Source organism: Ochotona princeps, chromosome 7 (genome assembly GCF_030435755.1).
Source record: "Ochotona princeps isolate mOchPri1 chromosome 7, mOchPri1.hap1, whole genome shotgun sequence".
Lineage (NCBI taxonomy): Eukaryota > Metazoa > Chordata > Mammalia > Lagomorpha > Ochotonidae > Ochotona > Ochotona princeps.
Genome location: NC_080838.1, coordinates 37,704,108 through 37,848,286, shown reverse-complemented (window position 1 = coordinate 37,848,286; position 144,179 = coordinate 37,704,108). Strand labels below are relative to the sequence as shown.

The 144,179-nt window shown below is 39.1% G+C and overlaps 1 protein-coding gene across 1 annotated transcript; it reads right to left on the bottom strand.

Moving 5' to 3' along the window:
• Positions 1–32,062: 32,062 nt before the first annotated feature.
• Positions 32,063–117,360, bottom strand: UGT8 (UDP glycosyltransferase 8). The gene is made up of 6 exons (XM_058666961.1): positions 116,869–117,360; positions 85,825–86,648; positions 44,649–44,791; positions 43,157–43,233; positions 40,290–40,509; positions 32,063–34,629 (listed from the first exon to the last, which is right to left on the bottom strand). Exons 2-6 carry the CDS (start codon positions 86,644–86,646, stop codon positions 34,266–34,268), a joined length of 1,626 nt encoding a protein of 541 aa, XP_058522944.1. The 5' UTR covers positions 86,647–86,648; positions 116,869–117,360; the 3' UTR covers positions 32,063–34,265.
• Between the last annotated feature and the right edge of the window lie 26,819 nt (positions 117,361–144,179).

Here is a 144,179-nt window from a genome sequence, read left to right as displayed (position 1 = left end):
CCTGCTCGATTTCCTAAGAAACAGACCAACCATTTCTTGAACTCTTTCCTTTTACACATTGACAACTCATTCATTCTCAAGCAATATCCATAAATAGTATTCTTTTTCCTAGTTAGTTTTTGAGGTAATAATACTGGTAGTCTTATGATCTGCCCGTAACAGTTATCAAGCATTGAACATGTTACCAAATATATTGCCATTGTAAAGAGCGATCTCAACCATCAGCCTGTTAATTCTTCTCCTTTGTATTTCATTGCCTAACCAGTGTTCCTGGGCTCTATCATAGCTTCCACTCTCTTCAATTTCTGTGTTGATGTGATAAGTTTAGAGTATTAGAATCAGTAGATGATCACACAAAATGGGCTTCTTTTGTGTTTATATCACAATCCAGTGGAGGACAGAGGATGTGGACACTGCTTCACATAATCATTTAGGGATCAAACATTAATCATCTCATTGCTCTACCATCCTTGCAGGTTTAGAATCCTCTACTCCTTTGTCTGTATCAGGGATGCAAGCAACAGAAGTTGAAGAGTATATAGAAGTGGCCAGGCTTACAAATGGTGTCTCTATAACTCCTGTCTATCTTCTGCTACCCAACCCTCAGAAAAATGTATTTTTATGCAAAATATAAACCTGCCAGCTATATCTAAGAGCGAAAAGAGAAGATAAATTTGTAAATCTTGTGGGGAGCCATGCAGTTGGATCGGATGGTATGGGTGTGTGATGAGCACTGCTTCTCCGTTAGCAAGGCTACGAGGGGTTTCTGGCTGTGTGGCAAGGCCAAGCAGAATGTCTCTGGTCACCTCATTGCTGCCTCACCCCACTGTATGGACACTCAGTCACCTCTCTGATGTTTCATAGAATTCTCCTGAGGGTGTTGTTGTTGTTCTGCTAATGTGAAAGTGATTCCTGTAACTGGTATAATACGTCAAATTGATCAATCATGTTATGATAAAAACATCTTTGGTGACATCAAGCAATGACACAGCTAAAAGCATATAATAGTACAATTGAGGCCACAGTGCCTCCAACCAACCTGTTATGTACCCACCTTTGTCTTGAAGTTTGCCCTAATATAAGTAATGTTTTCCTAAAGAAATGGCTTGATAATATCTTGGAACAGATGGCATTCATGGAGGTACAAAGAGTTTGTTTACCATGCGCCTCGAACTGTTACAACACATGATATGACGCATTTTGGTTTCTCACCGTGGAAAGCAGAAAGTATATGGGGCATCTTCTAAAGGGAAACAAATGTGAACCCCGCCCCCCCCAAAAAACATGGCTTAAAATCTCAACCTTATACTGGAACTTATATTTAGCGGAAAAAAATGCAGTTTATAAAAACTTCTATCTTATATTGGCACTCATATTTAGGGAAAGAAAACAGTTTTAAAGATAAAATAAAGTTTCTTGTAAAAGCCCTCTGTAGATTGGCTGAGTTGCCTTGATCCCTTTCACTGCCCTTTAACAAAAGAACAAAAAAAACAATTAAATCAACATTAAGAACAAAAAAACAATTGAATCAGCACTAGGTGAAGGAGACATTAATTAATACATGATTTGCTTAATAATATTTAGCAAAGAATCTGTTATATGCTTTTATAAATTCCTTTCATTTATGATCTTTTCTTTTAATTCTGTACTCTTAATATTTTAGGCAATATTAATTAGTTTGTGTTTAGTAAAAATTGATTTTGAATAGAAGTAAGCCACTTGTCACTATGCAACTGCCTGTGCTGCCAACCATGGAGTCACTGTAGGTTTGAATGAGAAATAGCTTGCTGAAAATATTTTCTCTAAAGTAAAATAATAATAATGTTTTTTAGGATTGATTTTGTAATCATTCTTTTGTAATGAAGTAAAAATGAAACAATTGGATGTTGTGCAAAAGCTTGTAATGACTTGTGTATAAATAAAGAAGGCAACTTTTCTGAGTTGTCCATTATGAGCATCATGCCATAGTGGTCCACATCTTATCTCTTCATATCGTCTCGCCGATCCATGCATCCTTTGCATGTTATCGAGGCAGTCGGAGCTGGCCTCTGGCAAGATCTGATGATTGGAGATTGATTATTTCCTGGTTGAGACTGGCTTTGCATTCCACCATCAGAATCTTTCTTTAGGATCTAACTTTTCTTTTCTTTTGCTATATTGTACCTTTGCCATTGAAATGTAAAAAAGAAAAAAGAAAGAAAAATCCAGAATATAGTACTTGCAAAGTGAATGTTACAGGGAACATGCTAGTGGTTTCTCACTGTTGCACTAATAATATCTTGCAAATGTATGATCGGTGAAGAAATCCCTGTAAGTGCACTTGGCAATGTTGTCTGTTGGAAAATGATTTTTGAACATTTAAAGAGTAATATAAAGTATTTCCCTAGTCCATTTTTTAATCTACTTTTCTGAATAATTTCGTTATACCTCTCTCTAATCCTTTGAAACTCCAAGACCTGCTCTATTACTCAGATTGAGAGCTTTATTTCATTTCGTGAAGAAATCCAGTCAGAAGGTGACAGTTGCACTCTCCCTACATCTTTTCTGTCCCGCACTGTGCCCTTTGCTTCCCTTTCTGTTACTATGGATGATTTGTCAGTGCTTCCAACTAAAGTCAACTCTTATGTTTGAATCCTGGGACTTGTCTCCTTTCATCCATCCAAAGTTATCAATCCATAGGTTTTCTCTCTCTGAAGTTTCAATGTCCCCTTTCCACTGGGCTCTGTATTCAAGCATACTTCTGTTTCTCCCATATTAAAAGTTATTTTTTTCTCTTTTAAAGAAGGCTCTCTAGCTCCCATTAGAAATATTTATTTCCTACTCAAAGTTAAACCTATCAAAAGATTTGTACATATCTATTGATTTTTATTCCTTTTAAAAAATGCATTTATTTGAAAGGCAGAGATACAGAAAGAGAAGGAAACACAGAGAGAGAAAGAAAGAAGCAAACAAAGCGATATTCCTTCCATTAATCACTCTCCAAGTGACTGCAACTGCTGGGTTTGAGTTAAGCTGAAGCTAAGAAGCCAAACTGCTAGCTGGTCCCCGACATAGGTAGCAGGGCCCAAGAGCTTAGATCGTCTTTCATTGCCTTCCCAGGCACATTTGCAGGGAGCTGGATAGACAGTCCTGACTCACCCTGGCATTTATGCTGTCATTACAGATGATGCCTTAAACTGCTGTGCTACAATGCAGACCCCTGTTTTCTATTCTTTACCTTCACCACCACCCCCTTTCTTTCTGGAACTCACTCAAATGCAGTTTTATCTCAAACACTAAAACACAATAGCTTTTGTTAGTCCAAAGTCCAAAGATAATTATCAGCCATCATTTTGCCTGCCCTGTCAATGTAACATTTGATCCTGCAGATCACTATTTTTAAATTATTTTTACAATATAGTTCTGTAAGCACAGGGATTCTGTCCTGCATCCCTTCATCCCCTGCCCCCAGTTTGCCTTCCATATTATCACAACAGTAGTACAGTCCTTCAGCAACAGTCACAAGTCAAACATTCTGGTATTTATTATATCTTGACCTTATAAGCATAAAGTGATTACTTTTCTGAAGTAATCTTTATGGTTCAGTTTGCAGTCATCATCCTTTCCATGTTTTCATCTCATGTCAGTAAACTCTCACATTCTATTCCATCTACTTCACTTCTTCCTTCTGGTATTCCCAAATTTGATTCAATGTAATAGCTCAGTCCTCACTTCTTGGGCCTCTTCTCTACCTGTATTCACATATTAACGATCTTGTGGCTTGAGACACTGTACTGAAAGCTCCCAGATTTATGCTTCTACCCAGCAACTCTCCCATGACTCCCAGAATCTTACATTCAAAACTGTCTCTTCCTTAATAAGCATTTCAAATGAAATATTCCTCTTGACTGGCGCTCTCCCTAATGCACAAACAAGGACATGCACAAACACACCTTGAATCTCTTTTATAATGCTTTCTATATCATATCTCAATAATAACTCCACTCTCATAGTTCCTAAAGACAGAATTTTATATGTCAATCTTCACTTCTTTCTGTCTTTAATAACTTTTCTTTCTTCATTGCACTTTCAAAGTATGATCAAACTCGAACCACTTCTCCCCAGTACCTAATGCAATCCCCCGGATCCCAATTGTCTTTAAATGACAGTAACTTGCCAGTTAAACTCAGTAGCAACACAATGATTTTGCTTCCACATAGCCAGGCCTAGCACATTTCAGCCTTTTTCCAAGATGTTATCTGCCTTGCTCCCTGCCTCCAGTGATTACAGCTCCATTACAGGACACCTGGCACGATGAGAAATTTCCCCTTCTACTCTACTTAAAACTGTGACTCCACTCCCCTTACCCACCTCACCAAAGCTATTACCGCTATCTCTTGATTGTTTAGAGCTTATTAATTACATACCCAATTGAGCTTTTTTTAATCATTTTCTCTCTCTCTCCTAGATTGCACATTTTGAAGACAGATGTTTGTTCTGTTTACCACTATGTTCTCAGTGTCTAAAACATGCTTGATAACAGTAGGTTTTCAACTGTGTTTCTTGAATTAGTGACAAATTAATTACATTTATTGAATAAGAAAACCAAATATGGTTGAAACATAATGACTTAATTCCAATTTCCAAAATTCAAACCAACTGTTTCATGTAATAACAAATATCACACTAATGATTTGTAAAGCTGTGAAATTTCTTCTAAAAATAGAAGGATTACATGATCATGTATGTGTTTGAGGAGGAAGTAGCAGAGGGGCAGACATTCTGAAAAATTCAGTCCAACCTTTAAAATTCAGAAATGTTTTTGGAATTCATTCTGCTTAATACACTAACCACAGGCTCCTGTGTTTGGGAGTTTGGCTTCCAGAGATGTGTGGTAATGGTTGCTGGAATTATAGTGGAAACCTGACCCAATTACTCTATCTAGCAGGTGTGTCCAGTGGCAGATCTGTGTGTCATGGATGCAAAACCTAGAAAGGTAGTTCTCAAGACACCGTTAGTTATAAAAGAGTTTAATCGATTGCTCTCTGTCCCTGCTCCCTGGCTTACACACAACCTCCCTCTCCAATGTTCTAATATCAATCATTCTCACCAGAAACCAGACCAATGGGGATGCATTTTTTGTCTTGTGAATTTCCAAGCCAATGAACCAAAATAAACTTTCATAACTAGTTATCCTCAGGTATTTGTGATAGTCATGAAAAGTTGACTAAATATAACTTAATATACATTTGGGAGAGCTAAGGCAAAAATAAATGAAAAATAAAGGTTCTGTTTCAATCTTGCTTATCTTTTCTCTGCTGTGTGTCTCTACAAATGCCAACATATATCAAAAATCAAAACACTATTCCATTGGGAAGACAAAAATAATCCTTTTCCATGTTGTTTTCTAATAGAAGATTTTAAAGTTGAACCAAGTTGATTTTACTAAAATGGTATTCCTTTGCTTCGACAGATCTTCCTGAGATCTAATATTCTGAGTTGATTCTAATTCATCCGTTCCACTGAAAAGTGTTAGAAACTAACTTAACAAAATAGCATGTTGCCTTTCCATGCTCCCTTATTCTTCGCCTTACAGGAAGTGTGCAGTGTTTGCAAATGAATTTCATCCACTACACAGGAACTTCCTGGAACGAAAAGCAAAATAATTCAGTTGCACCACAAATGCATAATTTATCAGACTGATTTCTTTCACTGGAGACAGTTGTGAATTCCCTGTTATTTGTTGTAAGTTCCCAGGCTTGTATAATAATACAATAATTTGTGTAATAATACAATAATGTTATATCAGTTGTGAGTTCCCAAGTTTGTACAATAATACAATAACACTTTTTACATTTTACTTGCTGAAATGAATTTTAAAAGCAGGACTGCCTATTCAGTGACATTAGAATCATGGAAAGAACATCAGTTATAAGGAACAGCATCATCTGGCTCTCCGCTCACATGGACAAGCCCTTCTCCTTCTTCTTTCCATTTGCTTAACATGGGTCCCATTTCAGACAGATTGCATAAAATTCATTAGAAATGAACAATGTATAGATTGCATAGAAAGTCATTCAATATTGTTTTCCCATTTATAACTCTTCACTGGGAAAAATCACACACAAACACACACACACACACACACACACACACACACACACACAGTGTTTGAGGGGCCCAGTGTAGGAGCCTAGTGACTAAAGTCCTCACCTTGCCTACATTGGAATCCCATATGGGCACCGGCACTAATCCCTGCAGCCCCATTTCCCATCTAGCTCCCTGCTTGTGGCCTGGGAAAGAAGTTGAGGACAGCCCAAACTCTTGGGACGGTGCACCGCGTGGGAGATCCAGAAGGGGCTCTTGGCTCCTGGCTCCTGACTGCAGATCGGCTAAGCTCTGGTCGTTGCAGTAGCCTGGGGAGTGAATCAGCAGACAGAAGAGCTTCTTCTATGTCTCTCCTCCTCTCTGTGTATCTTGCTTTCCCATAAAAATAAAATAAATCGGGTCCGGTCCAGTGGCCTAGCAACTAAAGGCCTCCCCTTGCACACGTGCCTTGGGATCCCAAAGGGTACTAGTTCTAGTCCCAGCAGCCCTGCTTCCAATACAGCTCCCTGCTGGGAAAGCAGTCAAGCAAGGCCCAAAGCCTTAGCACCCTGCACTGGCTTGGGAGATCTGGAGGAGACCCTGCTCCTGGTTTCGGATTGGTTCAGCTGCAGCCACAGCTGCTTGGGGAGTAAATCAGTGGACAGATCTTCCTCTCTGTCTGTACTTCTCTCTGTGTATCTGACTTTCCAATAAAAATAAAATCAATCTTAAAAAAAATTAAAATAAATCTTTTTTTAAAAGTGATGGATAAGGAGCAAAGTCTGAGAGTGATTTGAGTGCTGGAAGAAATGAAGACAGTATTACATATAAATATAGCAATACTGTTTTAGGTGTATGTTTTCTTATTTTTGTTAAAGTACACATGGAGGGACCTGACATGATGTTCAGTTGGCTAAGTCCTACCTTACAAGTGCAGGGATCCCAAAAGTGTGCAGGTTCATGTCCCAGCTGCTCCGTTTGCTACCCAGCTCCCTGCTTACGGCCAGGGAAAACAGTGGAGGATGGACCAGACCCTTGGGACCCTGAAATTATGTGGGAGACCCAGAAGAAGTTCCTGGCTCCTTGTTTCAGATTGTCTCACCTCTGCCCATTGAGGCCATTTGGAAGTGAACCAGTGGGTGGAAGATCTTTCTCTCTGTGTTCTCCATAAATCTAATCTTTCCTTCCAATAAAAATAAGTAACTCTTAAAAAATAATAAAGGACACATGGGATGTAGTTAAAGATGAAACAGGATGATGTGGACAACTTGTTTACAACTGTTCATCAGCCAGACAGTATTTATGAAGTAAAAAAAAAAAAGCTTTCAGGTTTTCAAACATAACTGATCATTTCCTTTAACTCACGCTCTTATATATTATTCCAGTTCAAAAATGTACATTCACTGAGTGCTGATTATGTGCCAGGTATTTGGTATTTCAACTGCGTTATCTCTCATTTTAATTATCCAACAAACTTGTATTTTATGTAGAAAAAAATTTCTTCTTTTAAAAGTGGAAGGTTACTATAAAAGCAATAAATGGTTTGCCCAGCTTACAGATAGTCAGTTACTGTCCCAGTTAACAGGATTTAAAATATGTCACGGGGCCAATGTGGTATTGTAGCATGTTAACACACTGTCTGAGGCACTGGCAACATGTGAAGAACCTGTTCATGTCGCAGCTGCTCCACTTCCAATCCAGCTCCATGTTTATAGCCTGGAAACACAGCAGAGCATAGGCCAAGTCCTTGGGAAGCTGCAGCCACCCAGGAGACCCAGAGGAGGCTCTTGGCTTCTGGATTCAGATCAGCTCAGCTCTGGCTGCTGCGACCATCTGGGGAGTAGACCAGCATATGGAAGATCTCTCTCACATTTCTCCTTCTCTCTGTAAATCTACCTTTCACATAAAAAAAAATAAATCTTTTTTAAAAACTCATTAAGCAGCATAATTAAAAGACAGCTGTGGTCTAATATGACAGGGTTTAACTTGTGTCACACAGCAACATACAGAAATATATTTGGCAAAATAAAATAATAGAAGGAAATTGAAAAATAATCAAATAAAGAGGAGTCAAGAGCGAACCTAGTAAACTCAAGACCATGGTGTGGTATATACTTTCATGTTAACAACTGCAGAATCATTTCTGTATTTACCAGCAGTCTACACAAAGAAATAATTTAATTTCTACCTTTAGAAAACTCAAAACATTCTCAAAGTTCAAGCACTTACTTAGTAAGAGCACAATTGTCACAATTTCTAACACCAGGCTAAAACAGTGATTTTTCTTGTAAGATTTATTTTTTTTTATTATTGGACAGGCAGATTTACAAAGAGAAACAGAGAGCAAGATTCTCCATCTGTGCTTCCCTCCCTAAATAGCTGCACCTGCCAGAGCTGAGCCAGGAGCCAGGCGTTTCTGCCCAGTCTCTCACGTGGGCACGTGGTCCCAAGCTTGGGGCTATCTTTCACTGCTTTCCCAGGCCACAGGCAGGCAACTTGATGGGATGTGGAGCAACCAGGACACAAACTGGTGCCCATATGGGATCCAAGTGCATACAAAGTGAGAATTTGGCCATTGGGTCATTGTGCCGGTCCTGAAAGAACAATTTGTGTAGACAGTAGTTAATAAAAAGGAAGAATCCCTTGGACTTGGGATACTCAAAGTTTATTCTTCTAAAGTACTCCATACTTGCAATAATGCACTATTTGGCCTTTTCTGATTAATATCTTTCACTCACTAAGATACACACCGAAGTGTTTTCCCTGTCAGTCATCTAGTTTTTGTAAAGGTTTATTTATTTTTATTGGAAAGTCAGATAAACAGAGAGGCAGGGAAAGAGAGAGAGAGAGCAAGAGATATCTTCAGTTCGCTGATTGACTCCCCAAGCTGCTGCAACAGCCAGAGGTGAGCTGAGCAGAAGCCAGGAGCCAGGAGTTTCTTCTGTGTCTCCCAAGGAAATGCAGTGTCCCAAAGCCTTCTGCCATCCTCCACTGCTTTCCCAGGCCACAAGCAGGAAAGAGGGGCCATTGGGATTAGAACTGGCACCCATAAGGGATCCCGGAGTGTAAAAGCAAGGACTTTAGCCACTAGGCTACCGCACCAGGCCCAATCATTAATTTAAAATGTAGGATTCTTGGCTTTACTTCTAGAATTTGATTCAGTAAGTCTGGAACAGGGCAAATACTAGGTATTTCCAGAGGATTATTACACAAACATGTTTGTATCAGCCTTTGAAACACACTGTTCGAGATTTATTAGTGGTAAACTTGGCATATTTCCTGTAAGTTACGGTGATAACAAAATATTAGATGTAGTTACACATCATAGATTTATAGACTCTGAGTATAATGGCTGAAAAATAGTCTTCTGACATTGAAAATATTTAAATGCAGATTGGAAAACACCTAGTTATTTGCAACTGAGGGCTAGAAGGCAAAATGAGTTGTACACGGGCCCGGCGGCGTGGCCTAGCGGCTAAAGTCCTCGCCTTGAACGCACTGGGATCCCATATGGGCGGCGGTTCTAATCCCGGCAGCTCCACTTCCCATCCAGCTCCCTGCTTGTGGCCTGGGAAAGCAGTCGAGGGCGGCCCAAAGATTTGGGACACTGCACCCGGGTGGGAGACCCGGAAGAGGTTCCTGGTTCCCGGCTTCAGATCGGCGCGCACCGGCCGTTGTGGCTCACTTGGGGAGTGAAACATCGGAAGGAAGATCTTCCTCTCTGTCTCTCCTCCTCTCTGTATATATCCAGCTTTCCAATAATAATAAAATCTTTTTAAAAAAATGAGTTGTACACTTTTTTTATTTTTGTGTTTTATTTCTGCTAGCACAATATTCTACATAGTTCTGAATGGATGCCTGTAGGAGGTATGAATAACATGCGTGTATGTGTATGTGTGTGTGAGTGTGTGTGTTCTGAGACACATACTTACACATACTTATATCACAAACTCACATACTTTTTTTTTAAAAAAAAAAAGATGTATTTATTTCACTTGAAAGACAGGAATTTACATAGAAAGTAAGGAAGAAAGAGAGCAGTACTCCACCCACTGGTTCACTCCCCAAAATGACTGCAAAGGCCAGAGCGGAGCCAATCCGAAGCCAGGAGCTTCTTCCAGGTTTCCCATGCCGGTGAAGGGCCCCAAAGACTTGGGCTACCCTCCGCTGCATTCCCAGTCCTTCAACAGTGAGCTGCACTGGAAGTGGCGCATCCAGGGCACAAACAGTGCCCATATGGGAGTCCAGCACAGGCAAAAGACTAGCCTCTTGAGCCGCCACACCAGTCCTAAAATCATATACCTTTACCTGAATAAACCCCAAAGACATTTAGACTTGCAACTCCAGTTACAGCAGTGGCTTTCGGAGTTTTTACTGAGCACGTCTGGATTCCCTTGAAGGCATCAAAGGCTCCATCTCAGTTGGATGGAATTCCTGGAAGCCTACTCCCTGTCATGGATCTTGGTGGGATTGTTTTGTTGTTGTTATTTGGCTTTTTTTTTTAAGACTGTACAGGAAAATTCGGCTGTTAATAGATTTGTATTATTGAAAGAAACAGTTTGGAAAATCTAGATAGACACTATCATCACAATGCAGTGTTCTATGACATTATTTTGCCTAAATAAGCTTTTTGAAGCTCTGGAAGAATAGCAAGGTCAAGAATGTTTTCTGGGAAGGGACCTTGACCAAGGCCGCATTTAATATGGACGTAAAGTACCATGTTGAATGCTTCAATAGGCAGTTACACTACGAATGGAGTGAGATCCTCTTGTAAAAATTAAGAATCCTGGAACAGGAATGCACCTACCAGGAGGACAGCTCAGCTCTGCCATAGGCAAATTAGGTCACAACCAGGTGTGACTAGAATCACAGTGAGATAGCACTTCCGAGCGTGCTTTCTACAAGAGCTGAGTGTGCTCGGCAACACCCAAACAAGCAAGACTTCGCAATTCCAACCCAGGAAGCAGAGCTAGAATATAAATCACAGAAAAATTCCTGATACACCATGCATCGCCTAAGCCACATGCCCATATAATTGCTACATGCAATAGTTTTAAGTAAAAGTTGTAACTTCAGGCTAAATTCCAGGTTAAAATATTTCATTTGCCGCTGTCAGGAAATAGATAGTGGAAACTATTTTCTATTAAGACTCAAATTAGTTCCTTGTAATAAAATGAATTCATTTTCTTAAAAGAGAATGCTTGTCGTTGAATGTTTCTAGCAAGGGAATATTCATCTAGAGATATAAAATATTTATGGAGTGCATTAAAGTGGGGAAGAGGGAATGACCATATACCCATTTTCTTTTCTCTGAAAGCCACTGTCTAAAGGCATTGATAGTCCATTCTTACCTACTTTGGTCCCCTTAATAGTATTACAGTCTAAATCTTTTTACCTTGTTAACCATTTGCAGACCCAGACCTAGGCCAAACCTTAGCATACTGGCATGTGCAGGAAGCCAGCATGGAGTGTGGGCCATGCCAAGCTAGGCTATCACACTTACTGGGTTGCATGAGCCAGGGATGGAAGCAGATGGGATAGGTCTAGACTGCAGTACCCACCAGTGATAGTTAGGACTGGGGTGGGCTAAGTCTCAGTACCTGCTGAACCATGTTAGAACTGGGTCTGGGGGAGAGGGAGGGTGGACCAGATGTGGTTGGGCTGTAGCACCCAATAGTAAAAACTGTAATGGGTGTGGGCCAGTCAAGCTAGGCCACTGTTCTTGCCAGGACAGGAGGTGGACCAAGTCAGTCTGGGCCAAAGACCCAATTGTGTGCATGGGATCTTGCCACTGGGAGGAGACCTGTTAGAGGAGCTTGGAAAACTCCTCTGCCAGGTTACATTCCCTGTAGGTAAGTGTAAGAACCAAGGCTGGGAGCAGCCCAGAGCAGGTCGGAGTGCCTGTTGGCATATGTGTGAGTAAGGGGCAGGGCTGGGGGGATGTCAGGCTGGGCCAGTTTAAAACACCCACTGGCAGATCTGAGAACCAGGACAGAACGCAGGACAGGCCAGGATGAGCTGCAACATTCGCCAGTTCACATTAGGGCCACGACTGGGGGCTTGCTGGACCGGCCTGGGTTGCAATACCCACAAGTATAAACTGGAACTCAGAACAGGCCGGGCCATGCTGTAGCACCTGCCAGTGAATGCTAAGGTGATGCTGACAATATCAGACTGGGCTACAGCCCACACCAGCACATGTAAGACTTGGTGACGGGGAGGTAAGCCCAGTAGGGGAGCAGTGAGGACTCCCTAGCTAGGCTACTGCTCCTATTGGTAAGTGTAAGAACTGGTACAGGGGCACACCATGCTAGGCAGAGCTACAACACCCATTGGACTGCATGTGAGCTGGTTTAGCGGCAGAGCCAGGCTGGAACAACCAGCTGTATCCAGGGTCCAGGCATGAGCCAGAGGAAGTATAGGCTGGTCAGGTTTTGCCACAGCATCAGCTGGCAAGTGCTGGGAATGGGTGAGAGTCCTGTCAGGCTACGCTACAGAACCACTTAGAAAGTACAAGATCCTGGGCTTGGAGTGAGCCTAGTAGGGAAACTGTGGGCACCTCTCTGGTAAGCTATAGCTTCTATCAGTGAGCATGAGAACCAGGGCTGGGGGGAGACTGGCTGGATAGGAGGTAGCACCCACCAGCAAAAGTGTGGGCTGGATAGTGGGGTTGGTTGATCTAAGCTAGGCTGCAGAACCCATTGGTGTGTACAAAGCTGAATGAGATGTGGGACACCAAACCAGTCTGCCACACATACCAGCATACACAGGAGCCAGAGCTGGAGGCAGGCCTGGTGGGACTTACTGGGGGTCACTTTTACTGGGCTGTAATTCCCATTGGTGTACATGAAGACCAAGTGTGTGGTTGGTAGGGTTGGGCTGCGCAAAAGCTTTCTATAAAAGATGCAGCTGGAGACAGAACTGTCTCCGCAATTGCAACCACCAGTGTGTGTGTAAGATGATGTGGGTGACAGACTGAACTGGACCACATACTAGCTAGCACACACAAGAGTCAGATCTGGGGTCACCTCAGATGAGGTTACTTTGGGCATCTTCCGCAACTGAATTGCTAAACTCAGAACTCCACAGGGAGAATCACAGGATCTGTGGTCTGACTGTGAAGTGTGTGTGCCAGAACTGGGCCTCCTCAGTGGCTAAGATGGAGCAGTGGATGGCATGCCTAGATGCACATGGAGGATATGACATTCTATTGGGGCCTGTGGGGGGCAACTGGTACCATAGCAGAGGATGGTGAGCAGAACAAATTGGACAATTCACCCAGCCAAACGTTGACAGCAAATATCTGGGCAAATGGAGACTCTAAAGTGGACTATGTCAGCCAATGGATCTTGAAAAGATTTCCTCATCCTTGGAGCATTAAAATCAACAGCATTTCAGAACTATCAAAAACACTGGAGCAGAACCCTGGGAGAATGCTCCACATCAGGGACCCTGTTATATCCTGCGGCTGTCCCCTACCCCAGGCACTGATGTGGCTGCGATGCTGAATGCGGCTTCTCCCCTTCTCTCCCACCTTCCCCAGACACAACAAGAAAATAAAACTTGGAAACAGTGGTCTGACCCACTTTTCCCTAGTCCTTGACCCCTTCTGCCATAATCCACACGGGCATGCATCTTTCTCAATTATGTAAACATCATTAAAATATTTTAAAAAGAGAAATAGACATACAAGGAAGAAACAGGTTAAGATTGTGAAGATACAGGTTAGGAATCATTTCTGATTTTTAAGCTGGCCACCAGTAATAAAACAGGAATAGTAAGAGTCATTTGTGCTTACTCATGGATAAACAAATGGGGCTAATTCATTCACTATCTGATTTCAGGTAGATCCAAAGTAGGACCTCCAAGGTTCTCTTCATTATAAACATCACACCTTTTTAAAGATTTATTATTTTTATTGGAAAGTCAGATATACAGAGAGGAGGAGAGACAGGAAGATCTTCCATTTGTTGATTCACTCCCCAAGTGAGCCACAACAGCCAGAGCTGAGCCAAGCTGAACCCAGGAGCCAGGAGCCAGGAGCCCTTGTGTGTAAGGTCCCAAGGCTTTGGGTTGCCCTTGACTGCCTTCCCAGGCCACAAGCAGAGAGCTTGGTGGGAATCAGGGCTGCCAGGATTAGAACCAGTGGCAAGGACTTTTGCCACTAGGTTACTGTGCCAGGCCCAACATCGCATCTTTTAGGTACATTTCATTTCATTGATATAACGATGAATAAGCAAATGATATTTACATAGTACTAATAGCCTGATGAAATAAGACAAATATTTGCTTGTAGTATTTCTGCTTTTCAACCACAATAAACAAATCACAACAGAAAAAAATTAGCATTGTCATACAGATGAGATAACAATATTGAGATAGAAATTTACATCACTTCAAAGTGTACAAATTCTCAAATATGAAAGATTATTGAAAATGACTCAACTGTTCTGTCTCTTCAAAGACAAGACTTATTTGTCTCTTCATTAGATGTCAGTATTGTGCAACTAAAATGGTCAGGTGTTTTGCAAAAACAAACTAACAAAAAAACTGATAGTTTTCAGAGAAATTTCGAAGTAAAACTTTTTCAAAGAATTTTATCTACAACTCAACTCATGATGCCATTGTTCTTCCTGCAGTAAATGCCTTTGTGAAATGTCTGTTTCAGCAGACAGAAAATCTTGTTGCTTTGGCAATGAATGCATTTGAAAAATGACTTGGAAATGTCGCTACCACTTTGAATAACCTTCAAAACCGCTTACAGGAGGTCAGTCCTGTCTGGGTTGTGCACAAGTGAGGATGATTAATTTTTTAAAAGGATAATAATTCAATTTTAAAAGATACACAGTTACTCACCTTGTGCGCAATAGTCTATTTGTTCATTTTGAAGGTGGTTGGCAGGAAGCTACAAGCGGAGGTATATACCGTATCATAATATATTTATTAAGGACTAATGCAAACCACACTGGGTTATAGGAAGGAAAATGTATTCCCCAGTGCTTAGAATTTACTGAACATGAGGAATTCAAATGAGACTGGTTAGAGAGAAGGAGGAATTTCCATGCCTACCTCCCCAAACAAATAAATCACTGGCAATGTTTTCTAATAGACTGCATTTAATCATTTGAGTAGTGTTTATAACTCAATGGGCACTCACATATCTACCGCTTCACTTTTGAAATGCATACACCCAACCAGGACTGTTCAATGCAGAATACCAGTGTATCAAGGTCAGTTGTCCTTGAATTGCTCTTTTGTGGTTTGAGACAGCAGTAGAGTTGCTCCACGGAATGGCTAGTTTGTGTTTGTCCATACACAGCACAGAATCATCCCATGGGACAACGCAAGGACATCTTTGAGACTATCTCTACTCCATCCCTCACCTCCCCCAAAAAGGGATGGGCAAGTGTAAAGATAAAAGGGTTTTCTTCCTCAGATTTGCCATCTGTTCACGTCGCTTTGTTGAATAACTTTGTTGTTATAGATAAGTCAGTGCTTTGTTGCTAACTGACAAAACATAAAGAGACTCACAAAATATGCAACCACATGCTTTTTAAAAAAGGCAAAAAAAGCATGTGGTACCTTGAAAAAGTGAAGCTAGGTTTTCAAAATTCGCTGCATGATTCATCTGAGATCAAACATATTTAGGAGAGATTTAAACATAACTACACTGAAATGAGCCAAGGAGCAAAATGTGAAAGACACACACTTAGACAAGATGTCAAAAAGTACGATGAGAATCAATGAATTTAAGCAGCTACAAAAAAATGCAAACATATTTAGTTTTTGATTCCACCGCTATGCACCAAAGTCAGTCTTGGATCTGAATGTGGTGGGAGGATGGCAGAGCCAGGGAAGCATCCCCTCCAACACGACACAGATGTCAGTCCCGTTCAACTCAAAACTTCTGTGTGACAATGAAAACGTTGCCACGTTAGAGGAAAGGCAGCGTTAAAAAATGAAAAGAGTTGGAAATTATTAAAGCTGCAGGAGCAAATCAATTCACGCAAGCAATTCACACGAAGCACTAGGACTAATTCATATGAATTGAAATGAAGCTATCACTAATTAAATGGCACAGAGCAAATATTACCAGTGGCCTGTTGAGGTCAGAGGTGAATTTATTATTTGAAAATAACATGAGAACTTACAAAGGAAAAAATAGGTGAGAAAATATCGAACTATTATGCAAAACCAGAAAAAGTAAAAAAAATATAGAGAGAAGGAAATAGATTAAATAAGAATCTCAAAATGTATGCAATTTCTAGAAAAATGTTAAATACTGACAAACCAGTAAATACATGCAGTTACTTCTTTTATAAAACAGGTGCTTACACAGTGGCACAGCTGGTCAAGCCATCCCTGGCATCCCATTATCAAAAAGCAGTCCTTTTTGGCCTTAAATTAACTTATTTTATAAATTATTTGATAAACATGCTTGTGAGTTTTTAAGGCTACATTGCAAAATCTCAATACTTACGCACAGAACTAGCCTGTCAAACCCAGCAACCACACCTACCATTTGGTGTGCTTTCCTTTGCATGAGAGTGTGCCAACTCTGCTCTTTAAATTCTCATTACAGAATTTAACGCTTTACTGTGAATTATAGTAAGAACCCTGTGTGTGAAACAGTCAAACTTTTCTTCCGGCTATCTGACTGTGTGTTGATATTCTCTAAACTTCCTCTCTCCCCAATTCCCTTCCCAACCTCTAGCTTTCACTACCTTAATTTCAAATCGGCTGGTTTTTATTTTTAAATAGTTTTGATATGTAAAAGAGAACATGCATTTATTTGTCTGTGCCTGGGTCACTGCACCTTAATGAACCCCGGATCCACCTACTCTGATGCAATTGCCTGATCTCTGTCTCTCCAGCACAGCATTCCACCCTGCACATGTATCACATTATCTTTGTGCGCTCACCTGTCAATGGACATTAAGGTTGATTGCGTAGCTTGGCCATTGTGAATTGTGAATGCAGATGTCTCTTCCATCTGATTTCAATTCCTTCAGCTACATGTCCAGAAATTGGATAACCTCTAGTAGGTTTACCTGTAGTTTTTTTTTAAGATTTGTTTATTTTTATTGCAAAGTCAGATATATAGAGAGAAGGAGAGACAGAGAGAAAGATCTTCCATGCATTGATTCACTCCGCAAGTGATCACAACAGCCAGAGCTGCACCAATCTGAAACCAGGAGCCTGGAGCCTCTACAGGGTCTCCCACGTGGGAGCAGGGTCCCAAGGACTTAAGTCATGCTTGGCTGCTTTCTCAGGCCACAGGGATCCTTTCTCGGGATCAGAGGTGGAGCACCAGGACTTGCACATTGACGAAGTAAGTTCCAATTCTAGAGCTCTATTCTAATAAAATTCTACAAATATTGCAGAAGTAGCAGACACAAATATACAACTGAAAGCATTTTCATAACAGTAAATAACTAAGAGAAATGGACAACAAAAATTTATATAATGTACTCAACATACATTAAGTACTTAATACATGTTTTTGAATGAATTACAAATAATTGATTACTCCCATTAAAATGTTGAGGATGTATTTCAAATATATCATTGCTCAAAAATAATGCAGTTAATGTAGGGAAGCTCATCTAATATAGAGAAATCATGCTATCTCTGAGAAACCAGAATAGTTCACAGTATTATACACTCTCATATTACTTACCTGTCCATTCAAAGGACTAGAACACATTCCAAAGTCTAGTCTAACATTTTATTTTAATTAATATTGAGATATTAATATAGGTAAATGAAGATATGAAAATCACCTTTGGACTTAAACACTTTAAGTAATTAAATTACCTGAATAATGAACAAAATTCTAATTGAATTTGTAATACGTGCACATAATCTTTTTTTTAAAGATTTATTTATTTTTATTGGAAAGGCAGATACAAAGAGAGGAGGAGAGACAGACAGGAAGATCTTCCATCTGATGATTCACTCCCCAAGCAGCCGCAACGGCTGGAGCTCAGTCAATCCGAAGCCAGGAGCCAGGAGCTGTTCTGGGTCTCCCACGCGGATGCAGGGTCCCAAATCTTTGGGCCGTCCTTGACTGCTTTCCCAGGCCACAAGCAGGGAGCTGGATAGGAAGTGGAGCTGCCACTTAGAACCGGTGCCCACATGGGATCCTGGCGCGTGCAAGGCCAGGACTTTAACCACTAAGTTATCGTGCCGGGCCCCGTGCATACAATCTTTATTCAGATAATTATGACTGTATTTTAACTACTTGGTACAATTAGGTTCTCAAAGTAAATAAAGCATATAGAAAAGACATAACATAGCTTTGGGTTTATTTAATCCACTACTTTTTTTTTTTTATGAAATTGAAGTTTAGTAGAATAACCCGCCCGTTATTCTGCTAGTACATGCACATCTGAAGACCGGCTCTGTGTTTCACCAAGTGTTTCTGACAATGAAGCACGTTAACTTCAAGTCCAAGTGAGTTGATTTGTCAAGAGCATAGGTAAGAATGAAAGGGAATAAAGTCAGAGACCAGGTACTTGGCGCAGGAGTTATGACGCCGCACAGTTTGCCCACATCCCATTCTGGATTCGTGTGTTCAAGTCCCAGCCCCAGCTCTGATTCCAGCTCCCCACTATTGCTCCCCGAGAGGCAGCAGGACCGGCTCCGACGCTTGCTTCCCTGTTGGAATTCCAGGCTCCTCAGTCCTGACTGTTCAGCGTGTTTGTGAAGTGACTTTGCAGAGGGAAAATTCTCCTATTCCCTTTATCTCTCTCTTTCCTTCTGTCTCTACCTTTCAAAGAAATTGAATTAAAATTGAAAAGAGACTTAATTGCTTGCCATGTTATTTTGCCCAACACACATATAAGATGGGATCCCAAGGCAGTTAAATGTGTTGCTATTAACTACAAGAGCATCTTTATTCAATAATACCAAAGACGTGCATGAAGACAGATTATGAAAAACAGAAAACATATACACGGGTTTCTTTCTCAAATTCCATTTATACTACTGCAAAAACCCCAAATACTGAGATTTCATCAAAACAAGTAAATAGAATACTTGTCCTCAGAACTGAAACATGACCACAAAAGTTAAATGTAACTTGCATTGTGTAAAAAAAAAAAGTGGTAAGTACATTGTTTTATTTTCTACACAAATTTCCAGTAAGAAATTATAAACACTTTAATAAATGTTGCTTTTACTTTCTGCCATCTCCGTGGCTTTGTGGTTGTTGTTAAATTTATTTTAAAGCGAGAGCAAAAGCAAGAGACAGACGGCGAGAGAAGTCTTGTGTCGCCTGGTTAACTCCCCAAATAACCTGCTTCCACCAGGCCTGGGCCAGACACAAGAGCTGCAACCTGGAACCCCACCCTGGTCTCCCGCGTGGGTGGCAGGGTCTGAACTAGCGCAGTGCTCAGCAGCCTCCCTGGGTGAGCACGAACAGGATTCCAACCCAAGGACTCCATTCTGGAATCGGGAATGCGTTCTGCTCTCTGCAAATGCTCACCTTCTCCTTTTGTCAAGACATATTTGTTCTAGTGCACAGTTTGGCAGCGCATACACTTAGATTAATGCACGTATGTCCAGAAAAAGCTATGAAATTTCTTCCACATTGTTTCAACCCCCTGATTTATCTCCTCACCTTTTCAGATCATGGACCAGATGAATAAATAAATAAATCTACACTTCACCACTAGAGGGCAGTAACGGCTCATTGAAACAACCACCAGCTTTTAGCCATTGATCTGAGGCTCCTTTCAAAGTCCTATGTTTCTATTTCTCCGTTTAATTAGAAATTAATAATTTTAATAAAGTATTTTTATGTTGTATAATTCCTCAGTGTTTGAAATGAGAATTATGTGCCACAAGATGGAGAATAAATTCACTAATTATGTATGTCTAATTGGCTTAAGTTATTTGAAAATATACTTTATATTCATTATCTTTATTCCAAACAATGCAATAATTTGCTTCATACAGTTTTATGAAAGAATTTTTTAAAGAGAAAGTTCTTGTGCCACGTTACAGTTTGACAAACTCAATCTAATAATCTCTTACCTTTATTGATGGTGAGCAGATGAGGTTTTTATGAATTGCGTTCTCTCAAACATAATATTATCAGGAACCGAAAATTAATCATTTAATAGGTTAAATACTGGATTTCTGCTATTTAGTACAGGCTCTGTTCTCCACAATGTCTCATCAAATAGCATTTTGGAAATTGAATATTTTCCCTGAAGGTACTGTGCAATACCCCTTTTTACAAGATGCGGTGTATGGGCCCAGCACAGTAGCCTAATGGCTAAAGTCCTCACCTTGCACACACCTGGAGTCCCATACAGATGTTAATTCTAATCCTGGCTGATCCACTTCCCATCCAGCTCCCTGCTTGTGGGCTGGGGAAGCGGTACAGGCCAGCCCAAGGGTTTGAGACCCTGCACTCGCATAGGAGACCCAGAAAAGGTTCCTAGCTCCTGGCTTCAGATCAGCTCAGCTCTGGCCATTGCAGCTGCTTGAGGAGTGAATCTTTGGACAGAAGATCTTTTCACTCTCTCTCCTTTCTGTATATCTGTCTTTCCAATAAAAATAAATTAAAATCTTTTTAAAAATATACAATGTGTTATAACTGTAACTGTCTTGATTTTTTTTTTTTTAAGAATTCACTAGCTACACTTTGTTTTCGGGCTCCGAGAAAAAATGAATTACATACTTCAGAACTGTGATCCATACCTAGCCAAAATTGTGATATTTCTGCTATGTTGTTCATTGCTTGTACTGATTATTCACTTAAGTGTAGTATTTGTAAGGGTAGGCACAGTACATGTTCAGTTCATTATAAGCTCTTCAGGCATGTTTCACCCATCAGCACACACCTCAGGTGCATATTTCCTGACATATATCAGCTGCTGTGCACTTATTACTTGAAGGAATGAATAAACACGTAATTGATACACAACAATATTCATGAGAAGTGAGACTTTGGGTTTTTCCTACACTAATTCCAACTGCTATAAAGAATCCAGATGGAACTTGTATTAAAAACTGAAATATGTTATCACATTTTAACATGGGAAATATTTTGTTCTTTAGCTTAAATTTGCAAGCAGGAAGAGATTTAAACAATTTGTGAAAATGAGACAATTATAGGACTTACTAGAGTGGCCTATACTTAATTGAAAAAGCAAGTTACCAATTTTACCGTACTGTTCCTTGGAATCTTCGTGTAATATTCCATATTTCTTGCAGGCTCTGCTTTGAGAGCATTGCTCAGGTCAACGAGAGTTCAGCACCTGGAAGGTCTCTGCCACCCCGGCCATAGTGTTCTTACTGAGAGAAACAAACATAAAGGCGGGCTGATGTTTGCACAAGAGCGGCAGGAAAGGCCCCTGCTTGCAGAAGGCTTTGAAGCAGAGGCCTGCAGGAAAACGGAAGGCATTCATGCAGAGAGCTGAGAGGCAGTGTAGGTGTGGGTAGAGCTGTGGAAAGGCTCTGCAGGGGAAATGGGCCCAGCCTGTTTGAGAATCCAGGCTGAGTGAGTGGGGTGGAAGGCAAAATCAAACCTGAAAATACAGGCAGCCGCAAGGCCGTGTAGACAGCAGGTGACAGTGAGCTGTGTGGGACATGAATGGGCAAGTCAAGTGGGACTGTGTGGTTCTGAGGGGCTTCGAGGGAGAAGTCCACGATCAAACAGCTAGTCACGGAAGATGGGCGACATTTTAGGACCTTTGTGAATTAGGCTAGGCAAGAGATCATTGTACTGGGAGTGGAGAGAAGTGAAGAACTTTGGAAAAATACCTAGTGGTAGAACGACAACAAAGAACTTTTTCATTAGATGTGGGAGTGAGGACAAACAAAGCAAACGATTTGTTCAGGTAATTGGGTGAACATTCATATCTTTCAAAATACGAAAAAAAGTACAAATTGCTGTAGTATTGTAAACTTGAATTTCACGAAGTCTTAAAAGTAGAGTAGCCAAGCGGCCAATGACTAATATACGGTGATCATTTTATTTTCTAAAAGTATGGTGGAAAATTATCAGTAGGCCCTGAAGGACAAGAAAAAGATAAGTGAGAGATAATACAACAGCAGAAAGCCACATTAAACTCTGGATGTAGGGTGAAAACCATTAGAACTGACACATTTTTGAAAAAAGAATATTTAACTGTTATGATGATAATGACTGGTAGATGCTTAAATGAGTTTTCCACAGGTGAATTAAATAGATGGTAGTAGGTTTTCAAAGGAGAGTTCAGTGGAGATCCACTCCCAGAAAATGGCTTATTGCTAGCTCAATATATAATATCCAAAAGGGTGCCATTTCTCTTCACTGCCTGACTCTGAATGGCAGAAATTCTTTTATATACATGCAACTGAAAAAAGCCAGGACGCTCACCAGATCTGGGGTAAAGTAATGCAGCGTTGGACTGAGTTTGGGGTGTTTATTTTAACTTGGGTTGCACACATTCATATAACTTCCCTAAATTCCAGGACACTCAAAACTCCTGGAAATCCTCCATTATTCTAACCTAATGCGAATCTTCATTTGTGCCTTCTGGTATTTTTACAATTCTTCAAACTTATCCTTGGAGTTCTCAACTCATCAGCTTTGTTGGAGTACTTTGAGCATTCTTTTAAGTCTTTCATTGACACTATGGCTATTATAGAATTGGATGAAACTAATTTTGAGAATATAAATTCTAGCAGAAATCTCAACCTGGGTACTCTCATAACTCCAAAACAAGTTTTGCTGCTAGCAAGAAGCATTAGTCATTAAACATTAGACAGTGAAGTCTTTTGCTCTCTAACTGAACCCAGTATCCAAAACACATAACCCTGTGCCCAGCTTAGAGTGGGTGCTCAATAAAGATATCAATGAATAAAGAAATAAGTGAATTACTTTGCTGAGGAACCTAAATAATGCAGAGACAAGTACTAAGCAACGGATGAAATGCGATTAGACTTTAGTAAGCCTTTTATTGTGTTTATAACTGAAAGGAGCATGAAATTGCACAATCTAATCCAAATCTCTTAATGAGATGATTGCATAACTAAAGTTATCACATAGATCTATAATTTGTTCCTGGGCACATAATACCAACTATGTGGCTACTCATTTTCTTGTATCACCTACCCCAAGCTCACTGGCTATTTTGTTCTTTTTATAAAACCTGTCCCAGAATCAGCTTCACAAGTCAACTCTGGAATACTGGAAGAGAAACCCAAGTTAATAAGTTCATTCGTAACGAATCTTACAGGCAAGTCTCGCAATTTGATATTAAACCTGAGCTTCCAAGTATATACAACAAAATTAATTTAATCATACTTAATGCTCTCACACAACCTAGCTTGCTTATTTTTATTTTTTATTTCTCCTTTTTTATTTATTTTTTACTGACTTATCTTTTAAGCACTTATAAATATTAAAGGTCATAATTGTGATTATTTGAATATATGTTTTTAATTTTGTTATATCCTTATTCAGTATATTTTTATAGACTTAACTGTAAAGTAACTCTGGGATTGGCGTGATTAAAAAGGATATTTCTAAGTTTTGTTTTGCAGGGCTATAAACTGTATATGATTTATTCTATAAAATGAAATCAAGAATTATATGAGTGAAAATGCTTGGTGTCTAAGTTCTAGTGATATAAAATCAAGACACATTGGATTTTTAGCAAATTTTGGCTAATTATTAAAAATTTCTGATGAAACCAACCCTATCAGGATATTAGTAAGTGAAATGTTAATGCCAATTAATGAAAAAGTTACACAGCTTTGTAAAATTGGCAAAGTGGTGATTAAAGAACCTATGGAACATACCGTATGTTTGCACTACCTTCAATTGTTACTCTATTCTGCTTTTCACCTGGGTTCAAATAACATATTTGTGTTTGAGTCAGTCTTTAAATAGTGCCCCACCTTCATCCATGGAAAGAGTAACTAGACAGAGTCAACAACAACAAAAAAATGCCAGACTTAAAAGATATGTATAGAGCATCCATCCAGCAACTACAGAATATACATTCTTCCCCATGATTGCTTGGAACACTTTTTAAGAGAAATGACATATTAGTACACAAACAAGTTTGAACAAATTTAAAATATTTAAATCATACCATCTATTTTCTGGCCATTGCACACAAGAATAGAAAAATAAGCCAACAACAAAAGAAGCTAGAAATTAAATGAATACATGAAAATGGGCCAATATGGTTCTGGATAAGCAAAGAAGCATTAAAGAAATCCAATAGTGGAATGTGAAAATTCCTCAAAGCTAATGAAAATGAAATTATAGTAAAGTTAATGGCACACAGCAAAAGTAGTTATAAAAGGAAAGTTAATAACAATCAATTTCTACATCAAGCAAATAGAAGACACAAATGTTGACTCTCAAGGACCTAGATATAATAAGGCAAATCAAAATGAAAGTTATAAAAGGAAAGAAATAGTAAGGATCAGAATTAAAATAAATAGAAACTTAAAACGCACAAAGGATCAAAGAAATGACATGTTTTTTTAAATTTTTTTTAATTTGCGATATAAAAAAAGTAGACATGTAGACAGACAGAGCTCTCATATGCTTGCTCACTCCTCCAATGTTTCCAGCAACTGTGTCTGGGCCAGAGCACCAGCCAGGGATAAGAAACACAGATCTCCCATGTGGATGTCAAGAACCCATTGTTTGGGTCGTTACTTCTGCCTCCCAGGATCTGCGTCGTCAGGAAGTGGAGTCAACCACCAGAACTAAAAATCTAATGTCAGAATCTTACTGCTAGCTTCCATCCCTTCTCCTGAAGAGCTGGCATTTTGCAATTCACACACACACACAGAAAATTATAGATGGGAAAGTCAAATAAATAGTCACAAATAAAAAAAGAGGCATGATAACTGATTCCACAAAAATGCAAGAGATGATTAAAAACTATTATCAAGTATTTGCCAACAGATTTGAAACCCTAGAAGAAATGGATGCATTTCTAAAATGCTAATCAAAATTTAAATCACAATGACCTACAAAACATAAACAGACTGAGAAAGAATGAGTTTGAACCAGTAATTGGAAGTCTCCAAACAAAGAAAAAAATCCAAGACCAGATGACTTCACTGTTGAATTCCATCTAATATTTTGTCTCTTAAAGATTTACTTACTACATTTGAAACTCAAGAGTTACAGGGTGGGAGGGGAGTGGAGTGAGAAAAAGTAAAAAACAGAGATTTTCCCATCCATTGATTTACTTTCCAGGTGGCTGCAACAACTGGGTCTGAGTGGGTCATGCAAAAGCCAGGGACTTCATCGGGGACTTCAGTCCATGGGTGGCAGGGGACCAAACACTTACTTGGTCTACCTTCTGCTGATTTTCCCAAGTAGCAAGCAGAGAGATGCTACATAAATGGAGCAGCTGGGGTAATAGCTTTATCCACTCCACAATTCTTCATCCCCTGTCAAACTTTTTAGAAATAAATAGCACCAATCTTAATGCATCACGAACAATTAAAGAGAGGAGCTCTTCCAAACTTATTCTACAAGGTCAGAGTTACCCTGATTTCCAAACCAGACAAATTAGTGTGCTGTCATAAAACAGGTTGAAATGTTAACATTTGCAGCAGAATGATGACTGAATCTACAGGAAATTGTTAAGTGTGATAAGCCATACACAGAAAGACTGCAAAATCTCCCTCAAACTTGGGAGTTGTGAAAGTAGCTGCTCTGAACTTTGAATAGTGATTATTGGATCCTGTGAATGGTGGGGTGAAGCAGGTTAGAAGGAAGATGAAGAACAGATACTAAAATACAGTTAGAAGCAGCAAGTTTTAGCATTCCATAGCACAGTGGAATGATTGTAGTTCACAATACCCTATTGTATTCCGTAGAGGAGCTTACAGGAATAGGTTTTTTTCTACATGAGTGGAGCAAGACAGTAAAACCAAGTTTTGCAAATGTAGACACTAGATTTGTTTAAATTTGGGATCCAGGGAAACAGACTATCCCAAAGGAATCTCTCCTCTTAACGGGGGGAAAATGTAACTGTTAAGACATAATTATCAGTGGAGTGTGGTGGATATGCAGCCTGGAGGCTGATGAGAGTATAGTACTGGAGAAAACTCACAAGTGAAGAAAATAAGGGTAGCTCAAGCACAGAATTAGTATAAACAGGATGTGTGCAGAGGAAGAGGAGAATTGGTGAAGGCCTTAATAACACCAAGCAAATCCTATAGTAATTTGTCAGATAACCCACCCAACTGTTTGGATTTGAGGACCAGTATTCCAGTCTTCCAGAGTGGAAACGTATACTGATGTGCAACTATCAACAAATCTTAGCCAAATAGCTGCCATCCTAAACATCAGAGTCCCTGATAAGAGAATATGTTCATTCAGTGACTTAGCTCAAGGTCTCTGAATGATAGACTAAGTCGAGGCTAACTTTCTGTTTTTGAATATTTTTTGCTTGCAACAGTTTGTATTTTTCCATTCCCACACACCCCCATTTTTTTCTGGAAGAAAAACTTTGATACATTTTTGGCAAGAGGGGTTTTTGAATCTTCTCAAACAATAGCTCTTGAACAAAATTCCTGGAGGGGCGAATCTAGGAATATTCTTTTTGAGTTGACATTTAACTTGCTTTTCAATGCACGGCCATGAAACCAATCCAAATGCTCCCACATCATCAGCTAGCTCCCTTTATCCTAAATTCCCAATTGTGGCAGCATGTCAGGCAGCTGAAATCAATTTTTTAACTCTTTCAACTGAATATGGAAACAACTATATTAGTATCTCTGATTGGAGTTTTGATTATCACTCCCAGGCACTCTTGGAAGGACACTATGGGTGTTTGCTTCCTCAAGGCTCTTGGTTATCACTCTCCCTCTCCACAGTGCACAATGATTAGGAAGACCAGGTTCAGTTTCCTTCATCTTCAAGGAAGAGGACTACTGCTTATTGCCAGCTCCAAAGACGCAACAGGCCCAGCAAACTAGAGCAATTTAATCAAATCTGAGAAAAAGGAGCTAGAAAATATCTATCCTCTCCCACTTAAAACTTTGCCTAATTTTTGTACTTTACATCCTGTGTTCTTCACCCAATAGCTGAAAAAAAATATTGAATCAGAGTTAGCTATTGTACTCACAGTTCAATCCCTTGATTGCATCATTTACCACATTATGCCTGAAATTTGGCATGTCTATCCTACACCTTCCACAAGTCTGATGAGTTTTAGAGGCCACAGTTGATCTGACTCTGGGGCATGGCTTTGTTTTGAATACATATTTTTGTGAAATGGAGATTAATACAAAAACTAGTAACTGCTAAAGCAAGACAAAAATTATAGAAATAGGGGGAGCGGGAGGGTGATTCCTAGTTCCAACGAAACTATATCACATAATACAATGTAATCAATGAATAAAAAAAAATTCTAGAAATAAAAGTGCATGGTGATATTCAAGATGTCTAGAAGTTATGATATGCAACATATATTTTAAGTTATGTAAGTGCATGCTATGAGAAAATGTGCAAATTTTAAAAATTTACATCATTTTATTCCATTTTCTGTGAGTTTTCTGAGGTTCCCTCATCTCATAGTTACTCATTTCTATAGTAAACGTCTTTTATTTTATCAAGTTCTATTTCTACCTGTGACAACCTAAATCCATGCACTCCAATTTAAATCGTCACTGCCTAATTATAATTTTTACTGTATCATGATTATTCATTTTTCCATAGAACATTGTGTTAAAAAAGGTTTATAAATTGTTTTTACTGGCTATACCTTTCACTGCCAGAACAGCCTTTTAGTTTTTAAAATGAAAATTAGAACATTTCTTTAACTTTAAACCAATTATGAAAAAATGTGCACATTACAACTAATTTGCTCATTTCCAAAGCCAAGAACAAGTAATTCTAAGAGAGCTATCCTATTGTCTACAATTTAGCCTAAATGAACTAGCTTTACATTATGTCAAATGATTATAATAAACAACATTTGACATCAGTAGCTTTGAAGGCTGTGCCACATGACAAGGTGTTGAACATTCTAATATTTAAATGCATCTTTTTTCCAGAAGAAAAGTTACTCAATCGCTATTGCACTACAGATTGTGTTTCATAGTGAAAAACTGAAGAGCCAAACCAAAAACTAATATCAATAAGAAATTTATCTTTTTTCTTAGTTTAGTGATATCTTCATCATTTACACTACTGTCAGGACAAACTACTTACAGATTCCAACTGCTCCTCACAGTCGGGTAGCAAGCCCTTCACTCTAGAGCCATACCTTCCCAAAATTATATCCATCTACTTCTCTGCCTATTGAACTTTCATTTACTATTTCTGATGCAAGCAAAATAACTCCTATGAGGGAAACTTTTGTGTCTCAATAGCACATTGTTAGGATCCATATGATAATATATATTTCATTGCCTACTGAAATTTCTTACTTGCTGTTTTTGTTCCCTTAATGCCAGGGACTATGGCTTGAATCATCAGTGTCACACACAGTGCCTGGCACTTTAGAAACTCAGAAAACAATGTTCATTTGTTTTAAGAAAGGCAGTGTTTACAACAGTGGGATCAAGACGATAGTCATACTGACAAAGCAACATTACTTGGTGGTGTCCTAAATGAAGAAACACTTAATTATGCGTAAACTAAAATAAACTGTATGTATGGCATCCAAGTTAGGAATATTGTACTGAGAACTGATAGCAAAATAAGTAGGCATCTTTCATACAAAATTAAGAAACTTTAGAAAGATGTAGGGAGTCAACGTACACAATGTACTTGGAATGAAAAGATCATCAAAACATAACCAAACACAGATCTTTTGTTATAGTCTCATGAGGTGAATTTTCAGTAAATATAGAGCATAAGTGAAGAATATTGCATCAAAATACTGATTCTAATAAATGAGGCAAATAGAAACCAAGTAAAGCATTAGGGGAATATAAATAATGAAGTAAACTAAGCACATTATCAGGTCATTTTCAATAGAATGTAGATAGATGGTGCTGAAAGAAAGATGAGTAAATGTTAAATTTCTAAAAACAAGATGTAGATGTAGGTAGAATTCTCTTTCAAATAAATTAAATGTCAAAACAATTTTCAAAACATGGTTAGGTTTAAACTGTAACACTGCATCAAGGTGGAGGAATCCACCAGGGGGGAGGGGCGTGGGGAGGGGTGGGGGGATTCCCAGAGCCTATGAAACTGTCACATAATGCAAAATAATTAATAAAAAAACATGGTTAGGTATGGGATAATCTACAGTCCATATATTTGCAAATGGCAGCACTCTAGAAAGCATCTAATGAGGATAGTTAAGAAACCAAAAGGGTGGTATGAAGAAAAGGGACATGAAAAATAAAGACAGAATGTATGATAATAACAGTAGTACAGACTCGGGACTCAGATATGCTCACGTTCAAAAGTGAGTGTGCTTTCACAAATGGTGCAGTGTGCACATTCAGATTCATGAAACTTACAAAGTATTTGGGTAAATCTCTTCCTTATCTTCATCTTCATTGAGACCAGTTGAATTTATTGCTAATGATTATCCTTAGACGGTAAGTATAATTTAAGTTCCTAAATCTAAAAATATTTTTATTCCAAAATAAATAAGATGGAAATACAAGAAAATGTATTCAAAGATATCCCTTGGTTTTTGTAAGTTTCATTCTATTTTCCCTATATTTAAGCAACAGTTATTATAAAGAATGTATCTGGCAAAGATTCTAAAATTTGTTACTTCTTGAAGCTTTTGTTTCTTGAAATAGTCTATATTTCTGTCACTCATTCAAATATTAGAAAGTCCTCAGTTTTTCAGAAATCTGACCTTATAAAATTCTAGCATTTAAAAACTATGCAGTTATAAATATTAAATGTCACAATAGCATTGTTTTTCTGTGATCAAAAGTAATTGTTCATACAGGTATTCTTAACTCCAGCACTGTCTTCTTACTCATAAACTGAGCCTCTTTTTATACCCTCCGGGACATATCAAGACTAAAAGAGGATTGATGATTTCCAAGATATGTCCTTGGACTTTTCTAGATTTCTGGGCTCTGCCGATTTGTGAACAAAAGGCATAGTACACCCATGGAAGTAACATTACACATTGCTCCTAGCTTAAAATTTAATATTACATACTATTTACTTAATGTACTTGCATCCTAAAATCTTCCATTTGCTACCCAGTGAGAAATATATAGACTTTGGGCCTAAGTTACATGACAGAAAGCAAATTAGCATGCACACAACAAATCCATCCTTTCAAATTTCAATACTTAAATGTAGTGTGTTCTGCTAAGTAACACAACAGATCCTTTAATTTAAAAATCTATTTGAGTGAAGGATCACAGCTTTACAACTCTTACCTTTTGATGTTTTCATTTGGAAGACAGAGCAATAAGCTGGCTTATACTAATTTCCTGCAACAGCCAAAGCTGAGAAGGACTATAGCCAGGAACTACAAACTCTATCTCGATTTTCCTTCTGGGGGGCAAGAACCCCAATTAATGCCTGGGTTTTCATCTGCTGCCCAAAACCAGAAAGTTAAATAGGAAGAAGAGGTGGAGGCAGAACTGAATCCCAGACATTCCAATATGAGTTGCATTCCAAGAGGCAGTCTAACCCAACATCCTACAATGCCCACCCGTAAAAGGGGTCAGTTGGTTATTTTTTACTTATGTGGAAGTCTAGTCTAAAAGTCCAAATCAGTTCTGCTCTAACAGGAAATGAACACTTACTGCACAAAATAGTAGTCTTGCAAAAGTTCAATTATAGATAGAAAGATGGGAATAGATACTTTTAATTCTTTAAATTCAATGAAGAAATTCAGGTTTCCTTGGTTGACAAAAGAAAATGTAGTGTAATGCATGACATATTGTAACAAATGCGATTATTACTGGTGCTCAGGCTGCTCTGAGTATACAGACAGTATTCTATTTGTCTGAATAGCGATTTTACATTGAGTTCTGATTTTTCAGTTTCAGTTTAGCTATATATTACTCTACTAAAAAAAAACACTGGTTTTAGAACAGTAGGTAAATTATCAGGCATCTTACATGCTATATTACAGCTTAATTCCCTTTTCACTCATGTGTGGCTTTTGTGGCTTTTCCAAAAGTATGAGTGATGTGATGACAATGAACCTTTTGGTTTGTTTCTTATAAAGACTCAGTGTTGGCACTCATGCCATCCCTCTCCCTTTAACCCTCCCAACCTAGCAATTTAACATGCAAGTGATAGAGGAGCTGTTAAATTTGTCAGGATTTGTAGAAAAACAATAAAATAAAATATGGATAGTTTTTAATTGTGTGGCTTCTACTAATGTGCTGCTAACTAGGATTTGCTAGGAAAAAAGCTTTCTTTGAAAACAATCAACAGCTTCTTTGAGTGTTATTTATGGCTTTAGATACCATCTAAAATTTTTACCATCTCAGAAGCAGGATAAGAAATTCTTTAATTTATAGTTTGGAGATGTGCTTACACACTTCTCAAGCATTATCATGTAAGATTGGAATATCTTCTATTTCAAGTTATTTTCAATTATATAAACTGTAATAAGCATTCTCAGATGTGATTTGACAGGTATAAATTGGTGCAATTACAGAGAAGAATGAAAATTGAACTATATTTTCCATCAAACACATTTCCTTTACTGTTTTCAATCTATTTGAATCTTATATTCTCAAAGCATTTATTCTGGAATCATTGAATTTTAGTAGAATTTGGGTTTGGGTTACTGGCTGGGTTTTGAAAATACAATAGCTACAGATCTTTGCTAAGCTTCCACCTTAAAACACTGCTTTATCCAACCACAAGCTCTTTGTAATCTGATATACAAATCCTGTCTCTAGGAGAATGTGAACAATAGTAGAAGTTATGAATCTAGAGAGAAAATGCACTTATTTTCATTGGACATGTTGAAACCAACTATAGAAATGTGTAAATAATTGCAGAGATTCTTTCTGAAAAACAAATGAATAAATACCTTCTTGAAAATGTTACTTTATTAGAGAATCTAGCCAAAGTGTGGAAAATTGCAAACCATTCCATTTATGAAAACTGGCTACCAACATGCTTACTGGAAAAAAAACACAACAGCAATCGTAAGTACCTGTACTTCGCATTCTTAATTCTGGGACAGAATTTTAAGATCCTTGTTGATGTACTTATAAGGTAAATTATTTTGTTTAATGATAATAAAAAACATTCTCACATTTAATACATTGTTTTCATACTTATTTACACATATGAAAGTTGGGACATCTTAGAAACATGTTTATAATGTATATATGTATATATATTTAAATAATATTGCCAAAAAATCTGAATAAAAACTTTATTCCAACAACATTTCTCTATTTTAAATCACGTTTATTAAGTTTTATCACAGTGGAGATAACCTCGCTCTCGATAATACAATCAGTGTCTACTTTCAAATTCGTCAAATTCTAAAAAATTTAATCAACTCATTCATACACTCTAAGCCCTGTTACTATCCCACCATTCATTGCCTTTTTTCCTCTTTTAATGTCAACATTGTGATAAGATTGTGAAAAGATATAACTAACAGACTTATATGTATAACACCATTTCTTCAAGTATTCAGAGAGCAGTACATTTGTCTGCATTATACATTAGGAAACTACTTGTGACATTATTTCTAAGTACAAGAGAGTGGCTCCTGGTGGGAGTGTATTGAAGTTGTATGTCATAGTGTATGACAAGGATTTACAGCATTCTAGAATTTTCAAAACTCTTCCATATTTGTGAATGATCTCTGGTAAATGTATTTTTCTACTCTCAGCTGTCAGACATGGGTTTTCAAACTACAAATAAATAAAGCATACACTCAACATGTGTAGTGCAAATGCTAAGTAAACAGAATGACATGGAATAAAACCATAGTTGCCAACAAGTGAATGGTTCAGCAGGGAGGTCCTGATTTATGATGCCTATTAGTTGCATCCCTGCTCCCACCTGAATACTGCCACTGTTCCATGTCAGCCACAATTCCTGGAAAAGGCTGCTGAAGTGGGCGGGGGTAAAAGGGTGAAGACAGAAGGAGGAACTCCTTCTAACAAACAAATGGTACAACTTACAAGTCCTGTCTTTGTATCACTGTAAAGTCTGATTTGCTAGCAAAATCTCAAGCCTCTTCAGACAACAGCAGGTACCAAAATGCGGAACTGCAAACATCACATGTAAAAATAGTGTTGGCACCTATGTAGTATAGATTGTGTGGCCCAGACAACAATCGGCATGAGATGAGATTTTAAAGTTCAAACTCTGGAAACGTAACCTGAACATTCTAAAGTTACAGTATAGAAAAACCATCGGTTACATAAACATTCAAACACTGATCCTGTTTAAAAATGTCATTACAGACAGTAATTTTTAGTATTCTGAATGAAAGTCACAGCCTTTTTGCTTTGTCTTCATGACTCAATTAACATTACGGTTCCCGTTACAATGACATATAAAAAAACTGAATTTTTTTGACAGGAAAATTATTGGGAGGAGACCAAAAGTAAAATGTGACAGATAATGATACATTTGCTTCATTACATGTTTTCCTTGCAGAGGCATTCACAGTCTGCGAGCAAAGGAAAACAAACAAGGAATACAAGAACAGCAAAAGCCCACACCATCAAGCTTTTCAGTTTCTTTGTCTGTATTCAGTTTCTAGGGGAAAGCATTTTTGCACGGTTGTGTTCTGGATTCACACACATGGAAGGCCAGAAGAGAACCATGTGGAACCTGCTTGTTTACTTCACTTTTGAATGTGGTTTACCCTCAACAAATAACAGTGAGCAGCCAAAACTCATAATCAGTATGCACGCATGCGCACCCACACTCAAATCTTACTAAGAGGACGGAAACCATTCCTTATCTGGGACACACACATAACAAGAATTAAAACTAAGGTCTGACATGGTCGCTTAACTGATTTAAATAATTAAGGCTTCTAAGAGGTTCAGTGCCCAAACTCACTGCATCAGTGTTTGAAGCAAACACTTTTTTTTTTTTTTTTTTGCATTTTAGGTTTGTGCTTCTTACAGCCTTCCTCATTCCACAGAATTTCATTAGTAAGATCTGACAAGGGACTGTTAGAATTGTTTTTACTGATGTTTCCCTTTTAGTAGCTGTTAGACTAAATTATAGCAGTAAAGATTCAACGACTGAACCAATTTGTTTCTATTACGCTGGCCGTGTTGGCTCATTTCACCTTCTTTTCATGTTTAATATGGCCATTTCTTTTATACTTGCCATTGAGGATCCCGTTGTGGTAATGTCCATTAACTGCACTATGCTTATTTCTAGAACACAGGCTTTTGATTTTTCTGTAGATAAACTTTGTCACCCGGGACAAGAGGAAGTAAAATAAAGCACCCGCAAGCAAAAGCACAAGAGCAACATCTAGTAAAAAATACTGGAAGAACGAGATGTGATGGACTGCGGCACGCAGGTGGTGGGCTCCGTTGTGGCGGAGAATGTAACCTATCCAGTAGACAGTGCGATTGACAGGGTGGCCAGGCTGGTCCTTGTGAATTTCTGAAAGCTTCTGGGCCCTCTGACGGTACCTATGTGGTAAGGGAAAAACACAGAGTGGTCAAGGTTCTCTATTCACAAGGCTCTCTATCGATGTATCTCTCAATTTTAAAATTGGCAAAATTAAAGCAATAATCCTTTACCAAGCACCTACATCATGTTAAGAGCTTGAAAAGCATAATCTTATGGTAAGCCAACAAAAACCATTTTATACTGGTAAGAAAAAAAAATCCAAGAGATTCGAGAATCTGGCTATGATTACAAAGTTGAAATTGAGATTCAAACTTAAGGCTCCAAATTCCACACTTTCCTCACTGCTACACGCATAGTCCTTCTCTTCATAAGCTTTTAAATACTATTCATCAAGTGGTATCAAACAAGAAGCAGGGTTTATTCAGTTAATTGTTTAAAAAAAAGAGGATGGAGGGGGGAAAATGTAAAATTTTAAAATTTTGTTCTACATTTTTGTTTTAGCTGTGACACTGAATTTTCTTTTAATTGAAAGTAGTATTAAGTGATGGCATGAAAATATTTACTACACATCCAAATAGGGCTTGAGAAATGCTCCAACCCAAGAAGCCATGTGTGACATCATACGCAGATGTAACTGCAATGTTTCCAACATGAGTGACTTGTATGACATAGCCAGTTAACACGACACAGAGACAGAATCCAAGACATGCTGGAAAGACACTCGTGACAGATTGGGATGGAATGGAGGGATCTAGAACGCAGTTGGAGTGTAAAGCAGGAGATTACAGTTACTAATGAAAAAGCCACCTCCACATGTATGAGTTTATCTCTAGCCCTAAACATTAAACCTGAATAAATGAAAGCAAGTTTGCAAAGTGTGAATAGCAGGGGTTTTGGTCTGAGGGAAAGATCAAATCAAGGCTTTTCCTTACACATTTCTTTCATGAGAACAACATAATATGGAATAATGTAATTTTTCATGGGCACATTTCGTCCCTCATCTATGTTCTATGACAAGATTACTGACACACAATAAAACCAATTGTGTAAAGTGGAAAAACAAGTAGTGAGAGATCATGTTCACCTTGATCTGTAATTTATAATTATTTCTAATTGGTGTCGAAAAGCAAAGTTAGTAACTTCTATTACTCCAGAGTTTGTGAAAATTCTTATCAAGAAAAGGGCATCTTTAAAATTCCAAAGTAGAACATGGGTGTTTTTTACAATAAACTCCAATAATCTATTTGAAGAAAGAGACAAAAGAAGTGTTTAAAAATAAACAGAAATCTTGGACTTCAGGTACTTTAGTGTCCCTGAGGCTACCATCCTCTGTCTAACGAGGAGTTAAACAGATGATATCTGTGAGTATCCTCCTGCGAGGAAACACTTTGCACACTGTTAAATAAATGATAGCTTTGTATGAAACTTCTATATGTTCCTCTTATTTGTCAGGAAAGCCCTTGAGAATAAAAGTAAATCGCTTAGGGCTGATACTATGCCATAGTACGTTAAACCTCCGCCTGCAGCAGCAACATCCCGTATGGGCTCCTGTTCAAATCCCGGCTGCTCCACTTCTGATGCACCTCCCAGCCTAAGAGCAGGGAAAGCAGCAGAGGATGGCATAGGTCCTTGGCCCCTGCACCTACGTGGGAGACTCAGAAGAAGCTAGTGGCTCCTGGCTTTGGGTCAACTCAGCTCTGGCCATCAAGGCCATATGGGAAGTGAACCAGCAGATGGAAGATTTCTCAGTCTCATTTATTTTTCTCTCTTTAATTCTGATTTTCCAACAAAAATAATACTTTTGAAAAGAGTAAATCACTTATAATTTCAATGTGTAACTATACTACTTTTGTCTATGATGGAGATTTTAAGAATTTCATAAATATGGACAGATATTGTGGTATAGTGGGTAAAGCCTCAGCCTGCAACATCGGTGTTCCATATGGGCTCTGGTTTGTGCCCTGGCTGCTCCACTTCCAATCCATTTCCCTGTTAATGTGCCGGTGAAAAGCAGTGGAAGATGGCTAAGTGCCTGTGCCCTTATCACCCATGTGGGAGACCCAGCTGAAGTTGCTGGCTCCTGGCTTTGAGCAGCCCAGAACTGGCTACTGTAGTCTTCTGGGGAGTGAACTAAGAGATAGAAGATAATTCTCTCTCTTTCTCCTCTTTCTTTCCTTCCCTCTCTCTAATTCTTTTAAAAATAAATCTAGTGTTTTGTTTTTTTAAGTTAATGGAAACTGGAACTAAAGAACAACTTTAACTTATTGGAAAAACAATTTCTAAACCCTTGCAACATTTTTTTTCAAAATATGCAGATTCATGAGTTTTTAACTAACCTACACATATTTGGATTTCAGGAAATGTTGCACTAAGCTAAGTTTTCAATTCAATTTTCACACTTTTTATAGAACTCTTGTATGTGTATATTTTTGGAAATGTACATATGCAAACCCCTGACCCCGAAGGAAGACCTGGAGCATCTGCCTTAACCGAGCTGAAAAGAATCCAGATTCTCACTTAGACACTCACTACTAACCAGGAGCAGACCCTGAAAGCTGGCTGCTTCCTGACAAATCTGATTTTGTGCCACTTTTCTCTTCAGAAGTTCATGGGTCAGTTGGGAAGGGATATTGGGGCTGTCAAAGGTCGATTTTAGACGAGGAATTATTTTCTGTGCTGGAACTAGCCTTGAAATTAGTGACACTGCGCTTTCAGCAAAGTTTTCTTTCAATTCAAAAACTCTCTTCACTAATAGGAAGGTTGCAGTGTGAATTTAAAAAGTGAACAATGTTATTAACAGGATCACTTATGCCACTCAGCATCTCTCCAAAGATTCTATTAGAAAAGTATCTTTTAATGAAAACAACTACTTTGTGAGAGGCTGACAGCACTTGCACACTACATTTGACACGAAGGATGTCTTCTGTTAAAAGGTGGCCACAGGTTGGACATGAGCTATTTAATAGGGGTCAACTCTCTTCCTCCTTACATTCTGTTTGTTTATTAATTTTTTTGATTCATTCTGGTTTTTAATATTAGTAGTAGTAGTAGTAGTAGTAGTAGTACTGGAATATCAGACATACAAAGAGGAGGAGAGACAGAAAGATCTTTCATCCATTGATTCATTCTCCAAATGGTCGCAATGGCCGGAGCTGATCCAATTCAAAGTCAGGAGCCAGGAGCCTCTTTCAGGTCTCCCAGGCGGGTACAGGGTCCCAAGGCTTTGGGCTGTCCTTGACTGCTTTCCCAGGCCACAAGCAGGGAGCTGAATGGGAAGTGGGGCTGCCAGGATTAGAACCGACGTCCATATGAGATCCCAGCGCTTGCAAGGCAAAGACTTTAGCCACTAGGCTACTGCGCCGGGCCTGTTACATTATTTAAAGTTAAAAATCTCTAGACTCCAAAAAATCGTTCCACATAAGAAAATCAAAAAGCTTACATTAAATAAGTACAAAGGATTAATAAAGGTTAAGATGTGGAATAGTTTCATTTGTCAAAAGCAAAATAATTTAAAAAATACTTCAGAATGTGACTTACCTAGTTTAAACTAGAATATCTTGACACAATCCTGGCAGAGTAAACTAGCCTTTTCAATAGTTACTGCATTTAATCTATATTTAATGTGGAATACTATCATATAGATGAAACAAAAAAGATAATTACCTCAGCTTATATAATTTTAGCAAAGAACATTTGGAAAACATTGTAATTTTTGGCTAATACTTCTTTCCATTAAATAGCTAATGATTATATTCAATTGAGTCAGCATTTAATATTCATACTTTTTGAAATCATACAAATGTATTCAATACACAATTTTTTAATCTGAAATTTATATTTGCATCAAGATTCTATTGCTGCAATTGGGTAGCGTTGTGACCTGTTTATAACTCATTCTCTCTGATTCAATCTGATTCATAATTAACAGCTAGTTGCACTAATTTCCTGTGAAGAACCTTACTTTTTTTATTTTTTAAAGATCTTTTTTATTTTTATTGGAAAGTCAGATAGACACAGAGAAAGACAGAGAAGAAGATCTCCAGTCTGTTGATTCACTCCCCAGGCAGCTACATCAGCCGGATCTGAGCCAATCGAAGCCAAGGAGCCAAGAGCCTCTTCTGGGTTTCTGACACGGGTGCAGGGTCCAAAGGCTTTGAGTTGTCCTTGATTGCCTTCCCAGGCCTCAGGCATGGAGCTGGATGGGAAGTGGGGCTGCTGGGATTAGAACTGGCACCCATATGGGATCGGGGTGCATGCAAGGTGAGGACTTTGGCTGCTAGGCTACTGCGCTGGGCCCAGAACCCTACTTCTTTTGCTCTTTTCTTCTGACCGACTTGATTTTAGTAATTCTGCAACTACAACTGACCAATAAACTGTACTGCTTGAGCTGTGTGGTATGTGTGTGTGTGTGTGTGTGTCTGTGTGCTTGCTATGGATGTTTTGCTTCATGTGCCGCAACCATCATCAGGATATGGAGTTCCAGGGCCAGCGCACTGGCTCAACCAGCTAACTCCACCTGCAAGCACCAGCATCCCATATGACCACCAGTTCATGTCCCAGCTGATCCAGTTCCCATCCAGCTCCTTGCTTATGGCTTGGGAAACAGATGCAGTATGGCCCTAAGCGTTGGGATCCCACACCTGTTTTTGGAGACCAGGAAGGGGCTCCTGACTCCTGATCAACTAAGCTCTGGCTGTTGCTGCCATTTGGGAAGTAATCTGAAGATGGAAAATCTTTCTCTCTGTTTCTCAAAATCTGCCTTTCCAACAACAACAACAATCAAAAAAAAAAAATCTGAAAGAAAAAACAAAGGGCAAAGGCCCTCCATGGGCGCCGAGCATGAAGACCTCTGCAAAGACCACACAGACACAGAGAGAGCAGAGTCAACTGAGCCCAATCCAGCAGCATCATTTTAGATGAGATCTTTTCGCTTACTGTTTTCAAATACTTCATGTTATTGAAATGGCTGAAGGGGCCTGGGGCAAAGGAGCAGTGGCTAAGTCCTCGTCCTTGAACGCAATGGGATTCCATCCAGGTGCCAGTTTGTGTCCAGATGCTCCACTTCCCATCCAGCTCCCTGCTTCTGTTCTGGGAAACCAGTGGGAGGATGGTCCAAGGCCTTGGGACCCTGCACCCACGTAGGAAACCCAGGAGAAGCTCCTGGCTTTTAATTGGCTCAGCTCTGGCCGTTGCGGCCACTTGGGAAGTGACCCATTGGAAGGAGATTCTTTCTTTGTATCCTTCTCTGTAAATCTGCCTCTCCAATCAAAATAAATCTTACACAACAAACTTTAAAAATCTTAAAAAAAAAAAAAGGAAATAGCTGATAAACACTCTGACTAAAATGGGGAAAGCTGCTGGTTTGTTTTGAAACAGTACCAGTCAGTTTCAAATAAAAAATAAATGAATCTTTCTTTAAAAACACACACAGTTTGACCTAATACTTTTTCCCGTTACATATCCTCTGTCCTCAGTGTGGTAAATCTTAATAGCTGTTTCCTCAGGGTAATCAGAATGAGGGTGAAATCACTATGGTTTTTATTTTCCAAATTAAACCATTCATGGACAATGTATTATCACAGGAACTCCAAGGATATTCCCACAGCTTGCCTACTAATAATTTGCTTATAGTACTAGCTATTGACAGCATGTTTTGGAATCTATATTTATGGATGATGTACATGTAACTAAAGGCATTTGATATTAAGTGAAGCCTTACCTGGGATTATTGATAACTTTCACCAAGGCTTCATATAGCTCTCCTTCGGTAACTGTCTTCCACTCCAGCAATATCCCCATGCCTTTTGCCTGGACACGGGTCATCGTATCATAATGATCTCCGAAAAGTGGGATTCCTACCACAGGCACACCATGGTACATAGTTTCAAAAATACTGTTCAACCCACCATGGCTCAGGAAGGCTTTAATATTTGAATGCCCTAAAGAAGGATGAAAAAGGAAACAATTTATAATACTATTATTTCAGAATAGAAATTATTTAATACAATCATAGTTTATAATAACATATACAATAAAATATATTATAATTTTCGATAAATTTCTTAAAAGTCCACCCTACAATAAAACACATTACATACATATATGATTTTAAAGTATAGTTTTGCTATTTCTTGCTCTGCACCTATTTAACTGTTATACATGTAATTATCAGCTTGTGTCAATCAAAAGCATTTTACGTTGCTGAAATGTGCAGCTTTAAAGAGAATATTGTAACTTTCTCTCAATCACATCACCTGAGTACTGTCACACACTTAAATGGCCAATAACAAGTAGGAAGCCAAGGAAAGCAAAAATGTCAAACAAGAGCAAGATACCCCCATATTCTACTAAAACTTGACACCTATTTTTTGGTTATTCAGACATTTGCCAATATTAAAATAAAACAGTCTTTGTAAAAAAATTATGTATAAACATAGTGCAGGATTCTAAAAGTCCACGAAGAGTATATGTGTTTATCTAGACAAACATTGTGTAGTAGTCATGATTTTGCAACATTTAAGTATGTCTGCACCTGTGTTTCACAGTTTTAATTTATTTGAAGGATACAAACAAAGATGCACTTATGAAAATCAGTCATGAGAGATGGGCTATCATGTCAACGTTGGTTATAATGGAAATAAAAGAAATAGTCTGTCAAAATCAATGAGGCATTACAAAATCCAATTTTGCCTTCCTAATAAACAGCCTATGTCTTATAAAAGGATGGGAAATTTTTGGTGTGATGTGTGAGGATAACAAAAGGTGTATCTACAAAATGTGTTATTGGCCAAACAGGAATTACAACTGGTAGAAACAAACATCTTTTAAATACATATACCAGGTTCAAGAAGTGTGTGTCCATCCCAGCCTGCATGGGATTCCCAGCACTTACTGTCCCAAAGTCCATTTTCCAGGCTATGTTTTAAACTTCCTCATACTGAAAGTTACATGAAGATTTGTGTACATGGTTACACACACAATACATACATAAAATATATGTATGTATTATGTGTATGCATATATTAAACACATAGTGTATGGGTATTACATCTAACTTGACTGCTTCATAGTCACAAAATTCAACTTGCTGATTTTTAGGGGGAATCTATGTAGTTTCTAGAAAACACAATTTAGGGGCTGTCACTGTGTTGCAGCAGAGTAAGTTGCTGCCTGCAGCACTTGCATTACGTATCAGAGCTACAGTTAGAATCCTAGCTGTTTCATTTTCAAACTAGGTCCCTGATAACGTGGCTTGGAAAGCAATGAAAGATGGGCCAAGCATCTGGACCTTTACCACTCACGTGGAAGACCTGGACGGAGCTCCAGGCCCTCCTGACGCAACAACAAATTGCGAACTAGTGGATGGAAGATTTGTTTCTGTTTCTACCCCTGTAACCCAGCCACTCAAAAAGTTAAAAATTAAGAAGAAACACATTCTAAAAGCCTCTTTTCAAAAATTTAATCTCATTTAAGGTCACCTGAACCTTATATTAGTATTATAAAGCAAAGAGTGGCCAATACTGTTCAAATCATAATCTTTTTATAATTGTAATGAAAATTATATTAATTGATAGCTATGACATTATACTTTCAAAACATTCAATGACTAAAACTGTATATTTACTAGGCGTGATTTCTAAATAAAAGGTTAAGTTATTTAGATTCAATTACACATAAAAGATATGCATAATAACTTTTAATTTTCAGTTGAAGATAAAAATCTCATGAAATAAGTCAAAAGAAACACTGTACTTCTACAACACCTGCTGATTTAGGAGAAAACTGAGGCAGATAACTAAATGCTAAAACAAATCAGCTATCTTCCTGATCTACTACTTTTTTTGGTATCAGATAAATTATTTCTAACTTTCCTAGATTTTGAGACACACCTATTTAAATAAACTGTCATACAAATTGTATGTTTCTTGTTTCAATATCACATTTACCCATTGAGATTAGTCAAGTACAGCTTTCTTGAGTTCTAATTTACATAACTTAACTAAAATTGGTGACAGAACTAACAACTGTAATTTATAATCCTGACTAACATATTTTACAAATTGTTTTCCAATTAAGACATGAAATGTTGGGTTGAAGTTTACAACTTGAAGGCCCGGCGCAGTGGCCTACTGGTTTAAGTCCTAGCCTTGCATACACCAGGATCCCATCTGGGCTCCGGTTCTTATCCCAGCTGCTCCACTTCCTTTCCAGCTCCGTTTGTGGCCTGGGAAGGCAGTCAAGGTCAGCCCGGAGCCTTAGGACCTTACACTCATGTGGGAGGCCCGGAAGAAATTCCTGGCTCCTGGTTTGAGGTCAGCTCAGCTCTGGCCATTGCAGCCACTTGCAGAGTGGTCCAACAGATGGAGGATCGTTCTCTGGATATCTCCTCTCTGAGTATCTGCCTTTCCAATAAAAATAAAAATAAATAAATCTAAAAAGAAAAAGAAATTTACAACTCGAGATGCCAGATAAAACATGACTCTCTCCTAAACTATAGTGATACGGTATGAACTACTCAAACACAAAAATCAGTTCACACAATTAAACTTCAATGGTCAAGTACTCATCCTCATGTTACAAACTTACCCAGCAGGTCATTTTGTGGTAACCATTCTATGAGCTTAGTGTTGTTTCCTAGATTCTTTGGTTTGGTTCCAGAAAATCTGAAATGCACACCAGACAAGAAGCTTTACAAAATACCGAAACTTAGCTCATGGTATTGGCTATCTGGTTAAATGATCGTATTTCCAACAACCCGTGTTTTTAAACATTAACATCCTTTTTAACCAAAGCTTTCTTCCATGTAGGAAATAATGTGCTTTGATACAAATCTATATTATGACAGCTCCTCTAAGCAAAGAAGTGAAAGGAACAAATCAGCCTATACCAGCAGGCATTTGCCACAGTCCCCAGCAGCTAAAACAAAGGGCCAGGACAGGCACCACTGGACAGTCAGTGGTCTTCCCTTAACACTGGAGCCTTAGGGCAGGTGCAAGATTGAACGAAACCAGAAAGTGTGTTTCTTTAGCTGGGCACCACATAGGAGTTCTGTGCAAGAAAAGACATGAATAGGCTACACCCTGGCTTTTCTTCAAAAGGTAAGCCATGAAGGAATATAATGACTAAGAATCTGGACTGAGCACACACAGACTGTCCTTAAAAGTGGAAGGGTTGCTTTCTGGTTTAAGCCCAAACCAAGAAGGTGGGAGACTAGAATCTGAAGAGACAGGTTGTGAAAAGTTAGAGTAAAATAATCACGCAAACCTGTTTCAACTTAGCTCAGCCATGACATGTGCAAGCAAAACCAGTACAGGAGTCACTCTAAAGGGAAAACCCTCATCACTCATGGCCCACCTGTCACGTCTTGAGAGATACTCTTCTAACTGTGTAGCACTGTGGGGCTGACAGTGCTCACCAGCACCTCCACAGAGCCCAACAGCCGTGGCAGGTACGACATAAATACATGCTAAATAAAGGGTTCAGCTTGATGCTTTAAACATAGGGCTGGAAACGTCATACACAGAGAGCTGTCAGCACCACCCAAAGGATCTTCACACCAACCTTTGGATGTGTCATAACGAGTGCTCACGGCTAACTGCTGATTTTTTAACATCTTTGCTGCTTGGACAAGAAAAAAATATATGTGCATTTTAAAGGAGACAAAGTGAAAAGCTTAAAAAAGTATATAAAATATGTTACCTATTTATTTATACATCTATCTTGGTCATTCAAAACTGGTTTAAAGGACTATACAGAAAAACATGAAATTGTAACATTTTTAAAGTAATAAATAACAAAAGAGAACATGAGAGTAAAAATTTGAAAGATGATTACAAATTCATCTGAACCTAGAATAAATCAATCATGCTGAATCACCTCTTTTCTGTGCTACAGGCCAGAGATCTCTCATTAATCATGGAGTTTTATGAATTAATTTCTAAACTTCAACTCGTTAAGAAATAAAATGAAGAGTCAGTATCATCTTGCAAATGTTGCCATAGCGCTGTGTTTTGCCATGCGCTTAACAAGGAGATGTGGAAAAGTCACAGCAAAGAAGCCACCTGTATTACTGCCTTACCTCCAAAGCACTTTTTGAGGCAGTCTCCCCAAGGCTCCCGCAAGTTTGTTCGCAATGTCTTCTGACAGATATTTGACACCCGCTCCAAATGAGACCAGCACAAAGCCATGTTCACTAGCACCATTCACCCACTGTTGAAGATCCTGCAAATCAAAATAGGGCAGGTGATTTCATGAAGATCCCTAGAGTTTATAATTAATGCTGTCAATAGTCCAGTTTCTTTAAAATCCTTCAACTTTGGTCCTCTAAATAACTGTCAGAGAGGTTCTGGGCCACTCCGCATTCCTAATGGGCAGAGCGAAATGTCAGTTATATTTCATAGATCCTCAAAGGTCTTTTGTTCAGGCAAAATGAGTTGTGATGATCACATCACGTACAACTTTGTCACATAATCCTTTTATTATAACCCTATTTGTAGCTAAGGGATATTGCACAATAAGTATATCCACAAACGCATTACTTTACAGCTTAATTATCCCTAGGGCTTGCTTCCTTAAAGTAGGTTATCATCTAACATCAGGTTCTCTAAAGATGAAATTTTCGGGGGCCATTATCAGGAAACACACTGAAATATATCTGGCAAATATTAGACTGATAGTGTTCTCTAAATTTTGCCTCACAAGGACTTACAAGATTTTCCCATTTCAACATTGTCAATTGCTTGTTCTGTGTTCTGCCTGACACAACACACAGGGCTAGTCTTCTAGATTTTTTCCTGCCAGAATGATTACTCATAATAAGAATATTTTTAACAAATAACTTTCCTTCAGGAAATCTCCTTAGTAGTTTTAGACGATAATACTCAGCTTAGAAGGGAAAGGGAGGCCCCAAGGTGAGATCCAAAATGCTGTTTCCCGAAACGGTGCTGAACGGGAGGAATGTGGGCCAGGGAAGACAGGTGTGCTCCCGGAAATTTCCCTCCCCGCGAGTTGACCTTCATTGCAAAAGCACAGAGGACTGGCATGACAAACGCATTTTGGGAACATGTGGGTTCTGCCAACAAGACCCAGGAGGCCAGAATACTGATAGAAGCCAGAGACGGGAGGAGTTTTAAATTCCCTGACCTCAAGGCAAAGAATTTGAACTTGCAACTTCATGAGAAGTCTGTCTAATCACCTCAAGGACTTCCATATAGAGGATTTTGTGGAGCGGAAGGCCCCATCAGTTATAAAGTGCAGCTGATTTAATAAGGTTTTTTTTCCAAAAATCTCTTCATAATACATGTGTTCAATATAAATAATTGAATTTTTAGAAGCCTCTTGCTCCGAAACGAATATCAAATATAGAAAATTAGGCTTAAAATTTCATTCACAGCAGAAAGAAAATTGATACATACTGAACACTAACACAAATGTATACCTAGGAATCATGATACTGTAAGAAAGAAAGAAAAGCAAGCCTGAGTAAACAGAGCAGTACAACTCATGTCTGAATAGCAAACATCAACATGCTCTGAATTCTGAAGCATTGCTCTCAAAGTTTTGGATGTTATCAGAAGAAGGGTGCCCACAGACATACTTGCTGTGCTAACATGAACTTTCATTAGCAGGGGGAAAAGCCCATCAGTTGCCAACTCAAATGCAATTTGAAAATGCAATTCAATCCATCCACTGTCATAAGTCAGAGAACTGTAAAAGAGTTAGATTGAACTACAATATATCTTGACAAACACACACACACACACCCCACTTTCATTGTGGGGAATTCCTATGCTAGACACAGACTCCACGAGTCACCAAGACAGACTTCACTACATAACAAACTTCTGGAGTTCAAAAGACATTTTATAAAAAATAACAGAGCAGCAATTAGACTGACATAATTTTTATATATGATTAATACTGAAACAAAATAGAAAAGGAATAACCCACAAAAAATATTGAGAAAACAATTGCTTCTTCATAAGAAAGAAAATGGTAAAAAGAAAAGTTGGTTGATCTCACATGATTCATCAGAGAAACAAATTAAAACCTTTTTTCATATAAACTCTGCAATGCTCTATAGAGAGGAAGTCAATATAGTGTCATTTAACCTTTAAAAGTTGAATTTGGTATTTATCTTTCAAGTACTGTGGTTTTATAATTTTCTTTCCACTCTGTCATTTGCCAGATAAAATATAATTTATTAAGTGGCTTCAGCATTTCTAACCCTATGCAGCAAGCCTTTTCCATTTTATCTGTCAAACAGTCCGTATTTTACTCTTTTGTAATTTATATTATCATTTCTAATGATCTACCGTTTCATCCACTTAGAATTTACTTGAAAGCAAAAGTACAGATTGGTATTCTTCTGTATTTTTCTGTTTTTCTTTCAAGATTAATTGCTTGAGTTGAAACAGCAACAGAGAGATAGAAAGCAAGATAGAGAGACAGACAGACAGAAAATGGGGACCCGGACTGAAACTAGCAGCCAGAAATTCCACTGTATCTCCCAAATGGATGTCAAGGGCTCAGGCACTTGGTACATCTTCTGCTGCCTTCCCAGGTCCACGACTAGCAGGATGCTAGCTGGGAAGAAGAGTAGCAGGGACTTGAACAAATACTCCAAGACGGGATACTAATATGGTAAGCAACAGCTTAATTTCCTTAGGCGCAACACCAGTCCTTATATTTTTTAAACAAATGGTCAGCAGGCTTCTCAGCACTCTTTACTGAATATTTTTTCCTCTCTTCAGTGAGAAGGAGTGCCACACCCTCTCCATGTCTAGATTCTATTGTGTCCCACCATAGAATATTGTGCACTCTTGTGCCACTGCCAAAAAGTCTGCATGCTGTCCTTTCATAATATATTGTGATATTTCTAATGTTCTATGTCACTCATTACCTTTTTGGGGATTCTACTAAGTTATTCTTGTGTTTTGTGTAACTTTTTCCAGGATTCTTTTTCTTTTTAACTCACCCAATTCCATTTTTACTAGTGGAATTCCTGTTTATGTATTTTTTTTTTTTTTTTTAAATGGGAGCGTCTTGGAGAAAAACATTCCAGTTCACAGGGCATACACGTTGTAGAAGTCACTCTCAGGTTTTCGCATTGAGCTGGTCAGCGCTGTATGCACATTACGCCACTAGGTGGCAGGGCAGGAATGCAGCAGAGGCATCTGGCTTCAAACACTGTGGACATGTCTAAATCCCCTGCCCATCTCCGTGGGCCTGGAAAGAAACCTAAGTCTAAAAGAAACAACTCCCCGTTTTCAAAGTGTAAACAAAGTTAGCAGACCGAAACCACAAATCAAATAGTAAACAGGAAACCAGCAACGTGGGTAGAAGCTCCCCTCACTATGTTATCCTAAGAGTATTGTTTTAGAATCATCCTATTCCCATGCAATTTAAGTAATCAATACAGATATCCACCTGTACTTTTCTATTAATTTTACAAAATAAAATTTATGCCAATTTGAAAACTTGAAAAAAAAACACTTTCCAATAAAAAACAATAAATCGGGCCTGGCGGCGTGGCCTAGCGGCTACAGTCCTCACCTTGAAAGCCCCAGGATTCCATATGGGCGCCGGTTCTAGTCCCGGCAGCTCCACTTCCCATCCAGCTCCCTGCTTGTGGCCTGGGAAAGCAGTCGAGGACAGCCCAATGCATTGGGACCCTGCACCCGTGTGGGAGACCTGGAAGAGGTTCCTGGTCCCGGCATCGGATTGGCGCGTACCGGCCCGTTGCGGCTCACTTGGGGAGTGAATCATCGGACAGAAGATCTTCCTCTCTGTCTCTCCTCCTCTATGTATATCCGGCTTTCCAATAACAATAAAATCTTAAAAAAAAAACAATAAATCATATTATCTTCATGTAGGGTTAAATCTTTTGTGGGAAAATAGAATGTAATTATGAATTATATTTATCACATTAAATTAATACTACACATGATACTTATCATAATCAGACTATATGGTAAAGTCTTCACCTTAGTGGTACCTGTTTGAAGAGAGAAAGTGATAACGAGAAGAAGGAGGAGAGAGTGTGAAATAGAAAATTCTCTCGTTCACTTCATTCCCTGTATTGTTCCAACGGACGGCCAGGCCAAAATCAGGGATTCAATACAGGTCTCCAGCTTGGGTTACAAGAATTCAGTTGCCAGAGCCACGACCACTGTCAGGAGCAAAAGTCAGTACCGAACTTCCAAACACTCAAAAATGCTAAATTTCTATCCTATCTTTCAAATTTTTCAAGTTCTGGATTAAAAGAAAATGAATTTTTTGTTTCTTTTCCAGTATTGCCAGATTTCCTTGATTAGAATGACTGTATGTGAAATGTTTGATCTGGTCCAGAACAGTAGCAAGCCATGAGAGATGTGGTGCTCCCACCACATGACTGTTCACGGGGGCTGAGGCGAAAAGCAAGGATCTGTGAGTAAGGGAGATGTGTCAGAATATTGAAGCAATGTAGCAGAATTGGAGCGACTGTTCAGTAAGTGATATTTGCAATTCATTTAGGCAATGCAAAATAATAATGATGGAAAAATATTAAAAAGAGGAGAAAGCAAGACCTGGATATGTTTACAGAAGATAATCATCAGGTGATTTCATTTCTATATACTCAGACTCCTTTCCAAAAACATGAATTTCCTATCATGGTAACCAAATGCAAAAAACAAAAACAAACAAACAAACAAACAAACAAAAACCAGCCCAATTCTAGAACTGTAAAAGTAGCTTAAAGTAACTATTTAAGAACCAGTGAAAGAATCATTAAAAAGTGGATGTGGCAAGCACATCTCTGTTTACTAAGCTGAGTGTGAGCACATCAATGCTGGGAGACTGAGCTGGCTGGGTTAGCAGCAGCCATGTCCTCAGGGCAGCCATGACCCAATCTACACAGCTCTCTCCCTCAGAATGGTTGAGAGGGAGCCAGTTCCTGCAGGAGTCCAGTAACACTGTACCCTTTGTAAACTCTATCCATTCTGGGGGAAGGAATGCTTGGACTGTGAAAGAATCCTACACAAAGAGTGTGATGCGAGATGCGGGTGGTGCGTGTAGGGGCTGCATTTCTGGTTCCCAGGAGCAACATTAATGGGTCTCTTTTCCCATTTTAATGGATCTGAAACAAGGGAATGCTCTGCTTTGGTCAGGTAGACTGCAACAAATTGAAATATTGATTCTTCAAAACACAATAGGTAAAATCATGACGAACATTTAGACATAAAATGGAACATCATGGGATCTTGGGACATTAAATATGATCTCTGAATACTGTAGAATTAACCAGGATCTTTTAAGCAGGCAAAAAAAAATCACTAAAAATCTAAGAGTTGTAAGGTAAAATATTGATCGTTTGTGCACATTTATTTGGCAAGAAATTGACTTCAAATTCCAATTTCAAAATGTGAGCTGTGATCTTAATCAAGGTGCCCACAGCATGAGTTCCAAGTCCCTGATCATTCTACACAACTCATTGTGAGAATTAGATGAGATCAAACACATCAAAACACTTCGTGAGGGAAACACCACCGTGCTACTTTCTTTAGCTGTTGTGTATGATAAACAACACAGACTAAGTCTCCACTGAGAAACACACACACACGTAGTTACTCTGTATCAAGAGATTTTCTCTAGGCTATATTTTCCACCATGTTTTAGATTCTTCTGAGAAAGCTGGTGAAATACAAAGACAAGAAATACCACAAAATGTTTGACATGTGGTATCAAATCTAGTCGGTAACTTTTCCAAAAAGTTCAAATGATTTCTAAGATTATGCAAAAGTGCGTAAGCTCCATCAAGAAGTAGTGATGATGCAGTGAAATAATCATGTGGTGTTCCATTTTTAAAACAGAGAAATGAAATGAACACTACAGGGATATATCCATTCCCACCAAGATTTTGCTGTCTGCTTTGTATCTTTTTTTCTTTAAGGGCTTTTCATTTTACTAGTATTATTACAATTTAAAAAGGTAAGCAAAATTTGAAACACTGATTTGACTTTAAGAAAGTTAAATTGTCAAGGTTCTTAAAGACATTTAAGGAGGTGTGCATGAATATTCGGGCATCTACCTCTCCAGGATGGTACAGCGGGGCACACAGGTTCTACAGAAAGTAAACACTGGGTCTAAAAAAAAGGGTAGAAACAGTAATAAACAGAGATGAAACTCTCACTAGGAAAAAAAAATACCAATCCAAAGGTAATATCTAAGCATTTCTTATGTAACAAAATCAAATTAAGAATCCGGAGTTTGAGCATGACAGGCATGAGTGAACATGTTAACACACGAGAGCAGAGGATGCAGAGGGAATCGATAAGAGGCAGAACTTTCCTGTGCACATCTAAGTACTGCAGACATTTGAAATACTGGAATGTTCTTTTCTTAATAATCTGCTGTCAGATAAAACGTGTAAAGTCCGGCTCAAACAAATCTGGTCATGGCTACTGACTACTCACTTATCAAATAGTGTCCCAGCTAATTAGGTGGGTTTCCAAGCCTCTTCATTAATCCAATACTTACTGAACACTTGTATATTGTACCTGACACTCTGCTGTACATATGACACGTGTTCAAGAGTAAGTGATTGAGGACTACAATCTTCAGCGTTTACACTCTTAACAAGATTATCACACTCAAAATTTCTGTCCCAAGGCTTATGAGGTTCTGATACTTTCTTCTTCACTCTCCCAAACACAGTCTTCCCTTTGGTTTCTGACATTTCCTCCTATTATTGTAGCTATAGATACCAAGGCCCCAACAAAGATCTCCTCTGTTGCTACCCATTGTGACACTGGCTCGCTCACAGGGCACCTTGTCACTGTATTGTTAAAGATTTTGTCTCTTTAAGCTTGTGAGATGTGATAGCTGCTCCACACTCACTTCTGATAAAACAGGAAAGCAAGCAGTAATCTCAGCCTTTGAAAGGCTCAATTATATATACATTGCTTAATATTTACATTCAGGTGAACAGATAAATAAGACATTTTTCTCAGAAATTTTAGAAGTACTATAAAATAGAATTTTTGCAAGAGTGTCTCCTTTTTACTCAAGTTACCTACTAAATGATGTGACCTGCTCAGGTCAGCCTACCAGTCTATTTGTCTGCCTTCTTTTTCTTTTTTTTTCTTAAGATTTATTTATTTTTATTGCAAAGTTAGACATACAGAGATGAGAAGAGACAGAGAAGATCTTCCATATGATGATTCACTCCCCAAGTGACTGTGATAGTTGGAGCTGAGCCAATTCCAAGCCAGGAACCAGGAGCTCCTCCAGGTCTCCCATACGGGTGCAGGGTCCCAAGTCCTTGGGCTGTCCTCACCTGCTTTCCCATGTCACAAGCAGAGAGCTGGATGGGAAGTAAGGCAGCCGAGATTAGAACCAGCACCTATATAGGATGCCGGTGCATTCAAGGCAAGGACCTTAGCAGCTAGATCACCACTCCAGGCCCTGTCTGCCTTCTTTCCATAAAACAAAGCAATAAGAAACATCAACACTTTCTTCTTGGTAATCACAATCCTGTCATAGAGACACAGAGACTGATGAGGAACATTTATGCAGTTTTGAGTTCTGATTATCAAAACAGAATTCGTAACTTGACGGGGGTAATCCTGATACATAACACCCAAGTTGAATGATCTAAATGGGTATCAATTATGGGCAAGTCAAAATTGCACCCAACTGTTTGGATACAAAACAGCACGTCTTCTGATCTTCTGTGAAAGTCTGACCAAAGATGCTCAGTGTGAATCTGAACACAGGATAAACACAGAAGGATGTGCTACAAAGTCATAAGCCTATGACCCTCAAAATCATGACAGTGTTTTTCTAACACTGCAGGAGGAAGCAGACAATGCCGGTGGGCATCTGATGTCTCAGACCATGTGGAGCACGGAAAAGTTGTTTCTGCTGTCCCCCATTTAAACTGCTCAACAATGAGCATAATAAACTGTTGCTTAAATAACAGGGTGGAGTTTACAGCTCTAGGGGCTGGGATATGTCAAGAGAATTTCATTTGGATCCTTTCTCAAGAGTCACAAATCAATTTTTAAAACCTAGGAAAAGATCCACATGAAATCCCTAACATCTATTCTCAGACCAAAAAAAAGCGAGAAGAGAAAGTAACAATATCACCTCCTTTATGATTTTTAAACCCTTCTATGTTATCTCTTTAAAGAAAAGATAGTTGATAAAGCTGATACTCAGTAATACCCAAGCCTCTAGGTTCCAATTCATGAAGCGATGACTCTCACCAATGCCATAATACTTACTTGGTATTTTTCCAAAATAATTTTGGTAATTACATTTCCTTTTGAAGTCTGTATGACAGAGACAGAATTTTAGTGCCCTTGATGTAATGTGCCATCATATTCACTTCACTAATAATTCAAACAATAGCAGTTAAATAGACATTTATTGGTCACCTTCTCTGGGTCAAGCCCTAGATACTACGAACATATGTACATGTGTATATATACATATATACATATATGATATATCAATACATATGTGTATATATTCACATCTATGTGTATGATCAGTTCAACTCATTGCCCTATATATGCTTATATATGATTAGTTCAATTAAATATTAAAAAAATTTCAGCAAGTAACTGAATTTCAAAAATTGTTTTTTCCCTAGTGTTATAATTATGACACTTATTTTTCTAAATTATAAACCCATGGAAAGAAAACCAATAAGTACAGAGTCTGGGAAAAAACGGTCTTGGTTTAATCATTTCCAGGGTAAATTACTCCAACCCATTTTTTCAGATCAATAAGGCATCAGAGTATACCTGAGTCAGTTTCCCCCACATGACTAAGGAGCACCAATGAAGCCAGACAAAGATCAAAATGTACAACATAATTATGTCATTTTACTCTGTTTCCATCCAGTCTCATGTTTATTTAAATACCATGAGTCATGGACATAGGTAAAAAGACAGTCATCTTTTGTGAGCTGAGTGACCATACAGACTAAAAATTAAGAACAGCTCTGATCCTTGACTCCGCCCCTTAGATAATCTGCTTCTACAACCACCCAGGAAGTAAACTCTTATGCCACAAAATCAGTGACCTGGAAATCAGTGACCCAGAAGAGTGTGGGAAATGATATGTTAATCATGGGGTGCATATTTGGTCATCCCAGTAAAGCTTTTGTACCTTGGGCAGAAACATGCAGAGACACGGTATACAGCACCTGTTCAACTATGAGCTCTTCTGAGAACTACATTATACAAAGAAAATTTTAAAATAAACATCACATTCTAGTGCAGCAGACAATAGAGATCGGAAGACAAAAATCCTGGTTTAACCCATCACATGCCATACAAAGGAAACACGAACATCTGTTATCAGAGATGGTTGGGGCTTCCCTTCAGGCTCTGCTCCTGCAAGAACACTCCATCACACTGTGCAGTATAGACTCAAATCCATGGGACCACAATTTGCATTTATCTGCTCTCCAAATACTCCAATACTATGACTCCCTTTAGTTAATACTGCTAACCTCAGCCTTACACCACAGTCTGAGAAGAAATGTATCTTTAAATATTTATTCCCCAAAGTGCCTTCTTACACATTTTCTTTTATCTCAATTCTTGGGCCTTCTGAGAAAATTTTGCTTCCTGATACCAACCAGTACTAGTCTCATTCACAGTTTTTCCCACTCAATTTTTAAGGCTCAAGTTCTAAATACTAATTATGTTATTTTAAATTTTATTTATGAGAAAAAATATTAAAATTTTCATTACTCTGATGACCAAGTGACATTCAAGGCCTATTGGTTATTTCTTCCTACCCTGAACTAAAGCTTCTACATTCATTCATCTAGTTTATCTTTATTCCATCCCTGCCATTCTGCTGGCTTTGTTCGTTTTCTGACCTTGCATGCTGGCATTTCCTTGTATCCAAATTCAATGAGACCTTCAAGGTCAGTTCAAATGTCACTTATTACATCAATCCTTGTGTGACCTTGCCAAGCTTAAGAATTTACTCTGTATTTCTTTTATTTGATTGGATTTTATGTCTTCTGTAGTACTACACATATTTGAATTTCTTATAAAATATATGGATAAATAATTTAAGTCTTTTAGCAGATAGCTCCCTGAATTTCAAGGGACTCCAAACAGCATACAGCCTGAATATCCCTAATAGAAAAATTCAGGATCTGAAGTGTTCAAATCTAACACTTCATAACCACTAACATGATACCACACGTGGAAATTTCCATAGCTGACTTCTTGTGATGTGCCATGGTCCAAATGCTGGTGGACTGAAAGTACTGTATAAACTACATGCTGGAGGGTCTGGTGCAGTGGCATAGCAGACAAGCTAATCCCCCACCTGAGGTCCCTAGAATCCCATAGAGACACCAGTTCAAGTCCCAGACACTCCACTTCCAATCTAGCTTCCTGCTAATTGCCTGGAATAGCAGCTGAAGATGGTGCATGGCTTTGGGCCGTTGCAGCCATGTGGGAGACTCGGAAGAAGATTCTGGCTCCTACCTTTGGAACAATTCTGCTGTGGTCTTTTAAAGGCCACGTGGGAATGAGCCAGCAGATGGAAGATCTCTCTTTCCCTCTTTCTCTCTGTCTTTCAAGTAAAATAAAGGAATGCTTTATTTAAAAAAAATCAAGGTTATATTAATAGGATATATATGAAACATACATGTTTTATGCTTACACTTGGATTCCATGCCCAAGATATCTCATTATGTATTATGTACATATTCCAAAATCCCCCCAAAAAAATCCCCAAACCTGAAATACTCCCCCCAAATCTCAGCTGACACTCAACCTGCCCATAACTCATGTACACTTAATAACAATTCATTGAATATATCACATTCAATTTGCATTGTTTTGATAAATCAAATCTACACAAAAATCCATCAACTTGTACATGAATTTACTCCAAAGATTCATTTTAAAAATTTACTTTAAAATTAAAATAAATTATTTTTCAGAAACCCATGTGTATTCTCCTAAAATATTATTGTCTCACATGGTAATTTAGGATAGATGAAGTTAGATTTCAATATTTCAGGCATATTATGAATTAATTAAAAAGACATTTAGAATATGCATTAGGAATCCTGGGACAATAGAATCACGTCTTCTTACTCCTCAGCCGCCAGAGTATTAAAACAATTAAAACAATTTACTATTAAAACAATTTATCTTTCTACATATACGTAAGATCGAAACTTGTATATGGCCTGCAAATCTAAGGTTTGATTATAGCACAGGACAGTACAGAAAATCCTATAAGAACATCTTAGCATGACAGAAAAAGTAACTTTTAAATGGATAGTCAGTACTTGCTTACCACCTTCAACTGTCTCAAATTTCGTGTAATATTATAAACATGAGATTTTTATATTTCTAAAATATATAAAATGAAAGAAACAAGCTTAAGCAACATTACTAAGACATTTCAAGTATTTTCTCACTTAGGAAAGTGGGAATCAGTCATAACTTGCCAAGATAAAGTCAAATTATTTACATTTTTATATACTTTATTTTTATATTTGTACTATATGGCTCAAAAAGAAGGCTGGTTAGGAAAACTGCTTGAAAGAACAAAAAACCAGAAAAATATGTAAGTAATTTTCTTCCTGTACAAAGTGTAAGAGACAAGTGTTTGGGCAAATATCTCAAACACCTTATGGTCTCAAAATCTAAGATGGGGCAACCTGAGAAACAACATACAGAACAAATGCTGAGAAAAGCAGAGATCAAATTTTTCCAAGATCAATCAGGTCAGGCGTTTTTGAAGAGAGTGCCAGCGAGAAAAATTTCTGGTATTAGAAAAAGAAACAGCAGGATGAAAAAGACTGCTGAAACAAAGGGTATGATGCATGTTCAATAGAAAAAGTAGTAAGAAAGATACTGCAAAATAGAAACAACAGCATTACATAAGGAAAACATTTTCATAAGACAGCACAATGAGATGAGTCAAAGAGACAGTACCAAAGGGCTGAAAGGATAACAAAAATTTAAAAAACAAAAAGACAAAATTCTGAATTTATAATGAATTCTTGATTCGAGAGATGATTTTCATAAAATAAGTATGAAAATACCATCAATGACCAGTAACCAAAAGAAAAAAAACAAAATTAATGTTAATAGAACTGGAAATCTATCATAGATTGAGTTAGGCATTTCATAAACACATAAAAAATACTTTTTAAGTAAAAAATGGCAAAGGGAGTTGTTTGTGAGAGTAATGCGCAAATGCTTCAAAGAAGAACATTTAAAGAATAGCTAACACATAAAAGAAATGGTAAGGTGGAAAAATTCTCCAGTAAGAGATATTTGTAATAGCCACATTTCAGGAAGCAACTGTGCACACAATATGGTGGAAAAAAAAGAACTCTGGATGCCAACGTATGTCTTCACAAACACACACACACATAGATACACTTTTTCACATGAATAAAACAAATTTTTAAAAAGAAAAAGTACTCCAAGATCAACAAGTTGATGGTCATTTTTTAAATACTCCACTCCTGAGGTAGCGAAAGCCCGCTGCACAGCTGGAATCACCAGGCAGAGTTTAGCACCTGTACGGAGGAGAAATCAGTGATCCCAATACAAAACTGCAGGGCAAATGCAGACTGTCCAGGTGAGCTCATCCTGGGGAAATTTCTGCTTATCAATCAAGTGTGGTTTAAAAAACTCACTGATCCAAAAACAGAGCTGCTATGAATAAATATAAAATTGTAAGGTAGTATTCAATCACCTAGAAACGAGTTCCTCTCAAAGTGGATGAACACCAAGACATACTAGCAGTGCACACTCTGAAGTCAGAGGATGCATACATTATCCAGGAATGTTCATTTTAACCCATAATTCGAGGGTTTTTAAATATTAAATAAGAAAAGGTATACATAGGAAAAGGTATATATTCCTTGCCACCTAGCAAGAATCATTACTTCAGTATCCCAGCTCTCAGCTTTTAGCTGGGTGCCTTTCAGCCAGGTTAAGACTACATTTTCCAGTCGTAGCTGAAGTATGGACATATGATTAATGGTCTGATGAATGAATGTAAGCAGAAAAACAAATATGCCAAGGGATTAGTATATTTTATGTTTTATACTGTGTCTTCATTTTAGGCGGAATAAACACCTAAAGCCTGATACAAGCTTATTTTGTCTGTGCCTGTGAGGGTGTTTCTGTGAGTGTGGGAGTGGACCAGGTGGAAAAAGTCTGAAAACTTCCAAAAGAGCATCACCACAGGGGAAATGGACACATGAATGTTTTCTTCAAAGGACAGCCATGCTCTAAAAGAAAAAAAAAATTCACTATTCATTTCAGTGTGAGACTTAAACTACAGTGAAGGCAATGTGGACGTCAGCCAGTCCACTGGGGCAACCCCTAATAGCTGAAACACAACTGCTTATGACTCAATACTCTTTTCTGAGGTGTTAAATTTTCACTTAAGGGTGTTTTTATTTTGCTTTTGAGGTTTCAGTTTTTAGGGGTTTTTTCCTTCCCCAATGATTTTAAACTGTCATCATTGTTTTACAACTCACTATGCTATGCACGTTGCATCACTTTCAATACTGTGGGTGTAAACTGTATACAAACTCTTAGAAAGCATCGTGTTCGGACTTTTTGCAAATTTGATCCCTTAAAACAGTATTACAAAAGCACTGACTTTATAAGCATTGTGTTTTTAAAACAAATGCTGAATAACTTCAATGAATGGAGAGAGGTCCTTTTCAAAACAGCTGTATTCATGAAAGAGATGTCATGAGGCTTAAAAAGAATAATCCATGTAAATTGCTCAGAATTGTCACTGATAATTAAAAGAACTAGTGAGCATTAGCTATAACTATTTAACACAGTGTTTTCAAAAAGAAACTGAGAATTCATTACATCAGACCTTTGGATGAAAGCCATTAGCATATCTCTTATGATGTTTAAGACATCACCCCCCAAAGACTACTTAGGAATTAAAACTTATAATTGATATATTTTACAAAATCTCTGCAGGTGCCACTGTCGCTCTACAAGAGGATAAGCCATTACTCACAGGACGTTTCAACCTGTTTCTAGTTGCGTGTTCTTTTATAACCAGAATCAAACCTGTCTAAAGAAGTCACACTGAATTTCAGCGAAGAAAAACACTTCTTTTCTCTACATAAAACGTCACACTTCAGCACTGAGAAGGGTTCTTCCTGATCTGGCTCAGATTCTGAGACTCCTGCACAAGCCTGTTCCCAGCGACGTGCAAACCCCTCTGTGTGGTGCTGTAGACCTGAGGTGAAGCCAGCAAAGCAATCAAATAGTTGACCACATTTATCTGAAACAAGAAATACTATCATTCCTGAGCATTTCAACACATGCTACATGCTAGATACCATTTATTAGTAGTATGACACACAGTGGAGGCCATTTTCAAGGGGATTTGGATTGAAGACCCCTTCTGGATTTTTTATTTTATCTCATCCTATGCTTCCATTGTGTGTGGTGAATTAACTTCTTCCAAATGCAGTGCAAAGTTACTCTGTAGTAACTTTAGGAGAACTGAAAAATTCGTAACATTAAATTTTTTGTAGGGCTTAATATTCCTGTCAAACCCAAGTTGAGAAAGACCACTCCTGGGAAATAGTTTACTTCATTAAGACAGAAATTGTGCTGTTGGTGCTGCTACTGCTAGTTCCACTGCTCATCACATAGTTCCATCACTTTTATCAGCACTGCAGCATTTTATTTTGTCCAAACATATAGATCTGTTCATCTAATGTGCTTTAAACTAGCAGCTCTCTTTTTCACAATGCAATTCTAAACAGAGTTTATGCTGTCCTTTTTGCCAACAAAATGTATTTGCTTCCAGTCTTAATTTAGCCATAAAAAGTTTTCTCCATCATTTGCATTTGACTTAATACTCAAGAAAGCACATATTTCATTCTCTCTTCTTTTCCCTAAACCTATTATACATCTAGCTTATGGTAAGAACACAAAATATATTTGCTAACATATGTTTTGAAAAACATCAGATCTATCCATTTTACTAGACTATACCTATATAACTCAGATAAACAGAAAAATACAAATGCTGATCCTATCAAGCCCATGAAGCTAATAAATACACACTATGCAAAATTATGCCTTTATTTCTAGATGACCCATTAATATGAGGCTACTTGTATATGTTGAATAGCAAATTACTAAGTATCAGCTGGGCCTTTTTATGAAGACTGTAATAGAACTTTCCTTGATACTTTTGTCATCCCATATCAAACAAATGGAGAAATTTCATTTCAGTATACAGTTACTTTCAGATCTTTTTCAATTGCTGACAATATGGTAGATCGGCACACCTACTATCATATATATTTTTAACATGGCATGACCAAGTAATCATACTGGGCTTGAGGATCCAAAAAACTCATGGCTACTACTATTCGTTTTTCACTACTTGTGCTTCAGTGGTTCAAACTACCCATATATTCTCTATTAATGAATGGAAATAGTAATCAGGATTGCAGATTTTAAAGAAAACCTGGGATCGAGGCTGGTGTAATGGCGTATCAGGCTAATCCTTTGCCTGTGGCACTGTCTGAGTTCTAGCTGCTCTACTTCTGATCCAGATCCCTGCTAAACAACTGGGAAAGCAGTAGAGGATGACCAAAGACTCTGGGCCCCTGTGCCAAAGTGGGAGAGAAATCCAGAAGAAACTGGGTCTCCCAGCTTTGGACCAGCCAAACTCTGACTGTTGTAGCCATCTGAGGAGTTAGCCAGAAAATGGAAGATCTTTCTTTATGTCTTTCTCTGAAAGTTTGACTTTCAAGGAAAAATAAATAAATTTATAAATACCTCCGTGGCTTGATATTTCACTATCTGATTGGATGATGTACTCAACTTTCTTTATCTGATTAAAAAATTAGGTAGTAGTTCTTGTCCCTCATAAGATTACGATAAGGACAAGTTAAATCTTGCTTGCTAGACATGAAGCACTGTTTGCTCACAGTGAGCCCCTGTCAGATGCGCTAATAGAGCCTGTGGTATTCACATAAACACATCAAAGGATCAAGAAAACCTTTCTAAGGAAGCAATGTTTAAAATAGAGAACATAGGTGACCATTTGGTTCATTGGTTAAGATACCATTCAGAATCCACATATCCCCTACTCAAGTACAAAGGCTGGTCCTGTTTGCAATTCCAGCTCCTTACTATTGTGCATCCTGGGAGCCACAGGTGATGGCCCAAATACTTGATCCCTGCTGCTGCAGTTGGCAACTCAGATTGGGTTCTGGTTTCCTGGACTTAACCAGGCCCAACCTTGGCTACTGTATGCATTTGAGAGCAAGCCAGCCAAAAGGAGATCTGTGTGTCCTGCTCTGTCCCTCTAACTTTCAGTGAAGTGAATGTAAGAAGAAAGAAAAAAGGAAGGAATGAAAGAAGGAGGGAAGGAATGAAAGAGGGAGGGAAGGAAGGAAGGCAGGCAGGCAGGCAGGAAGGAAGAGGGAGGGAAGAAGGATGGAAGGGAGTCAGAGGGAGAAAGAGAGGAAGGAAGGAAGGAGGAAAAAGAGGAGGAAGATAAGGCGAGAGAAAGAAAAAAAAACTGAGGAACAAATCAGCTTACTTGGAATAATTATAACGAATCAAGTTAGAAAAGAGTAAGTAGAATAACTTCCAATCTCCGGTATTTTAACAGGCTCATTTGTACATAAAACCCATATGGGATTTGTTAAGGATATGACATACTAAGTGCTGCATTATTCAAACTAATTGCTTTTGCCATAAGATTTGATTAGCGGAACTAAGTAACTGTGGCTGAAGGGTGAAGCCAGGAGACAGGTGAATGAGTTCTGTATCTGTCCACACACGAAGTCATTAAATTTTACCAAAAAATCGGAGCAGAAATGGAAGGAAAATGATGGTAACATTTCCAAGAAAAAATTACCAACATTTACCAAAGCCAGAAAAGTATATATAGTTTCAGGAGAACGTACTACATTTTTTATGTGTTATGGGCTTGAGAGAAATTTAAGTAGAGCCTTAAAGAATGCCAGTAGCAGGCCTGGTGATTCCCTTTCTACCTCTCTGCTAGACAGCATGCTTAAGCTTTTAGTTTTCCTACCATCTGAAAATCAGCAAAACTACAAATGCATTCAGTCATCCAATGGAGGTTCATTGAGTTCCTGCTGTGTATAATGCCAGAAACTCAGAACAGCGTTCAGGGAAGGAAGTACCATTTCAGTGATTTATCTTTTTTCTCTGTGCAACAAGAATTTACTCCAAACTAGTGCCCTGAAGCTATCTGATGGGCAAATAAGTGTTAACCTCACTCAGAACATGTGATAATGTAGTATTTTTCTCTTACCTCCTCTTCACCAAATTCAGCTTTATCAGTACCAAATGGAAAATCACAGACACACAGACATTTTCTTTCATACCCTAGAGCTCAGTGCTATCCCCCCACCACCGATACACCTCCCTAATTTCCCTAACTGTAATTCAAGCAGCATATTTGGGTGTTTTATCATTCCCCCAGACCTGTAACTACTAAAATAGAAATTTAGGTTTATAACACATTACAAGAAATTCCTGTTTATTTATTTGAAAAACAAGGGGGGAAAGAGGGAGAAATAGGCAGACAGAGAAAACTCTCATCCCTAGGTCATTCCCCAGATGCCTGCTAAATAGCAGAGACTGAGCCAGGCTGAAGCTAGGAGCTAGGCATTTCACACTCCGACATGGATTGCAGAGGTCCATTTTCCTAAACCATCACCGGCTGCCTCCCAGCATGTGCACTAGGAGAAAGAGGGAATTGAAAGCAGAGCCTCATCTTTTTTCTTTTTTTAAAGATTTATTTATTTTCATTGGAAAAGCAGATTTACAGAGAGAAGCAGATGCAAAGAGAAAGATCTTTCATGATTAGTTCACTTCCAAATGGTCACAACAACTGGAGCTAAGCTGATCTGAAGCTAGGAGCCAGGAGCTTCTTCCAGGTTTTGCATGCCGGTGCAGGGTCCCAAGGGGAAAAGGGTGGCAGAGAGAGGAAGGAAAGAAGGAAGCTGAAGACCTGCTTTCCCAGGCCACCAGCAGGGAGCTGGATGGCAAATGGAGCATCAGGGACAGGACCAGGCCCCTATATGGGACACTGGCTTGTGTTACAAGGGTAGGTTTTAGCCACTGAGCTGTCCTGCCAGACCCAGACCCTGAACTTGAACCTAGGCACTCAGACAGAGGATGAATATATTCCAAATATCATCTAAATCATTGGATCAAAAGCATAATCCAGTGTTATTTTTTCTTAAATTATTTTTAATGCAACATGTTAATATTTTAGACTCTATTCTGAACATAAACAGCCTGCTCATTCAGGGGCTGCTGCTTTCATTGTCTTGCCTACAGACATTGTGTTTATCACCTAATATAAATAAAAATACCACAGAGACTAGGAGTATGCCTCTGCAATCCTGGACCCCGACCATTCAGTTTTGACCACAAATCACACAGACTAAAAGCACCATTACAATAACAAAAATCAAAAAGCCCTTTTGTTCCTTCAAAGCTCCAGAAAAGTAACTTCTCAATTTGGAGAATAATATTCCTTTAATGAAGTAGCTGTTTCCAACTGTTCTGAGCTACAATATTAGTCAAAGATCACACTGCTTTTCTCAGAGGCTCACAGACAATTTACAAAATAAAAAACATAATCATCTGTATTAAAACTAACTTCTGTTTACATTTCTATGACTCAGTGCATTAAGGGCTCTTAACTACGCTTCTGGAAAAAAAATTGTGGAACATTGATAAAAAGTGAAACAGTGAATGTCAATCCTATTGCTTGTAAACTAAAACGACTAGAGAGAGGAAAAGTTGAGTAAAATGGAATTTTATTTACTTGATGTGACATGTGCTTGGTTTATTCAGCTGTCTGTGCTGGGTGATTCCATACAGAGCTATTTATCCAAGTGAACACATAGGAATAGAATGAGGAAACAGAACACAAAGCCAAAGAGTTCAGTGAAGAGAATATGTTTGAGGCAGGTGTTTGTCACGGTGGTGAAACTGCTGCTTAAATGTCTCTTCAGCTTGGATCTGTGCTTCCTGCTACTGCAGACACTGGGACACAGCAGGTCACAGCTCAGGGAGTTGAGCCTGAGTCACCCAACACACAGAAGACCTGGACTGAGTTCCCAGGTTCTGGCCTCGCCCGGACACAGAACCGGCTGTTGCAAGCATTTGGGGAGTGAACCAGAGGATGAGAGCTCTCTCTGTGTGTCTTTCAAATAAATATAACTAGCTTTTAAAAATTTCAATCAGTTTCATATTATAAAGACAACATCAATTAAAAATCAACTAAAAACATCAATTTAAAAGGTTCACCTTGCTGTAAGACCTGGCTGCTGATCATGGAGAGCTTTGGAGGGCATGGGGTTAAATACAGTGCCTTACCTACTCAATTACCCTGGGTAAACTGCAACATATAAACAAAGACAGTTTTCCTTTAGTGACAAGAACATTGCAGGTAAAGAAATCCCAGTGTCTTAAAAATATAAAAAGTTTTTTTAAAAATCAATGCTAATGTAAATGCAAAAAGCTTCTGAACTTTTAGCCAATATTGCCCAAAACTCAATTAAGTACACAAAGGCCATGTTAACAATTCTAACAAGAGGATCCTATTAGTCAGCATCCAGGTAACATTAACTATCTTCTCTACTACCTCACAAGGATAATGGGCGCATTTCCCATTTTTGAATGTGATTTCCATGCACTCAAAACTGCCATCTTTCACCCTGCAACATTTAAAATTTACTTTTAAAATTATCATTCTCATTAGTTTATAGTTTGGTGCACAGGTAGATGGAAAAAACATACCTACAAATGTTTCATTTTCTGTCAAAATGCAACAGGAGAGACGCTAATTCCAGAAATGGAGAAATTTAGACTTCATAATTCCACAAAGTATAACCATATCTCTTTCAGGGTCTAACTGTAACAACAATTTTTCTGCAGTCGCTCTCTCATTCTCTGCATACAACAATGGTTTTACTGCATTGGTTACCACAACCACTTTACAACTATGTCTGATCTCTCATTTGCTAAAATGCTAAATACATCCAATGCACTGAGTCGTATCTGTAACCATGCTCAGATAAATGTACATGAATAAACTGTGTCTTGCAAAAAAAACCTAACTATGAAAGTTTTCTAGGATTAATACATTGAATTGCAAGTTTCTCAGCATTTCTAGGAAGTGGATTTTCAGTCTGGGTCATCTAGGGCAGACACCAGACTCAAACGCAATATAAACCAAATCAGGAGAGATCTGTGACAGGGCTGGAAGAAAGGGAAGAGATATGCTAGAAATGTTCTGTGTTTTTAGGTGCCATCTATGAGGGTAACATGCTAACCACACCAGGGCCTTTGTGTTTCTTTTCTCAACAAACAACTATTGACAGAACTCTGTTGCAAACCACTAGCTCACACTTCAGTCTTAGCTTTTCTAAAGGATGTTGTTTTTAGCTGCTAAATTTATATTTTGCCTTTCAGATTTTTTTGGACACAGAAACGTTCAAAAACTTAAAAGAATTTCTCCAGAGACTTTGAGATCGACAACAATGAGTAAACTACTACAAATATTTGGGCTTCACTTACAGGGTGAGGTGTCCCATCCTTCTGGTAATATTTTCTTGGATCTATCTTTCAATTTAAAACAAAAAAAATAACAATATGGGATTCTTATGCAACATTTATATTTTTAATGCTTGCACTTCAAAAACAATCTGTTCATTTTGGATGGCAGCTAGGGTCTACCTAAGTCAACAGATTTATATGCATTCCTCCTAAGAAATAACACAGAAGTAGGAATTTGAGGACTTTTTTTTCTTTCAAGAGTCATTTTTCTACAAAAATTTTGAACCTGTGAGATCTCAGCAGTAGAAAAAGAAAATGCAACAAATGTCACACCAAACTGAAACGAGCAACTGGCGTTTCTTGACCTCAGTGACGTGTCCTTCGTCACTGTGACAGTCCATTCCGTCCACGTACTTCTCCTGCTGCTCTGACCAGGGTGTTTGGGAAGGCCATGTACAGCAACCAAGAAAGAGTAACCTATCGTGTGCCAGGCACATAACATGATTTATCATGTTTCTATGATCTATGGCAAAATTATTTTTCTTGTTTTATAAAGAAGTTGATGTTCACAAAAATTATTTGCCCAATGACCTACAACAAACAATTGTGAAATTATAATTAAAACACAGATTCACTGAAAAGGCATTTGGGCTGGGAGTTGAGGTGCTAGTTGAGAGATCCACATCTTCTATTAGTGACCAGAGTTACAATTCTAGCTTCCTGCCATGTGCTCCCTGTGCATAGCAATGATGACTCCATGGTCCGTCCTGCCACCCACATGGGAGGCCTGGAAGGCATTCTAGATCCTGGCTTCAGCCTGGCCTGGCTTGAGCTGTTGTGGGCATTTGGAAAGTGAAGTAGCAAGTGGAAGCATTCTCTCTCTCCCTCTTCTCTCTCTCTCCCCTTCCATGTTCCCCCTCTCCATATAATTGTGTGTTTCAGATTAATAAAATAAGTACAGTTTTCTTAAAATGCACAAACATATTTTCCTTGTATCAAAACCAATGCCCATTTCAGTACTAGGAAATCTCTGGGCCAGCTCATTCAAAAAGGCTTTGCCAAAGAAACTATTCTCACATACTATGGGAAAAGTAAAGAAACAATAGGAGAAAGGCAAAGTAAAGAAATAGGAAAGATTACAGGACCCAGATCCTTCATTCCAAAGTCACTTAAGCCTAGTTTGGCACTGCTTTCTGGACACATAATCCCATTCCAACTCTGCGGCGACTGTGCTCTGGGGAAATGGAAATGTGAATGCCTACATTAAACAAGAGAGACAGGAACATCAGAATGCCTGCAAGGTCAGCGTAAGAGATGGCATGGCTTTCCCAGTGTTTAAGTAAGGGCAAGGTTGGCAGACCACAGGGCCAGGACATCTAGGATCTAATCTCACACTGAATACATATTTGCTGACACACTGGTGAATGAATGAGTGAGTGGAGTCCTGGTGAGTGCGAAAGCCAGCCAGAGACTGCTGTTGTTTATTTACAGTAGAGGGTTTTCTTTCACAACTGAAATCGCCATTGGAGCCTCCAAAGGCCCAGAAAACACAGAAGCAGCATGTAACCCTTGACAACCTCATGGACCGTGGCAGCTTCTCCATGCTCCCAGTGCCCAACAGAACATGCAGCACCTTCAACAACATTGTGAAATAAGTGAATGAACAGGACAAGCACACAGGTATGAAAAGCTGGGTTATTTTCTTTTCTGCAGATAAAAAAATATTTTTAGCCAAGAGCCGTATTAGATCAAGGAAGTTTGTGAAGCCTGGAAACATTCAGTGAACTTGGGATGCAAGCAACAAAATTTTCTGCAGTAAGAAAAATCTAAGGAAAGTAGACCTGCCTATGGAAGGGCAGCAGTAAATCTACAAAACTTAGTGGGATAACAAATAACAGAATCCACCACTCAAATAAGCAGGTAGTGGAATTCACTTTCTAACAAAATAGAAAACATGAAAAGTGATAAAAAAAATCACAATGACCCAAAATGTCACCATAATAAGGGATGAGAGTACATAATCTAAAACCCAATTTTTTTTTAAGATTTGTTATTTTTCATTGGAAAGTCAGATATACAGTGATGAGGAGAGACAGAGAGGAAGATCTTCAGTGGGCTGATTCACTCCCCAAGTGACTACAACGCTTGGAACTGAGCCGATCCGAACCCAGAAGTTTCTTTCAGGTCACGCTTTTGCAGGGTCCCAAGGCTTTGGGCTGCCCTTGATTGCTTTCCCAGGCCACGGGCATGGAGCTGGATGGGAACTGGAGCAGCCAGGATTAGAACCGGAGCCCATATGGGATCCCAGCACATGTAAGGTGAGGATTTTAGCCACTAGGCTACCACTCTGGGCCCCAAAATCCAAATCTGAGTGCTGATGTGCACTCACAAGTGGAAAATGATACAACTGACACATGTGATGAATTACAATCAGAAAACACACTGTCCTTAATGTTCTGGTACAGCACATTAGGCCACCATCTGCAACTCTGGCATCCCTCATGAGCTCCAGTTCAACTTGCAGCTTCTCCACTTCTGATCCAACTCCCTGCTATCCATGTGGAATCCGTGGATGAATCTCCTGGCCACAGCCATAGCCACTTGGGGAGTGCACTAGCAGATAGAAGATTCTCATTCTTTCTCTCTCTCCCCTTCTCTTTGTAACTATGTCTTTCAAATAAATAAGTAAATAAATAACCATATTAAAAAAAAAACAACTGGACCCAGCACAGTAGCCTAGTGGCTAAAGTCCTTGCCTTGCATGCTCCAGGATCCCATATGGGCAATGGTTCTAATCCTGGCTGCCCTGCTTCCCATCCAGCTCCTTGCTTGTGACCTGGGAAAGCAGTAGAGGACAACCCAAGGACTTGGGACCCTGCACCCACATGGGAGACCCAGAAGAATCTCCTGGCTCCTAGCTCCTGGCTCCTGCCTCGTATCGGCTCAGCTCCAGTCGTTGCAGCCGCTTAGCGAGTAAATCAGCAGACAGAAGATCTTCCTCTCTGTCTCTCCTCTATATGTCTGACTTTCCAATAAAAATTTTAAAAATTGAAATAAATTTTAAAAACACAGGTACACTAAAATTACTGTATATGATTATCTTCACACCATCTTTATAAGGTATAAATGAACAAGAAATTAATCTGTGTTTATACCTGGGTCCCATTTATACCTTAGTACCTAAATGCATTTGTATTTGGAAACATGAATGATCTCAAACATGTCCTGTAATGAGTGTTCAACCTGAAGTAGCAGAAGCAAGTCTTTGCTTCCTGTCCTAACAGCAGTTTTAAAAGGAGAAGAGTACATGCAACGCCACATGTGGTGATCTTAAATTAACTACAGTGGGAAAAGCAAGGAAAAGGAGGAGGTAAACAGGGCACTGTCACAGGCAAATACGATCCTAACATTTGCTTTAACTGAAGTTATGTTTTCCACTCCTTTCACAGAGTTTCAGTTATTGGCTTTCCACAAAAGAGCCAGTCACATGGTAGTGGTCATACCGGGCATGCAGCAAAGCTCCAGAGGTTAAAGATACATTTTATTATATACATTATATATTTATATATTTATATATTATAAATATATATACTTATCTATGTATATAATAAGTTTACATAAATGTTATAAATTTTCAAGTAGTATAATTTTTATGTTTGCATGTGTGAATCCCTAAGAACCACATGTGAAAAAGTCATAATGGTCCCTATTCTTTCATCCCAAACCCTAATCATATTCTTCAACACCTGCTTTCATTCCCAGCACTTTTTAAAAGTCAATTCATATAATAACTCATTTAATGTCTCTCTTAACAGACTTAAGGTCCTTAAATTCAAAACTACTTATTTTGCTAAATACTGAGATCCCAAAAGATGGCAATGTCCCATATATATTTAGTAGATAAATAAATGATTTAAAATTTTTTGGACACTATTTTCTGGTCTGAATTTTTTAAAAGATTTATTTATTTTTATTGCAACGTCAGATATACAGAGGAGAAACAGAGAAAAAGATCTTCTGTCCAATGATTCACACCCCAAGTGAGCGCAACAGCCGGTATTGTGTCAATCTGAAGCTGGTAGCCAGGAGCTCTTCTGGGTCTCCCACACGGGTGCAGTGTCCCAAGGCTTTGGGCCGTCTTTGACTGCTTTTGCAGACCACTAGCAGGGAGCTGGATGGAAAGCGAAGCCGCTGGGATTAGAACCGGCAACCATATGAGATCCTGGCACGTTCAAGGCAAGGATTTTAGCTGCTAGGCTACCGCGTCAAGCTGTGGTCTGAATTTTTTTAAAGAGCTATCTATTTTTATTGGAATGTCAGATATACAGAGAGGAGGAAGGACAGAGGGGAAGATCCTATGTCTGCTGATTTACTCCCCAAGTGGTCATAATGGCTGGAGCTGAGCTGAACCGAAACCAGGAGCCTGGAGTTTCTTCCTGGTCTCCGATGGGTGCAGGGTCCCAAGGCTTTGGGCCATCCTCTACTGCTTTCCCAGGCCACAAGCAGGAAGCTGGATGGGAAGCAGGGCCACTGGGACATGGTCCGGCACTCAAATAGGATCCCGGCACGTTCAAGGTGAGGACTTCAGCCACTAGGCTATCACACTGGGCCCTTCTGTTCTGATTTTAAAGATCAGGGGCTAGATGGCTTTAGGTTAGATGACTGCCATTAAATAAATTGAACAAGTTCCATATGTCATTCTGAACATAGACATTGCCTATGGTGATGACTGATTTCAAGAAAACTGTCAGGTTGAAAACATAATATTGACCTGGTGGAAAGTAAACATAAAGTTACATAATTTAGCCTCTAATTCTAAAGATTAGGATAGCCCAAACATCTCATTCTGTACATGAATGAATGGGAATTATTTGGAAGTAGTTCAGCATCTGCTAACCTACATACAGATCCAGACATCTGAATCCTGTTGCAAATTACACGATTCTGGAACTTGCAGCTTGCATGAAAGTTAAGGCCTACTGCAGATGGAAGTCCCAGTAAGAGTCAATCTGCACTTCCCTTCTTCACAGGCCATGTATAACATACAAAGTTAATCATGTTTTGTGATACTATATCGGTGCCCTGTCCCCAAGGTCTGGGACTCTAGGTGGCCCAGGATGTCTTATATAGCGAAGTATTTAGATTTTTTTTACAGTTATTGTGGAAGAGGAGTCTCTTTTCTCATCAGTTTATTAAACCATTAGTTTTTACCTATTTCAGCATGTCTGTCTCAGAAAGTTATCTATTGTTTTAATCTTCCATGGGCTAGAAAATAAAGTAGTCCTGTTTTTTTAGAAGGTTACAATTGGGTTAAAGCAATTCTGTATAAAGAAGTTCTATGTCGTATTGTAAGTCAAGTATAGAATCTGTAGTGCCTAGACATTTTGGCATTTATTTTGGCCTCTCCAGTATCTTTTTACTTTTTTGTGGAACGTATTTGTTCAAAATTTGGATGTGTGAAACTTCCAGAAAAAGCTAGTTATCGGAGTTAACAAGCAATAGCACCAAAACTCCAGAACTTTGGCCCTCCACTAAATGTTCTCTTAAAATGCAGCTTATTTATTTATTGACTTTTTAAGAAGTCCTAACAGTTTCTACATATCACACAATAACACTTTTCTTACAAAAATCCTTCATAATCTATAGTCACTTACAAGTATTTGAATAAATTTCCAACGACTATTGTTTTGAACAAAGAAGAAAGCTTTTTTTTTAACAAGGAAGTAAACTGCATGTGGTGACGAGGCTAGTGAGTGCACAGGCCTAAGACTTGGGTTCCTATTTCCTGAGTTCCAAGACGCTTCCTGTTATTACAGGAACACAAGCTTGTTCACAAAGCACAGAACCAAGCATGCATGCATATCTGAAATTAAAGATGGTCGTAACTCCATTCTTACTGAAAAAAAAAATCAAAATTTTGAGCTTGAAATCCCCCATGTGATGGAGCCATAAGCACTGTTATTGCAGACACCCAGGGGGTATTCCCCCAAATCCTCTGAAAGCTGCAGCTCTCTTCTTTTACTAACCAGACTAATTAAGCTGCGAGTATCGATTCTTCTGACTGAGGCCTGTCACGAGACCTCCGATTTCAGCATAAAATATTCACTACTCCTAGAAAGATAATACGTTGCACATTCTACCACTAATACAGAGCACTGCACAAAGTTCTTCTGTCCTCTCTCTTTGCTACAGCTAACTGCACCAGAGGTTTAAAAACAAGACAATTTTAATAAAGTAGAAGCAGAAAGCGGCTTTGCAGCCCTAAAGCAGACTGAACCAAATGATTAACTGAGGATGTTTCAGGCTCAGGAGAGCATGGATGCAGGGCTTCTGGGCACAGGGTTCCTAAACAGGGTAAAACAGAGCAGAGGGAGAAGAATAGGACAAAGTGAAAAACAGAAAATTCAAGAGCCCAAGATAAACCCAACACTTTTGACTAAGGTTGTCCATACTCTAAAGAGATAAAAGATTTGTATGAAGAATGATACTGACACAGTCCTCGTGGATTAAACATTTTGTTGAAGATTGTGTTTTACGCACTCAGTACCAATCCTTATTAAGGAAATTTCTAATGTGTAGAGATTATTTATTTATGTTTCTCAAACAGAAATACTATTGTGTTGACTCCACTGGGTACGCTTTGTCCAATTCAATTTTCTAATTAGCAATTCCTAGCATGATTAAATGCAAAATACACAGCTGTGCAAGACTTCAGCTGGTAGTAACCAGTAGTGCCTAATACTGAATTCTTAGAGAGAATAACAAAACTACTCAAATACTGAATACAAAACGTTTGAGACCCAACTCAGCTGTAAGAATTCAAGTTAGATACAACCACTGATTATGTGTGAATGAAGCTCATAGCTGGGTAGTGTTTGCTACCTTCGTGGAAAAGCCATGTGAATGAGACAGAAAATAAGCCTGCTGTAAGTGGTTTACGCAGCTGAAAATATATACAGAGCTCTTTACAACTGATTTTTATCAAGTCATAATTTTAAAAGACTTTACTACCATGCAAATCTAGAGTAATAAACCAGAATATCTCTATAAAAACACAATATCAAAAACACATGTTTTGATAAATATTTTTTTTTCAATCAATTGAAAGAACATGGGTTCTCTGAAAGGTTCAAGGCAAAGCAGACTTAATTAGTAGTGCAAAATTTTTTAGAAATCATGTGTTTTTCTACAAAATGTAAACTAAAATTATAGAATTGCATTCTACAGTATGTAGAATACAATACTGTACCGTGTCCATATGCATGATTTTTTTTTTAATGTGCCAAAATAAACTCAGCTTCTAGTTCCATTTTTCCATGAACTCTTTTTATCTTTATTTGACTATTTTCCTATGCTACTAGACAGGCAGAAACAATGGTCTGCTATCTTCAGTAAGAAAGCTAACTCATATTACAAGTTCACATACCTTTCTGCTCTTCAAATCCCTAAACATTTACTAAAATATAAAAAGCATCATTCAAAGTTTCATTTAAAATGCAACTCACTTAAAACTTAACTACAGATTATAAAAAAAGAAGCATTTGAACTTTAGCACAGAGATGCCACATTTCTAAAATCTTGAAGTAGCTTCCATATTCCAATTTTTTGCCTTTTGAGATATTTTATGAAATCTTAGAATTTCCTACTACTCTATAGCTTGATAGATTTCTTAAATTCCTTTTATAGGCAAAGGTAAACAAATCTTTCAGTAAAAACCATAATTTGATTACATTTCTTGTTAGGAATCGTGAAAAAAAGGTGATTTCACTTTTAATCACTTTTTAAATCTTCCTGTTTGTAATGACTGCTTGAGATTTCCTATATAACCAAAGTTTCGCTAGGACAACAATACTGCAATTTCAGCCCTTTTTTATGTTCTTTATCCATTTTTGGAAAGTCACCAAATTAAAAAAAAAATCTTTTAAATTTAACTAGGGCAGAGTAAAGAGATCTTCCTACCACGGTTTTACTTCCCGAACACCTCAACAGACAGGGCTATCCCAGCCGAGGGCCACAAACCAGGAACTCTCTTCAGGTCTCCATGTGTGTAGCAAAGGGCCAAGTACTTGGGCAGCACTTTGTTGCCTCCCCAGGTGCATTAGCTGGAGTTGGATTTAGAAGTGAACAGCTGAGACTCTAACTGAAATGGGATGCAAATGTCCCAAGCCACAACATAACCTACTGTATCACGACATCTACTTCAAAGTGTAAGACACCGTTTTGCTGTAAGATTTATTTATTTGCTTACTTATTTATTATTTTGGGGGAAAGGAAGATTTACATAGAGGAGATACAGAAAGATCCTCCACACACTGGTTCACTCCCCAAATAATCACAACGGCTAAAGCTAAGATGATTGGAAGCCAGGAGCCTCTTTCAGGTCTCCCAGAAGGATGCAGGGGTCCAAGGCTTTGGGCTGTCCTCCACTGCTTTCCCAGACCACAAGCAAGGAGCTTAAAGGGAAGTGGAGCAGCTGAGACATCAACTGGCATCCATATGGGATGACAATGCTTGAAGGAGGGGGATTACCTAGTTGAGCCATCGCACGGGCCCTGAGGTAAATGAAACTCTTAAAACACAGTGTAAGCTTCAACACAGGTGCACCACTATTTAGTGATTAAAAAAATGTGGCCCCAGAAAGATAAAGGAGTCTTCCAAAGCACCAAAATTAAGACCCAGATACATTTACCTGGTACCCAGTGAGTGTTCTATCAACCTAACCAGTAGACAGATATCACAAGAATAAGTGTGCTACAAAAAGAAGCTGTGAATTCAAACATGTGTTGCTATTTATCTATTTAATAACAAGTAAATTCTCCAATGATGTATGACCATGTGTATATGAATTCAATTAACACATGGAAACATCCAATTCAGTAGCAGTGATAGTTGGTAAGTATAAAATCTCACTTGTTCTGGCTATGCTTTACTATTTTGTTATAGATTCTCAGAATTCTTTGAAGCTCCTCTTTTCCCTTCAAATGGTGGAGTGTTACCCCTCTGTAATTTTTATATATATATATATATATACAACACTTATACATATGAGGTCATACATATATATACATATATATATAAACACTTATATATATGAGGTCATACATATGACTTCAATACAACCTCTTGGAAGAGAATGCTTACATCTAAATGCCTAACTTTGACCTTTCTTATCAATATCACATACTCACAAATCAACATAAAATGGGTCTACTCACATATTCACAGTCTTCTCAGATTCAGTAATGTTACAAACCAAATATTCTCCCTCAAAAATCCATGCATCTTTGTCTTTCTCATCAAGGAAATGCTATCAAGCAATTAACTGTTCAATCAGAAAACCTGCTGCCTTCTAGAAATTCCACCTTACCCAACTTCAGCCCAGTCAAGCACAATTGCCAAACATACTTGGAATGATTCCACTTTTTGTCATCTCGCAAGCCAACCACCAGCCTCTGGGCTATTACAACATTCACTCAACTGGCCCCTCCCAGTCTCCTCTCACCACCTGCTATAGTTCTTTCTCCAGAAAGCAAATACTCAATCAGGCTTACGCTCACTGAAAGCCTCCGACAGGAATCCTTTCAGTTTACACAGACTCTATAACAGGATATCTACTCACCCATTCAATCACCTGGGCCACTCCACCCTTGCCCCAGTCCCTAAATTCTTGAGCCCCGCTGATAATTTGAGAGTCTTCAAAATGCAGTGTCTTTCCCACTTGGAAATGTGTGTGCTAGTGTTCCTTGCAAAGTTTTCCTTTGCTTGGATGGCTCCACCTACGTGGGAGGACCCCCTATTTTCCATCACTGTATCCTATAAGTTTCAGTCACAGCATTACAACATTGAAAATTATACATGGGGGGGGGGGGGAGTTGCTGTAGTACTGCCGGGTTAAGCCACTGCCTGCACTCCTGGCATCCCATGTGAGTTTGAGTCATCACTGCTCCACTTCCAATCCAGCTCCCTGTTAGTGCCCCTTGGGAAAGCAGCAGAAGGCCTGAGTGCTTGTGCCCCTGAACCCAAGTGGGAGACTAGAAGAAGCTCTGGACTCCTAGTTTCAGCATGGCATGGCTCTGGGCTGTTGTGGTGATTATTGGAGTGAATCAACAGATGTCTCCCCTTCTTTCTCTCTCTATAATGCTCCCTTTCAGATAAATAAATATTTTGCTAAGAAAATAAAATTACAAATTTATTAATCTGTTTACATCCTACTATTTTCCCTGTTATACTGGAAGCAGCACAAACAACAAAACTATGACTTGAACTTAACACTGAAAGATTGGTGCACGGCACATATTAGGCACACAATACTTTTTAAAGACTTATTTATCTTTCTATTTATTTAAAAGGCAGATCAACAGAAAGGGTGGGAAGAGAGAGAGAGAGAGAGAGAGAGAGAGAGAGAGAGAGATCCTGCATTGCTGATTCATTCCTCAGACAGCCACAACAGCTAGAGCTGGATAAAGTCAAAGACAGCAGTCAGAAATTCTGTTCTGGTCTCCTTGATGGGAATCAGGAGTCCAAAAGCTTGAGCCTTCATCTACTGCATTACCAGAACATGACAGGGAGCTGGACTGGAAGTGAGTAAAGCAGCCAGTATTCCAATGTAAGAAGCCATGTTGCAAGTTGGTTCTAGACACCCAATAACTCTTTAATGATCATATAACTCGCACCTCTTTCTTATGAGTAGCCATTCCTTCATGATTTGCAAAACTTTTTCACCACACTTGCAAGGGTGTTCTAAAGACACTTTGCATGAAAACATAAATATGGCCTATAAAAAGGCCATTTATCTGAACCTAGCTGACCATAAACCATTTTAATTCAGATAAAAGTTTTTAAGAAGTTTCTATAATCAAATGATGTATAAAAGCAATTTTATATTTACCGCATTATATGTCCAGGTGGAAAAAAAAGGGAAAGTAAATATTAATCTCAACTTGGCATTAAATACTCCCTCTTGATTTGACTTCTCCTGAAAAGCCACTGTAAGAGCACGATACATAAACGCCCATTTTACTTGGAAATGTTTTCTGTAGTAAACGTTTCAGGAAAGACAGGCAAGTCTTCCTCCAACCTCACAGCACTTTAATTTCACAAATCACTTTCTAAAATGATCAGTTCATTGACCAAGCAGTTAAAAGACTAGAATCAAATGGAGAGAATCAGAATTCTTGAATCTCCTTTTAAAAATGGTTCCAACTTGCAGCAATAAGTGCTGTTTTACAGAAATATACCTTGAAAAAAATCCAAAAGCACATGATGGAGATGAGTGCAATCAGAGAGGGAAGCTGAACAGCTTGTTTGGGAGTCCTTACCTGTAGCTAACAAGCAGCACATGGACATTCTGTTTAGATCTATATCATAGCCATGGGTTGACAATTCAAAACATTATCTGAATTTCACAGAATGAAACCTTGAGCCATCTGGATGTGCAACAAAATTCACAGCCTTTATAGTTCTTGAAATCAAGGAACATGCATATTGATTTGACCATAACTGGCTCTGAAGTCAGTTTCTGAAATACAGGAAATCTGTAATTGCCAGAAAAAAAATTTCCACATCAGATTTATGATGCAAGTAAGATGTAGTCATCATATATGTTGTTGAGCCTAAGAAAAAAATTCTCAAAGGATGATTGGTCCTAAGATGCACTGGCATCCCCTATGGAACTGTTTAGAAATTATCAGTCCCAGCTCAGATATTGCAGGTCATCTACAAGCAGATACTAGCATGAATTCCACAGGGCCATGGACTAAGCCATACCAAGAAGAGAGAAGCTGAGTGCAAAGGAGATAAGGGGCTATCCTCTGCAGGATGATATCAGGCTGAGGTTAGACAATGGTGACTGCATTAGTATAACTGAGATCTCAGAAGGAAATTTTTAATGTGTTTTGTGTTTTCTGGACCAAATTGTGTCACTCATTAGGATGGGACTGTGAAACAAAATTGGGGGAGAGTCTTCAGCCACAAGCAGGCAGTCATTTATTTGCCTGGAGTTTCCCTTAACCTCTCAAGAATGAGAAGCGTAGGAAAGGAGAAAAGGCAGAGGCAGAGCCAGCACACAGGGGATCAGCGAACCTCTCCATTTACAGGTTTGAAAAACCACAAATAATATCAATAAGATAAAAGCAGATGGTAACCTGAAGCATTGTGGGATGACTTCTTTAATTCTTCTTTCCATCTTGTGAAGATGCATCCATTAGGTTCTGCACAAAACATTCTAAAATGTCTAAGGACCACATCTCATGTGTCATTGTCCTACTTCAGTGAGGAAAAAAATGTAGGAAAGGTCAAAAATCACAAGTGTGAACAGCTAAAAGGAACAGAGGAGCAGGTGACATCATAGATACTTCCTCCACATTCTTCCCACCCTTCACCCTCCCCCCGAAACCATTCTTTCAGTTTCTATGAGCAAATTAGGAAGAGTAAGCAATTCAGTAATTGCAGCTCATCTTTAATCACAGGAGTAATTACCACAATCGTAAGAGCAGTAACTACCATGGGGTAAGTCAATGATACTCAAACCTCTGAAGCAAGCACGGCTACCCTCATGCTGATGGGGCTGATTGCTTTATTCAACAGTCACAAGAGTCACAGCCAGAATCATTTAAATGGAAAATCATGTACATCTGTTACTTTGATATAAAATATTCCATTAAAAAAAAACTAAGAAGCAGGCAATTTAACTTTCAGCCATTCTTCACAAACAAGTCCGTTCTCATTCTATTATGTCAAAATCTGCAATGAGAAATAGACCTCATGGGGCTGGTGATTGGGCTGGAGTTGTGGTGTAATATTGCTGTCTGCAATGACAGTATCTCACATGTTCACTGGTTTGAATCACAGATGCTCAACTACTGATCCAGTTCCCTGCTAATGTGCCTGAAAAAGCAGTGGAAGATGGTACAAGTACTTGAGCCCCAGGCACCCATGTGGGAGACCCGGATGACAAGCCTGGCTCCTGGCCTAGTTAAAGCCACCTGAAGAATCAACCATGGATGAAAGATCACTTTCTCTGTCTCCAATTCTTTCAAATAAAATAAACAAATCTTCAAAAAAGAAAAATAAGGATATCTGACAAAATAACTAGCTGTAGTTTTAATTTAGAGAACAGAACCATTTGGCTGAGAGTAGGAGCATTTGTGAGGAATACTATACCAAAACTTGGGTGCAAATAGCAATATAATTACAAAAATCATTATTTGTAAAGTGATCAGCTTAAAACATTTTCCTAGCAAACATTTACTGGCAAAACATTGCCAGTGTTGGAACTAACACCTATATGAACAACTTGCTAGAGTTTATAAAAATTCAAAAGATTTAACAACATCAACAATACCAGTTATGAAGTCTTTAGAAATCCTCAAACTTTGTAATAACTTAAGCTTGTTTGGAACTGTTAGTGTATTTGGATCCCTTAACTTATCAGAAAATCCTCACAAGCCACAGTACTTAAGGAGGTATTTATAAGATGTTTTTAACCACACAGCTGCTTAAGAAATGATCATATCAAGCCCCTGTAACTTGCAATGTCAACATCCTACATGAGTACCAGTTTAGGTCCAACTGCTCCAGTTCCAATTCCCCACCATGCTAATACATCTGGGAAAAGCAGTAGAAAATAGCACAAGTGTTTGGCCTTCTGGCACCCCTTAAGAAACCCAAACAAAGCCCTGGGTCCTAGCTTTGACCTTGTCTAGTCCTAGATGCTGTAGACATTTAGGAAGTGAGTCAGCCAATGGAAGATCTCTATCTCTGTCGCTGTGTAATTCTGACATTCAAATAAATAAATAAATCTTTAAATAACGAAACAAGAAAATTACTGCATCAGTGAACTAAACATTAGGCTATTGATAATTTTAATACAACTTAATTTACATGCTGTACAGTCATTTAGTAAGGTAATCTAGTTTCTTCATTATGAAATAAAGGGAAAGTATACAATCATTCCAAAAAGTTCTGAAAATACATTTCGATTTAATAAATTTCTGCTTTAAAAACATCTATCATTTATGCTTAGATCTCATGTCATAAAGAATATCCTCAGAATTAGTAGATGTAATTAAGTTATTAGTCAATTCCAAACACTGCAGTCCTCAGGATATTTTGCTTAAGTTTTTAAGCTTTATTTATTTATTTATTTGAAAGTCAGGGTTATGGACCCAGCACAGTAGCCTAGCAAGTCCTCACATTGCACGTGCATCAATCCCATGTGGGTGAGGGTTCTAATCCCAGCAGCCCTGCTTACCATCCAGCTCCCTGCTTGTGGCCTAGGAAAGCAGTCAAGGATGGCCCAAAACCTTGGGACCCTGCAGCAGCACGGGAGACCCGAAAGAGGCTCCTGGCTTCAGATCTACTCAGCTCTGGCCATTGCAGCTACTTGGGGAGTAAATCAAGGGAAGGAAGATTTTCCTCTTTGTTTCTCCTCCTCTCTGTATCTGACTTTCCAATTAAAAATTGTAATAATAAATAAATAAATAGGGTTACACAGACAGGTGGGTAGAAAGAGAGATCTTCCACCCGCTGACTCGCTCTCCAATGGTCACAGTTGGTATCGGGCCAGGCCAAAGCCAGGAACTTCTTCTGGGTCTCCCATGTGGGTGGCAGCAGCCTAGCAACTTGGATCATTTCTGCTTTCCATGTACACTAGCAGAAAGCTGAATTGGAAATAGCGTAGCCAGGACTCACACTGGTGCCTGCATGGGGTGCTGATGCTGTTGGCAGCAACTTATCCTGATATGCCACAATGCTGGCCTTTGTCCTAAGTTTTGTGATCCTCATACACACACCAACAAAGTGCAGTATTACTATGCAGATGAAGATACATACTTTAATAAAAAATATTTATTTAGGGTTTGGGTATTATGGTACAGTGGGTTAAGCTGCATTTCAGACACCTGCATCCCATGTAAAAGGCCCATTTGAGTCTTACCTACCTGGCCTCCAATCCAGTTTCCTGGCAAAAGCGCCTGTTAAGCAGCAGCTGATGGCCAAATACTCTGGCCCTTGTCATCCACATGGGAGACCCAGACTAAATTCCCAGCTCCTGGCTTCACTCTGGCCTACCTCTGGCTGTTGTAGCCATATTGGGAGTCAACCTGTCATTCTGTCTTCCAAATAAAGATAAATCTTTAAAACAACAACAACACCATCAACAATAAAATGTATATTTGTGCAAGGTGCGATGGCTCAGTAGCTAAACACTCAGCCTGCAAGCACTGGGATCCCATTTCGGCATTAGTTTGTGTCCCAGGTGCTCCACCTCCTATCCAACTCCCTGCTTTTGGCCTGGGAAAGCAATGGAGGGTGGCCTAAAGCCTTGGGACCCTGCACCTGCGCGCGAGACCTGGAAGAAGTCCCTGGTTCCTGACTTCGGATCAGCTCAGTTCTCGCAATTGCGGCCTTTTGAGGAGTGCACCAGCAAACAGAATATCTTTGTCTCTCCTTCTCTCATTGAATCTGATCTGCTGTTCCATAAAAAATAAATAAACTTCTAAAAACTATTTAAAATTAGCATTCTATTTAATATGAAATATTGATTACAATTTCATCTCCAGAAAAGCTGAACTCAAAGACAGGCTTATTTTAGTATAAAACTTTTTGAGACTTGAAGAAAAGTTCAAAAGGTTCTTCAAGATACATATCTTCCAAAAGTGTACATGGACTTAAAATACTTTTGCAAAAAAGTAAACTTATCTTATAATTCTATTTTCTATCAACTTTTGAAGTTCCTGCATATGCTTTTTAAATTAACATTATTTTGTAAAAAAATTTTTTTTGAAAATGATTCATATGTACTATTAAAACAGCTTTAATTTTCTACTTCTGCTGCAGCCTCAGACCAAATATTTTATCCCAGGAATTCTGGTCCCATAACGTGACATTTAATTCTTAAATGTTGAAAACAGCTTTCAATCATTCTATGTAATGTAATGATTTCTGTGTGACTCAATGAATACTTAATATAAAAAGCCACTGTTAATTGGTTTCATTCCTTTTCTCAGACTTATCTGCTCACAACTGGCTAATCCCACAATTGCTCAATGTTTTCTTCTTTCCAAAACCTGTTAGTGGGAATGGGTTCTGGTCAATGACAAAATGACAGTGAGTTAACTCTTGACCCTGTCCATGGTCCCTGCTCCTTCTTATCCATTTGTCTCTTATCCGTGTTTTTCCACATGACAATTTCCCTCAAATTTAAAATGCCCACCAAACAGGTGAAATCAAGATGCTTTTAACACTTCTAAACTGACAAGAAATCATTTTTGTGGTGTCACCACATGATGCCACACATGTAGTGCCTTTTCCAGCCATCTGGCCTAGTCCCCACAATTACCTCTGTGCAGCTGGATAATTAGGTCATCAAGTGGCGAATATAAGCTTATGTCCTTTTTTTCAGTATCAGTAACATCAGGGAATCTACTCTAATAAGTTAGCCTGGAATTTGACTGGGATGGTATACAAACACGAAATATGAACAAACAGGCAATTGTTAATATTACAACATTGTTGTACTACCTGAATCGTCTACCTTTTGGCAACTATTTCTATTTGATGCAGTTCAGTTAATGTTTAACATCTATTGAATTCTTACCATTTTCCAGATACTCAGAGTACAAAGTGAGTCAGGTGCTGCTTTTTGAGGTGGCAACATTCTGGTTAGGAAGAGAGCCATCTGAAAGATGAACAGTTAAGGTGCAGCCTGCTGTGTGCTGTTACGGGTGCAGGGCTGCAGAAGCTGAAAAGGGGCACAGACCAGATGACTTCAGTCAGTGGGCAGCCATCTGAAAATGATCACCTGAACCATCTGAAGCCACACAACGAACTGACTCCCCAAGAAAGGCGTTTTATTCTTTGATGGTATTATTGTTTTCATTCGCTATGAAGACCAGCAGCAGTTACACTCACTCCCTATCAGATGTCGGTATGTTTTTGATTCACATTTAATCTTCAAAGGGTTACTCACACAGGAACCTGCTTAGAGACCTTCTTCTTTGCCAAAGTAAGCCCTTTAAAATGTTCATCCACGTCCTCTATGGATCTTCAAAGATAGAGACAAACCACTATCTGGGTATGATCCAACCGAGAATGCTGACCCCTAATCTACTCCTGTGGTTAGGCAGGCAGTAGATAGTATGATAGAGTAGTTCCTGTAGACGTATTTCTAACATGTTTAAAAATAAACAAACTGCAAGGCGCAATATTTCCTTAGTCGACACCGATGACACTTTATAATCAAAATTAGCATTTCAACTGAGTTCCATGACCAAGTTTCTAAAATGCAGCAGTGTGTATGGTTACATTTGACTCTCATATTATACCTCTACACTCTGTTAGATATCAAATATGTTTGGAGGTCCCGACGCAGTAGCCTAGTGGTTGAAGTCCTCCCCTTGCACATGCCAGGATCACATGTGAGCGCCAGTTCCCAGATGCTCCACTTCCCATCCCAGCTCCCTGCCTGTAGCCTTGTGATCCTACACCTGCAGGGGAGACCCAAAGGAAGCTCCTGACTCCTGGCTCCTGGCTTTGGATTGTCTCAGTTGCAGCCGTTACGGCCACTTGGGGAGTGAAGCAGTGGATGGATGATCTTTCTCTCTGTATCCCCTTTTCTCTGTATATTTGCCTTTCCAATAAATAAATAAATAAATAAATAAATCTTTAAAAAATATAGTTGGAAAATGTACTGTATCTGCATAATGTGTGATAAAACTCTGGTTGAGCGACTCCAACTCCCTGTAATAAATGAAGGAACCATTGTGTGTACTCCAGATATTTTGAAGAAAAATACAACAACATAAATGAAGTTGGATTAGACACTCTCTGGATTTTTATCCTCGAGTATTATAAAATCTTCTTTAATGTGTCTTTTAGAAATTCTTTACTCTATCATCCCAGCTGTGGAACTTAAATCCATTGTCAAATCATTTCCAGACGTCTGAAACAATATATTCCAGCATAAGATACCAGAGCCATTATCAATGAAACTCTTATAATGAGTCCCAAGTTCTCGGTGGCTATCTGCCATAATCTCTCTTTTTTTAAGATTTATTTCTTTTTATTGGAAAGTCGGACATACAGACAGGAGGAGAGGCAGAGAGGAAGATCTTCCGTCCACTGATTCACTCCCCAAGCGGCTGCAATGGCCAGAGATAAGCTGATCTGAAGCCAGGAGCCTGGAGCCTCTTCTAGGTCTCCCACGCAGGTGCAGGGTCCCAAGGCTTTGGGCCATCCTCCACTGCTTTCCCAGGCCACAAGGAGGGAGCAGGATGGGAAGTGGGGCAGCCAGGATTAGAACCAGCACAACACCCATATAAAACTGAGGCGCATGCAAGGCGAGGATTTTAGCCGCTGGGCTATTACGCTGTGCCCTGTACCCTTTTGATCTAGCGTCACAACCATGCCCTGTCAGTAATACTGGCATCTGAGAATTTTTTTTGCATTTTTTAGACCCTAAAGTAGTTTGTTGTTATTACAGCTAAACATGCAAAAAAATAAAATCTAGTTTAGGAACATTTGTTTCAAAATATATTTCAGAGTGAGAAATATCTGAAAAAAACGCGTTGTTTTTAAAATATTCCCTATTGAAAAATTACAAATATCATGCTGAAATGAAAATATTTCTTCACACTTGGAAACTGACAAGCTGTCAGTAATACTAACACTCATGTATGTCCACATATTATAAATAAAATATGCACATTCTATACATGTGTATCTGTGTAGATGATCAGACTAACTTGTCAAACCATTGCTGCAACGAAAGACACTCTATCAAAAGAATCACTATAGTCAAAAGAGAGAAAAAGAACCGGGAAGCACACAAAGACAGACCAGTGTCAAAGCAGAAAGCACAGCAAATCAGAAGGCAATTTTGGTAATAACTTACACAGGGCACCATGGCCCACTCAAGAAATGTTTTTAAGATAAAACAAAACTGAGAAATTGGTTAGGACATCAGAGGGAAAAAGAATCCATGGGAGAACACACAAATTAGAATTGTAGGGAAAAAGAAATTCTTACATGCTATGAATATATATATATGACCCTTATTCATGTATGCATATATATGTGTGTGTACATATACATATATTTGTTGTTATTTTTGTATATGTGTTCACACACACACAAGCATAAAATGCCATTTATATTGTGTCACTGAAGTTCACTGCAACCCAGGTAAGATGTATAGGAACTGAATAAGAAAAAGAAAGCAATCAAAAGATTGTTTTTATCACTGATTGCTTTCTCACTCAAAGCATGAAAGATCTAGAAAACCAAACAAAAGCCAAAATGAGCAAGCAAAAGGGCGGTTAAGGGAAAAGGTAGCTTTGTGTACTAACCCCTTATGCAATAGCTATTTCTGAAATCTGATTTTTACCATTACGAAGGCGCGTAATTTATCACAAAGAAACTCTGACCTAGTCAGTGTAAGGATTTGCAATGGGCTTCAACACATTCTGGAATGGCTGAGATAAGCTAAAAAGAATCTCTGTCCTTTGCAGGTGATACTAGAGAGCATCTGTGCCCCAGCAATCTCCAGATGACTCACCTATTTGAAATACTAGGACTGTACAATGCACACATCTGGCCCTTTCCATACTTCCAGGTTACATGAAATATATTAGAAAACTCTACAGTTTGTATATTATAATCACCTTAATACTCTTCCAAAACCTCATCTGCAATTTATTTTATCTGATATCTATGAGGAAAGCAGGTTTATCCCACAGTAAGGTACCAATTGAACTTGTAGCATATGGTACACAAAGCTAGAAATTAAAAATATAACAGAATTTATTCTAAGTGGCTATTTTCAGAATCGAGAGTGGGAGTAGTTTCAACAGCAAAAATCATGAAGCAAACCCCAAGCTTTCTGGTAAATAGCATCAGAAGTTCAGATTAAACTTGGAAAGTCATCCTAAGGTTAGACAAAGCACTACAATGACAGATATGTGTACATCTATTAGTTTGAGATACCTAACAAAAAGTTAAATTAGGATGGAGAACACTAGTGGATTTACTGATAACTCAACCATTTAAAAAAATTGTTGAGCGAATATATTTTCTTAAGCTGTCATTAGTTCATCTTTGAAATGAAATGGCAATGTTTCCATACAACAGCTGCATTGTCTTATTGGTTTAATTTAACTGATTGCCTACTTTGACTAAAGTCACTACTTCATTCTCTTTGTTAGCATAAGTTTTCTAGCGGTGATGATTTCCTAGAGAACTTCCATTCACTTGATTCATGTTAATCTAAGCTTGAAAACCTGTGGTTGTGCTATTTGAGGCACAACAACGGAATTTCTGTTCATGGAAAGCAAAATCAATAATACTTATTAAAACTTGTCTAACTATTCATTAATTAATTGTATAGCTCTTCAAATACTATACTTATCAATCAAATGCTATCTTCAGGCTATTCTGTTGATCTACAGAGTGGCCTCTAGGTACTATTGGAAAGCTCACTCAACAGGAATGTCTTCCAGGGAGTTAAAGAATCCACAGACATAACAATTTTGGGCACAGTCTGCCCTAGTTGTTTTTTACAGTAGCATTATCTACCAACTGATAGTCAATCCCACCTCTTCCAGAAATCAACAATGACTTTTATATTTCAATAAAATGACCAAGGTGCTCAGCAAACCTTACTTCTGGTAGTGGACTGGCCGGTTTGGTTAGGATTCCTCCTACATAAACAACATTAGGCAGAGTGGGTCTTGGAAACTCCAGGGCTACATCAGTACACAGCATCCACAGACTGGACCCATGAACCAAGTCATACATGGACTTCTCCGGCTGCAGGTTGTATTTCTGCATTATCCTTTCGTATTTGGGAAGAACCAGAAAGCTGACCCCTATTCTGGAAATGAGGTAAACGCCAGTGTTTTTTATCCTTTGCAGCAAGTTCATGCGATCTGTGAGGAGTGAGTTAAACTCAGGGACGTAAGCTAATGGAGCAGGAGCACCCACTTCGGCAGGATACCAAAGGCCAGTGGAAAACACAGCATATTTAACGCCTAAAAGATGAGCAATCACAAATCCACACATATCATTAGGGTCCACCAGCAACAGGTCAAACTTCTCTTTTTTCAGATCCTCAATGAGGGCATGGTTGCCAACCATCATGTCACAGTTCTTGGTGTAGTGATCCAGTATGTCAAACAGTTCAATGGCTGTCAATCTCCCAGAGAAAATATTCCGCATTTTGGACTGCAGGAAAGCATCAGAGGTGGTGCTGTTAAAAATCCCTGGATAACGTTGGAGGCTGTAATGATTAGAGTGGGCGATGTCTCTGCCTTCAGAGAGAAGGAACACTGTATGGTGGCCTCTCTCGTGCAAGGCCGAAGCCAGTGTCTTGAAAATGTACATATGGCTTTCAAACATAATTGGCGGCACAATGATGATTTTGGCAGCCTTCACAATCCCAACAGCACTCCATAGGAGCATGAAATATGGAGTGTAGGACTTCATAGCTGTAACAACAATGAGAAAACAACTTAGATTCAATACAATGCTTATCATTCAGAGCAACTCCAAACCCTTTCTTTAAAATATAGATGATCCAATACATCAAGGAATGACTTTTTTAAATTACACTAATATGTATTCAAATAAGCCCCATATTCTTGAACACTGATTTAAATGAAAGATTGGCAGGAAAATTAATAAACTGAAATATACTTAAAAATGGGTCAAGTTAGAAGAAATAATTATATCAGTAAATTAAAACTTGAAATAAAGCTTATATCACATTGAATGATTAATGATGTCTCCCTTTCGAATAATATCTATGAAATACCTGTTTATCTTCTAATTAAGAGATATGGTTAATCCCAAGAACAAAAGAAGAGACTTTATTCCCAGGCATATAATTACATCACATGTGCACATCATTTCACTTCAATAGTAATATTTCTGGTTTTAACCAAAAAATACCAAAAGAAAATTCCTAGTTCACTCTTCCAGTTCCTGTAATAGTCAAGCCACAGCAGAGGCAGAAGCAGGCTCAACCCAAATCTCCATTAGAGTGTCAAAACCCAACTCCCAGAGCCATCACCGCTACCTTACAGGTAGCAGGGGCAGGAAGCCGCAGTCAGGAGTTGAACCTCAGCACTCTGACATGGGACACAAGCTAGACCAAACGTACCCTATAGCATTGCGTTTTAAAGTCTTTCATGATTCAGAGTTTTATTCATAAAATAAGATACACCTACAAAACTTACAAGCAAAATGTTAACATTTACAAGGCTTGTGTTCATTAAAACATCCAAATAAGCACTCAAACCAACAGTCAGACATGAAATACCAGTACATCAAGCTGTGTCTTAACCTGCAAACACCAACAAAAAGATTGGGCTGCTATTTTCTTTTATGATTTATTTTACTTATTTTTTAATTGAAAGGCAACTTACAAAGAGATAAGGAGGAAAAGAAAGATGTTTCATCTTCTGGTTCACTCTCCAAATGGCTGCAATGGACAGAGTTGAGCTGATCCAAAACCAAAAATCAGGAGACTCCTCTAGGTCTTCCACATGGATGCAAGGGTCCAAGGCCTTAGGCTGTCCTCTGTTGCTTTCCCAGACCATTAGCAGGAAGCTGGGTCACAAGTGGAACAGCCATGACAGAAACCAGCACCCATATAGGATGTTGGCGTCACAGGCAGAAGTTTAGCCTACTATGCTATGGTACTAGCATCTTTGGTGGCTTTTTTAAAAAAAATTTGTCACTAAATTTATAATAGTATTCATTTACATTTTAATAAAACTTTTTTGAGACTTTTTCTCAAATCAGTTATAGAGAGAGGGGGAAATGAAAGAGTGATATTCCATTCACTGTTTCACTCCTCAAATGGCCACAAAGGCAAGAGCTGACCTAATCTGAAGCCAGGATCCAGAAGCTTCTTCTGAGTCTCCCGTGTGGGCGCAGAGGGTAAGCACTTGGGCCATCCTCTGCTGCTTTCCCAGGGAGCTGGATTAGAAGTGGATCAGCTAGGACAAGAACGAGCACCCATATAGAATGCTCCTACTGTAAGTGGAAACTTAGCCTACTATGTCATGGTACCAGTACTGAAGCTTTTCACAGATCATAACCGGCTTTTAAATTTTATCAACTATGTCTTTTTTTTTTTAAGTCTACACATTCAGAAGAACATAAAAAGAACTATAAAGGGAAACCTTATCATAGTAATTACCAAAAGAATCATTATTTTCACATCTTAAATAACTTACTGTATAAGAAAGACTATCAAATTGCACAAAAAAGAGGGGGGGAGAATGTAGACTGACACGCTGGTTCAACTGGCTGATCATCCACCTGCAAGTGCCTGCAGCCCATGTATGTGGGCGTGCAGCCTAGGAAAGTAGAGGTGGACAGCCCATATGTTTGGGCTTCTGCACCTGCATGGGAGTCCCAAAATAAACTCTTGGCTTTGGGTTCAGATCGGCTCAGCTCTGGCCTTTGTAACTATTTGGGGAGTGATTCAGTGATGAAAGATTTTTCTCTCTGTCTCTCCTTTCTTTAGGTCTGCTTTTCCAATAAAAATAAAATAAAATTTTAAAAGTGCTTATTAAATGAAAATAATGTGTGATATAAAATTTCTCAAAATAAGTTGTAGATAAAGCATACATACACACATAAACTTGAAACTGATCCCCTAGAAGATAAAAGATTCTTATCTCTAGTTTTAAAAAATGAGAAATTGTGAAAATAATCAAGGAAACATTGATTGGAAGGATAAGACTTATGCTTTTGTTAATAACATCATATGTTGAAACTATGAAGTAATTGTAGAAGAATTGGACTGGTGTGAAAGATAAAAGGTTCAAACAGTACAGCATTTCCATGAAAACATATTATACTAACCACAGACACTTCAAGTCTGTGGAGAAATAACACATCATTCGCATAATTGGATTGTTCACTTTTTTAAACAATAAGAGTCAGAGCCTATTATCTTAAGATGCTGCTTGGGATTCCCATGTCCCAGATGGGACTGCCTGGGTTGGAATCCCAGCTCTGCTCTAGATTTTAGCTTCCTGTTTATGTATACCTTGGGAGGCAGCTGGTAATGGTTCAAGCAGCTGGGTCTCTGCCACTTTCATTGCCTACTGAGGCTAAGTTCTTATCTCCATACTTCAACTTGGCTCAGCCCTTGCTGCTGTGGGCACTTGAGGAATTAATCAGCCTTCTGGCTTTTGACCTCGCTGTGACTAAACTAAGATAACACTTCTAAAGAAGTTGAGATCTTATCTCAAACCAGGAGAAAAAGTACATTTCAGATAAGGTACAATGTTACAAGAAAAATAAAGAAATAAAGCTATAGGAGAAGAAAATATTCTTGCAAATGTTACGACTGAAAGAGAGAAGAACATTCTAAAGCAAAATCTCAAACAAAATCCAAAAATAAAAACTGACTTAATGGAATACATAAAAAAATATGTAGCTATCATGAAAATATGAAGACCAAGTGGGACAAGATAACTTGCAAATTTGTATCTGATAAAGGATTCTTACCTGAAATAAACCAAAAACTCTCAAAACTCATCAGTTAGAAGACACATAATATTTAATTGGGTAAAATATCTGGGCAGGCAAAGAAACATTTGAAAAGATGTTCCACATCAGTGCCATCACTGGCTGGAAATTCAAACAGACACCATAACACACCCATTAGAATGGCCAAATGGCCAAAGTTCAGAACACCAATTGCTGTGGACAGTATGAAGTTACAGAATCATTTATCCTTTATGGGAATGAAAGACAGTACAGCCAGTAAGGAAGATATCAAGGCTTCGACAATTTCATAAAAAAATAAATATACTCCTTCCACATGATCCTACTTTCATGCTCCACATCTACATAAAAGTCTGCACATAGATGTTTATAGCAACTTCATGCCTAATTGCCAAAAGGTAGAAATAACAAAGATGACCACCAGTACTTAAGCGGATAAGCTGTGGTATACCCAGAGCATGGGAAAATAATCAACATTATGAATTAGCAAATATGAGTAAACAAGAAGGAACCTTAAATGATTAATAAGTCAAAGAATCAAATCTGAGAAGACTATCTCCTATATGATTTACTATATGACATTCTGAACAAGGCAAAATGTTGACAATAAGAAGACACTATTTACTACAGAGTGGGATTAAGGCAGCAAGGAATAAGCACAACCCAGCACGTTTAGGGCAGAGTAATCACTCTCTAAGATACCATGATGTTCAAAACATGACATCACATGTTTGTCAAAGCCTATGCACAACACCAGGAGTCAACTGTAAATACAGAGTTTGGGTGGTGTGCAAGCACAAGCACATTGACTGCAATAAACACACCACTGTGATTCAAGATGACCACAGTGTAGGTGGTTGTTCATGTGAGGGCAGAGGTCTATGGGAAATCTGTGCTTTTGGCTCAGTTTTGCTGAGAACCTAAAACTGGTCTAAAAAATAAGGTTTATTGCTTTTTAGAAAAATCTTTTATGAGTAAGCAATCCACAGCAGTTATCTTAGAGTTTAAAAGTCTCTTGTTATATAATTTATTGTAATAAATATCTTAAATATTAATATAATTATGCTATTATGATATTCTTTATAGTTAAAGAAATCTTAGGTCTGGTGCTATGATAGTGAGTAAAGACACCTCCCATGATATCAGCATCCCAAATGGACAATGATTCAAGTCCCAGTTGCTCTATTTTCAACCCGTCGCCCTGATAAAATGCCTAGCAAAACAGCAGAATATGGCATAAATGATAGGACCCCTGCAGCCACATGGTAGACCTGGAAGAAACTCCTAGCTCATGGGTTTGGACCATCCTGGCTCCAGCCATTGCAGCCATTTGAGGAGTGAATCAGTGGACGGAAGATATCTTTCTCTCTCTCTCTCTGTCCCTCCCTCACCCCAATCCTCTGATCTCCCCCTTTCTGTAACTCTATTTTCCAAATAAATAATAAATCTTTAAAAATAAATCTGCAAGAAAATCTTTTTTATATAAAAGACTTTTTTGTGGTTTTTTTGAAAGGCAGATTTACAGAGAAGAGACAGAGAGAATGATCTTCCAACTGCTGATTCACTCTCCAAGAGGCTGTAACACTGGAGCTGAGCAGAACTGAAGCCAGGAACTTTCAGCTTCTTTCCGAGTGTCCCACATGTGTGTAGGGACCCAAGGATTTGAGTCATCCTCCACTGCTCTCTCAGGCCATAAACCAGGGGCTGGATTGGAAACAGAACAGCCATTTGGGATATCAGTGCCACAGGTGAAGGATTAGCCTGGTATGCCATGGTGCCAGCCCAGAAATCACCCTGTCAATCATCTCTTCCAGAACTCTGGAATTGCATTTATGCTCGAGTGCAAAAGAGTACACCGATTTTCTAAATCAAGAGGATAATCTGCTTGAGGAAAAACTAGATAACTCAAGGTTAAATCCTCCTAATGTAGCATATTGTAGGCACTAATGCAGCATATTGTAGGCAGTATATGGCTTTCCATGTGTGTATGCTAAAGAGAAAACATCAGTCATTAACTTACTCCAACCATATATGCACTTTGAACTCAACTTCAAAGTCACAAACAAAAGAGGTAATAGAGGAAATTAAAAATAACAAATTCAAACTCATGTCCTCAGGAAGATATTTTCTGTGAAGCCAAAGATAAACAAAACACCAAAGCTGTTCCAGAAAAAATCAAAACCAAGAAAAATCAGAAATTCAAAGTGGCTGCCAAAACAGAGAGAAAGGAAGAGAGAGAGAGAGAAAAGCAACTTCAAGATACAATCAAATGAAGAAAGAAGGGGAGTATGAGAAAAGTTAACAGATATGAATTACCAAAGCAATCAAAATCAAGCTAAAATTTTTTTTTTATTTTAAAAAGAGAATAAATATGTACAACACTAAAAAAAAAAGTCTTAAAAACCGAGAATGGGACCCAGTGTGATGGTGAAGTAGCTAAACCCTCACATTGCAGACAGCAGGATCCCATATGAGCATTGGTTCGTGTCCCAGATGCTCCACTTCCCATCCAGCTCCCTGCTTGTGACTTGGGAAATCAGTGAAGGATGATCCAAGGTCTTGGAAACCTGAACCCACAAGGGAGACCTGGAGGAAGTTCATTGCTCCTGGCTTCGGATTGGCTCAGCTCCAGTCATTGTGGCTACTTGCGTAGTGAACCAGAAGATAGAAGATCTTTCTGTCTCGTAAGGCACCTGCCAGTAGGTGTATGGGCTGGATAGTAGGTTGGTTGGGTTGAACTAGGCTTCAATGCCCACTGACATGTGCGAGAGCTAAATGGAATGTGGGACAGACTGGACAAGCCTGCAGTACATACTGGCAAGCATGGGAACCAGGGAAGGGGGCAGAACTGGTAGGGGTTATGGGGAGTTGCCCCGACTAGGCTGCAGCTCCAACTGGTTTATCTGAGGACCGAATATGAAGTGGGCAGGATCGAGCTGGACTACAACACCCATTGGTTCACAAGGAAGACAGGGTTGCAAACAGAATGGACCCAGCAATCACAACGACCAGCATGTGCATAAGCTGATGGGTGTGACGGACGGTGTTGGAGTCTGTACCAGCAAACTCACGCAAGAACCAGGTCTGGGATCATCTCAGGTGAAGTTTCTTTGGAGATCCCTCCAACTGAACTGCTGATCTTAGAACCCCAACCATGAAGAGACTGTCAGCCAGTGGACTCTGAATAGGTTTCATTGTGATTGGAACTGAGATACTGGCAGCAATACAGAACTGATGAACTATCAAAACTGTTTGAGCAGGACCCTCGGAGCGCGCCTCCTGTTGGGGATCTGGGATGGGTGGAAGGTTGGGTGGGGCTTTTCCCTTTGTTACGTCCCTAACCCCAGATACAGGGAAAAATGATAATATTAAATAATACCAGTGTGGAAACAATGGTATTACCCACTTTTACTCTGTAGCCCTTGACCCTTTGTACCCTAATCAACTAAGTAAGATGATTAAAAATTAATTAAAATAAATAAATAAATAAAAAGATCTTTCTGTCTCCTCCCCGTAAATTTGCCTTTCCAGTAAAAATAAATAAGTCTTTTAAAAAGTCCTGAAAAAGATAAGCCTGGCCCATTAGTGTAACAGGCTTATCCTCCTCCTGAGATACTTGCATCACATACTGGCATCAGTTCTTGTCCTGGCTGCTGCATTTGTGATCCAACTTCCTGCCAATGGCCTAGGAAAGCAGTAGAAGATGGCTCTGTCACTGGCGTGAGACACCAAGAAGTTCCTGGCTCCCAGCTTCCGATGAACCCAGGTTCAACCATATTGGCCATTTGGGGAGTGAACCAGCAGATGGAAAATCTCTCTCTGTCCCATGCTCTCTTTCAAGTAAAATAAATGAAAGAGAGAAAGAGAGAGAGAGAGAGAGAGAGAGAAAGAGAGAAAGAGAGAAAGAGAGAAAGAGAGAAAGAGAGAAAGAGAGAAAGAGAGAAAGAAAGAAAGAAAGAAAGAAAGAAAGAAAGAAAGAAAGAAGAAAAGAAAAAAGAAAAAGGCAGAATACTAGAGAGTAGGGCGAACCAATAAAGACAATAAAGATTTCTGACCAAACACATAGTGGTGAAATTTCAGGATATCAGGAATCCCACACCAGGGAGAGGGACCCCCAAATCCCAAATGATTACCAGTGCCACCTTGACAAAACATCATCTAACAAAGTGGATGTGAACTCAGAGCTCTCTCCTAGCTAGCACCTATGTATCATGATCTCCTCCATAGTCATCCTGAAGGATTCCATTATTTTTTAGTATACTACAACAACCTCCTAACTAAACTATCCCGACATCCCCCTAACCTCTCCTGGAGTGTTTGATTTTTTTGTTTGTTTGCTTGTTTTTTTTTTTTTTTTCAAAATGCAAAGCTGACGCCCTTCTCTTACTTAAACCATTTTCAGTAGCTTCACACAAAAGGATTAACGTGGTCTCCCAGACCCTCCATGGCCTGATCTTAAAGCCTAGTCTCCAGCCTCATGGCTCCCCTATCTTGCTTTTGTATTCCCACACAAAGCTTATTTCCCCACTCACTTCTGATCTTCTGCCTGCTGCACTCACCGCTTTTATCCATCTTGAGAGTACCACTCAAACACTGCTCCCCCAGCAGAGAATTCGTTACCTCACTGGCAAGCTGTTTTGTGGCCTTCAATACAGTTCACTGTACTGTGACTCATCGGATACATCTATCTTTTCATAACCTTCACATGGGCATATCCCCAGGAGCAGTACCAAGCCAAATAAGAGCTCAAAAACCCACTGAATGATTAAACTTATGAAAAAAAAAGAAAAATTTAAAAAATTATTTAGATGAAAGTCAAGCATTACATAGAAGGAGAGGTAAAGGGGGATATCCCATTTCCTAGTTCATTCTCAGGATGACCACAATGGCCAGCCAGCACAGGGCCAGGAAGAGGCCACATGCCAGAAGTTTCTTGGAGTTATCCTGCTTTTCTCAGGTAGTTAGCAGGGAGCTGGACTGGAAGTGGAGCAGCCAGGATTTACACTGGCAACCTTATGGAATGCTGGTATCACAAGCAGTGCTTCATCTACTACGCCACAAGGTTGAACCCAGGTTTTTTGTGTGTTTGTTGGTTTCTATTTTTGTTTTGTTTTGGTTTTTGTTTTTAATAAAAGTTTATAGAGACTCTTATAAAAAATCCTTGATTTTTGAGACAAAAAGGGACAACTCTCATCCTCTAGAGTACTCCCAAAATGCCTTCAATGGCCAGGGTGGGCTGAGCTGCACTCTGCTGAAGTCAGGTACTCAATTCAAGGCTCTCATGGGAGGAAGAATGCAACTGCTTGAACCATTTTAGACCTCCATTAGCAAGAAACTGGAATCAGGAGCCAGTCAGGACTGGTGACACAGGACTAAATATTCAGCCCAAGCATAAGCTCAGCCCTTGCAAAGTATGAAGCAGCTGATGAAAATGTAAACTGATGTGTTCTGAAATGCCACTGACATATTAATGGACTTCTCTAAATCAGCAATACCAACATTTATGAACAGATGTTTACCACATTCATTTCCACCAGCAAACTAGAAATCACTAAGAATCTAGTGCTTATCATTAATCAAATCAATTCCAGCACATTTCACAATGAAATTTTATAGAACTAATAAAAATCATGTGTTGAAAGACTTCTTTCAGATTATTTGAAAGTCAGAGTTAGTGGTGGAGGACAAGAGAGACAGAGAGCAGATACACAGATTGACAGAAAGAGAGAGACTAGTAAAGACAGAGAGAGAGATTCTCTATCCACTGGTTTAGGCCGTAAAATGAATATAACGACCAGAGCTGAGCCAAGCAGAAGCTAGGAAACAGGAGTTTCATTTAGGTCTCCCGCATAGGTAGCAGGGGCCTAGGCATGTGTGCCACCTTCAACTGGCACATGTATGGGATATTGTCATCACAGGTCATGGCTCAACCCACTGCCACAACCCTAACCCCTAGAATTAGCCTCTCAACACATGATTCTACTTGCTGGTATCCACTTACTCCACAATTGATTGTAGTTAGCCTTGATTCTACCACAACTCAAACCAAATCATCATTGTGAAGGTACTAACACCTCCCAGTACTCACACAAACACTCTTTATCCAGCACTTACCTGATCAAACTTCTCACAAACACTATACATCACTGGCTACATCTCAGCGTTTTCTCTTGGCTTCTGGGATGCCACTACTTACTTAACTCTAATTCTGCTGCCAGAATTTTCAAAGTAGTCTATACAAATGTAATTTCGTATATCAATCAGCATTCCTTCTTTACATAAGTAATTACTCCTTTACCTATATTTGAAACAAGAAGCCATCAAAACCAGGTAATAGATGTACCCACTCTTCATTAGAGGGATGCCATTTTAAGATTTAAGTGTGGAGACTAGTACTGCGGTATATGCTGGTAAAGTTGTCTCCTGAATTGTCAGCATCCCATGTGAGCAACAGTTCAAGTACCAGCTGCTTCATTTCCTATCCAGCCCTATGCTAATGAGCCTGGGAAGACAACCGAGCATGGCCCTGGTGCATGGGTCACTGCAGCCACATGAGACACTCAGAAATCCTGGGGTCCCGGAATCAGACCAGCCCAGCTCAAGCTGTTGCGGTCATTTAGGGATTGAACCAAAAGATGAAAGATCTCTCTCTCTCTCTCTCTCTCTCTCTCTCTCCCTCTCTCTCTCTCGCTCTCTCTCTCACTCTGCTTTTCAAATACATAAATCTCTGGAAAAAAAATCTAAATGTGAATTAATATTGGTAAAACAAGAATCGCAGGCAGCATTTTCCTTCAAGGCTGCATATTGAGAACATCCATCTTCAAAAGTGATCCTTCTGAGATGAAAGGACTTTCAACCTTTAGAATACAGTGCCTCAGCCCATCTACAGACAGCTGCATTATTCCTGTGCCCAAGCATCAGCGGTACTCACAGGCTGAATCTGAAACACCCTAATGTACCACCAAGAGTTTTCTTAAATCTAAGGATCAAACTGACAAGTTTCCTGTATTTTATTCTCTAAAATAACTTCTAACACACTAGTCTAATACCAATTGGGACCCCTGCTGATATTACTTTAAAATGCTATTCTCACTTATTTAAAAAAAAATATGTGGGAACAGCTTTTTGGTTGCTACTTAAAACACTTCTTTGGCCTTTCCCATTCAAGGTTAGATCTGGAGAGTATTCACGAAGATGAACAAGGAAAAGCAGAGGGTGGGGGAGGCAATCACAAACTACAGGCAGGAACGGAGTTCTTGACAATCTCAGCGGCTCAACAAATCGTAAGATGACATTTATTGATTTGCTTATTTATTGTCATTTTACTGGAAAGGCAAGAAAACAGAAAAAACTAGACAGACCTATCTGCTGGTTCACTTCCCAAATGCCTGTGATCAACGCTGGATTAGACAGAAATCATGTGCATGTACAAAAGGCCCAAAATACTTGATATAGTACTCCAACCAGCCTTCCCAGGGGGTGATTTAATAACTGTGCCAAATAACCTCTCCAACATCTTAAAGAAAAGCAAAATTGTGAAATAAAAGGAAAGTAAGTGCCTGTGAGAACTTCAAAACCATGTCTGCGGGCTTGGCAGGGTGGCCTAGTGGCTAAGGTCCTTGCCTTGATCCCATATGGCTGCTGGTTCTAATCCCGGCAGCTCCACTTCCTCTCTGTCTCTCCTCCTCTCAGTATATCTGACTTTGTAATAAAAATAAAATAAATCTTTAAAAAAAAAAAACATGTCTGCACAGGGTAAACTGAACAATTCAAGAAACAGTATGGAGAAGTAAAGGTAAAGCAGATCATGTCAAGGATGACTTGCTGAGTACCTAAGGTTCTTGGGACTTCTAATTTCCACAGCATGTAGTATGGATTGCAATCAAATGAGCAAAAATACCAAATGTAATCATCACCAGGGGTACTATATCAAATCATGTTAGAAAATAACTTTTATAAGTAGTAAGCCTGGGAAAATGCCATCCAGCAAAATAAATGTTTAAATAAATACAAATTATATATTTTAAAAATTATTATTCTCTTATTACAAATTAAACTCCCTAGGGATATGAACTTCAGTAAAATTTGTTGCCTATTTTATTCTCATTGCTTGACCACATAGAAAATACTTAACACATAGTACGTGAAGGACTACAACTGTAATTTTTGAATCAGTATATATGAGTGAACTACAAGTACCTCCACACACAGTACCATTTTTCTTTTGTTTTCTAATTTCAAATGAAATGAATCCTTTAATAACATCAATTAGCTTATATGTGAAAAAATTTCTAAGTCTGAAGCTTTTGTCTTAGCGACAGAATTTAGCCATATACCACAACCACAGAGAAAACGCCTGGGGTAAATAGGATTTAAAGTTGGAAGAAGTAAGTAGCAAGTCGGAGAGGGATTTTTACACTATAGTTTTTCCTTGAGTCTGGGGTGTTTGTCACCTGTTAATCAACACATACATTCACAGACGTGCTGCAAATGCAGAAGAGAAGTTTCACGATAGCCACTAGTGTTACCATTCAGAGTATGGAATGACATTGGAAGTGACTGTAACCCATTCATAGGCACACAGGTGACAGGGATGGTACTCTTTCTTTTCTTTTCCAGGAACAAAACTCTCTACTGCAGCTTGCCTTGTAGATCAAAAGACAAGAGATCATATTTCGTATAGCTTTCTTTAATCCTAGAAATAAGCTCTAGCCAATGGGAATAAGATGGAAGCAGAAGTAAAATGTACCATTGCTAATTTATGCCTTTAGAGGCTTCACATTTCACCCTCCTGCGGGCTGGACGGAGCACATGGTAATAATTAACATTTTGACTAGGCAGACATAAGGATAAACTGGCAAAGGCAGAACAACAAGGGCCCTTAGGGCCGACTGGTGAAGCCAGAACACCTGCCCTGCCTGCTCTTGCCCACATATTTGTGTGTAAAGCAAAGAATGACCATTTTAATGCCATGGTATTGTCTGCTCACAGTACTAGTGGGACACTCATAATGGTTTTGCCCAGAATGGACTGGATTCCCCAAAATGTGGGACTTGGGCAAACAGTGAGGAATCAGTCATCCTACGGCTCCAAGCTGTTTTTAATCACTATGTACTTTTCCTGCACTGCAGACTTTATGAGTGTGATCTCATTTTATTTGAAGAAACCAAACAAAGGCAAAAATAGTTGTCCCCATTTTACAGCTAATGAGACTGAGAAGCATTTGACAAATATCTAGTATCCAGTAACTTTATCTACTTTCACACTACTGTGTAAAGAGAAGGAAAGTAACCTAAAAGAATCTGAAAAAAACTTGTTTTATTGCTTCATAGTTGTTAAACACCCCAGATTTTAAATACTTTTTCTTTCATATTGAGGTAATAGCTATATTTCGAAGTTGATTATGACTGGCTATTTCAAGTAAAGTACCAAAAGCAGGAAATCAAGCTGGCATCACAGCATTGCGGGTGGGTACAACAATCACCTGCAGTGTTGGCATCTCATATGGGTTCCAACTATTCCAGGTCGGATCCAGCTCCCTGCTAACAGCCGAGGAAAGTGGTGGAGGATGGCCCAACCCCAAGGACCCTTGCACACACCTGGAAAACCCACAGAAGCTCCAGCTCCTGGCATCAGTCTGGCACAGCTCTGGCTGTTGCAGCCATCTTGGAGAGTGAGCCAACCAATGGAAAACCTCTCTCTCTCTCTCTCTCTGCCTTTCACATAAATAAACAGATCTTTTTAAAAGAATCTCAAAAACATTCACAAAAGCAAAGGGGCCCCTAAAATAACTTTATAGCAACAGAACTTCTTAACTTGAATGACAGAACAACAAAAGAATTTAGAAAATTAAGGCCACTAATTGTTCAACACTCCTCCCTCCACCTTGGAACAGAGGACAGTCTGGTAACCTCTTTTTAAGGTTTTCTTTCTTTATTTGACAGGCAGAATTACAGATATAGGCAGCAGGAATGAGCTCTTACATCAGATAGTTCACTACCCAAATAGTCGCAATGGCCAGGGATAGGCAAGGTGGAATGCAAAAGCCAGCAAGTCCCACTCGAGTGTTACAGGCCCAAGCAAGTACTAAAGACTGTCTTCCGCTGCTTCTCCCAGGCACATCAGTGAGGGGCTGGATTGGAAGTGGAGCCATTGGGACTTGAAGCTGCATGCATTTGGGACACTGGTGCTACAGATGGCATTCTAATCCAATACACCATAATACTAGCCCCTGCATAGCAGCTTAAATGAACTGAGTGCAATTGTGTGAGAAATACTTAGCAGGCTATTAGCAGTCAATAACACTAGATTTTAAATCCTCGAGTCTTCATTAAGTTAGTCTTGGAAATATTAAAGAATCTATTTGTATAGGAATGCACTGTTTAACTGCAGAAATAAAAATTTTTTTTTTATAAAGATTTTATTATTACTGAAAAGCCGGATATACAGAGAGGAGGAGAGACAGAGAGGAAGATCTTCCATCCGATGATTCACTCCCCAAGTGAGCCGCAACGGGCCGGTACGCGCCAAACCGATGCCGGGACCAGGAACCTCTTCCAGGTCTCCCACGCGGGTGCAGGGTCCCAAAGCTTTGGGCCGTCCTCGACCGCTTTCCCAGGCCACAAGCAGGGAGCCGGATGGGAAGTGGAGCTGCCGGGATTAGAACCAGCGCCCATATGGGATCCCGGGGCTTTCAAGGCGAGGACTTTAGCCGCTAGACCACGCCGCCGGGCCCCAGAAATAAAATTTTAAAGTGCTGATTGTAAAAAAAAAAAAAAAATGTGCTCCCCCCAAAAATGGTTTTGGTCAACATTTCTAAACAATCACTTTCTCTCCCTTAAAAATACTGTTTTTGTCTCAGGACACCACTTAGAAAGACATGATAGAAAACAAACATTTATTATTACAGTCGTCACAATAACGCAGCATATTATGGAAAATAAGACTAATATAACACTCTAGAAGCATTACACAGGCAGAATTTCCTCTGCACACAAAATACTGAAAGGAATAAGCAATTGTTGACAGTATCGCCTAAATTTTCAGTTCTGAGACTTTGATATCAAGAGGCATTTAAAAAAAAAAAAAAAAGCTCTTCTGGAAGGAGAGGTGATAGAGAATTGTATTGCATCCCAAGCTAACTGCACTTTCACGTCCACCTACAATTACAGGCGGTTATCTCTTCTCACACATCTGCTGTACAGGTGGTGAGGCTGTAATGAGAAACCCAACCTTACTCCCTTATCACTGAGAGCTGGCTCAGACCCACCTGGGAATCTTCTTTGACTTATCGAGTGTGAAGGTAACATATAAATAAGACTAGAGAGAGGGAAACGACACAACATGGGCAGCAATAGCCATTTTGATTAGCACTTTGCATCTTTTCAATATTTGGTGATGATACTTATATTTCACTATTTAAAATACACCACCCAAATTGTTCAAAGAAGTGAGTCTCAAATTTTATTGTCCACGTGAATCATCTCTAGGGTTTATTAAAACTGCAGATTCCAGGATCTTGTAAGCAGATACACTGCCAGGTATTCTCAAAAGAGATTCAAGATTCTTTTTAAAGCTACTGAAACTTTTTAATGCAAATCTCCAGCAGACTGACAAACAAGAATCTAATAATTAATACACATGTATAGTGGGTGAGATTCTGGTTATACAGTAAAGGAGATATGGCTCTAAAATATTGAGATTAGAGTGGAAGGTCAATTATTCTGGAATTTGGCAGATTATAATACACAGCTCCAGACCCTAAAAAACTCAAAATGACAAACTCAATGGTCCCAGAACTGCATTTTCTCATTGCCTTTTAGAAAGTATGTGCGGTTTCTCAGGAGCACATGGTCAGAGTTTCAGTACTTTGTGAGTCTTTTATCAGTATTAAAGACATAATATAATAGTCCCTCTAATTTTCACTCAGTTTAACATTCAATCTTATTATTATCACTTTATAACAAATATCAAATTGCTTTGAAATACTAATGCACTGGTACAAAAATATTTTCTTTATTTATGTTAACCTTAGGGTTACTAATGTATATTTAAAATTTGAGAGCCTTGAAGTTTTATCATAATTTGTAACCTAAGACAGCCTTATTGATTAGATACATCCCAAGAGACTTAAATTATGAAATAACATCATTTTATTAGAATAAATGATGCCACTATATTGTCAATTTATTATAAAAATTATACTACTTTAGGTGGTCTACAATGAAAGTTAAAATAAAAATTGACAATGGCCTGTATACCCATAATTATGATGCAGTCATCTAATTTCTGTGATTTAATTTTCCTCGTCTGGCAGGCAAGGATTTCAAATTAGATGGTGTTGAGGATCTTGCAGTAGTTTAAAATGTGCTGAAAGCTAGCTTCAAGAACAGATTATATGGGCTCGGCAGCGTGGCCTAGTGGCTGAGGTCCTCGCCTTGATCCCATATGCCCGCTGGTTCTAATCCCGCAGCTCCACTTCCTCTCTATCTCTCCTCCTCTCTCTCTCCTCCTGTCAGTATATCTGACTTTGTAATAAAAATAAAATAAATCTTTAAAAAAAAAAAAAGAACAGATTATAATGACAGGCACCTGGCCCAGTAGTTAAGCTATTATCTGGAAAGCTTGGATCCAATATCTGAGTGTTTGAGCTGGAGCCCTGGCTCTACTCCTGATTTCAGCTTCCTGCTAATGAACACCCTGGGAGACGAGGTGTGCTGGGATCCCTGGCACCACATGGCAGACCCACATTGAGTTTGCAGTTCTTGGCTTTAGAGTGGCTCAGCCAGAACGTTGTGGGCATTTGGAGAGTAAACCAACAGAGGGAGATACCTCCCTCTGACTGTGACTTTCTGCCTGTCACATGAAATAAGCAAATTAATATTTAAACCAGACAGTAGGTTTAACTGACTTGATTTCATTAATAAAAATAGTTATGACAAAATCAATAAAGAAAAACAATAGAGACAAATGAAATTGATTTTCAACTTTAGGTTTCTTAAATAAAAATTGCTGAGTAACTATGGATTTGGACTGGGCAATCTGTACCGGACCTAACAGATCACATTGATGTATAGGTTAATAATAGTAATTTAACTCCAACTACTTACAAAAGGTACTGCAGCCAGTAACATGCCTTGAGTGATTATGCTGCATCTAAATCAGCTTTACTCAAGTGTTGTCAGCACACGCTGTTGGGGAAATTCTCAAAACCTGTTCTGGTTCTGGCAACAACTTGATTAGTCAGTCTCTTCTTGTTGTTTTGTCCAAATAAATAAATGCAACATTAAATGTAATTGGCCTCAGGGATTTTCCTTTTAACAGAATAAAGATAACCTTTTCTTTCCCTTTTCTTTTTTTAAAGATTTTTATATTTATTTGAAAGCCAAAAATACAGAGAAATCTTCCACCCACTGGCACACTCCCCAGATGGCAGCAATGGCCAGGTAAGAGTCAAGCCAAGGGGGGATTCCCAGAGCCTATGAAACTGTCACATGATGCAAAATAATTAATAAAAAAAAAGAGTCAAGCCAAAACCAGCACCATGGAACTCCAATTAGATTTCCCACATGGGTGACATGGACATAAGCACTTGAACCGTCGTCCACTACTTTCCCAGGAACATCAAGAGGGAACTGCATAGGAAGTGGAGCAGCCATGACTCAAAGGTAGGCCATATGGAATGCTAGCGTCAGTGGGAGGCTAACCTTCCATCTCAAGCAAGTTCTGCAGGGATGAGGGATGCTGGTGGTGCACAGATGCACTTCGAAGAGGCAAGGATTTAGAAAAGGGCTATCGCAGATTTTCAACATGATGAAGTACACAACAATGTTATCTACCATGTTCACTGGTATTGTGTTGTAAAAATAACAGATTTACGTAAAACATTTGCATTTTATATATGTGTTTCTAACAATGTTAAAACATGTACTTTCATTTAGAAAATCTATCAAGGTTACTATTTTAAAAACTGAAGATAGCCAAGCCCAAACCCTCTCATTATACAGAAAGGGACAAAGTCTCTGGCGTGGTTGCCTAGCATCACACACCTAATCCGTGGTTATTCATTGGCAGAGTTGGAACTGGCACACAGGTTTCCTGGGTCCTAATCCAGTATCTCTTATCTGAACCATATAAAGCCTCCTCAAGTCTGTCATTGATGTATGTCAGATATCAAAATAAATTTTCTTGAATTCTGAGATACATCACATAAAACAGCAGTCTTTGAAAGCTTTAGTAGTCACCTTCACAAATGTTCATACTAAAAAACCCTTAAAATGTTTATTCTCTTCAATAGGCACAATGCCTCTTGACTCCGGGCAGAAGAGTTCCATTACGTAATAGATTGCTTACTGAATGAATGGCTGAATTAATTCTTAAATGTCACAGGTAATTGCTCACTGTACAATGTCCAGGAAGTCAATATATTTCATTCAAAACATCTACCCTTCTACTTCCTTTTGGGCATAGCAATGGGGATAATAAAAGGAACTGTTTTTAAATAACATTAAAATAAGTTGAACTATTTCTATTGGCAAAATGATGCTTAGACAGCACAAAGTTACACATCCTACACTGGTTGGCCTGGATTCAGATCCTGGCTCTGTTCCCCACTCCAGATCCCTGCTAGTGCATGCCTTGGGAGGCAGCTATAACAGCTCAAAGTTGGATCCCTGACACTCACTTGCAAGATCTGGAGTTATGGTATCGGCTTTAACATGACCATCCCCACTGAGGATAACATTTGGGATATGAATTAGCACGTCAAAGGTCTCTCCCTCTCTCTTCCCCTCACTCCCACCTCTGCCTTTCTAATGAATTACATAAATCAATAGTACACAAAGAATTTAGGACCCACAAGGAGGCTGGATAACTACTATACAGAATCATTTCAAATACCCAGGCTCTAACAATAAGCAGATCCTGTCCCCTCTCCACTCTATACATGTCTGTACCCACCGTAATGTGTAAACCCATAGTTAGAACAAGCCCTTTCAATTCCCTAGGATATCAGGAACCTCGGAAAGGGCAGACAGGTCCAAGGAGAAAAAGGCTGCAAGAAAGAAGCAAGGCAGTCAGAGGGGCTCCATTTCTATATGTGGTTCAGAAATCTCAAGAAAAAATGCATTCCAAAACATAAAGTCTAACTGATGGAAATAATACAACTAACTCTCAATGCCTTCAGGAATTGTTGTTATAGTAATTCTCACGCATTTCCTGTGACCCTGAGAATCTAATGCAAATCAATTGCTTTAAAAACATACTAAAACTAAAGAAAATAACAGTAATTATTCCAGGGGTACATGTCTGGTACAGTGGTGAAGACGCGATTTGGGATGTTAACAATCCACCTTAGCTGGAATGGATTTGAGTTTTTGTTCTCAGATCCATTCCAGCTTCCTGTTTCTGCACACTATGGTAGGCAGCAGATGATGGTAATTAATTTTTGGGTGCTTGCTATGGACATGAGGAGCCCCAAATGATGTTCCTGGTTCCTGGTTTAGACTTGACCCAGCACTGGTTATTGGGGACATTTGCAGAATGAACTAGCAGATTAAAGACCTCTTCTGTCTCTATGCCTCTGTGTATCTCTCTGCCTTTAAAATAAATAAAACAAAAGCATTAATTTTTAAGGATTTTTTTTAAAAGAATTATTTATTTGGAAGTAAGAGTTACTAAATAAAAGGAAGAAACAAAGAGAAAAAGAGACAGGGTTTATCCTCTGGTTCCCTCCTTAGATGACAATTAATAGGGCGTGCCAGGCCAAAGTCAGGAACTTCATCTGGGTCACACACATGGATGGCGGAGGCTCAAACACTTGGATCATCTTCCATTGCTTTCTGAGGTCATTTGCAGTGAGCTGGATGGCAACTGGAGCAGCCAAGACATGAACAGATGCCCATATAGGATGCCGGCATCACAGGTGGCACCTTTACCTGAAACACCACAACACCAGGCCCAAGAAATACTGGCAAACATCCCAGACAATAATTTCTTCTTATGGACTTGCCTATTTTTTCTTCCACTTTTCTTTTACTCATTCAGTTTTTGCCTAGATTTCTTGAAATATATCCTTATTCTTTTTCCTACTCCTACTGCCATGCCCTGTCTGCCCTTTTGTAATTACTAGAGAGAGAAAAATCAAGCATAGAGGAAGGAAAAAATAAATCAGCCTCAGTTAGAGCTTTAAATTACCTAATGTAAAATATCTACAGGCAAAGGAAGGGGCGATTAGAATGTTACATTATTTTCCTCAAGTGTGTAATTCTTGGTGTCTCCAACTTCACAATAAAAATAAATAAATCTTAAAAAAATTAAGGGAACATTTCAGTTTGAATAATGCAGTCTGGCACAGGTGAAAAAAACGGCAAGAAAAAATTAGCATACCTGTAGAAAATTGGGGAACTTATTGACCTTCACTGCCTTATGGGAAACTAAAGATATCATTGGAGCATGTTTAAATGTCTTATCTCTGATAAGTACTGTTTGTCCAAGGCACTATAAGGAGACCAAAAAAAAAGTGAGATTCCACTCTCTAAGGGCTCATACTTTCCCTTGAAGGAATATATGACCAAAATTAATTATCACAAGACCATCGAAAGTAGAAATTGAGGACATTGGAAACTGCCTGAGGAGCAATAGTCTAAGGAGGGACTATAGTGCCAGAACCTTGAAGGATGGGAATTTGAAAATATAGAGGAGAAAAAGACAAATACTTGAAATGGGTGAGTATCTTGAAACAAAAATCTCAAAAACTAGGTAAAGAGCACCTGTGGAGATTAGAAGGTAAACAGGGGTGGCAGGAATCCAAGCTGATCATCAATCAATAATGAGTCCTGAAGGCCAGGCTTTAATATGGGGATCCCCACATGAAAATGAATGGAATAGCAGAGTGCCACTCGCAGAAGACAAGTGGGTCAGCAGTCAAAGCAATTGACTGGCAGTATTGAGAGGAGATTTGGGGCCAAGGTGATGGTAAGAAAGAGACTCCAACACTCAAGAAGCAATGAGGCGAGGGGAGAAGGCAAGGGCAGAATTACACACCAGACAGGGTATAAAGGCTAGGAATATAAAGGAGAGGGTATCAAGAGAAATGCTAGTCTGTCTGTTTGAGTCCGATCTGCTACACTTCTAAGAAGCTCCTTACTAATGCACCCGAAAATGCGGTGGAGGAAGACCCAAGTTTATACTCTGCACCCAGGTGGGAGTCCCGGAAGCTGCTTCTGGTTCCTGGTTTCTGCCTGGCCCAGCCCTGGCCATGGTGGTCGTTTAAAGAGCAAACCAATGGGTGGAAGCTTTCTCTCTCTCCTTCTCTCTCTCTCTCTATGTGTCCCTTTCTCTCTATCTCTGACTTTCAAATAAATAAATAAATCTTAAAAATAATTCAGTGGGGTTACGATTTCAGCATTCCCAGAAAACAAAGCAGGTGGTAACTTGTAGTAAAAATAGTTCACTTTCTCTCTTTCAAGTTCACTTATTTATTTTTCTAAAAGTCAGGGTAGCAGAGATAAACACAGCCTGGATTGGATAAGACTAATGGCAGAAGCCTGTAATTCCATCTAGGTCTCCTAGGTGGGTGGTGAGAATCAAGTACCTGAATAATTACCTGCTGCCAGGAGCATTAGCAGGAAAAAGTCCAAAGTGAAGTAGCTGGGGCTTGAATCGGGATCTCCAATATAGGATGCAGGCCTCAAAACACATCTCAAGAAGCCCACGTTATTTTTAAAAAACTGTATTTATTTGAAAAGCAGAGATTCAGAAGGGCAGGGGTGAGAAAGAGAGAAATCTTCAACCAGGCTTGGGCGAGGACAAAGCCAGGAGCCAATAGATTCATCTTGGTCTCCAGAATGGTTGCAAGGGTGCTTTCATGTGAGTCATCATTTTTTGTTTCCCAGGCTTATTAGCAAGGAGTCTGAGGGGAAGTGGAGCAGCTGGGACTCAAACCAGTGACCACATGGGATGCTAGAGTCACAGACAGTGGCTAAATGTGCTATGCTACAATGCCAGCCTGAAACAATGTACCCAGTGTATAAAAGATTTGCCAGCCATAAAAAAATATTGTTGAAACCAGCATTTTCCTATTAAAGCACAATAAAATTTTCTAAGATAAACTTCATGTCAGAAACGGCAACTACAACATTTTCCCACCAATACTGTCACTCTACCTCAGCCCTGACTTGGTGTGGTGAGCCCTATTTTCACTGTCGAGGACCCCAGGTGATACTACTGCTTCCTGCTATGACACAGCCAGCTTACACAAAGTCCACACAGGAAACTCCATCCTTGTGTTCTTGAGTTTTCCCTGCACTGTTGTTTCTCTCTCCCCACTCCCTACTTCTTACTTTTCTTCTCAATTTCCTTCTCATTTTATCTCCCTTATGACACACTCACGAGTATCTCCAAAGTACTTTTAAGGTCAGAAGAAAAGCACAGCTGTCTATTGGCATTATATTCCTTAAAATAGTTTCACCTTTGACCTTATCCATAGCTTTTACTGTTTTGGCCCTCTTCTCAATGGACAGGGAAACCTGTTTGACTAGTTTTGCTTTAAACTCTGGCTTAGTGAGTACCAGAATGTAGAGCAGCATGAATGCAAAAAACTATGTAAAGCACCAGGGCCTCCTTCATGAAAGTCTACAGGAAGGGCTTGCAGGTCAGGTGCAGACTGCCTGCTACTGCAGAACTCTCGGTACACACAGACATTACTGCATCACTTAACCACTCTCGCCATTGCCAGTAGAGGCTCTTCTTTTAATTAATTTTAATTTTTCCTGCTGATTCTTTCTCTTCTACACAACAGGTATAATAATGTGGATGCAGTAGAATCAGACTGTCATTATTTTAAAGGAAAAAGATTAAAATGATCTCATGGATGAGCCAATATTCAAAATGGGGCTGGGAGGTGTGACCAAGCTTTTGTGTCTGTGTGTGCATATGTGCATTTGTCAAAGCAGGTTAGAAAAATTTGAATTTGCAAAACAGATTAATCAAAAGAGGATTCTTTCTATGAAAAGATTTACCTTAATATTGTTTTAAATAGCAAAGTCCCATGATGTATTAAAACCATAATATGTTTTTTGCTTATTTGAAAGAGCTACAAAAACAGATATAAAGAAACACCGAGACCAAGACAGAGACCAAGACCGACACTGAGAAATCTTCCATCCTCTGGTTCACTCCTTAAATGTTCCCACCAGCCATGTTTCAGCCAAGCTGAAACCAGGAGTCAGGAGCTTCATCTGGGAAGCTTAGTTAGGCCACCATCCTTGCCTTACCAGAAACATTAGCACGAAGGTGGATCACAAATGGAACAGCAGTACTGGAACAGGTAACATTATAGCTGTGTACAGAGCAGACTTCCTATGAAACATCTAATTAAATTTGATTCGCAAGTATTTACCAGCCATCTTAAAGGGACTGCTTTAAGTGTTATATAAGTAAATTGTAACCAATAGAATGCATTAAAATACTCATGTTAATTTAACTTTTGTGATAAATATTATTTTAACCAATTAATCATCCTTAAGCCTTGCATCCAATTAGTAAACAACATGTACTATGTTCACTTATGAGTCATTCAGAAGCCAGTTCAAGTATAACATTTTCTCAAAATATTGTATTCATGTAGATATTCAAATAGAGATTTATTTTTTCTATTTTATCTTCAATATAGAGCATCCCTTCATATAATGGAGAGAATCCTAAGATTAAAAAATAGGTATGTTTCGGCCCGGCACGGTGTGGCCTAGCGGCTAAAGTCCTCGCCTTGAACGCACCAGGATCCCATATGGGCACCGGTTCTAATCCCGGCAGCTCCACTTCCCATCCAGCTCCCTGCTTGTGGCCTGGGAAGGCAGTCAAGGACGGCCCAAAGATTTGGGACTCTGCACCCGCGTGGGAGCCCGGAGAGGTTCCTGGTTCCCAGCTTCGGATCGGCACAGCACCGGCCCGTTGCGGTCACTTGGGGAGTGAATCATTGGACAGAAGATCTTCCTCTCTGTCTCTCCTCCTCTCTGTATATCTGACTTTGTAATAAAAATAAATAAATCTTAAAAAAAAATAAAGTTCTGGCTTAACTGGGTGCCTTGTTGTTCACCAGTCAACCTTGCACCTTTAAAAAAAAATAGGTATGTTTAATACTACCGTAGTAAATTCCAAAACAAAAAAAAGAAAAACACTCATCTAGAAATCAGTCCTTCACGTATTACATAGTTTAGTAATCCCTTTCACAATGTTGATTCTTCAGACTTTAGCATTGTAAATGTTTCTGAATCATCAGATATAAAATTAGGGCAGGCATTTGGCACAGAGGTTAAACTACTGCTTGGGAAGACTGCATTCCATATTGGTATGCCTGAGAAGGAGTCCCACTTCCGCTCCCATTTCCAGCTTTCTGCTAAATTGTACCCTGCAGAGTGGCAGGTGACTGCTCTGCCACCCATCTGGCTGACCCAGACACAAGTCTGAGATTCTGTCTTAGCATGGTCCAGTCCCAGTTACTGAACATTCAAAAAGTGAACCAGAAGATGAAAGATCTATCCCTGCTTTCTGGTTCTTCCTCCCACTTTCTGCATCTTTACCTTTCAAGTCAATAAGCACACAAAGAAATATAATATCTTTATATTTTGCTAATTTGTAGTGCCATTGACCACAAGAACACTTCAAAAAGTTTGCGGGAAAAATAGAATCAGAAGTTAAGCTTATTTTAATGTGCAAAAAATCGGAATTCATGTATAAGTTTGGCATAATAAACATTTTCCGCTAACTTTTTGAAAACTTTCAATATGAAAATGGATAAACATTTTTTATTAAACTAAGGAACCAGAAAGCACACAACAAGAATACTTAAAAAAAGAGACATTAAAGTATCTATGATTTGCTTATCATATGCTCAAAAAAATCATTTAAGTTTTTTAAAAGACAAGATGACAGAAGGGCCAGTACTGCGGTGTATCAGATAAAGCCATCACCTGTGGTACCAGCATCCATATGGATTCTGGTTCAAGTCCCAGCTATTTCACTTCCAATCCAGCTCCTTGCTAATTCTCCTGGGAAATCAGTGGAAGATGGCTAAAGTACTTGGGACCCTGTACTCATACAGGTGACCTAGGTCAAGCTTCTGGCTTTCGCCTTCTAACTAGGCCAGTTCTGGACCACTGCAGCCATTTGGGAGAGTGAACCAGCTCTCTCTCTCTCTTTCTATCTCTCTCCCTCTCTCTGTAACTCTGTATTTCAAGTAAATCTAAGAGAGAGAGAGAGAGAGAGAGAGAGAGAGAGAGAGAGAGAGAGAGAGAAAGAAAAGAAAACAAAAGAAAACAAAAGAAAAGAAAGAAAAGAAAAGAAAAAGCGAAAGAGAGAGAGAGAACTTCCACTTGCTAAACCTCAAATGGCCACAAGGCCCGTGGCTGACCCAAGCTGAAGCCAGCAACTTTGAACCCCTTCTGGGTCTCCCATGTGAGTGGGAGTCCAAACCCATAGGCTGTCTTCAGCTGTCTTTACAAACACATTAGCGGAAGCTAGAAGGAAGAATTGCAATGTCTGATATAGGAAGTTCATGTGTTGTGTGTGTGTGTGTGTGTGTGTGTGTGTGTGCGCACATATACAACAGGTGCTTTTAAAACACCATACAGTAATGGGTTTTGTGACACAGGAGTGTTATTTCTTGTATTTCTGATCTAGTGTCCTGCTAATCTGTCCTGGAAAGAAGCAGATGATGGGTTAAGTTCTGGATTTGCACTTTCCATCAGAGGACCCTTCCCATAGCTCTTTCAGGCATTTGAGAAGTGGAGCAGGATGAAAGATATCTCTTTTCTCTCTCCCATCCCTCTATTCTACCTTTCAAGGAAGTAAAAGTAAATAAACATTGAACGAAAAAGAGAAAACACATGTAAATGCCACCAGCCTTGCTAAGGTCTCTCCCAAAACACTTCTAGTAACTTCCACCCTGTGTTCAAGGGCTTATCACATTGTTCTCTCTTCATCCTTCACAATTTTCAGTTGTTGCCGTTTTATTGGCATATGGCAAACCATATCATCTGGCCAAGTTTTCACCTTACAAATATCTTTTGCATATACTTCTCTGAACCCTGAGAATGAGCACCTTTGAGGGCAAAAAAAAAAAAAAAAATCACTGGAGGTCTCTTCACGACAGACTCAGCCATGTTTTCATAAAAACCACAGCATTTATTGAACACAGAACACTAAGCTCCCACACTCTGCTTGACAGACCTTGCCTGACTGCATCATCATAGTAGCCCTTTCAAACAGACACTTGGGTCACCAGATTGTAGATGAGCATCATGGAACTAAATTGTGAAATGACGGTCACAGGACTATTAGGGGCAAAACTAGGAGTGTCTCATAACTCTCACTTTAGTATTTGACCTCTCACCTCTTGAATTTTTGTCCATCCACCATTTTGTTCACCTACCTGCTATCTAGCCAAGGACTGTTCTGCTTAGAACTGAAATATTGTAATCACTGGATACCCAACCTCTTGTTACCTTTTCCGGAAAGACTTCATATCTTACACGTCACCCTTGCATCTTAAATCTGCCTATCCTTCAAGTTTGTTCCCCATCTTCCTATCCCACCCTCCAGCACTTCATCATCTGGTCACCTAATCCCAAGAGCTCAACCTCCTGAATATCTATCTTGGTGAGCAAACTTTTCTTCAGCCTACTGCTACAGCTTTAGCAATAGGTTCTTATCTTCTATTACCAAGGTCACTTGAACATCGTTTTCATTGGCAGTTTTCAGCTCGCCTTCCTCAGATCCACCTTTCTAGATTGCTGTGAGAGCTATCTTCTCATTACATCATCTCTTTCTTTAAAAAAAAAAAAACCTTGTAGAGAAAATTCTCCACTCCTCAGGGTAGCAAACAGCTTCTGAGGCCTGACTCCTGCCTACAAGGACTCATTTTTTTTTTTTACTGTGACTTTCTATGAAGTCTTTCTAGTCTACAGTTTCCACATTGAAGTGGCCACTTCCAAATCCCTGCTTAGGGCATGCCACACACTTCAATATCTCAGCACTAACACAATTTATAGCCCTCTGTTAAACTCGCTGAAACTAACTTCTCTCCTATCTCCCTCTCATCAACCCAGAACCTTCTCAGGGTCTTAACTACCTCGTACAGATGCCCAAAGCACAGTGCCTGGCACAGAGTAGCTTTCCAATAAATATTTTTTTGGAAAGGAAATATGAATATGTATAAATATTTCAGATTGAGAAGACATTATCAATACTGTTTATATTGCATCTCCTCCATAGGTAGTTATGCAAAATAATTTTTAAAGAATTCAGCAAACCCAAGCATAGTCAGCAGAATTATCACAGCACTTTATTCATTTCTACCTTCCAGGATAAGGAAATAGCAACAGCATTACATATGAACAGTGAGTACCAGCATAGAAAGTGATATGTAAAATATAACGCAACACATATTCCTAGACAAAGTCAATCTGAGCCCATCATAAAAACAAATTTTAAATTAATGCTCCAATTGGACATAAAAATAAAGATTTTTCAAAAGACAGGCAAGTTTTTCTATAGTAAAATTCTTTAAAAGTTTATATAGATAGATCAATTTTCTGGAAACTTCAATCATTCATCTGACAACCTTCTACATTTCTTCAACGACACATTAGTCATTCAGTAGCATATTACTTAACTTCGTGGTGTTGTTAATTTCTATTTTTCTTCCTGCTGTTGATTTTGTATTGTGGCTTTTCATTTAAGGGGATGTATAGCAACTATGGAATGGAGGCTATCATATTCAGATGTGAGTATACAATGCTGTATGCATCTCTATTTCCACACCAAAGATGGATTCCCAATGAAATTGTTTACTAAATCTTGACAATAGGATGCTGGACTCTCTGCCCATGTCCATGCCCACAATGATGGACATATGACTGTTTATGAAGAACCATACTATAGTAATAACACAGAGGAACTCAGTGAGGGGGGAAGGAGTTGGTGAAAGGGGAAGAGAAATTCCAGGGTCTATGAAACTGTATCATAAAACGATAATAATAATAAGTAAAAATTTTAAAAAGATTTAAAAAACAGAAATATCACATATAAACAGAAAATATCTGTCACAAAATCCACAGGCTTTAAACTCAGGCAACAGTGTACATCATGCCATGGAAGAAAAGACAACAGATAATACAGAAGTAGGTCCTGCTCACAGCCTGACAGCAGTAGAAAGTGACTGCTGATAACAGAAAGAGGATCCAGAAAAAGCATAAAAAGAAGAATGGTACTTCTGTCTCCATTCCAGTATTTCAATGCAGCCGGCTGAAACCACTTACAATAAACACAAAGCAGCTCTATACACCTTAACGAACAGTGCCATTCAATTCTTCATGAATCCACACTCAACAAGATAACTCCACAAAGGAAAAAAGAACTGTCTAATATCCTTTAAGGAAACGAGGAACAAAGTAAAATTCAGAAACCGCTTGTTTGTTTCAAAGTTTCAGTAATTAATGGTGTGAGAAGACAGCTCTCCAGAAAATCTATTTGTTTTAATATGCATGAATCCAGATGATGCGAAAAAATAAGATGCCTAATACAAACAATATTCCTACTCTTCACCTGTATACTGGAATTTTTCAGGAGTATGTTAGAAATCAAACATGAATTAAAATGGCTTATGTCTGGGAAAGCAGTAGAAGACGGCCCAAATCCTTGGGACCCTGTATCTGTGTGGGAGATCTGGAAGAGGATCCTGACTCTTGGCTTCTGATCTGGCACCAGCCAATGCAGCCATTTGGGAAGTGAACCAGTAGATGGAAGAGTTTTCTCTCTATCTTGCCTTCTATCAGTAAATCTCATCCATCTTTCCAATAAATCAATCAATCTTTAAAATGGTAACAAATCTCTATTATTTGCTAAGTAGCCACATAGTTTTAAAAAACAGTCAGAAGATTTAAAGTGGGGCTATTCTGGCTGTATTTAAATAGCAATTAAGCTAAAAGTTCTCCAAGTGCGCTGTGAAATGTTATAATTTAAATCATTGGGAAATATAAGTTTTGAACAGGAAATAAAGTTTCCAAAACTAGTTATAAAAACCTGTATTTATAGCTTCGATATATTCATCCTAATGTGTACCAGTTACAAATACAAGCACGAAGCTCTGGAAATTTTAAATTTAGATCGAATTTGAATCTTTAGAGTAGTGTTAGCTGGAAAAAGTCAAAAGTGTGATGTCTGCTCAGTGGTGCTCAAGTTGTGAATATAGAATCAGGAGTTTACTAAAAAGCAGGTCACCATGCTTCACCACAGCTTTCAAACACTCCTACTGCACCAGGTCACCCACACTAGATGTCAATTTAACCTTGCTGGTGGCAGGCAAACCAAATAATGCTGGAGTATTTACCTCTCGCACAATCTAGCTACTCAACAGAAATATATTTCTAAAACAAAACCTCCAACTACCAAGAGAGAGCTTCTACAGGAGAAAACTAAGTCTGTGGACCCAGATTTAATTTACTTACCAGAAAGTTCTGGTCTCCCTACCCATTTAATATCGAGGTGCCCGACTTTTCCATTAATTTAAAAATCTCCTGAAGACACACTGCGATTGTTCCTCAGGTTGTTAACTGAAGAAAGTACTTTCCAGCCTTCAGGCAAATGGCTTCACCTCTCCCCGCCTCCCCCTTCCCCTTCCCTTTTCCCAAGATGTGGGAATGAAGCCTATGGATTCTGACTGAAACTTATCTTTCTTCTTTTTGGAACATGAAATGGTCAGAAATAAATAAAAACAACACACTTGGCATCTAGCCAAACTACCATATATCCACGTCATTAATCTTGTGGAGAAAAAAAAACAAGTACAAGGTGACAGCCTGAGGGGACTGAAAATCGTGTAGTTTGACTTATCTGTTTTTCCGTGACAGAATCCGGATGGGGAAGAAAAAAGTGGGGGGGGGGGCTGCTAACGCCGGTTTATATGGTAAAAGTGACTCCAATTACACCTGGATTGAAACCGCCCTGTAAGCCCGCGATGGCTGCTCTGCTCCCAGACAACGCCACTTTCTGGCGGTGCAGCCCGCCTTCGGGCTGTGAGAGACTCTCTCAAGTTCTGCAGTTTCTCCTCTCCAAGGCGCCCCAGCCCTCCCTAGGGGATGATGAAAGATGATGGGAAGCCCAGGACCAAGAACAGAGGCGATCCTCTCCCTAAACCCAGGCAGTGCTGCAGAAGGCAGCGCAATCACCTCACTCAACTTTACAAGCCCTCAAAACAGTCCACGAGCACGCAGACAGCTGGTCCCCAGCTCCCGCTCCCGCTGGTTGTCCTTTTAACCCCGACGCGCCCCACAGAGCAGCGCTCACAGAGTCCCTTGGCGCCCTCCGCTCCAAGGCACGCTCCGCAGGCCACCTCACCGACCCTCCCACCCGAGGATGGCGCCCTTCTCCCTCGGGGCCCTCCCGCCGGTGCTCACTTCCCAGCCAAGCCCTAGGACCCGCTTCTCCAGTGAAGGTCACCCCGTAGGACGCCCCTTTCCGCGCCACCCCGCCAGAAACTGTTCCATTCCTGGGACGCGGTGGAGCGGGGGGGGGGGGGGGGGGGCGGGAGCCGGATCTCCATGCCGATAAGTCCCAGCGCGCAGTATGCAGCCCCCCGAAACGTTCCCCTGCCCTACCCCACCCCCCACGCAGCCTGCCCGAGATCCCCTCCCTCAGGGTCTGACACCGAGTTGAGGAGAGTTGGGAGTGAACCTCCTCTCCCGCCACAGCCGTCAGGGAACCACCACGGACCCCAGGGGCTCCCCTGAGCCGAGCTCTTCAGGGTCAAGTGCAAACTCCTCAACCGGATCGGAGCCCCGCAATCCCCTCGCGCCTCTGGTAGGAAAGAACACGGCTGTACCCCCCCCCACCCCCGGCGCGGGCCATATGGAAGAGAGAAGTGACGGGAGTGACCCGCCTTTACACTGCCCCCGCACCAGCCTCCGGCTTCTCTCCCTCACACACACACACACACACACACACCCCGATTCCTAACTCCCTCAGTCCAACCCCAGAGGCGCTTTCCAATTCATAATCCCCCGCCCCCTGGAAAGCAGCCATTCCGCCGGCACTCACCTCCTCCGGGCGCAAACAACGCCTCTCTCCTCCTCCTCCTCTCCCCAGTCCGCCCCCTCCCCTTTTCCGTCGCGGTCCCCGCTTTACCTCGTCTCTGGAGACTGCTGTGCGTGAGTTTGAGTGTGTCTCTGCCGCGTAATTGTATCCGGGACAGAAGGGACCCGTGTTTTGTGCGCCGGATCAGGTGTCGCCGCCTTTGGTGGCTCGGGGGCGCGAGGGAGGCTGCAGGACCACTGCGCTGGCCGAGGACGCGCGCTCTGGAACTCTCGAAAGCAGGCAAGGCTTTCACCGCGCCCTCCCTCGCGTGCACAGCCTGCTCCTCCTCAGCCCTCCGCGGGCTGGTGGACCCCGGCGCTGTCGCACACACACCCCACCGCGCCGGGCAGCCCCTGGCTTCCCCCGCCTGGCCGCGCAGCGCCCTCAGCCTCGCATCCCACCCGGCGCGCTCGGAGCGCCTCCCGCGGCTGGGGCGTGCTGGCCGACGCGCCTCGGCGTTCGCGCGCACAGGCTCCTGCGAGGGTCGGCGTCCCGGGACCCGGGCGAACGACGGCCAGGCGGGCGGGCAGCGAAGCTCGCAGAGCCTCCAGGACACGTGACCCGCCCCTGTGGCCCCTGCGAGGCGTGGCCCCCGCCCTTTTTTTTTCTCTCCCCACACCCTCCCAGCTCGCTAGCTCCGTGATCTTGGCCTGCGCGCCTCGCCTCACCTTCTCGGCTTCCTCTCTCACTCACTCCCCGCGGACCTAATCAAAAGTTGCACTTAAGCAAGTAGGTGAGGGGAGTTACTGGATTAAGAAGAGGGGTATCTGCTGAGGAGAGCAAACACCTGCGCCACAGCCAACCAGGCCTCCATTGAGGGAGTTCGTGAAATAAAAAGTGTTAGAAAATGCTAGTTCGGTTCTGGAATCCCAGAAAAAGTAAACTGGGTTGTTGAGTACAGCAACATCACTCCCCTTGGTCTGTCTCTGGCTGAAAGAGCCATTTATGCTTTGCTTGGTTGTGCCTGTGGTGACTTTATTCTGACTAATCAGTGTTTGCCAGCAGCATATCCTTGCCAACTTGGCCTCTGGGCCAGGAAGCAACTTTGCCAAAGACTCACTGGGGCAGTCTTCCCGCGGGCCTCAGATCTTGGAGGCCCACGGCCTTGAGCATCTGGAAGCTGCTAGTGGGCTTCATGGAATCCGGTGAGCCTGAGGGGTGTTCACTTTTCCTGTCAGTCTCATGGGCATGGTGTGCAAAAACTTGAGCTAAACTGTTTACGTCCCAACTTTCAGAAACAGCAAAATGCATACAAATTCCAGGAGCCGGAATGCCCCCCTGCAGCACACCAACCTTGTGTCTAAACGTGGGAATAACACAGTACCACAGCTGGCTATGCTTTCCCTGCTGCCCATCTGGAGTCCCTAGCAGGTTGGGACTTTCTCCTTTAGATAAGAAAGCCTGCGTTCTTGCTAGACAATGAATAAAAACTAATAGGCGCTACTTTATTTTAACGTGTATTTTAAGTCCCTCAGCTTAAGAGGGTTCAAGTATGAAGGTATTTTCAAATGTACGGTTGAAAACGATAACTCAGTTCCATTCTTTGCTGATTAGACATCTGAAAATACCTTCCTGGTCTTCGTACCTGACCCCAGGAGTTATCTTCCTGTGTACTTATTTATGATTACTTGAGTTGCTCTGCATTATCAGAGGGCCGGGACTATGCCCATCTTTATCCAGTGTTTGTCTATTGTCTTCCATGCCTCGCAGCGCTACACAGAAGGAGCATTCATTAACCCAAAATACATTTAACCCATCATTGTATGAACAGTTGAATTACATTCTTGTAGTTTGAAATTTTAAAAGGAAGAACTTACTAACATTTCTTATCGTCTTAATTTTTCGTTACTCTAGAAGCCGAGGGACAGAAAAATGAGGAGAGCTCCCAAAACGGAGTTCACCTCCAGTTGTTTACAGGGGTCAGAGCTGGCCCAGGCTGAAACCAGAGCTAGGGAATCAGTGTAAGAGCAGAGATCCAACTATTTGCCCTGCAACCTGCTGCCTCTTAGAGAGAGCCTTAGCAAGAAGCCAGAGACAGAAGCAGAGCAGGAATGCCAACCCTGTCACTCCAGGGTAGCATCCAGTACAGCAAATGGCATCTTAACCACTGCACCAAGTATCTACCCTGGAGTATGTGTGGACTGTGCATATTGATATGTTCAAGTATTAATTTTAAATGCTTATTACAATTCTACAGCCAAGGGGGCTCATATGATTTTATTAGAAAACATTGATAACTGTATAAGAGGTATTTGCTTAGCCTGCTAATGATTAACCATTAATTATGGAACCAAACTCTGTAATATTCAATTTCAGCCTCAGCATTTGTCAGTTCTGTGACCTTTAGCATATTACTCAGCTTCCTTTATTTCCTTACCTATAAATTGAAATAATAATAGCATCTACTTCATAAAGTTATTGTAACAGTTATAGGAATTAAGCTGAAATTTGCTTAAGAAATAGAACTCGGATCTAGTAAATGCTCAATAAATGTTACCCATAAATGTGACTTACCTGCAACTTCCACTGGCAATAGGAGAGTTAATTGGCATTTTTAATTTTCATGTTGCTGTTGTGTTTATTAATATATTGAATAAGGGTTTTTTTTTTCCTAACACTGGAAGCAGTACAGCATAGAAAATGTCCCGTTGTATCTTCTTGGCTTCTTTTCTTGTAGGACTTATTTTTCATACAGTGTTCAAATAATATTAAAATATTCTAATGCTTTGCATTTTGCTATAGATGAACTAGTATTTCTTAAAAGGGTTTGTAAATTCACTTTATTCACTTCATAATTTCTACCTTATTTTATGTATCTAGCAACTATTATTTTAATCACCCAACTTAATACTCAAAGTTAATAAGCCCCATAGAAAATTTTCCTCCTAAAACTCCTAAAATTTATTTCATGGATTCTGCCCTTGGATGGGGAGAGAATTAGCTTTAAAAAAAATAGAAAATACAAGTGTATAAGTATAGTTTACTTAAATGTAATAAGTACCAATTGCATAATAAAAGAAATAAATAGTGAGGAATAAGACCAAAGGAGATTGATGCTAGTTACACTTGCTTGTAAAAAGAGCTTGGAAAACAGTTTCAGTAGAAGTAAAGGATGTAAGAATAAAATCTTAATTATTTCTGGGCAATTTTTACAAGTGAAGGAAGCTTTAAATCTACTACCAGAAAGTACATAATATTAAAAGTATCTTAAGCATGAGCACACTGTTTTGTTCAATTGTGTTTTCCACATGGCTGAGCATACACTTGAACACTGATGGAAACAGAACATGGGGAAGACATTCCAGCCACAAATACAAATATATGTGGTCCTCTGCCATTTTAGAAACATTTCAGGTGTTATGTGACAGAAGAGTAAATAAATTACACATACAATTAGACAAGTATAATGAAAGCACAGAAGTAATACAAAAGAAGTATGATAACAACATGAAAAACTCTAAAAAATTTTACAAAATATTGACGAAAGCTGCGCGTTGAATGATGAGTAAAAAGTCACAAAATCAGCACTAATGATGTGGCACTGTGGGTTACTCACTGCCTGGCTTCCCCTATGTGCACATGCGTATGTCCTGGCTACTCAACTTCTGATCCAACTACTTGCTAATGTACCTGGAAAAGCAAGAGAGGATGGCTGAAGTCCTCGGCTCCCTGCTGTGACGGGAGACCCAGATGGAGTTCTAGGCTCCTAGATCCTGCCTGGTTAAGCCCAAGCAGTGGCAGTCATTTACTGAGGGACCAACAGATGGAAAATCTCTGTGTCTCTCTCTGTGTCTGTCTTTCCCTGTCTGTAACTCTCTCTTTCTTTCTCTTTCTTTCCCTTTCTTTCTTTCTTTCTTTTTTTCTTTCCCTTTCTTTCTTTCTTTCTTTCCCTTTCTTTCTTTCTTTCTTTCTTTCTTTCCTTCTTTCCTTCTTTCCTTCTTTCCTTCTTTCCTTCTTCCTTTCTTTACGATGTATTTATTTTTATTGAAAAGAGAGGACAGACAGTGAGAAAGATCTCCCATCAGTTGATTCACTCCCCAAGTGACCACAGTGGCCAGAGCTGAGCCAATTTGAAGACAGGAGCCAGGAGTTTTTCCAGGTCTAGCATGCAGATGCAGGGTCCCAAGGCTTTGGACCGTCCTCGACTTCTTTCCCGGGCCACAAGCAGGGAGCTGGATGGGAAGTGGGGCTGCCCTAACTCTGCCTTTCAGACAATAAATAAATCTTAAGAGATTTATTTATTTTAAAATTAAATTTATTTAATTAATTTATTTAATTTAGAATTTATTTATTTTAAAATTAAATTATTTGAATGAATCAAAGTAATTTCAATTTAAATACTTTTATTTATAATAAATAATTTTAAGTATTTAATAAATAAGTAAATTTTGAGAGAGGTCAATAAGCCAACAGATAAGCACAACTCAACTAAAAGGAATAGTTCATTTATTAATATTTTCATCTATAATTAAATTATCCATTATTATTCAGTCACTCTAATATTTACTATTATCAGTAACTCTTAAACATGCTCACATAAAATTATCTACCTCCATTGTTTTTCCCATTTTCAAGCAGAAATAACAGAGATATTGCCTGCTGACAAAATATAGGGACTAAAATAAGCACTATGATCGCTGGAAGCATAGATATATATGTGTGTAAACACATATATGTGTTTATTATATACAAATACATGTATATACACACATATACTTGCAATATTTTAAGGGAAAAGAATGCAGAGATGAATGTTTTTTAAAAATTAAGATTTATAATAAAAATATTAGACAAAGTGTGCTTGAAAATCTAGGTGAGTTTTAGGCATTTTACTGTAAGTGGAATGGTACTAAATAATATTTTGATCTATTCAAATGCTGAAACATATGCATAATACAATTTTACAGATTAATAATGTTTAAACTATTTCAGAAGTTTCACATTTAAATTTTTCAAAACTGAAACCTCCTGAAATCAGTTATAAATGGTACACTTCTGTATCATTTGACCCAGTTAGAGTCTGAAGTTATATAAAGATATAGTATGCTTGATATGAATCTGTTCTCCATTGGAATAATAAAAATAAAGGGTTCTACATGAATTTTCAATAGTGTGTTTCAATAATCAGTTCAGGGTGATCTCGTTTAACTCTGATAAAAATCCTGGAGCTAGATACTATTTTCATTCTTTGTAAGGTAGCAAAGTGTTGAAAAGTAAACGTTATCCAAGATCAAGACTTGAAAAGTAGCTAAACTGGGGAACTGAGCTGAGATCTGTTTGAGTTAGTGATCACACATTGAACTACCATGGCTGTTCAGACTGGATGCCATAGTAGGTGTGAATCTTGGTCAGAAGAAAGGTCAAAGTCAATAAATCCAACCCAATTATTTGGGGGACCCCTACAAATCCAGGAAGCATATTATTAACCCACTGTGCTATGCTGTATGTCTCCCTTACCTCCAAAAAAGACTTCATAAATAAGCCACAGGACAAATATGCTCTATGAAATAGGGTTTTAATTTTTGGTGCATTCATATTTAATAACTTGCTATAACTTTCTATTTTAATTTCTGTTTCCATTAGACTGGTATGCTACATATCTTAGTTTGAACACTAAACTTTGTAGTAGACCAAATAAATATTACAAAGTCCACACACTGAAAATAGATACAACATCAGCTTATCTTTTGCTTGCTGGCCTTTCATTTTCAACTTTTCCTGGCATCTTTTATTTTCATATAAATATCACCTCTAGTCCAATACCAGCCATTGTGGCCATTTGGTAAATGAGTCAGCAGATGTAAGATCCCTCTCTTTCCTATCTTTCCTTCTCTATAACCTTGCCTTTAAAAAATAATAAGTAACTACACAAATATTAAAAAAAAAAAACTTTCCTGGTGCACACTACGATTTAATTGTAAGGAATTTTTAAGTGGCCAATGTTATGACATGGCAGAATTAACTGCCGCCTGAAATGCTGGCATCCCAGACAGACATGGATTTAGCTCTGGGTTACTATACTTCCAATCTAGTTCCATACTGATGGCCTGGGAGAAGAAGGTCCAAGAGTTTGAGCCCTTGACACACATGTGAGAGACACAGAGAATGTTCCTGACTCCTGGCTTTGGCCTGGTCCAGCTTTGGCCATTATGGTCATCTGGAGAGTGAACCAGAAAATGGAAGACCTTTCTGTCTGTCTCTCCTGTGTAACTCTGATTTTCAAATAAATCAATAAATCTTTTTAAAAAGAAATGTTTGGAAGTAGCAATTTGCCTTACATAAATCTTAAACCAGGCAAATCCGAAAGTTTACTGTATTGGCTTCTACTACGTTGTAGTATCTCTGACAGTGTCGGCAATGAAGATCTTAAAGAAGAGTAAGGCCACATTACGTGTCAATTCTTAGGCTGGGTCTACAAATCGTCTTAATTTTCCTTCCCACCCATGGTTACTTAATGTTGTAACCTCTCTATATCTAGCCCTTTTTGCTTCATGGAAATATAGTGCTTCCTAATATATTATAGTAATAGCACTACAATTTATTTGACCTACTTACAGGTCTAATACTTACTACGTGTATGAGTTCATGTTCACCGTGCGCTCTTTATTTTTTTTTATTTTTTTAAAGATTTTTTTATTATTGGAAAGCCGGATATACAGAGAGGAGGAGAGACAGAGAGGAAGATCTTCCATCCGATGTTTCACTCCCCAAGTGAGCCGCAACGGGCCGGTGCGCGCTGATCCGAAGCCGGGAACCAGGAACCTCTTCCGGGTCTCCCACACGGGTGCAGGGTCCCAAAACTTTGGGCCGTCCTCGACTGCTTTCCCAGGCCACAAGCAGGGAGCTGGATGGGAAGTGGAGCTGCCGGGATTAGAACCAGCGGCCATATGGGATCCCGGGGCTTTCAAGGTGAGGACTTTAGCCGCTAGGCCATGCCACTGGGCCCTCTTTATTTTTTTTAAACAGATTCTAATACCCATTTACATCTTATTATTAATCATACTTTTTATCTGCTTAGTTTTTTAAAGATTTATTTTATTGATTTAAAAATCAGGGTTACAAAGAAAGATCTTCCATCTGTTGTTTCACTGCCCAAATGGCTACAACAGCTAAAGGTAGGCCAAGCCAAAGCGAAGAGCCTGGAGCATCTTCCAGGTCTCCCAAATGGTTGTAGAGTGACAAGAACTTGTACCATCTTTCGCTGCTTTCCCAGGCACACCAACAGGGGGCTGGATTGAAAATGGAGTATCTGGGACAAACTGGAAAACTGGCATATGGCATCAGCTTAACCTATAATGCCACAACAGCAGCCTCTATCTACCTGATTTTGTAATATCAAAACTTTCTTTTCTATAACACAGCATCCTTGTACTATAGCAAGCATTCATAAGCACAAGTTTAGCAAGCATTCCTTTCTCCTACTAGTCAACTCTTTCAGTTATTGGAGAAGTAAAGAAGACTCCAATATCCACATTTAGTTTAGTATGATACTCTTGCCTTTTAATATAAAGAGCTTTCAAGAAAAAAAGTAATAGTGATGAATGTTTGACACAACAGTTAAGCTCCTTCTTGGAGATGCCTTTGTTGTGGCACAGCACATATTGTCACAGCAGTTTAAGTCCCGATGACTCACTCTGATCTAATTCCCTGGAAAGTACCTGGGAGAACTGCAGATGATGATCCAAGCACTTGGGCCCTTCCACACACCAGAGGTACTCAGGTGGAGTTCCTGGCTCATGGGTGCTGGCCCCTGGTTTTGGCCTCAAATAGTCCCAGCCATTTCAACTATTTGGGGGGTGTGAATCAGCAGATGAAAGATCACATTTTTTGTCTCACCCTCTCTCTGTTACTTTGCTCCTCACACAAATAAAATAAATCTTTCGTGAAAGACACTGCATACCCTGTTGAAGAGCGTAGGTTTGAATCTTGGTTTTACTTCCAATTTCAGTTTCTTTCTACAGAGCAGTAATGATAGTCAAGTGTCTGGTATCCACATAGGCGACCCAGATAAAGTTCCTGTTTGCTGGATTTCACCTGTCCCAACCCTGGTCATCCTGATTGTTTCTCACACTTAAGGAATTCTCTTTTGCTTCTTCCTCCTCTCCCCTCAGTAAATAAAAATAGAGCATTTAGCATTATTTTATGATCCATCTGCTAGTATTTCATATGGCTATCTTATGTTCACTTTTTCTGATCAAGTTACAGTCCTGAGATGAAATTATTAAGTATATGTTTGTTCATCACTATTATTCTTAAACATGACCTTTCTAAAGAACTAGGTTGCAGGAGTAGGCACAGTGGCTCAACAGGATAATCTACCTGCAAGTGCCAGCATTCCATATGGATGTCAGTGTCCTAAATACTCCATTTCTGATCCAACTCCCTGTTTATGACCTAGAAAAATAGCAGAGGATGTCCCCAGTCCTTGCGATCTTGCACTGACACAGTAGACCTGGAGAAAGTTCTTGTCTCTGATTGGCTCAGCTCTGGCCATTGCGGCCATTTGGGGAGTGTACCAGTGGATAGAAGATCTTTCTCTCTCTTCTCTCTGTAAATCTACCTTTCTAGTAAAAATATATATTTTTTAAAGTTGCCAGCATCAAGAGCAAGGACTTTACTCCTAAGGTTTGCACTGTTGATTAGGTTATCTACATGTATTTTTCTTATGATCAAAATTCTGAGTATCTTTTTTTGTTGTCCTGTTTTTCATTCACTACCTCCTGTGTTTTAAGTATTAAAAACCATTGTGTAAGTAACTCATCTAATGGAATATTTCATATCATTATGGAAATACAGTATAGTTCTGTAATGTGAGGATATGAAAGTTACAAGGGTCATTACAGGGTACAATTAGATGCTGAGGTTTAAGTGTAAAACAGACACAGATTACTTTTACAAATTCTTTTAAAATGTGATGACTAATTCAAAGATGCTTCTAATTGTGTTAACCAATTCCCTCATTCCACATTGAATATACTTCTTTGCACAAGACCATCTTGCCTAAACTATTTGATTAAATAGCTACCATTCAACATATCTAGAGTTTCAGAAATCTGTGCTAACCATGATCAGTGCCAATTTTTAGAAAACAGACAGAGTAAGGTATCCAATACATTTATGCCTTTATATATTCTTTCTTTTCTAAACAAACATATCAAAGAAAATATCAAATGTGTAAGAAAAATGAGACAAATAGGAAGCAAGATAGACATTGTCATGAACTAGAAATACAACATAAATGCAAAGTAGAGATGCAAGCTAAAGCCAAGAGCTGTGACTTCCGGGTCATATTATAAGGCTAAAGGTGCTTATGGCAGACAGACCCTAAGGTGATTCTAGGATTCCAGCTCCAGTATCATGTACTCTGTCATTCCCTCTCTTTGTGTGTGGATGGAACCTGGGACTTGCTTCTAGTCACTGGACTATGATAAAGGTGAAAGGAGTTTGCATATGTCATTAGGTTCCTATCTCTGCTGATGTTGAGCTAATCAACATGTCTATGACTTAATCAGGTGAAAGTCCTTTAAAAAAATTCTGGACTTACCCCTGGAAGAGACTCTTATTGCAGTCTTGATTAAATGAGTAATCATTTCCTAACTGGGGTAGTCCTTGGGGCAACAAATGATGAAACTCCTGGGACTTTTTATCCAATAGTCACAAGCAGTTGGGGTTCTTAGTTATACAGGTGAGTGAGCTTGGTAGTGTATTTTTCCCCAGTCAATCCTCCAAATGAATGTAGCCTAACACATTCATTATAGAATAGAAAAACTTGATAAACTTGTAAAGAACAGACTTGCCAGACTATAACGAAGTCTGAATACTCATAACTAAGAATTAACAAGAAGCTTAAGTGGTGTTAGAAATTTTGGATCTCAATTGGTAGCTTAGAATGGCCAGGGTACAACTATTTAAGCTTTCATCTGCTGCCTAAAAGAGTACAAGTTAACAGGAAGCTGGAACCAGAAGCAGAGCTTAGAAACAAACCCAGGTACTCTACAGAAATGAAACAAATAAAGAAAAATAAGTAGAAGTTAGAATGTTATTGCAGGACTTTTATTTGTTGGCCTCTTTATTTAGTGACTTACTAAGCCATTGATTATTTTTTTATTTTAATTTTTTTATTTTAATTTTTCGAAACAGTTTCTTTTCTCTTACTAAATTCTACACAGATTTGTGGATCATATAGCAGAATTATTTTTTTTTTATTAATTATTTTGCATTATGTGACAGTTTCATAGGCTCTGGGAATCCCCCTACCCCTCCTCACGCCCCTCCCCCCTGGTGGATTCCTCCACCTTGATGCACTATTACAGTTCAAATTCAATCAAGATTCTTTCCTTGCAAACATATACCAAGCATAGAGTCCAGCTACTTATTGTCCAGATGGGTTGAACAGTTTCTAGGGGAGACCATTTCTGGTCCGAAGTTAGAGCTGGTAGAATATCATCCCAGTCAATTAAGAGTCCCAATATAACATCAACAGCAATTTGCAACATTATGGAATTGACATGGTTTTGAGTAACCAGTATGTTAAAAAAAAAAAAAAGAAGAAGAAGCAAGTTCTTAACCACAACCTATGATTAGCTCATTGACATTTCAATTTTAGTTTATATACAGGACCGGCTGCTATATACCTTAAAATGGCTATAAGGTACCATTCAGCTGTCTCGTGTCTATTTCATTTTAGTACTTAGCCATTTGTTGTGTTGAAGTATAATTTTGCTGATCTTGGCAGATTTTAGGATAATCTAGACTGGCTTGTAACTCTAACAAGACATTTGTCGACAATTAAGGTGCAGAACATTTTTTTTGGGGGGGATGTGCAGGAAAATCCCCAACACCATGGTGAGGAGTGACTAATCTTTGTGTCCCACCCAGCGAGGCATGAGCCAATCCACGCCAGCTCTTTCCTGTCAGATTCCAAGCTCTACTTTTTGTTGTTTGTCTATTTATTTTAGGTTTTTTTAGTTTGTATGATTGTTTGTTTGCTATGAGGGGTTTTCGAAGCGATCCCGATGGTCATTGTGAGGGAGAGTGGGGGTCCAGAGGTGGAGCCAGGCTCGGACCAGAGAAAGCTCTCCTCCCTGGTCCCAAAGGACGTTTATTGTTCTTCTGTTTCTGCGGACCGCTCAGGGCTTCTGGTTGTCTTTCCGATGACGTTGGTTTCTGCACGGTAGTGTTTGGACTTCTTCCATCCCCTGCGGAAGCTCTGGTTGGGGGTGGGTGACCTCAGAGTACTCGGCCTCCGAGGGCAACCAATTCCCTGTGGCCTCCTTGGCAGTTGGGATATAGTCCTTGTTGCTCGTATTAATAGTTTGTGGTGAAGATCTGGGAGTCTTCATGGTTGGGATCCAAGCTTCCTCCTTACCACCTGCTCCACTCTGGAGTGCCCTCCTGCTCCACGCACATGACCTCCTGTTAAGAGGTTGTCAGGATCGCACCCGATTCCCTCCTCATGCATTAGTATAGTAGTTTTACTATTGTTTAGTGCCGCTTTGAGTCTGTTGTCTATGAATTACCAGATTTGATCTTGATAGGCTATATTGTACTTTTTCCTCACTCTTTTTATACTAAGCCATTGATTATAATGTAACTTTAAAATGGTATCTCAAAAACTAAGGAAAGAGAGAGAGAGAGATGGAAAGAAGAAAGGGAGCACAGGAAAGAGAGAAAGGAAGGGATGTATCTTATTCTTAGATTTATCTATGTACTACATTAAATCTGTTCTATTTGTACCAATATAACATTATAATGAAATTTGATGGGGAAAAAGCTTATTTTTAATTCCAAAATGCTGTGAAAAATAAACAGAAAAAAATATAAATTAATTATATGAATGTTATGGTATAATAATTACACTCACTGATAATGAAAGCCATTTTATCAAAATTAGGGAACTTACATTATATATTTTCTTGGGGAGAAGAAACTTCTGTTTCTGATTGCTTGGGAAATCAAGAACTTTTAAACATCACTAAAATGCTTTTGCAGCATGCAACTTGATCCTGGATCAGTTAAGATCCTTTCATCTAAGTATATTGCCTGACTCATCTATACTGGCCTAAACAACAAGATGTTTAAGTCATATAATAAGAAGCCTTGAGGCTGGTAGTCTCAAGTTTGCTGTAGTGAATCAACGGTGCCACATAAATGGATTTAGGATCTAATTTCTGCTCTGGATGCGAGAGCTGCATGCCTACTTTCCCGAGCAAGAAATCTTGGAAAAGAAAGAAACAAAATATATTCTTCATAAAGACTTCTCTTTACAAGGAATATTTTTCTATGGACATTTCTTAAGAGTCCCCTTATATATCATTGGCTGAGTTAGGTAATAAGATGAATCGCTGACATAGGAAAAGGTAGTGATGTGTTTAGACCGGTTAAAATTCACCCTGTAAAGCAGACATGTCATTGCTTTAGCAAGATTGAAATTCGCATAATCATTACAGAAAAATGACTCTAAGGAAGGATACATTTTTGCCTATAATGTCACACAGGATCTCTCTAATCTTTATGCCGTTGATAACCTATATATTTTATTTCTTGATTTAAATGGCTAGTAAATATACCATCTATTGTTGCTTTATTAGTTTCCAAAGACTTCTTCAATGATTGAGTAATGTAATAACAAGTCCTGTGTTAACTTTTAGCATCTCTTCATAATTGCAAAATTCAGAGGGAATCATTGTGTTTCAACCCTCAATTCCTATCTCAAGTAATGTAAGTCAATAAAACAGACTATTTTAATAAAATACCAAAACCAAGACATTCAAATAAATGTTTCCTATAAAGTATTCATCTGGAAAATTACACACTTTCAGAGCAGTCATTTTCAAAGAAAGCCAGAACTAATCCTGAGGTGTTCCAAAAGGTCTGTGGTACAAATATTATGATTATTTTATAATCAGAGATTCAGAGATCTTTGTTTTTAGTAAATTAGTTTGATTTCTCAAAATGTCATTCTATGGCAATCCAGGAAGATTAGTTAAGGAAGAAGTCAAGTTGGTTAAGGTTATATGCTGGTCAAAAAGCTGTGAATAGGGGGCGTGGCCTAGTGGCTAAAGCCCTCTCCTTGAATGCCCCAGGCGCCGGTTCTAATCCCAGCAGCTCCACTTCCCATCCAGCTCTCTGCTTGTGGCCCGGGAAAGCAGTCGAGGATGGCCCAATGCCTCTCTGTTTCTCCTCCTCTCTGTGTATCTGACTTTGTGATAAAATAAATCTTAAAAAGAAAAAAAGTTGTGAATAGGGCCTGGAACAGTAGCCTAGTGGCTAAATCCTCACCTTGCATCTGCAGGGATCCCATATAGGGGCCAGCTCGTGTCCCAACTGCTCCACTTCCCATCCACTTCCCTTCTTGTTGCCTGGGAAAGCAGTGGAGGAAAACCAAAAGCCTTGGGACCCTGTAACCACATGGGGAACTCAGAGGAAGCTCTTGGGTCCTGGCTCCTGGCTGCGAAATGGCTAAACTTTGGCCACTGCAGCCACCTGGAGAGTAGACCAGCGGACAGAAGATCTTTTTTCTCTGTATCCCATTCTCTCTACATATGTGCCTTTCCAATAACAAAATAAAGTAATTCTTCATTAAAAAGAAGCTGTGAATAAGAAACCTGTTACACACTCATTATGGAATGTTAGCATACACTAGTAACAATTCCAAATGGAAGATTCCAAGTTTATTTAGACAAAAGGACACAAAGTTGAAGAGCATCCTACAAATCATTAAAAGACAATGGTAGGCAGTACAAGTGTTTAAGAATTGATTTTGTGTATATATAGTTACCTTGAAACTAAACTGGTTTTAAAACATTAACTCTGTAAACTTTTTTGAAGATTTATTTATTTTACTTAAAGTCAGGGTGAACAAGAGAGAGAGAAATAGAGAGAGAGACAGAGTGATCTGTCATCTGCTGGCCCACTTATCAAATGATCAAATCAGCTAAACCTGGGCTAATTTGAAGCCAAGAGCAAGGAGCCTCTTCCAGTTCTCCCACATGGGTGCAGAGACATAGCATTTGGGCCATCCTCCACTGCTTTTCCAGATCATCATCAGGAAGCTGGGTTGGAAATGGAGCATCCAAGATGGCAAACAGTAAGCATATGGGATTCTGGCACCTCCAGAGGATTAACCTACTATGTCACTGTGTTGGCCCCCAAGCCAAATTGATTTTAACAATATCAGCCTCAAATGTGAAGTTTAGTATAAAATATAAAATGTTTATATTGTTGGAATTGTCTCAAAACAATACTCAGACATTTATCCTACATGCTTAGGTGATAAATAATCAACAAAGATGTTGGAATGATACAGTCCCTCTGAAGAAATAAATTGAAGAATACATAATTGGAAATATAAGTTTATATCAATTGGCAGGAGGAAATAACCTACTTAAGAACCTGTATTTTTTGTTCTGCCCACTACTCTAACAAACCAAGATAACACTCCTGGTGAGAAATTTCTTTCTTTTCTTTTCTATTTGGTCTCCCACACGGGTGCAGAGTACCAAGACTTTGGGCCGTCCTCCACTGCTTTCCCAAACAACAAGCAGGAAGCTGGAAGGAAAGTGGATCAGCTGGGGCATCAATGGCACCCATATGGGATCCTGGGAGTGCAAGGCGGGGACTTTAGCCACTAAGCTACTGTGCAAGGCACAAGAAATTTCTTAACACAGAAAAATTGCCTAGGATTTTAGGAAGACTATAGAGTAGATACATTCTGGAATGTATATCTGTTTTATAGTGTTATATAATACATAACATGAATTGTGAAAACTAAATACAAAAAAAGTCCTATAATTAATTTGCTGCTTTAGAAGTGAAAAAGACTCAGGAACCTCTAGGGTCATTCCACTGAGACTTTCATAACAATAGTTCTTTAATCTCTATATTACAATGAATGCATAATCCAAGCTAAAACCCAAGAAAGGAAAAAATGCAATAAAGTTTTTGAGGATTTACATCATAACTATTATGTGTAGGAGTACACAACTATTTATTAAAGTTATGCATACAAATATTTAAATACAGTCATATATGAAATTTGTTGTATATGACATATATGGGACATATGGCAAGATTCTGTAACTTGTATCATGCACAGACACACACACACACAACAGAGTGCTAATATAGAGTTTACTTCATTTCACACTCTTCTTTTTTAAAGATTTACTTATTTTACTTGGAAAGTCAGAGATACAAAGAGAGCAGGGAGACAAGGAAATAGATATCTTTCATCTGCTGGTTCATTCTCAAAATGGCTGCAATGGACAGAGCTGGGCTGGTTCAAAGCTGGGAGCCAGGAACTGCTTCCAGGTCTTCCATGTGAGTGAGGGGGTCCAAAGACTCAGCCATCCTTCATTGCTTTCCCAGGCCTTAAGTAAGGAGGTGGATTGAAAGGGGAACAGCCAGGACTTGATTCAGTGCCAATACGAGATGCTGATGTCAGCGCCAGCAGGTGAGGTTTAATCCAGTATGTCAGCAAGATGGCTCCTCCACTCCCATTTTGTAATCTCATTTCCAACACTGTTAAATTGTTCGGTTATTAATCTGAAGGCTTCAGAATGTGACACAATAATTTTGCCAGAGCCATAACAATGTAAACTATAAAATGATAGTAACTAAAATGTGTTCAGTGCGATTTGTCTGAGTTCCCCACTGAGTTCTCTAGAAAGATTAGAAAACATATGTTATTGCTATAATGGTTTCAAGAAAAAGGAGTAAGCATTCTTGCTGTGCAATCTAAAGCTGTTCTGTAATATGTTCCTTGAATATTAGCCTCTCTATGCTCATTAATGTTTCCACACATTTTGCTTGTATATTCTTCATTTTCAGTTTTCAAAAGTATGCAGTAGGTCTGTCTTTTCTGCAAACTTTGCTCATCAGATCCCAACCTAAATCTCTCTTGGTCCCAGAATATCCTCTGAACCCTGCAGAGGCCAGTTATTCATCTAGTTTATCCCTCTACTTCTTCAAGCTGGTCCTTGTGCTAACTCCATACTGACAAAAATCTAGTGGGTAATGGAAAATGGTGACCTATGCATGAAAGTAGACTTATTTGCAGCATGCAGTTAAATTATGCATATTAATTCCAGACATGTGAGATTTTCCAGATACCAGAGACTTACGTGGAAAACCACTGACTTATGTTGTAAAAAAGCTTTTTCTTAAAAAGGAAGACAAGATACTGTTTTATAATGCAATGCAAATGAAGTATAAAGTAAACATTTGCTACACACTTCTGTGTCTGGCAGTCTGATAAACAGTTTATCTCATTATTAAAAAAAAATACATCTTAGGGCTAGCACTGTGGCTCCATAGGCTAATCCTCTTCCTGCAAGTGGCGGCATGTCATATGGGTGCCAGTTAGTTTCCCAGCTACTCTACTTCCCATCCACTCCCTGCTTTTCTCCTGGGAGGACAGCGGAGGAAGTCTTTGGGTCCCTGAACCTGCTTGGGAATCCTAAAGATGCTTCTGGCTTCATATCAGCTCAGCTTTGGCTATTTGCAACCATCAGGGAGTGAGCCAGTGGATGGAAGATCTTTCTGTCTCTCCTTCTCTGTAAATCCGCGTTCCAAATAGTAATAATAAAATTTAAATATTCATCTTCTAGTTCCATCATTCTTATTTTATCCCTAGGGCAAATTGTTTTCACTTGGCATAAGTAGCTAAAAGTCAAACAGCCCTTAAATGATAAGGTCAGGAATTACATTTAGTCCATCTATCAGTCCTGGCTTTTACAGACCATGCACTAATCCTTCTTTTTGGAAATTATTTTAAATTTTGTAAAAAGCTATTTATGTGAAGTGGGTCCATTTTACATATATCACAGTACAGATTTAGGAGCTGACTGAAACTTCCCACTATGTACCTCCTCCTGCTCACACTCCCCACTCACGCTCATCGTTTCCTATCTCTTCTTTTCTGAGTTTTGACAGTAACATAGTTTCATTTGACTTTGTAATCACATGTTTAGAACTCCACTAGGTAAAGATATTAATACCTGGCAAGTAGAAGTTAATAACAAAGAACAAATAAAGCAAAACAAAACAAAAGCCTACTCTTTCGTGGGTTTTTAAACAAAGGCTGTATGCAATAATTAAATTCCAGATTGTCACTCTAGCATCTCTAGATTATGTTTTTGTACTCTGTATTATATATAATATATATAGATATATAGTACTCTGCACTATATTATATATATATAGTATTGTATATATAATACACAGATTAAGGAATATATATATGTGTCTTTTTGTGACTGTTTATATCCTTAAGCATAATGATTTTCAGTTGTATACATTAAGTTGCTAAAGACAAGATTTCTTTCTCTTTCTTTTCCTTTTCTTCCTTCCTTTCTTTTTCTTTCCTTCCTTCCTTCCTTCTTTTTCTTTCTTCCTTTTCTTTCTTTTTACACTTGAGTACCATTTCATATTGGGTGAGTGTATGTCTGTGTATCTATGTATGTGTGTGTCTGTGTGTTTGTGTGTCTATATGCACATCACATTTCCTTTATCTAACTGTCCACTGATGGACATCTGGATTGATTCTTTATCTTAGCTATTGTGAATTGATCTGCTCCCTTTCTCTCATACACTGATTTCATTTCATTTGGATAAAGTCCCAGGAGTGGCCTGGCTAGGTCACATAGTATATCTTTTTTCAGGTAGGTGTCTGAGGAATCTACATACTGTCTACTTTACTCATACCAATTGTTAACTCTGCTGCTTCATTCTGCTGAGTTCTGAAACTGGGAAGTTGCATTTCTGCTTCTCCGTCTTTTTATATTATGCTCTGCCAAGAGGGGGGTGCAAGAGAGCAACTGCAAATATGGCGGTGGACAGAAGAGCAAACATAGTCCTGGCTCTTTACCATGGGCCTCCAGTGTACTTGTGCTTCCAGTGTGCAGTTCGTCAACACTAATTGGTTCCCTACTCCAGAAGCAGATGATAATCCAGCTTTCAGTTATTTGACCTTAGGAGACTCTTATGTCAACCAGTATCCTCAAGCCTCTCTTAAGAGGGCTGATGTCATGCCCAAGGAGCCATTCTCTGAAGTCTTGAATTACAATTTAAAAAATCCATTTATTTGCTTCATAAGACTAGGGAATGGGGTTGCTTCCTGATACTACATCCCATGTGAAATGCCAAGTTCTCATTTATGAAACCTGATTAACAACTTCATGGTTGTAAACAACCTCTCCTAACTGGACCTTGACCCATGCAAGATAATACATACAGCTATTAAGTAATGAAGTCAGGAACTAGCATAGATCAATCTAACAAACACAGCTCTTATCTACAGTGAAATACTCTTATCACTGTGTTAACCTATGTGAGTTTCCATTCAATTTTACCATGCTATAAAGAAATAATAGTAATAGAAATATTCTAAATAAAACAAATTTATTTTAAAACCTGGAAACTGTCAAATTTACATCTGTATTTGGTCATGCAGCTATGAATTTCTTTAAATATTTTCAGCTTTAATATAAGCAGATAATGACAGTTGATGCATTTATATGAGCATGTTTTATAGCATTTTATATATATATGGGCAGAGGTATAGATCTCTAACTGGATAACTTTGAGAAGTATAACAATGTGATTAGATAAATAAAATTGCACATCTAAAATGACTAATTAAAAGACTATACTTCCTGTCCAGAATAAATACCACTAAGATATTTGTGAGCTTATTTAAATTTCCAGGCTTAACATTATCGGTTTGTTGTTGCTACTGTTGTTAGTGTTTTCCACATCATTTCATCTGGAAGAATAAGTGAAAGGAGACCCTTTAACAAGTAGTATATAAAGTCTTCATTTAATTGGCAAATATTTTAACTGTGTATATCCTATGTCCAATGCCAAGTATTTATTATACAATGGAAGACAAGAGAGAAAATTAAGACAGACACATATTAAACAAGTAATTTTTCTATAGGAAGTATTCAGTTTTATGCCATTTTTTCCTGAGATTTTTGAACTATTTTTTTTTTCTGGTGAAAATGAAAAAAGTATGTCCTAATATAAAACTGAAAAATGGTAAGCAAATCTTTTATGTTTTTTATTTCTAAGCAAACTAATTCGTATGTCAATCAAATTTTTAAGTTACTGGAAATTTAAGAAAGAACAAGAAACAAAATAGTAGCTTGTTTGGGTAGCTGTACCTTCTCTAATTTTAAGCCATCATCCCAAATGTAAGTATCTGTGCATGATCAACTCTATTTTTGAATAACAGAGTAACTTATGTGGAATTATGCATTATATTTATATTTCATATATACAGTTCTCACAACCCTGACACTAAACACTGTCAATTAATTTGCTGTCTTGTTATTGTTCCATGGCTTAATTATGCTGTAACTGGGGCTAAATGAAAACAAAATTTGACTATCTGTGCCCTGACCCTTACAACTTCTTGTTTTCACTTGCTCCCACTCCACAGCCTCTGGAGTTGAATTTTGTAACTTGGGTTTATGCAAGTATCTCCAAGCAAGCTTGTTAGAAATACGCATTCCTGGGCTGAAACATCCAACAGCAAGAATCAGATTGGGTTGAAGGCCAGACAGGAAAGGCCACTGTTCCTACTAGGACAGGAGGTGAACTGAGTAGGGCTGGCTCATGGACCCCCTGGTATGCACAAAATCTGGCATTGGGAGAGGTTCTGATGGAGGAGCCTGGGCAACTCCTCTGGCAGGACACAGACCCTGCAGGTAAGCGCAAGAAGCATTAAAGGAAACAATCCAGAATGGAAAGTTTCCCACTGGCATACATTTGGCACGGGTCGGGGGCAGACCAGGCTGAACCAGTTCACATCACCCACTGACGAATCCAAGTACCAGAACAGAGTGTGGGTTGAGGCAGGTTTGGTCACAACAAAAACCAGTGCACAATACAGAATGCCAAGGTGAGGTGACCTGTAATGGATGTGGCCGCAGCGCCCAACCAGCACACGTGAGAACCAGGGAGGGAGGGGCCAAAGCTGGCAGGGGAAATATGGGGGGTGGGCTAACTAGCTGGACAGCCACTCCTATTGGAGAGTGTGAATTGGGATGGGGGCATTCCAGACTAGTAGGCAGGGTTACAACATATGTGGGCTTCATGTGGACTAGATTAGGGAAAAGCCAGGCTGGGATGATTGTTCCTACTGTTGCAAGCATAAATTAGAGTGGTTGAGGGTTGGTTGGGCCTTGAGCCGCATCAGCTGGCAGAAACTGGCACGGGGGGTGGGGGGGGATAAGTCTGTCAAATTAAACTGCAGAACCACCTGGAGAGTGCATAATCTGAGAGTGGGAGTGGCCTAGAAGGGAAATAGTGGGCTCCTCCCTCTTGGGTTACCACTCCCATTGGAGGGCACGAAAACCAGGACAGGGGCAGGGGTGGCTAGACAGAAAGGCACCCAACAGCATGTGTGTGGGCTGGATAGTGGAGTTGGTTAGGTCAAACTAGGCTTCAATGCCCATTGACATATGAGAGCTGAATGGGATGTGGGACAGACTGGACTAGTCTGATGCACATATTGGCAAGCACGGGAACCAAGGAAGGGGGCAGGCCTGGTGGGGGTTATTGTGGTTCGCTCCAACTAGGCTGCAGCTCCTACTGGTTTATGTGAGGGCCGAGAATGAAGTGGGCAGGATCAGGCTGAACTGCAACACCCATCAATTCACATAGAAGATAGTGCTAGAAACAGAACTGACCCAGCAATTGCAACCACCAGCTGATTGGGGCGATGGACTGTACCAGGTCCTGTACTTGCAAGTACATACAAGAACCTGGTCTGGGTTCACCTCAAACAAATTTCTTTAGGGACCTCCCCAATCGAACTGCCAGACTCAGAACCCTAACCATGAAAAGACAGAAGACAGAACAAATCAATCAACTACCCCAGCCATATGAACTCAGTGAAAAACAGGGTAAATGAAGACTCTAAGATGGACTATGTCAATCAGAGGATTCTTCAGCGACCTCATCGTGCTTGGAATGGCGAGACTGGCAGTGATTCATAACTGCTGAGCTATCAAAACCACTTGAGCAAGACCCTCAGAGCATGCCCCACATCAGGGACCTGGGATGGGTGGGAGACTGGGTGGGGCTTCTACTTTTACCATCCCCTTTACCCTAGATATAGGAAAAAAAATGTGGAAATAATAGTCTTACCCACTTTCCTGTAGCCCTTGAACCTTTTTGCCCTAATTAACTATGTAAAGATGGTCAAAAAAAAGAAAAAAAAAAGAAAGAAATATACATTCCTGGGCCCAATGCAGTAGCCTAGCGGCTAAGGTTCTTTCCTTGCACATGCCAGGATCCCATATAGGTGCCGGTTTGTAGCCCGGTGGCCCCACTTCACATCCAGCTCTCTGCTTGTGGCCTGGGAGAGAAGTGGAGGATGGCCCAAAGCCTTGGGACCCAGCACCTGCATGGGAGACCCAGAAGAAGCTTTGGGCTCCTGGCCTCAGATCATCTCCGCTCACCTCCAGCCATTGCGGGCACTTAGGGAGTGAATCAGCAGACAGAGGATCTTCCTCTCTGTCTCTCCTCAGTATATCTGACTTTCCAATAAAAATAATATTTTTTTAAAAGAAATACACATTCCTAACTTCCAGCCTCAGAAGCTCTAACTCATGTCTGGAGTAAGTCTCATGAACCTAGTTAAAAAAGAAAAAGAAAAGAAAACTACATGTCAAAACTGGAGCAAGAGAATCATTGCTTTGAAAATAGTTGCCGCTTTAGAGTGAGTTTGAAGCAGCAAGAGGGTGTGATGTCGGATCAGGATGCAGAAATACAGGTGTGAATTCCATGCATGTGGGCTCTAAAGACACCTGAGGACTGTATCATTGTTCCCCCAAAGTGTCTGATAATCAGAAGCATTTTGTTATTAAGCTTAATTTGTAGCTTCCTCTGGAGGTTGGGGGGGGGGAGGGGAACAGCAGTTTCTTCACATTATCTGCCATTATCTACCAATAATCATCCTAAGAATATTAAAAATTCAGATATCCCAGCTACTCTGTAAGTCGGATTAAAATCGATACATTGAACACAGGAACGACTATTTTTTAAAGCACATTTTGAAGTAAGTATGCCATCAAGGTTTTGAGCCACTATGCCAATTTCCTCGTCAGTTGATGACCATGAACTGATGTTTCTAGTAAAAGCTCCATACGATTCTTATGGAAATGAATTTGAAAGTTATTATCTTTAATACATAAGTATCTGTTTCAATTATTTAAAGAAAGAATCATCCACATTTGGCTAACTTTATAAAGTGCAATAAAGGGAGGTGTTTGGAACTTGCAGTTATGGTATTGTTTAACTCAAACTGCCTATCTTTGTCAGAAAAATTGTTGTCAGTATATGTATCTGTATCTACCTCTCTATATGATATTTCAAACTATCACATAGGATAGAATAAAAATAAGTTTATTCTGATTTGAAGTTTATTTTGAAATCCATATATAGACTTTTCATATCCTCTACCTGCAAGCACCAGGATTCCATGTGGGCACCAGTTTGAGTCCTGGCTATTCCATTTCTGATCCAGCTCCCTGCTTAGGACCTGGTAGAGTACTGGATGATGGCCCAAGTCCTTGGGACCCTGTACCTCTGTAGGAGACCTAAAAGAAGTTCCTGGCTCCCAACTTTGGATCGGCTCAGTTTCAGCCATTGCAGCCATTTGGGTTGTGAACCAGTGGATGGAAGATCTTTCTCTCAGTTTCTCTTTTCTGAAAATCTTCCTTCCCAATAAAAATGAATCTTTTTAAGAAACGAAATTTTTTTCCTAATGCATGTTTCCATGAGCTTACTAAAAATCTTTCATCTAAAGGGGCTGCACATGTGTATGTGTGTGAGTATATTCTCCAGATTTCCCCAGAGAAGTTAACTTTATACGAAATGGGAATATATAGAATATGTATAAGGAAAGATCATTACAGGAATTGACTGACTCAGACACAGAGTCAGTCAATGGAGACAGAGAAGTCCCAAAACGCGTTGTCTGTAAATTCTAGAGTCAAGAAATCTGGTTATAAAATTCATTCAGCCCCCAGATTCCTGAGAATCAGGGGCCTAGAACACAGGCCAAAGAACCATATATATGTAGGGCTGTCCTAAGGCAGGAAAAGGCAGATAGCTTAGTTTTAGTGGGAAGTGAATTCACCCCTCCTCTGCTTTTTTGGTCTCTATACAGTCTGTTCTGTTTCCTTGGCTGATCAGATGATGTCATCCACATTGAGGAAGGATGTCATCTTTGCTTAGTCCACCAATTCAAACATTAATCCCTTCCAGAAACATCTTCCCTGCAGACACACCCTGTTATTTTTTTATCAGCTTTCTAGTTAGCTATTCCTTAGCACAGATAAGTTGATTCATACAGTTAACCACAAATATATTGTGAAAGGAGGACTAATCATACCAGCATCAAGTATTGTCTTAGTAAGTATCACTGCTGCATACTAATATGATGAAAGATTATTTCCCTGAAAGATGGCTTTTCTGGGTGTGTGATTAAAATTCTTTTTTCTGGTTTCAATTTCCCATTCATCACTTTTGACTAAGCCCTTTAAAGTTCAAAGTGGAGTAACTTGTTCTCCAGAGCACAAAGCAGTACTCCACGTTTTGCAAAAATTTTCACAGGTACACAATGTATGTTCTACTACAGTCAAACACAATCCTTCCCAGGACGACAAAGAGTTACCTACAAACCACAATGACTTCTACAAACACACATATCAAGGTAGTACTGCTATGAATTCCAGATAAATTTACCTGTGATATTCCTCCATCGTGGTCTGCAGTCATTCCATAGTATTAAGGGCTCTTAAACTAGAACTAGACAACAGAGATTTTTAGGGTTCAGCCCAAATTGCCACATGTGAAAGTTGGGGAAACTGATGAGCAGAGAAACTCACTTGCTTGGGATTACATAATGAGTTACAGTCTCTTGTCTTGTAACCTTCACATCATCTAAGAAAGAAACAGTTTGCAGTAGTTCAAATAAATGAAATTAAAGGAATTGAGTCAAAGTTCATGTGTTAAAGTTTAGACCCCTTAGAGTAGGAATATAGTTTTTTTAAAAAGATTCATTTATTTTTATTTGAAAGTCAGACATGCAGAGAGGAGAGGGAGAGAGAGAGAGAGAGAGTGAGAGAGAGAGAGAGAGAGAGAACGATCCACTGATTCACTCCCAAAGCTGCCGCAATGGCCAGAACTGCTCTGGTTCGAAGCCAGGAGCCTCTTTCAAGTCTCCCATACGGGTGCAGAGTCTCAAGGCTTTGGGCCTTCCTCTACCGCTTTTCCAGGCCACAAGCAGGGAGCAGGATGGGAAACAGGGCTGCCGGGATTAGAACTGGCGCCCATATGGGATCCTGGCGCATGCAAGTTGAGGACTTTAGCCACTAGGCTACTGTGCCGGGCCCAGGAATATAGTTTTACTCTAGGAATTTTGTTGGTTTGAAATCACTTTATACAAAAAGATTATAGTGGGTAATTTAAACTAAAGTAATGGATTTCAATTAGGTGTAAGTGCAGGTGGTAGTGCATTGATTAATTATTTAATTGATTAACCTCTTATTTTCACCCACCATATTTTGAAATCAATTTGTAAAATTGCTTTTTAGATGAAGCATTAAATATTCAAAACATTGATAAGATGTTTGCTATAGGTGATTAAGGCATTCCTATATAGTTTTCAGTTAATTCTTCATTAAATGGTCATTTGTAGATTGCTTGAGGGCAGTTTCATTAAGCATGGGATTTGAATGCATAAGCTTAGCAAACATAATAACGGAACAGAAAAGTTCAGGCTGTAGATTGAAAATGTCTGGATTCCAATCTTGGTTTCTTTTCAGTTTAGATCACATTACTTAACATGTTTCTAAACATTTGCATCTTCATTTCATGATCTATAAAATCATAGCAATTTCAGCTTCATAGGATTGGGGTGAAGCTTAATTTTTTTTGATCCATCTCAAATATTTAGATAGTATTTTGTGGATTGTGAATGCTCTAAGAAAGGATTAGTACTAGTTAAATTGAAAACTGAAAATTTTAAATTTGATTTTCTGTCTTTTTTAAGTCATTAAATCCTGCACTAGTTATTTGATTTTAGTAAAGCATCATTATTCCTTTGGGATTTTTTTCAGTTGAACTCATAATGGTACTCTTATTTGTACTTGGTTATTGTTGTATATATTTGGGTAATATATAGTAAAAAAATAAGAATGCCATAAGGTTTTTCATCAGAGTGCATTGATTTATCAAGTTCAAGAAACAACAATGTAAATTAATGATTATCATACTTTTATTAATAATCCTCACTTTATTTTAGGAACACATGTTTGAAGATAATAAACAGAAAACACAAAGAAATAAATAACAGATATAGAAATGAAATACAAATAGTCTATTTACCTTGGGTAATGAGGGAAGTTTAAAAAGACATGGTTGGTGAATTTATAGCCAGGTAACAAATCTAATGGATGAAGAAGATGCTGCATTTGGGAACAAGGGAAGGGAAATTCAAATGTATCTTGAATTAAGAATTGACAGAAAGATTATACTCAGGGCTAGGGGAAAAAGAACTCAGAATATCACAGAATACACAGTTAAAATGTTGATCCATGTATTTCAGGCTGAATATGGATTCAAGGAAAGTCAGGAGGAAGGTTAGGTCCTGAAAACAAGAAATACTGAGGAGCTACTAGTGTTAATAAGAATCAGGACTATATTTTCCAGGAGACTGAGAAAACAGTAAAGTTTTGGATCAAAATTTCACTAGATTTATTTAAGTAGTTACAAGTGTCATGAAAATGAGGATTTTGAGGACTTCCTTCAAATTTGTGACCCATTATACAGTCAAGATCCTCTTCTGAACCAAAAATTTAAATAGTTTTGTGTGTGTGTGTGTGTGTGTGTGTGTGTGTGTGTGTGTTTGTGGCAAAGAACACTTACGTGCTTGACTTCACAGTGCCTAAGGATGTTAAAACTTTCACCATGGCAGTTGGAGTCCTCATTACTATCTAAAAACATTATCTGCTTATTGCCACACTGTCTATATAGTCTTGAAAATACTTGATTTTTATATATGTGTGTGTATATAAAGCTTGATTTATATTTATAGGTAAATATACCATATTTATATAAATCTGAAACACCGTGGACCATACAATTATTGTCACAATGCTTCAACTCAGGCATTATAGTACAAAAGCAACCATCAACAACATATAAACAAATAGTGCTGTTGGTTGAATTTATGCACCCAGGTGTTGGAAGTTAAATTTCAATGAAATAACACTAGAATATGGAGCCACTGCTTTGCCCTTTTTCATCAATGGCATTAGTGTTCTCACTAAAATGGCTCCAGGGAACTCCCTGGCCCTTCCATACTTTCTACTGAATGAGCATGTATTAATAGGGCATATAAGGAACAGAGGAATGGATCTTTCTCACACTCTGAATCTGATGGTTCCTACATCTCACACTTATCAACTTCTGGAACTTAAGAAGAATCTTGCTGTATTTATAGTGGTATAAGCTTAAGATATTTTATTACAGCAGCAAGACTAGACCAATGCCATTGATTGAATAATTTTAATTATTAAAATTTTGGTAATTTTTCTTCTCTCTCTTTTAAGATTTACTTATTGTTATTAGAATGGCAGGTATATCCATCAGCTGGTTCACTCCACAAGTGGCCACAACGGAGAGAGTTGAGTCAATCTGAAACCGGGAGCAAGGAGCTGCTCCAAAGTCTCCCGCATGGGTATAGGGTCCCAAGGCCTTGGGCCATGCTCTACTGCTTTCTCAGGCTACAAGAAGGGAGCTGGATGGGAAGCGGAGCATCTAGAACATGAACAGGCCCTCATATGGGATCCCAGTGCACTCAAGGCGAGGATTTAGCCACTAGAGTTTACGTTGGACCAGGGTGTTTTTTTTTTTTTCATGTGGTATAAAAGGATTTTTTAAAAATTCTGTTTTCAACTAAAATATGAATATCTTATTTTTTTTATTTTCTGTTTTTACCTCATGGGATGTGCAAAAAGAGGTGCAATCATTGTGGTTTCCTGATTCTCATTCAGGTGATTGAAAGATGAGATTAGTGATGGTTGAAAGGAGGTATGGGAGTGAGTACAGGACATTTTAGGAGTGGAGCATTCCAGGCAGAGGCAGGAGTCAATGCAGACTCAGAGCAAGTTTAGTTCATTTGAAGAGTAGAGAGTTTACCTGCTTGAGTGGAACAGATGGACTGTATATATATGTTTATATATATACCATAATATTATCAATATTACCATATTTATTTTTCTAAGTATTATAATTAGTGTATTGAGCAAAGTAAGAAAGGACCAAAAGTTCCAAATGTTCAA

Excerpts from the sequence above, each read along its gene's own strand:
- UGT8 (XM_058666961.1), bottom strand. The coding sequence starts at position 86,646 with ATGAAGTCCTACACTCCATATTTCATGCTCCTATGGAGTGCTGTTGGG. Across the intron at positions 43,234-44,648 it reads CCTCAAAAAGTGCTTTGGAG|ATTTTCTGGAACCAAACCAA; the intron begins GTAAGGCAGTAA and ends TGTGCATTTCAG. Across the intron at positions 40,510-43,156 it reads ACCACAAAATGACCTGCTGG|GGCATTCAAATATTAAAGCC; the intron begins GTAAGTTTGTAA and ends ATCCTTCTTTAG.